This window comes from Festucalex cinctus, chromosome 17, assembly GCF_051991245.1.
Source record: "Festucalex cinctus isolate MCC-2025b chromosome 17, RoL_Fcin_1.0, whole genome shotgun sequence".
NCBI lineage: Eukaryota > Metazoa > Chordata > Actinopteri > Syngnathiformes > Syngnathidae > Festucalex > Festucalex cinctus.
In genome coordinates, this window is record NC_135427.1 from 19,931,350 (window position 1) to 20,034,610 (window position 103,261).

Consider the following 103,261-nt stretch of genomic DNA (forward strand, 5'->3'; position numbering starts at 1 on the left):
AGTAAAAAAAAAAAAAACTTACTATACATGGTCGTAAAAAAAAAAAAAAAATGCCTTACTATACATGGTCGTTTAAAAAAAATAAATAAATAACGTCTTACTATACGGTACATGGTCGTTAAAAAAAACCAAAAGAACAAATGCCTTACTATCCATGGTCGTTAAAAACAAAACAAAACAAAAAAACACCTTACTATTCATGGTCAAAAAAACAAAAACGTTTAAAAACAAAAAAACAAAACAGGCCTGACTATTCATGGTAAAAAAACAAAAAACGCCTTACTATACATGGTGGTTAAAAAAAAACAAAAAAAAAAACGCCTTACTATACATGGTAGTTTAAAAACAAACAAACGCCTTACATGATTGTTTTTAAAAAAAAAAAAAAACGCCTTACTATTCATGGTCAATAAAAAAACAAAACAAAAAACAAAAACGCCTTGATATACATGGTCGTTTAAAAAAAAAAAATGCCTTACTATACATTGTCGTTTTACAAAAAAAAAACGCCTTAGTTTTTTATATATATATATGTATATATATATATATATATATATATATATATATATATATATATATATATATATATATATATAAACAAACGCCTTACTATACAGTACATGGTCGTTTAAAAAAAACAAAAAAAAACATGGTCGTTAAAAACAAACAATCAAAAAAAAAAAAAAGGCTTACTATTCATGGTAAAAAAAAAAAAAACGCCTTACTATACAAGGTCGTTTAAAAAAAATTAAATAAAATAAAAAAAACGGGGCTGGGGCGGGGGTGTTCCGGGCGTCTGGGTCGGCTCGCCGACCGGTGTCCGCTCGGGTGGCTTGGGGGTGGCCTTGGTGCTGCCGCGGCCTGGGGATTCCGGGGGGGGGGGGGGGGGGGGGGGGGGCGGTGCTCGCTTTGCTGGACCGCGGTTGACGGCTTCTTTCTTTGGTGGTGGTCCTTATGCCAGATCCATCGCACCAGCATCTACTGAAACTCAAACAGAAGTTGCCTCTCCCTCCCACAGCCCCTTGAATCAGTGGGTGCTGGTGTCTGTGGATCTCACTTTGCTTTATCTATCCTTCCCTCCTTCCTCTCTTTAGTTTTTCCTCTGGTCACTTGAGATCTCAATTTATTGGAAGTTTGAGGTTTCTGGGGTTGGCATAAGACTCTGGTTTTGTAACCACGCAGGAGGGGTTTGGTTGGTGCTGGATTTCACTTTGATGGATTGGATGTACTGGCTTCTATGGATCTCACTCTGCCTCATCGACCCTTCCCTCCTTCCTCTCTTTAGTTTTTCCTCTGGTCTCTTGAGATCTCGCTAATTTGTTGAATTTAGAGGCTTCCGGGGTTGGCGTAAGACTTTGATTTTGTAACCATGGGGAAGGCAGGAAGTGTTTGGTCGGTGCTGGATTTCACTTTGATTTATCTTTCTTTTCTCTTTATTTTTTCTGACCTTTTCTCTGGTCTCCTGACCATTTGAACCTCACGACTCTGGCAAGATTCTGAAGTACCTGGTTAAGGCGAAGGGTAATGGGATATTTACAAGGTTTTAGGTGAATTAATGAGTATAAATGTATACGTATTTGCACGCACACGCACGCGCACGCACGCACGCAAACGCACACACGCAAACGCACACACGCACAAAAAAAAAAAAAAAAAAAAAAAAAAAAAAAGAGCAATGATGATAAGACGTTGAATCGGTATGACTACCGAATGAACAATTCTGAGCTCTTTTAAAAAAAAAAATTAAAAAAAATAAAAATAATAATAATTTTTTTTAAAAATAAATAAAAAAAAACGCCGAACTATACAGTACATGGTCGTTAAAAAAACAAACAAACAAAAAAAAACAGCCTAAACAGTTATTGGCTATAAAACAAAAAGATAAAAGGTGAGGATATTGATGGAAATGCAGTATTGTGGTAACGATGCAATGGCATATCCCCAAGAGACTTGATATGCATCCAATCAAATTGGTTTATGATGCCCAAAGGCATTTCCCTTGACCCCGCTGTCAGTTTTTTTTTTTTCTCTCTCTCTACCTTATAGGAAACCAAGATCACAATCTCAACCGCAGTTGACTTAGCCTCACTCTATTTACGGGACAGAGGTTGAAAAGAGGAGAAAATAGAACTCGGTTTTCCGACGTAGGGAGTAAAACACCTTCAGAAAAATAAACAAAATACTAAAATACAGATAGCAAAATCCACCTATTATTATCCATTTTTGGGGCATCTTTGTCTTTTGCTGTTGACTCGAAATATTACAGTGCCTATCTTTTGAAATGTCAACAAAAATAATCCCAACATATTATTTCAGCAAAACTATTTTGTAGCTTCTGAATTATCTAAAGGCTGATTTGGAGACAGTCACAAGAAGGAGTCATGCCACAGTGAAAATTAGAACTGGCCTCTCACAGGGCAGTTTTCAGAGTGGGTGTTCCAAATTTTAAACTCACATTCTATTGTCACATAGTAAACACATATATCCAATTGCAATAGACATGGAAATCAGTCAAAACATGGCTGACAAGCAGTTTCTGGCTTCCCCAAAATGATCAGAGCTGTTGATTTCAAACTATGTTGAACTTGCGGTGCATTCCCAAATGCTCCATGATGTTAAAAAAATAAAAAAATAAAAATCAAGTGAAATACTGTACGCTCTTTTAACTCATTTGCTCACAAAAACGTATAAATACGTTCTATTTTAAATATTACCAGTGTCCCAAAGACGTATTTAAGTTTTTGTTTTGTTTTTATTATTATTATTCTAGAGAATAAAGAAGGCTTTGATGCAGCCACTGAACTGAAGAGAATGGTTGAAGCAATGGTAGTTATTACAAAAACGGCCAGGAGGTGCCAGTAGAGTATACGAGATCAACCAGGGCCATGTTGCAACAAGCGATTTCCCCACAGTTTTAAACAGATTTGTGAATAATGTTGAAAATTAGCTATATTCTAATGCTAATTGCTGCAAAACGGAAACAGATAGAAATATACTTTTTTTTTTTTTGATGAAAGAAGAGACGCTAATCTTTTTGGTATGTTCCATTTATAGCAATAGAACACAATATTCTGTGGGCCTTGCAAAATCCAGGAAAACATCTGAGTTAAATAGCTTTCAACCACTTTAGTTGCAGTTAATTAACACAATTTAATTTGTGTTATTTGGATCTTGCAATCTAAGTCGAAACAAAACATGGCATTGATATGTTAACACGTTTTTATTTATGGACTTGTTTCTGTTCTTGCTCAGTTGCTTCGACTGATTCTTGATGAGCAGCGAAAATTATGACAAGTGAAGCAAGAACATGAGAAATCCCATTCTATCAAATTACAATGCATATTTGTTTCTTTCAATTCCTATCAATGGGAATTTTGTTGATTTGGGAGCTTGGTAACCAAATTCAACTTGCAAATGAAGGCACCAGGCATTGAATTGGATTCGGTGGCAATCCAGCATTTCACATGCATGTCCAGTTAATAAAGGTTTTCGCATGACAATTTGACCCTGGATCAGATTAAATCTGTTTCTCCCTATGGGGAATTGATCGTTCTCTCTCTCTTTCTGTCGCTTACCCTCTCCCTCCCTCTTTCTTTCTCTCGCTCCCTCTCTCGCAGTCGCAGTCTTGCGCGCACCCTGTCACCGTGACGCACTCGTCGCTTGGATCCTCCACCGACACCTTCCTCACTTAGGTTTACTTCGGCATAAATCGTCTGAGGGAGAAAAACATAGACGCCGGTAAAAAAAAAAAAAAAATGACTTGAGAGACAGCTCCGCACGGGCCGTGACGAGGGCGCATAAGTGGCTGCTGGAGCCGCGCGTAACAGAAGGAGCAGGTGGATTGACGGATGGAAGAATTGATGGACGCGCTCCGTAAAGACGCCTTGGCAGTTGGCACGATGGACTTGATACAAGGAGGACGTTTTCCATTTAAATGTAAGTTTTTTCGATGATGATGGAAAACGTCACAGATTTCCATGCCAAAGACAAAAACGCAACTGTTTGCGTAAAATTAATATACAAATTGAAAAGTATGTATTGCATTATCGATTTTGATAACCATCTATAGTGCACCACTGACTATAAGATGTATGGCAATCCCAATGAACACTGCTGTCATAGTAAATAAAGGTTCATGAGTGAAAATACATGCACAAACATTATGGATTGTGTGACTGCTAATTTAATTATGTAGATGGAGTTTCCCGTCTGAGCTCCCTGACAGCACAATATCAGTCCCTGTAGGGGCTGGCAAAGATTGCTTTGGAGGTAGAAAATATCAAAGCTCTCCAAGAATTTAGAATAAAAAAAAAATACAAATCATGCTTGCAAGGATAATTTGATTTCCCTGAAATGTTGCTATCTGAAAACATAAGAATGTCGTCTCAATCATAGAAATATCCTTCGAAATGCGTCTGAGATGAATCTTAATCATTTCATTACTTTGCATTTAGAAATCAAATTTGGCATTTTTTCTATTTAAACAAACAAAAGAGAAAAATAGGGAATTATTTCTGTATGGGGGATTTAAAAAACTAAAAAAAATAACGCCATGCAATGGCAATGCACATATGATGTAATAAATGTTTTTACCCCAGTGGTGTCCAAATTGTGGCCCGGGAGCCATTTTTGGCCCACCGTCGAATTTTTAGCGGCCCACAATGTTTATTTTCATAATGCGTTAAATTGCAGCATAATTAGTAAATCTAATTAACGCATTAATCTGACATCCCTAATTTTTGTTGTTGTTTTTATTTCCATTTATATATTTTTTTTATTTAATTCTTGAATTATATTTTTTATATCTGCTTTGAATTTTTTCATTTTTATTTATTTATTTTTTGTTTTGGCATTTTTGGTCTTCCATACACTGTCTGTTTTTTTTTTGTTTTGTTTTTTAATTGATTGTAATCCCTCCATACTATGTCGAGCAAAAAAAAATGCAATATGAATTCACATGTATTTACTTACGTATGGTGTTCCACAGGGTTCAATTATTCGGGCCTCTGCTGTTTTCATTGTATTTTCTGCCCTCGGGTTCCATCTTCCAAAAAAAAAAAAAAACAGCGGTGGTTGCTTTAAAGTGCTCCATAAATATCCAGCATAACAAATTATTTACCTTATCATCCTTAATAGAAAGATGTAGTGTTGTTTCTCAAAAATAATTTAATACATAATTGTTTGATGGATTCGTTTGAACGTATTTAATAAAGTCAAAGAATGTCATCATGGCCTTTGCATCCTTCAATATTTCTGTTTCTGGCCCTCGGAGGAAATAGTTTGGACACCCCCGGTTTCCCCGAAGGTGGTGTGCCTTTAATGCATGTGACTTTTCGCTCAACTCGAATGACAGATTCTCCCACAGTGTCAGAGCTGTTTGTCCCCAAGATCGATTGAATAAACATTTGTCTCCGGTTAGCAGCACGACGCCCTCGTTGTCCCCTCTCTCGAACCTGCCTTTTTACATGTATGCACACAACTACACATCTGCACGCACTTCAGCCCTTGACAGAGGTGATTCTGGGATCAGGGCTAGTGGAGATAGTGGACGCATCATAGCTTAAAAATAAAAACTTTTTTTTCAAAAATTTCTTTTGCACTATTCCAGTTACTTCACAAAGATTGGGGAATATCAAAATAAACATGATTGGACAATATTTTTTTTATTTTCTGGGTAGTCAGGAGGATATGGCAAAAGTAAGGAACACTAACTGGTGGGAGGGGTTGAGGTGGAACAAACCATTTTCAATCAAATGGGTGTATTTGTATTTTTATTACATATATATATATATATATATATATATATATATATATATATATATATATATATATATATATATATATATATATATATATATATATGTATATATATATATATTCTAAAATTTTGTTCACTTGGGGGACACCCCCAAAAATGGGCTAAATATGCATCTGGCCCTTGCCCTGGATGATTTGACTCCTGGTGGTGGATTTAAGGCAGGGGTGTCAAACATATGGCCCGCGGGCCGGATCAGGCCCACGGGCCAATAAAAGGGGTTTAATCTGGCCCGCGAGATGATTTTGTAAAGTAAAAAAACAAATAAAAAATTGTAATGTCGGACTATTTAATCAGCCGGCCACAATCAAAACATATACATTTGTAATTTCACAAGCAGTCCTCAGATGAGCAATTCAACTTGTACGGGGAATCGTCCTCGATGTCATTTCACACACAACTTAAATTTACATTTATTATTATTATTATTATTATTATTATTATTATTTAAATCATAGACCGACAAACGTATTAAATACAAAAAAAATCAATTACTAGTAAGGATTAGCATCCTTTTAACATCATTAACTGCGACACGCAATGCATTCTGGAAATAATATATATGCAAAACAGGCCGATTTAACACGTCCGGAACATATACCGGCAAAGTGTTGCCGCGTTCCATTTGCATTTGTGTTATTTTTTCGGAACAATATGATTACAGCTCCGTAATTTAGGTAGGGCTGGTCCATGAAAATCTGCGTATAAATGACGGCAACCGTTTTGAAATTACCGGTATATACCGTTATTTTTCCGATGCGGCCCACTTGGTAATATATTTTCCTCCATGCGGCCCCTGAGCTAACATGAGTTTGACACCCCTGGTTTAAGGTTTGGTTTGACAGCTGGAACAATAAATAATTTGGGATGTAAGTGGTTGGAAAATTGTCGCTTTCAGGGAGCCGAGTATACTGTACATGAACATGTGACATTCGACCTGACGGGAGTTATATTGGGTAACTGTTGTCATGGCTCTACTGTCACAAATAATACTCTTCTCTCACTTTGTCATCTCCTCCTAGTTGTATTTCTCTCGTCATCTGCGATGTGAACCGCGAGGCTCCTCGCACCCCTCGGCCGTATTTTAAACAACTTTGACTCCGCAATCATGGCGCTGGATCAGTGGTCCTTCCTCTCACCTCCACCGAACATGACTACCCCCGAGCCACTCCTGTACGACAGCTACCTCCAGGGGAACGAGTCCGACCTGGACCTGAACCTGACGGTCGAGACCAGGGAGCCCCACCAGGACAAGACCAGCTCGGTGGTCATCACCTTCATTTACTTCATGGTGTGCGCGGTGGGGCTGTGCGGCAACGCCCTGGTCATCTACGTCATCCTGCGCTACGCCAAAATGAAGACGGTGACCAACATATACATCCTCAACCTGGCCGTGGCCGACGTGCTGTGCATGATGAGCCTGCCGTTCATCGCCTTACAGCTGGCGTTGGTGCACTGGCCCTTTGGCAAGGCGCTGTGCAGGGTGATCATGACTGTGGGTAGGTGGGGAGACGGGCACGCTTCAGAGGGCGGCCGAACTTCGTTTGAGCAAATAGGCACTTTGCGGCTCGGCGAGAGGCAAACGCTTGAAAAACATGATAGGAAATTGTTAGCAGGGTTTTTGCTAGGGATGTAATGATAAGGAAAATATCGTGATATCATGATATTAAAACTGCCACAATATCGTCGTCGTCATGTTCACAATATTTAAAAGGACCACATTTGTTAAAAAAGTCAGGTTGATTTCCATTTCTAGCACCCCCTAGTGGCTAGTTTATTAGTGCAATTTAATTTTCATTAGGGATGTTTTGGCATTCTATGTTTCAAATCTATGCTAATTGTCAGATGAAGGGGAACCTAATTTGCTTGTGAAGCGATCAATGTGTGCTTGCATTAGCAAATAAGTGCCTCACTGTTGTTATTAGAGATTGTAGGTGGTTTATATGCATTCCCGTTATGTACAAAAACAATATTGTGCTTTTTTTTAGTCAGAGCTCTGTTTTTTTTTTTCAATATTGTGATCTTTTTTAAATATTGCAAACACCCCACAATATTGTGATAATTATTGTATCGTGACCTTCATATCGTGATAATATCGTATCGTGATGTTTGGATATCGTTACATCCCTAATTTTTGTAGGTATCATCAAATGTAATTTAATGTTTTTTTTAATGTTATGTGTAATATAACCTCAAAATAATTTAATGCCCACACCGTATTGCTTATATAGGCAAATATACCGCACATGCATACATATAGATATAAATAAAGTGTAAATTAACTTATTTGCTCCCAAAAACGTATAAACTCATTCAATTTTAAATGTTTGAAATATCCCAAAGCCGTATTTATTCGGGATGTAACGATATCCAAACGTCACGATACGATATTATCACAATATTATTGGGAGGTTGGCGATATTTATTGTCATTATTTTACACACAACTTAAAGTTATGGTTTGTTAAATTATTATCATTATTATTATTATTATTAGTATTTTTTTTTTAAATCATAGACCGACATAAATGTGTTAAATATGACAAGGATTAACGTCCTTATAACGTCATTAACTGCGACCCGCAATGCATTTGGGAACAATATATAGGCAAAGCAGGTTGATTTAACAAGTCCGGAACGTATACCGGCAAATTGTTGCCACGTTCCATTTGCATTTGTGTTATTTTTTCGGAACAATATGATGACAGTTCGTAATTTAGGGCTGATCCACGAAAATCTGCAGAAAATGACGGCAATTGTTTTTCCCGATGGGGCCCACTTGATAAAATATTTTCCTCTATACGGCCCCTGAGCTAACATGAGTTTGACAGCCCTGATCTAGAGAATGTCAGAATCGATATTGATCTAATAACATGACAAAATCATAAAAACAAGAGATGACAAGTATAAAATATATTGTGTGCGTGTATATCGCAACGTACCGTTACGTGTTTTGCCAATTGAAGTTGGCTGTCACAATTTTTGCTCTGACCACCCAATCAGAGGACAGAAAAATGCTGACAAAATCGAGGACTAACATGAAATAGTTGAAGTTTCATCAGCCGGCAACAACCGATTCCGAAGACTGAGCAAATGACATTTATATGGCGGCAGATTCTCAGATCCTTTCAAGCTAATTTGCAGGTAATTATCTGGTTTGATGAAAAGCATAAGTGATTCCTGCTTCTGCTTCTCCCCCAGACTCCCTCAATCAGTTCACCAGCATATTTTGCCTGATGGTGATGAGCATCGATCGATACCTGGCCGTGGTTCACCCAATTAGGTCGACAAAATGGCGGAAGCCCCGGGTAGCCAAGTTAATCAACCTGACAGTGTGGGGCGTGTCACTGTTGGTCATCCTACCGACTATGATCTTCAGCGGCCTGGACAAGGTACCGGTATGCGGTATCGTTTGGCCCGAGCCGCAGGAAGTCTATTACACCGCCTTCATATTTTACACCTTCTTCATTGGATTCTTCCTGCCACTGGCCGTCATATGTTTGTGTTACCTGCTCATTATCGTCAAGGTAAGAAATTGCTTACTCCGCCGGTACTCAAAATGAAGTTTTGCTTGTCAACGTAAGATTGTGTTGGGAATCGAAAATATTGAGTCGGCTGCTGTTCTCGGTCGTTGAACTCTGTTTGCGATTGAGTTGCCTCATTGAACATGTCTGCGGTAGAGAATCCGCATGACATCAGACTATGAGCTAAATTTAGAAGTTACGTCTCGAAGAATAAGCATCATCATAGCAGCAAGATGATGTGATTTTTATGGTTCATATTACTAGCTGTATGAATACTGTCAGAACGGTGCACGTGTTGTGTCTGTTTGCCTCACAGTTCAGTGGTTCCAATTATTTTATTTTATGCACGCTTGTGTATATTTTCTCCGGGTAGTCCGGCTTCCTCCCTCATTACAAAAAACATTAGGGCCCGATAGAGCTGGCAAAATTAATCAACAAGTAATCGATTATCAATTAATCGACAACTATTTTAATAATTGAATAATCGTTTGGAGCCATTTTTTTTTATTTAAAATGTTCCAAATTAGGGCTGGGAATCTTTGACTGTCTCATGATTCGATTCGATTACGATTTTTGGGTCTACGATTTGATTCAGAATTGATTTTTGATTCTCGATTCAAACGATTTTCGATTCAAAATTATTTGATTGACAAATGATTTCTGCTTCAATTTACAGATGTGCACAACATTGTCATGATCTACTCATGTCTGCTTTGCAAGACAAAATGACAAATAGAGAAATTAAAGTGTTGTTTTTTTTGTTTAAACATTTATTAATTTTGTTTTGTAAGTGCCTTTTTCCACAAAAACAGCATGTGGGCTACAACTGCCTTTTCCCCTTCTTCTTCTTCATTTCTAATTTAAATAAAATTGATTTTTGGATATTAATATCGATTCGATTAATAACTGAGAATCTTGATTCTTTTATGAATCGATTTTTTGGCACACCCCTAGTCCAAATCCTCTGATTTCAGCATATCAACAGTAATTGTTCACTGATTTCTGTAGTCGTTCATGAAAGACTGTGTTTCATCAAAAAGACATTTACTAACATCTGTTTTTATTTTGGAAAACAATGACCGAACCGGTATCATAGTACATCATCAATCACAATACGAATCCGAAATAAACACCAATCAATGGTTAATAAACAGTAATCAGGGGAAAAAAATGCTTTGTAATGCACTTTAATGCAAAATGAAAATGAATCAGATTAGTCAATTAATTGATTGAATCGAATAGATTAATCAATTCTAAATATATTCGAGAGTGACATCATTAGGGCCTGGCCGATATGGACCTTTTGCGGCTGTGCCGATTTTTGGCAGAAAAAAATACAGATTAGTGATTAACTGGTTGGTTACTTTAAAAATATATATACCATTATGTATATTGTATAAAATGCAAAAAAAAAAAAAAAAAAATCTAGTATTTCATTGGGCATCAATTATACAAGGAATTTCACTATTCCAGAGCAAGCTATTTCCTGATTGTAAATCGGCCACAAGAGGGTGGCCGATACTGGTCTCAGCCACCCTCACGAGTACTGGCTGCACCAATACAGATACCTGATATCGGTGTTCGTCCATCCCTATATTCAGTATTTAGGTATACAAGGTTATGGTATAGATCAGGGGTGTCAAACTCATGCTAGCTCATGGGCCGCATGGAGGAAAATATATTATCAAGTGGGCCGCATCGGGAAAATAACGGTATATAACTTAAAAACAATTGTCGTCATTTATACGCAGATTTTCACTATTTGTGTGCCAGCCCTAAATTACGGAGCTCAACTGTAATCATATTGTTTCGAAAAATAACACAAAGGCAAATGGCCGCGGCAACACTTTGCCGATATACATTCCAGACGTGTTAAAACCACCTGTTTTGCATATATATTGTTCCCAGAATGCATTGCATGGTGCAGTTAATGATGTTATAAAGACGTTAATCCTTGTCATATCCATTTGTGTTACCAGTAATTGAATTTGTGTCGTATTTAACACATTTATGTCGGTGTATGATTACATAAAAAGAATAATAATTAAACAAACCGTAGTTTAAGTTGCATGTAAAATGATGACATCCAGGACGATGATTCCCCGTACAAATTGCATTGCTCATCTGAGGATTGCTTGTGAAGTTTATTTATATGTTTTGATTGTGGCCGGCTGATTAATTAGTCCGACATTACAATTTTTGTTTTTTTTACTTTACAAAATCATCTCCCGGGCCGGATTAAACCCCTTTGTGGGCCTGATCCGGCCCGCGGGCCGTATGTTTGAAACCACTGGTATAGATTGAAATGTAATAAATAACGAGACAAGTGTCACCTGTGTACAACTGCTGAAAATGGTTAGAGTACATAAAGGTACAAATAATCGGTTATTTGCCCAATGCTTTTGGTCGATGTTCAAAGGGCTATAATCGGTCCTAAAAAACACACGTTAATCGAAAACTAGATTATCCATAGGTGTGAATGTGAAAGGGTTTTTGTCTATGCACTAGGGATATCACGATAAGGGCAATATTGTGATATTAAAACTGCCACAATATCGTCGTCGTCATGTTCACAATATTTAATTAAAAGGAACACATCTGTTAAAAAAATAAAATAAATCCTTTGTCCAGATCTAGCACCCTCTAGTGGCTATTTTACTAGTGCAATTTAATTTTCATTAGGGATGTTTTGGCCTTCTATGTTTAAAATCTATGCTAATTGTCAGATGAAGGGGAACGTAATTTGCTTGTGAAGCGATCAATGTGTGCTTGCATCAGCAACTAAGTGCCTCAATATTGTTATTAGAGATTGTAGGTGGTTTATATGCATTTCTATTATGGGCAAAAGCACAATATTGTGCTTTCTTTTAGTATGAGCTCTTTTATTTTTCAATATTGTGATCTTTTTTAAATATCGCCAATGTCCCCACAATATTGTGATAATTATCGTATCGTGACCTTCATATCGTGATAATATTGTATCGTGATCTTTGGATATTGTTACATCCCTACTATGCACTAGGGGTGTGAATTGCCTAGTACCTGACGATTCGATTTGTATCACCATTCATATGTCACGATTCGATTTGATAAGATTAATCCCGATACGAATTTATAAGTCGATTGTTGCGATTTATTTTTTTAACTCAAATTTAGAAAATACTAATAGGTAAACCTATACTACAAGATTTGTATGAAAATGTATTATTTATTTACCTGAAACTAAAGTCTGAGCCACTGTATTTAATCCATTTCAAGTTTGAACAGCATTGAAATAAAATATTAAGTCTTAATGTTCCATTTAATATAAAATTTTTCCATGATTAAGTTATGAACCCTTACCCTAAGTAAGATGTTTTGTTGAACATTTTTCCATTAAAAATATATGTTTAAAAATCGATTTGGCCGCCTATTGAATCGATTCGAGAATTGCGTGCTGTAATATTGCGATATATTGCCGAATCGATTTTTTTAACACCCCTAATAATGCCTAAAATAAAATAAAAAAATCTAGTATTTCATTGGGCATTAATTATACACGGAATTTCACTACTCAAGAGCAAACTAGTTCCTGATTGTAAACTGGCCACAAGAGGGCGGCCGATGGTGGTCTCAGCAACCCTCACAAGTACCAACACCTTAAAATAAGGCGAGTATCAGCACCAATACAGATATCTGATCAGTATTCATCCATCCCTATACAGTATTCAGTATTTAGGTATACAAGTTTATGGTATAGATTGAAGTGTGTACAACTGCTGAAAATGGTTAGAGTACATAGAGGTACAAATAATCGCTTATGTGGCCAATGATTTTGGCCGATGTTGGAAGGGCCATAATCGGTCCTAAAAAAGATACTTTTTTTTTTTTTAAGCGAGCTCTGTGATTGGCCCTACGATTGGCTGGCAACCAGTCCAGGGAGAACAACCAATCATCCAAAACCCAGATGAATGGACAGACGATTGGATGGACGAATGAAGATTTTGCGGCACTGACACTTTGCTCTTCCCCAGGTGAAATCGTCGAGCATGCGAGTCGGCTCGAGCAAGCGCAAGCGTTCCGAACGCAAGGTGACGCGGATGGTCTCCATCGTGGTGGCCGTGTTCGTACTCTGCTGGTTGCCCTTCTACATCTTCAACGTCACGTCCGTCACCAGCTCCATCAAGCCCACGTCTGCCGTTAAGAGCACCTTCGATTTCGTGGTGGTGCTGGGCTACGCCAACAGCTGCGCCAACCCCATTCTCTACGCCTTCCTGTCGGACAACTTCAAGAAGAGTTTCCAGAAGGTGCTCTGTCTGAAAAAGGTGACGGGCCTGGATGAGATGGATCGCAGTGACAGCAGGGCGGACCGGAGCAGGATGGTCAACAACGCGCTGATCATCAACGCCAATCTGGAGGCGCACAATGCGGCGTTGCTCAACGGAGAGCTGCAGACCAGCATTTGAGTATGAAGGCTCTGCTTATAAGATTGTTTACTACTCCGAGTACACAGAGGACTGATGTCATAGCCGAGCGTCCTATGGACTCTGACACATGAAGTGAAATCTAAACAATTTCACAACAGAGGCCAGAGAAGGTACATTGACCTGTTTGAGCAGATGAGGCAACCTGATCTCATTGACCCTGAACACGGCGAGCCTCTTGACGGACATCAAACGCAAGTTGGACGGTCTCTAACTTGGAAACGAATTGCCGAAAGAAGGGCTACTTTCCTGCTTAATGGCGTGCGAGGAAGAGACACCCTTTGGATGTTTGGAAATGTGATGTCATTAGACACGGTTTTCATGAAAGGGAAACAAACATGTTAGCGAAGACAGCCTAGCAACCCTGAAACGACACAACTCAAACCCTGAAAAATAAATAAGACGTAATGGTATCCGGTAATGATCTGTTACACCAGCCCGGTCTTCAGAAGATGTTCTGAGAAACACTTCACAACACCGCACTGTTTCCCAACGATGAAGGACGCTGGCAGCTTGCCGAGGAACGCCGCACCGATCCGTAAACTCGTCAACGGTGAAAGAAACTGGCAACCCTCTCTTCGTTTCAAAACAGCTTGTACTTGTAAATACCAACATGTTTTTTTGCCAGCCTGGCGCATGTGCAAACATGGGTGGGCCAGTCGGAAAGGTCAGTCAAATATTTTCCAGTTGTGGCATGTCCGTGGGAGTGTTCACCGTGTATTTGACATTTTGCCGAACCCGGCTTCTTACTGTCAGTGTGCACTTTTCACATTTTTCACGCAGCGCTCACTTTTGAAAGGTTGCCATGACAATGTAAAGGGTCCTCGATGTGCCGATGAGTATAACATGAGGTAGGTAGGTAACGATGGATGTTGTAATATTTGGATTGAACTGAAGAATGAGACCCTTGAGAACCCGTCTTTTATAGTTATTTGTGAAATTGTACAACATATATTGTAAACTGACCAGATTGTATCTGTTGATTTTCTAATTGCAGAAGCTTATAAACATCATACTAGATCAGTGGTGTCCAAACTACGTCCCGGGGGCCATTTGCGGCCCGCCGTCCATTTTTCAGTGGCCCGCGACATATGTTAAAAAATGGCATTTGACTCAGTTCAAATAAAATAAACAAAACAAAAATGTCTGGAGATGGTCAAAGTAAGACGGGAGGGTATCGAAAAACAGGTGCATGTCATTAAAGGTTAAAAAAAAACTGAAAAAATTAAATCTAAAATACAAAGAACAATATTGTGACCGAAATAAAAAAAACACGAAAATGCCTTTTAAAAAACGAAAACTAACTGAAACTACCTTTTATGTTTACAAAACTAACTAAAATGAACTATAATTATAACAAACATGTCCTTCGTTTTAGTCTTTGGTAATTAATTTAACGCATGAGCCTTTGGGGATGATTTTAAATGTGATTTTTAGTAGATTTATTTTGATATAAACCGGAATAATGACATTTGAAAGTATGTCGCACAGAAGTGACGTCATCTAGCCAATAGAAAAGCACCTACAGATGACGTTGCGGCCATGCTGTTTTTTAAATATTGCGCACAAGTAATACACATTTTTTTAAACTAATACTGGAACTAACAAACTAAACTAAAACTAAGCATTTTTTAAAGAACTCAACGAATAAAAACTAACAGAACCACCCTGAAAACTAATAAAAACGAACTAAAATGAAAAATTTCTAAACTATAATAACCCTACTGCCATATTACTAGTGTTGTTCCGATACCGATAAAGGTATCGGCAGAGGCACCGATACTGCATTAAAACAGTGGTATTGGTATCAGTGAGTACTCACAAGTAACATGCCGATACCATTAATTCCAACTCTAATATAGGATTTTGCAGCATCTTGTGTCTTGCTTGTGCACGGTATTCACTGATATGTGACATGTTCACTGCAAGCCGATCTAAGATATCCTATTGGCCCTTGAATGCTCTGAACCAATCGCAGGACAGCTTTTTCATGTTGAGGAAAATCGGTATCGGCCAATACTGCAAAGCTGCGTATCGGAATCGGTATCGGGGGCCAAAAAATGGTATCGGAACAACACTACATATTACAAATAAATGTGTTTATTATACTGTAGCATTTTTAGTATGCAAAAGCACAAATAAATTATTTGTACAATTTTTAGGACTAAACACAATTTCTCTTCATAACATTATGCGGCCCTTGCGTCCTTCTGATTTTCTGGATGTGGCCCTCAAATGAAAAAGTTTGGACACCCCTGTACTAAATCAACCATGAACAAATTGCATAAAATTTATCAGCGCTCTGGGCACCCTTCCGTCATTGTTAGTTATTTTTTCAAGCCAAATCAAATTGTACACTCTAAAAACTGTTGGGTCAAAAGTAATCCAATTATGGATCAAAAAATGGACCGGTCCATTTTACGGGTCAATTTGACCCAGCTTTCTGGGTTGTTTTAAACAAAATGACCCAATTTTTTGACCCAAGTATAGGATCTCTCCAGTATTTACAAATTGATTTACACATTTTCTTTTTTGCCAAAAAAAAAAATTAAAAAGTAGGGGATTTGACCATTTTTGACCCATAGTTTTTTTTTTTTTTTTTTTTTTTACCATTTTTCTTAGAGTGTAATTGTCACTCCATTTTATTTTAACTATAGCTGTCAAAATTAATCAATTAATCGACAAGTAATCAAATTCATCAATTATCAAATTAATCAACAACTATTTTAATAATCGAGTCATGGTTTGGAGCTGCTCCTTGATGAAAGAAGACTGATTATCGTCTGTGTTTAATCAAAATAAGACATTTGCTCATCTGTTTTTATAATACACATTAATGCAAAATTAAAATGAATCCGATTAGTCGATTAATCAATAGAATAATCGATAAATTAATCGATTCTACCCTTGCGAGGAATAAGCGGTCAAGAAAATAAATAGATGGATAAAAATATCCGATAGCATTCATTTTAACCGCGATTCCGTCGTCATTTTGTTACCACTTTTTTTAGAGTAACAAACAGAACAGTAGGGTTAATAATATCATATTTCTACCTGAGGTTCTATGGCTCAAATGACTGAAAACCTAAAAGTATACATTTCTGCTTCGATATCTCAGCTGATTTTGAAGACTCCTATAACTCTTTCTATTAGAAAAGCTAATATTTTCTTGATTACATTTGCCAATTTCTACAATAATTCATAAATCCTACTAAATTGCTCTCAATTAAATATTTATATGTCAAGTCATCTTTATTTATACAGCACTATGAACTGCAGTGCTTTATGGCAAAATAGAGTGTATTTATTGAAGAATGTTTAGAGTGTTTTGTTGCACTCGTGCATCATTACAGGGATTCCTACTTAATGTTCATATTGCAACAAAAATAGTTCAGTTTGAAGATAATACAACGGCCACTTTTCATGGGGTAAAGGCAGTGAGCCCTGCCACCAATTGCGAAAATTAACTTTCTCCCTCGGTGGGCGTTTTGTTTATTAGTGTAGTTTAACTCTTTTACTGCCATTCGTTATCAAAAATACAACCTCCCACAGTGCCAGACAATTTTAAGCATTTTAAGTCATTTTTCAAGACAAACAGAATATTGTGTGCTTTTACTACATGAAAGATTGGATTCCATTCTTTAATTAGAAAAAAAAGTATGTTTCTACCTTATTTCGTTCTTTAGTAATCACCATTTGAAAATAGGTCATTTGAGTGACATATGCGAAAATACAAAACAAGGAGAAAACAAGCATTTTGTGAAGATACATTTTCTCCACAACAGTGACTTTGAAACTAAGTGACGCTCTGTGAATTAGATTTAATGTGACAAAGGCTTCGATCATTCATGTCATCCTTGAAAACTTTCTATTTAATCAGATTCGTCATGTTTCATTGGAATTCCATACACCTTGAGCACATTGAAAAGAGATACAATGCTGCCATCTGCTGGCCATAGTTAGTGGCTGTGTTTGATTCCACAACCCATTGACCAGGCAACGCTGCAATTAGACATTGAACTTCTCATTGATTTAAAAAAAAAAAAAAAAAAACGTAGTTGATGTCATTTAACGTTTATACATCGGGATTTTTTCTTATCATTATTAACCGTTTTTGGCAGTCAAACAGTTAATTTTAATTAGGCATGTTTTGGCCACCTATGTTGAAGACCCACGCGAATTGCCAGATGAAGTGGAACCTAACATGTTTCAGTTCCTCCACAAATCGCCTCGATTCACAAAACCCCAAGTGAGTTTTACAGTACCACAGAAAATCTATCCAAGGGTATCGCCGTATGACCTTTTCAAAAATGTTCTTCTCATCGTCATCTTTCCTCAAGCACCACTATAAAGATATCCTTCGGGTGACATTTCTATACCTATAATATTTGAACACGAATTCAAAGCACTGTAGAATTTATTTTACACCGGTAAAACTATTTTGAGTCCTACAGCGAATGATGTGGAACCTTTGCCCAAATGATCATCGTGCATTTGAAGGAAAAAAAAAAGCCACTCGATGAAATACGATTGCTCTTTTAGCTATCTCGATCTGTGTGTACCGTGACCTCTTCTTTCATGTCAATGAGGATGTTTTCTGAGGCTGAAAAACGGGGTCATTCTGCCGTGTCGGGTTGACTTTGTCGCAGATTGCCGCTTCAGTCGATCGGTGAAAAAGACACGGGTGGACAAGCTCAATTTATTTGATACACTGATGATGACAAATGTGACAGATTATTGTGCCAGCCAGGTAATATTTCCAAGCTCCTCTCTGAAAAGTATTCTTTGTATGCGCGTTTTGGGGCTATTAATACAAGGAATCTGAATTATGAATGAGTTTGATAATGTGGGTATGTTTGGAAATCAGCACATTTTTCTGTTCTATTCAATCAGTTTGGTCTGAATAGTAAATGCTTTTACACAATGGACCACAGGCTTGCGTGTTTGCATAATCATGTCCACAGATGACGATGAAATGACCGGCTCCCATCAATGCATCACGCAGATGTAATCTCCCTGCACCCTTGTCCCCGTAGCATTCAACAAAATAAAAAAGGACCGGAGGGCATTTGTGTTGAAATGCTCCACGACATGATTTCAATTGGATGCGCATGAGTGAAAGCATTTTTTCCGTCGAATGCCTTTGTGAATATAAACGGAATTCTTTCATCATTCCCTGTCCGTCCAGGACATCATTTGCTTTGCATGCACATAATAACAATGTAAACTGCTAAACGTGTGAGTGAAACATACTGAAAAGAAAGATCAAGACTTTCCGTTCCGTTGGCTGTTGGGATCTCATGTACTAAACGGGCTGTTGTGATGCTTAATTCGCTTTGACAAGGCGGTTTGAACCAAAACTAATGTGAATGTAGCGCAATGATATGTTGCATGTCAACAAGCAGAGCTTTTTTTTGTGTGTGTAAAGAAGACGTAAATGTCACTGTTGCGCACTTCAACACCATATGTGGAAAGGGCGTCTGTCTAGATGTCTTGCTACCAATGTAGTGTAAACATGTGAGGAAGGCGCACCTTCTACTGCTTTTTTTTTTTTTTTTTTTATGAATAAAGCTTATTTGTGAAGGGCTACAATGTGCACAGAGGATGCACTGTTGAAAATTGTTTGTATTGTATTTGAGAAACAAACATGGCTTAATCTTGTATGGGAAGGGGTTGTACATCTCACCCTATGGCAGGGATGTCCAAACTACGGCCCGGGGCCATTTGCGGCCCGCCGTCCATTTTTTTAGTGGCCCGTGGCATATGCTAAAAATGGCATTTGACTCAGTTCAACTAAAATAAAAACAAAAATGTTTGGAGATGGTCAAAGTAAGAAGGGAGGGTGTCGAAACACACAGGTGCTATTAAAGGTTATTTTAGTTCACTAAAATTAATGAAAAAATTAAAACTAAGATTCAAATAACAATATTGTTACTGAAATAAACTAAAAATGAAAATGCTTTTTAAAAAAACGAAAACTAACTGAAATTACATTTTATGTTTACAAAATGAACTAAAACTATAATTATAACAAAAATGTCCTTCGTTTTAGTCTTTGGTGTGATTTTTAGTAGATTTTGATATCAACCGGAATAATGACGTTTGAAAGTATGTCACACAAAAGTGACGTCATCTAGCAACAGCCAATAGAAAAACACCTTCAGATGACGTCGCTCCCATGCTGTTTTTGAAATATTGCGCACAAGTAATACACATTTAAAAAAAAGAAAAACTACTAATGCTGAAACTAACTAAAACTAAAATAAAACTAAGCATTTATTAAATAACTAAAACTAATAAAAACAGAACCCCCCTGAAAACTAATAAAAACAAAAATAAAAAAATTCCAAAACTATTATAACACCCTACTGCCATATGACAAACAAAATGGTTTATATACTGTAGAATTTTTTCTAAATATGCAGAAGCACAAATAAATTATTTGTACAATTTTTAGGACTAAACACAATTTCTCTTCATAACATTATGTGGCCCTTGCGTCCTTCTGATTTTCTGTATGTGGCCCTCAAATAAATGAAAAAGTTTGGACACCCCTGCCCTATGAGCTCTATTTTCTAGGCTGCGTTGTGGCGCAAATGCTGGTGGATCCTGATTTTCGTATAAGAGCGAAGTTAGCAATTTGACAAAACGGTCTCCTTCAAGCTGGCGCAGAAGGCGTGTCTTCAATATTCTCCCAGAGGAGTGACAATTCGGTGGCAAAACCGAAACCTGACGCCTCCTCAGACCGCACCTTAAAGAGGTATATGCCACGGAAGAGGCGGGACTTCCGACTTCTGTGATTTTGCACTTGAGTTTGGTTCCGGTCCGGGTTGCGAACGCGCAACCGAGGGACGCAAAGTCGGAAGCAGATGTATTTTGACGCAGCCCACACGTCGCAAACCGGAACCAAACTGATGTGCAAAAACAGTCCCGTCTCTTCCGTGCCATACCGGTTCAGGGTAGAAAACGGTCTGTGTATTTTAGTCAGAGTCAAACCCTCTGACCTAGGGCTGTGCAATTAATCGAAATTCAATTACGATTTTGATTATTACCCTCAACGATTACCTAATAGGCAAAAAAACCCCGATTACTATAGGGCTGAAATAAGTTCTCGTCTTTTCTGCCTTGGATGGACCCGCTGAGATAGTCGTAGTCAAGCTAACAGCAGTATGTATGACAGTACACGGGGCTGTGAGAAATCCAATTCAAAATAAACTTTACCTTACCAAGTAATATATGTACATCAGTGCATTGTAGTGATTTTATTTTGAAGTAGTTTCCGGAAGCATGTCAACGTGCTCATCTGTTCAGAGTTTGTGAACAACGGCGATATAAATTAACTCGTATAAATGCCACACACTGTTGTGACAGACGTCAGTAACACATCTTCGTCCTGAAGTCACGTTCAAACTCCAAGACAAAGCGCTAAGACATAACTGTGCTAACGTTGTATTGTACGGTGCCTGATTCGAGCATTTAGCGGTGACTGCTAGCTAACAGAAAGCTGACAGCAACAAGCTAGCCGCACTAGCTCGCAACGGTAAAGTGCTCCAGCCGTCTCATTACTTTCAAAGGTGTAAATACTACAGCCCGTAGACAGCTGGGGTAGGCTCCAACGCGCTCGCGACCCTCGTGAGATTTAGCGGTTCAGAAAATGGATGGATGGACTGCGCACACTTTGATGCTGATAGCCTGACTAATTTGCTGTTTCTACTGATCACTTGTTAACAAAGTAGGCTTACTCAAATGTGCTATTTATTTAGCCGACAAAATCGCTATTGTGGGTCTGACGTTACTTTAGTTCCATTGACCAAAATCTATGGGGAGAGATTTGTCTACAGTCTCAGGAAAATAGTTTGCTGACATGTTTTGCTGACAATAGTTTAAGTAAATAAATAAAAGTTGATTATCTAAAAATGAAAAACAGTTGGTCGTTAATAGTGCTGTCAAAGTTAAAGCATTAACTAATTAATTAATCACAAAAAATTATCGCATTAATCATTGTATTACCACAGATTAATCACACTATTAATTTTGACCGCAGATGATCCTTTTTAGCTGACAGCGGATGGTTACATTAAAGGTAGCTGTTGGAGTTTGAGCAATAAACATAACTGCATGCATTAAAGTAAAGCATTTAATAAATGTTTACATATGCCGTAGGTAATTTATGCCCATTTTAAATTATGCAAATAATTAATTGATTAGAAAAAGCAGGATGAGCGTGTGCAGTGGATATACATTTTTGAAGATGTCCTTGTAACATTAAATGTAGAAAAAAATTAACACATAACAGGTGTGCTGCAAATTTTGTGGGCAAAATATGTTGGGAAAAAAAGCCTTTTTAAGTCAGTGATTAATCGTGATTAATCAAAATTCTAAGATGTGATTAATCTGATTAAAAAATTTAATCATTGACAGCTCTAGTTGTTAATTATAAAGTATATACTGTACAGGTATATTTTTATTTCTATCCAAACACCCGATTATTCGCTAGAATTTTCAGTAGGATATCCGAATACCAAAATTTTTTCACCAACCACCGCTGCCAAAACTAGCTTGCACCCCACAAGTCATACTGCACACGCTGCACCCCAACTTCAAATTTTTGCTAACATAAATAACATATATTATTATAATTAGTTTGATCCAAAATAACTTGCATAATTATAGTGTTTCAAATAATTTTATTTGTCTTAATATTTTCAAATATTTAAACATTTTCTTGTTTTGAACAACAACAAAAAATCGTTTTGAACAATCGTGGTTTCAATTATTATACCAAGATAATCGTGATTATTATTTTTTTCATAATCGAGCAGCCCTACTCATATGATATTTCTTCATATCACCCCACTGGGTGGTACAACTATGAAGTTGGGCACACAAACAATCAATTGGTGTCAGTGCCACCTCCACAGAAGTAGTGATGGGAAAATGAAGCATCATGAAGCTTCATAAGCACCTGCAATTTGTTTTCACTCCTCTAGATGGTGCTCTTGGTTTAAATATAGCAGCTAGTACAATGGCGATCAATTAAATTTCCACTCCATCTTTAAGCCAATAGTTTGTCCATAACTAGTTTCTGTCTCTCTATTTTTTTCAAATTTTCAAGTATTGTGACAATAAACCTGAATGGAAACGCTAGAATTTCGAACAAAAGGCGTAAAATTCTTAAGAATTTTTTTGCTACGGAAAACAGACTAGCATTTATGGGAAATGAAAGGACACCTTTTGATCGGCAGACCCGTCAGCTTGCACTAGACTGCCAAATTACCAACATCAGGTCTAACCCGCCTTCACACAGATATGTCACACGCGACACGTGATTGACACCGGTCCCGAAAATAGAGCCCTAAGTTTCACCAACACAAATTCTGGATGCCACATACACACCCCAACTATGTAGCTTGATGTCCATTTTCATCCTTCTCTATTCATGACTGTGGAATCTCCAAGGTTGAACGCAGCGTTCAACTACATCATTCAAAAATATAATGTTCAAACCACTATCTCAAGACTTGTTACTAACTTGTTGGTGATTCATTACAATCGTTATCAGTGAACAATGGAGCATCCTCAAAGGTCAAGTAGTTTTACTTTATTTCATTATTATTTAACAGTACAATTACTTCTTTTTTTAATGATTTTCTGTGGCAAACATTGTTTACAAATGATAAGTCAACCCGTGTCACAGAATGAATCAAGTTCAACTTTGAAGGTTCCGCTGTAATTTTCCATGCAGTAGATTGAACTCAATGTGCCTTTGTAACTTATCATGACGTATATCAGTGTACACAAAGCAACACCGTGTGAAACATCGCCGTACATGTCATTTTCCCCACATTAAATTGCTTATGTTTGTGATTTAATGTAAGAATTTGTGGCATAGACTATTACAAAAGTATTGATTGTACGTATAGACAATCTAATGTCCTTTTCTGCGATTAAAACAAAAGCCACTTGGCACTTGGTGTATTTTATTTACTTAAGGACTATTTGAACTGGATATAATATGAATGAGGCTGGCTAAAAATGTCTTGATTGTCTTTTGAACATGTTTTTTCATTGTGAAGATTCGTTTAAGTGCATTTTATCATCATTTATTCATGTCAGAAGCCATGAATAAATAAATAAATTACTCTTAAGGGGCAAACAAATGCTTACGATCCCCCTGAAGCAGACCTTAAATTTCTGCTTATCAGCAAAGAAGCAGCAACATTGCTATTAATTTTATGCACTTAACACACACCTGAAAATTTAACGACAGGTTTTCACAAAGTCTGAATAATGGAGTGTTTTATTTTTATATTTTTTACTTAAAATGACTACAAATCAGCATGTTCACTTACTTAAACATTTTAATGCTGTCTGACTGTATTTCACTGAACATATGCTATCATTAGGGGAAACGGAAAATAAATCAGTGCATACGGATGCAAAATACCAACTTTCATCAATTTTGCCCTCCACTTAAATGATCACAGTGCGCTTTCTGCAATTCGACTTGAAATGGCTGACAAGAAGGAATCTCTCTGTGGAACTCAAAACAGCCAGCATCGGCTTAGCGGAGGATTTCAAGTAAGTTAACAATAACCAAATGTGTTATGTTCTGGATTTGGATCCCTAAACGCAGACACAAATAAGAGTTTTAACACTTTATTTGCATAACATCAAAAGGCGTGGAACTAACTTGACTTGACCAGAAACAACGAGAAGCCATCAAGGAAGAGAGAAGGAGGTAGTGAGCTGGACAGAGGAATAATCCGTCAAAACACACACTTCCCAGTTAGGCTTATATAGACAGTGAATCGATCAGATTGGCTGTGGCTCGACATGTGGGGAACAGGACTGATATGGAATTATCTGATTGGCTGTTGACCAGATAAAGAGATTAAAAATTCTTGACATCACATAGCTCCTGACATCACATAGCTTAAGACCAGTTGAAACTAGATACCGGTTACATCAGTTCAAAACAGACACTTGACCTCACGGTCATCACTGACCCAAACATAACCCTTGCATGACCCAAACTTAACCCTGGCATGACCCAGTCATGACAGTACACCCCCCAAAGGACGCCTCCTGGCGGACCCCTAGGTTTAAACATAACCCTTACATGACCCTAGTCATGACAGTAAGCATGACCCTAGTCATGACAGTAAACAAAACATAACCCTAACATGATCCTAGTCATGACAGTAAGCATAACATAACCCTTACATGACCCTAGTCATGACAGTAAGCATAACCCATGCATGACCCTAGTCATGACAGTAAACATAACATAGCCCTTACATGACCCTAGTCATGACAGTAAACATAACACTTGCATGACCCAAACAACCCAGTCATGACAGAATAAAAGTTTTCTCACCATGTTTCATTGTCTCATTTGTGACTGCATGTAACAATGACTAAACAAACAAAACCTGTTCGCTCTAGCCCATATCTTACTGAGTGGCGAAGGCTTGCGAGCCTTTGCAAAGGGATTTACTGTTTTTTCCATCAGTGTTTGTTCAAGGTCGCAAACAGTCGCAAATATGCAAATTGTATTTCTTGTGGCAAGGAAATGTTTAATATGTTCAAAAACAAACATCTAAAAACACCTAATTATACTATATATTAGCACCATCAGATGATGTCAGGTACTTTCTCAAATTGTATGCTAATTCCTTAAATGGAGTAAATGTTGATACAGTATTCTCATTTCAGGCAGAAAAAAATTATGGCGCCACGTCACAAAAAGGCCATTACCATTACTTCTGAAATCAATTTTCTAAAATATTCTGACTATTTTGATGCACTTTTACAAAGTATAAACCATAAAACATTTTTTTTCATATAATATTATAATTGAAAGCATATTTGTTCAAATAAAGAAATGCCTGATGCCATTGGCCACTAGGAAAGTGAGATGAATGAAGCGACAATATCAAATATTTTGTATGACGCATCCATACTTAAAATATTCTCAGCCCTGCACATGAAGGTGAGCCAGTTTTACGCTTAACACGCACGAGTGAACCGCATTCCCTTTTTCGCTCGTGCTGAGTCGCCCCTACGGACACGACTCACAACTCTTCCAGCCGCCGGGAAAGCGAGCGAATGTTATGCGGTAATGAATTCCGTGCTCGTGGCTGTGCTGTTCCATTGTTGCAGGTGAGTGGTTGGAGATGAGATGACATGCTCAAAGATGAAAGTGAACTTCGCATATGTATGACCAAATAGGAAAAAGGAAAAACTTTTGTGTGTCAGTGTGAAATGATCACCATCACATCACACAAGCACACACACCGTGTATTATTGCAGGGAAGATATGAGATTATAAGTACGGTATAGTTGTTATTATGGACTGAATGTTGTGGACGTGATTTCCAATTTAGGTGCACCTGGTGGATAATGATCCTAAAATGATGGGAGATTGAACCCGCGTCACAAGAAGGCCTCTGCTCTGGGAGCACAGAGCTCTTCAAGGGAGCTAAAATTATAAACCACTCACACACCTCATGACATATATACGCAAAAAGTTGACCTACCTACTTCATAAAAAATAAATACAAATATATACAACAATAACAACATGCACACAAATTTATTAAAGAAAAAAGAAAAGAAAAAAATAAAGACACACGGACCGTATATAAAAAAGTGGACATGCCCAGGCAAAAGAAGACATTTGGTCACCCTACTTTAGCAGCATAAACACAAATGGTTTCAAGACCAGTCGTCCTTGAAATGAAGTATAGATCTAATTGGCTTTGTTTACATAGTTCATTACTGATTTTGCTTGCCTCAAAAACAATCAATGCCCTTCTCTTACCTGCCTTTTCCAGCTCTTGCACCTGCTGTGTCACACGTCTTTCTGCATATGCTCTTGCCCTCATTTGTACTTGTACGGTCTCCAAACAACTCCCCCTTTAAAATACATTCAAATGTTTTGTAAGGAAACCTTAATTAAAATACATAATGTAAAGCAAACAAGCCCAGTGGACCATTTTCGTATACAGGTACTGGCATGCTAACAGGCTAGCTACTGTAATGTTAACGCTAGTTTTTAGCTCATGGTGTTATAGCAATGAAAAGCTGCCACTGGGCAACAGTCCTATTAACTAATTTGCTCCCAGAAACGTATAAATGTTCTATTTTAAATGTTTTAATTGTCCCAAAGACGTATGTATAAGTTTTTATGGGCTTTTTTTTTTATGCTAGAGCATACAGAAGGCTTTGATGCAGCCTCAGAACTGCAGAGAAGGGTTGAAGCTAGGGGTGTTAAAAAAAATCGATTCGGCAATATATCGCGATACTACAGCACACAATTCTTGAATCGATCCAATAGGCAGCCGAATTGATTTTTTTATTTCCATTTTTGATGGAAAAATATTCAACAAAACGTCTAACTTTCACACCTTAAGCATGGAAGAATGTTGTATTAATAATGGAACATTAAGCCTTAATATTTTACTTCAATGCTGTTCTAACATGAAAAAGGTTACAACCTGTTTGTTAAATACAGTGGCTCACAGTTATAAAACTGGAGTTTCAGATCAATAAATAAATAAATTTTCATGGTATTTTCTAAATTTGAGTAAAAACAATCGCAACAATCGACTTTTAAATTCATATCGGGATTAACCGGTATCGAGTTGAATCGTGACCTATGAATCGTGATATGGATCGAATCGTCAGGTACTAGGCAATTCACACCCCTAGTTGAAGCAATTGTAGTTATTAGAAAAACGGCCAGCAGGTGGCATCACAGTATAAAAGATCAACCAGGGCCATGTTGCAAACAGGCTGATTTACCCACAGTTACAAACATATTTGTGATAATGATGAAAAGCTGTATTCAAATGCTAATTGCTGCGAAATGGAAACAGATAGAAATATACTTTTTTTCCTGAAAGAAGAGACTCTAATCTTTCTTTTGGCAGGTTCCATGTTTTTATAGCAATAGAAGAAAATATTCTGTGGGCCTTGCAAAATCAGTCGGAAGCAAAGGGGGTTGCTTCAGTCAAAATGGCTGCAAGTGAGTGAGTTAATAACATATGGTAGAGAAATCAAACAAAATTGTACATCCTAAATTCACATTGTTTTCACTTAGACTTAAATTCTTGAACATTTACAATGAAATCTAACATACATCCAGGCGTATCAGAGGAGTACAAAAAATGCTCCAAAGCTGCCCACCATCCACATTTCATCAAGCACTGGCAGAACTTGTGAAATGTGAGGCACCCCATCCTGAACGTGATTGACTGGGAGCCAACTACTGACATCAGTGGCAAACAGAAGTGAACCTTTGAGCTTTTGGGACTCAATAGCCCCTTCCCCTTCACAGCCAAACAGGGATACTGTGATAGAACATGAATAAGCGTAGCAAGCTCGAATGCCAAGGGCAAAATATTTGAAATGTGCTGCATATATTGTAAACGTTGCCTTGTTCTCACTCCACTTCAAGCTGTTTGTCACTCCTAGTTAGAGTTTACAGTTAAACAGAAACATAACGAGAACTAGAACATGCCATTTCTGGAGAAATGGCGTGTGAAGGCTGGAAAGCTGAATGAAAACCTGTGGAATAATTTGGAATAGCTCATGGCATAAATTACTTCACAAATAATCGGGTACGAAATCTGGAATTGTGGGTAACGCGGGAATTTTGAAACTGAAAAGCTGGAAGAGATCATGGCGTGAATTGGTGGAATATATTGAAGTTGGAAAGAAGTCAATCGGATGAATAATGTGGAAGTAAATGGAAAATGTAGAATGTGGGAAATAATCGGGTACGAAATTTGGAATTGTGGGTAACGCAGGAATTTTGAAACTGAAAAGCTGGATGAGATCATGGCGTGAATTGGTGGAATATATTGAATCTGGAATGAAGTGAATCGGATGAATAATGTGGAAGTAAATGGAAAATGTCACATATGGGGAAATAATCGGGTACGAAATTGGGAATTATGGGTAAGGTGTGAATTTTGGAACAGAAAAGCTGGAATACCGCATTGCATGAATTGCTGGAATATATTGAAGCTGAAATGATGTGAATTGGATGAAAAATGTGGAAGTAAATGTGAAATATCGAATCTCCCATTAAGAATAATGGGGAAAAATTGGGTACGAAATCGGGAATTGTGGGTAAGGCGTGAATCCTGGGAATAAGAAAAATGCAAGCGCGCGTCGCGTGAAATTTTGGAATAGTTTGTAATTGGAATGGAGTGAATCGGATGAAAAATATGGAAGGAGATGCGCGTCAAAAAAGTGGCCTCCAGCCTTCACACAATTAAATATTGCACAGTACATTGAAAATACAAAACTAAATCATTTCATTTTGTCAAAATGTTGCTAGCTTAATGCTAACAACTAATGATAAACGCCTTCTCTGCCTCTTCTTTGCTCTTAATTACGCTAAATTGCTTTGCTCAGCCAACAAAATTAATAATTCTCTGCCTGTCAGTACTTTTCATGTCGCCCACTCGATACTTAATACTTTTACTTGAAGCAAATGTCATCCTAGCTTTACATAAGTTGTACAACATTTGCCTTTGTGACTGCCTGTAATTCTCATCACGTAATATAAAAATAGAAACTGCACTGTTGCCCACATTGTCTCACTTCAGATGAGAAAAAAAAAAAAAAGAAAAAAAAAAGGTAGTTCTAGTTACATCCTGGTTGTCATGGACACACTCAAAGACTTAACATATTGCTTCATATCAGTGTCTCTGCTCACTAATGTAAATAAGATGAGGATTAACAAACAGATTGCGGCAAGCAGGATGAGAAGACCAAATAAACAAGTTCAACGTTTGCCTGCTTGCTGGAAAACAGAACCACAGCTGATTATTCCAAAGGCATTGTAGTGCTGTTGTCCAAATATGAGCCTGAGGGAGCACACAACAGTCTGTTTGATCCAGCAGATGCCCTTGTGGGGGGAAAAAAAAAAACGAAAAAAAGAAGGGGAAAAAAAGATGCCGTGTGATCAAGAGGAGATGCTCAGCGTGTGGTTTTGCGTGCTTTGATCTCGCATGCACATGCTTGATGCCAGGACTTCTGAGACAAGCTCTCACATCGGCAAACGCTCCATTTACAACCTACTTTGTGATGTCACCTGCCGTATACATATTCGGAGTGACACCGATGACATACTTGGCCATGCCGGTTGCATTTCATTGCGGTAGTTTAAACCACCAAAACATCATCATCTTCATCATCACCACTAAGGTGCTCCCTCGATGTCTTTATTCACATTGTGACAGGTAAACAAGCCCACTACCACAATGAGATTTATATTCATCATTGCTCAACTATTGAAACTAAACATATCAATGAGTTTTCAAACACTGCAAAATGTCTCCATCTGCTGGTAACAGTCATGTATTTGTGCATATTTATATAGTACCAGCATTTGCCAACATTAATTCCAGGTTTCAAAAGAAGCTAAAAATAAATAAATAAATTTTAAAAAAGGGCCTTTTGACTAACACTAATCCCTTTTTGTGAGTGTGTTTTGCTGCCATCTATGGAACAATTTATCCATTAACGGTGTTTGTCTAAAAACCAAAGCGCTATATCCATTCGAGAGGATGCATTCATATGTATTTATGAATTCACTAACAACACACAGCAGTTTCCAGTCAGCAGTTTGGTGTAAAAACCAAAACTAAACTTTGAGCAACTTATCACCGCACGCTTTTCCGGTCTGGTCTTCACAGCTGGGCTACAGTATGTGAAAATCTATCGATGCAGGAACCTCCTATTTGCACGTGTGCCTTATATTAGTCACAAATGTTAAGCTCATTTTGAATTCATTTCATTTTGTCATCCTGAGCGAGACATGCTGATTGTGCTGTGCTGTGTATTAGAAGCATTTTGATGACTAAAACAATGATGAGTCAGTTAAACTTGTCATCACCAGATACAGGAAGTGATTCCAAAATAACTGAGACTCATGCTCGGTGTCCTCTAAGCAGCAAAGAAACAAATTGTGGAATTTCTCCCAAAATTTGAACACAATTGTTATTATCAACACTTTAAATTCAGTGTTAGGGGTTAACTCAATTATAATGTTTAGGTTTTAATATTGTGAGAAAGTAAAATAACTTCCTGGGCTATATAGGCCAACAATTTTTACCTATTACCCAAAATCTCTTGCAAATCTCTCATGACACATGAGATCTAAAAATCTCTCGTACAAATACAATTTTCAGGTGCATGTACAAAACACTGTCACACACATGAACAACTGTCACAGGTAGCATAAACCTCTCATGCTCGCAAAAAAAAAAAAAAAACCAGCCACATAAAAAAAAAGTCACTCTAACACCCCAAAATCCATCACAATCATAAAAAAAACCTCTTATTTATACCAAAAATCCCTCCCACAAACCGCTAAAAAAAGAGAAAAACAAAAAAACAAAAAAACTCTCACACACTAAAACTCTCACATTAACCCAAAAAAACCCCCCCCAGAGTATGCCTATAAATTCTCATGCAAAAAAATCCCACTTAACTCATTTACTCCCAATAACGTATAAATACTTTTTTCCCTAAGTGTCCCAAAGACGTATTTATACGTTTTATTTTTATTTTTTATTTTTTTTTTTATGCTAGAGCATACAGAAGGCTTTGATGCAGCCTCTCAAGTGCAAAGAACGGTTGCAGAAATGGTAGTTATTACACAAACAGCCAGCAGGTGGCAGCAGAGCAAAGGAAATCAACCAGGGCCATCAAGAAAAAAAGCTCAATTACAATTTTAAATAGATTTGTGAAAACTGATTAAATTTAGCTCTCTTCTAATGCTAATTGCTGCAAAACGGAAACAGATAGAAACATACTTTTTTCTCCTGATGAAAGAAGAGACTTTAATCTTTCTTTTGATAGGTTCCATGCTTTTATAGCAATAGAACACAATATTCTGTGGGTCTTCAATCAGTCAAAATCCAGTAAAACAGCCGGGAGCGAACGGGACTGCTTCTGTGAAAATGGCTGGGAGTGAATGAGTTAAAAATGCACTCAAAATAAAAAAAATCACTCACACCAGAAAACCGCTCATAAAAAATAAAAAAATAAAAAATCCCACAATAAGCTCTCACTACATCACCCACATTACAAGGAGTATAAGAAGCTCACACTCTAAAAACTACACAGACACCTCACACCACATAAACTCTCACACATATCCCCCCCCAAAAAACACTGATCACATTCACCAAAATAAAAAAAAATTTAAATCCAATTTACCCCGCCGAAAATTTTTTGCTCGTCACAAAAAACTCTCACATACACAACAACAAAAAAATCTCTCTCTCACCAAAAACCTCTTATAAGACAGAAAAAAACTCTCGCACATATTCAAAAAGTTCCCTTATTCACCAAAAAATCTCTCTCACACTCAAGAAAATCTTTTTGTTCTGTATGTAACCTATTTTTGCTGTCAGTGATACTCTAATGCTGATTGGTGGCATTATGGTTCTGGCCCCCAGATTGACTTGACTCCAACAGTGAGGGTTTTTTTCCCCCCCTGCTGAACAGAAGAGTGAGTGCAAGAGTTCTTTCCTTTCTTTTTTTTATGTGAGTGAGTATGGGCATTTTGAGTAAATGTGAGAGAGGTAAATGTTATTTTTGGCCTACATGGCACCTCACATCCTGGCGTGAGCCTAAAATTAGAACTAGTCACAACAAAGTACATTACATTAAACAGAATGTGGTCTCTTTTGCTGCACAAATAGAACCCAACATTACGTGAAGCGAAAGGGTTACTTGAACAAGAATGATGGTAATATGCTACTGTACCATGGAGAGACTTCAGATGATCCATACTGCTTTTCCTCATTAGGTCATGTGTGAGCTTGAGTCTAACCCAGGTGACTTTGGGCAAATGGCACACAAATACCGTGGAAGTGTCACCTGTCAAAACAGGGTGCCATTACAGTCAGAGAGCCATTATGATCATTGGTGTCATTAAAATTAATGAATAATGGGCTGGGTATCAATTCAGAGTTCCAAAATGATTCGATTCAGAAAGGCCCGATTCGATTATTTCAAGGAAAAACGCTCCCGAAGTCGATGCTAACTTCCTGTTAGCATTTGCTAACTTCCTGTCTGCGCTAGGCTAGCCATGTTTTAAAAACAAACTGTATTTTGTATTTAAATATAGAGTGGATGTAATTCTTAACATTGTGAATTTAGTCTTAGAGTTAACTCCAAGTGCGGTGTCATTAAACAGCTTAAAGGATGCCTCGTGACAACAGAATAACATACGCTACACACATGCTAGTTGCTAATGCTACGCAAGCAAAATGGTGCATTCAGGGTACTTTCATAGTGTCGGAAACTTCGGCTTTCTTTGAAAACGTTTTAAGGGGAAAATAATCAGCCTCAATTGTCCGATAGTTTTGGCCGATGTTTGAAGGCCAATAATCGGCCGATTATAATCGGTGGCCTATTAATCGGTCGGGTTTTATCTGGCACATTAAATTACAGGGTAAAAAGAACTATTAAAAGTATCGATTCATGGTTTTCTGAATCGATATTGGGCTATGATAAGGAATATCGATTCGATATCGATATATCAATATTTTAGACCCAGCCCTAATGCTGAGTTGAAGCTGGATTCTTCCACATTCACATCTTTAACGTACCAAACCAACATGGATGTCTTTGGAGAAAAGCATGACGAGACTGCCAAAGATGGGATTCGAACCTGAAACCTCTGGCGACTGAATTCACACGTACTGTACAGAGGGGAAGTCCCAGCCTACACCGAGAGTCCATACCCAAATGAGCTTCCAGGGTAAGATACAGACTAGTCTCACCCACATTTGCGAGAAAAGATTTGCCAGCAAATTCATCTCTCCAGGTAAGACCAACATCATGTGATTGCTTAGCAACAATATTTCATATTATGCATGTCTGAACAGTACAACTAACATAATACAGCACATAACTGTTGATAACATACTTACTCACTTTGTAGTTGATGAGTCAATTCATTTAAACATCAGCACGACATCCAACTCTTTGGATTCATTCATTCATTCTTGTCAGATGCACAGTTTTGCCTGACCAATCAGGCTTTTGAATGACCATGGAAAACCAACATTGGCTGTTATTCAACATAGGGCTGTGCAATTAGTCGAAATTCAATTACAATTTCAATTATTACACTCCAGAATTATAAAATCAGCATAATCGTTAAAAAAAAAAAAGATTATTGATACCAATTTTTTGAGTAGTTTAAATTTATACATTTGCCCTTTTTTTTTTCTTTTTTTTTTTTTTTGGATTTTAAAATAACTAATTTAATAAAATGTGTTAAATCCAAATGGAACTTTTATAATTTAATGTTCCAAAGAATTTTATTTGTCTTAAATTAATATTATTTATTTATTTATTTATTTTTTACATTTAAACATTTTCTTGTTCTGTACAAAAATAAATAAATCAATGATCGCCCCAGTACTGCGACTGCACATGCTTGACTCCAACTTAAAGTTTGTGCCAACATAAATCAATAAATAGATATTATTATAAATATAGATATTATTAGAAATTCTATTTGGTCCAAAAGGAAATTACACAATTATAGTATTTCTATTTCTATTCTATAAATGTTTAAACATTCTCTTTTTTTATTTGTGGGGGAAATCAGTATTTAAAAAAAAAAGATTAATACAAATTTTTGAGTTGTTTAAATTCATGCATTTGCACTTTTTAAAAATTTTAAAATTATTAATTTAATCTTTTTTTTTTATCCAAGAGGAACTTGCATAATTTTTAAAAGAATTTTATTTGTCTTATTATTATTTTTTATTAGTTTTTTACGTTTAAACATTTTATTGTTTTGTACCAAAAATTAAATGATCGTCCTACTGTACAGTGCACATGCTGCACTCCAACTTCAGGTTTTTGCCAACATAAATAAATAAACAAACAAACAAACAAACAAACAAACAAATAACTAAATAAATAAATTGTTTGGTCCAACAGTAACTGAAATAAGTGTTTCTATTTTTTTTTTTATTGGTTTTAATGTTTTTAAATGCTTAAACATTTCCTTATTTTGCACCAAAAAGTAAATAATCATTTGAATAATCTCAATTTCAATTATTGCAAAAATAATCATGATTTTTATTTTTTACATAATTGAGCAGCCCTAATTCAACAGAATTTTACAAAATCAGTTGGGGTTTTTTTCTTTGCTCTCAGGTTGTGACTAATATGCACAAGCGAAAATCAGGCTTGAGTCGTTCACAGCTGGCTGACTGCTTACTAGAGCGAAGAGAACTGAGCTTGAGAACGTTATGACATATTTCTGACGGATATTCATTTTGAATGAAATCAAATAGCACTTTTTGGGGGGTGTCGACCGCTCACTAATTCTGCTTTTCTAATAAATAAATAATCAGTCAACCTGCTGTATGTTGTTTGTGTTTGTCACTATTAAGGAATCGGTACCGATGGATGCCAAGTGCTCAGTGGGTCAATACTGGGACAGTTTGATTAAAAAATGTCTGAATTGCAACGTGATGTGTCAACAACCACTGGTCGTCAGCAAGTGCGCCAAATTCTGTAGTAAGTAAATAACGTGCGCCGTAAAGGCCAGTAGGGAAAAATCACAGCAAGATCAAATCTCACACAGCAATAAAAGTGTCCTGGCTGGTCCAGTGACAAAGTAGAACACAGAAATTTACAAATATAACACACAACAAGATATTTCAATATCCAAATGACATATGGCATAAATTTATATATCACCTCAAATAAATCAATGAACTCCATTCTTATTTACTTTGTGCTTTGCTTCTGTGTTAGCGGATTGTAAAACACTGCCTGGCCACTACTATGATGGGCTTCTGAGGAAATGTGTGAAGTGTGCTGACATTTGTGGTAGACATCCAGCAGAGTGCTTCCAGCACTGCCACAGTGAGTACCAAGTCTTTTACTTCACAAAGAAAGTCATTTTGTGATCGCTACTTTAATGAGATTTGATTGGGAAAATGTATTTTACACACTACACAGTAACACGTTTTTCTTCTTAATAGCATTCCAACATTTTTGGAAATGCAAGCAAGATCACTATATTTAACTTTAGGGTAAACAAATCATTTTTTTAAAACTAACAAACTTAAACATCAGACAATATGCATCAATAATCATACCCAAAGAAAACCTTATAAAATGTAAAACTGTAATAAAATGCAGGATTAAAGAGAATGCGACGTTCAGCCACTGATCTGAACATATGACTTGCTAGCCGAGAGCCCATACACGCCTGTGCAAGCCGTTGAAGTCACAGGGCGGCCATCTTGCTCATCCCATGACGCAAGCAGACTACGGTATAAACTATACGGTATATGTACAGATGAGACATATACAGTAGGGCTGGGAATCTTTGACTGTCTCACGATTCGATTCAATTGCGATTTTTGGGTCTGCGATTCGAGTCAGAATCGATTTTCGATTCAAACGATTTTCGATTCAAAATTATTCAATTGACAAATGACTTCTGCTTCAATTTACAGATATGCACAACATTGTCATGATCTACTCCGGTCTGCTTTGCAAGACAAAATGACAAATAAAGACATTAAACTGTCTTTTTTTTTGTTTAAACATTTTTTAATTTTGTATTGTAAGTGCCTTTTTCCACAAAAAAAACAGCATGTGGGCTACCACTGCCTTTTCCCCTTCTTCTTCATTTCTAATTGAAATAAAATCGATTTTTGGATATTAAATATCGATTCGATTCGATTAATAAATGAGAATCTCGATTCTTTCATGAATCGATTTTTTTGGCACACCCCTAATATACAGCTCGTGCTGTTTCTAACTACGGTCTTAAATGTTCTCCAATTTCGATAATGTAACTCTTGGTCTATCGTCTATCCAGTCAATTCAGATCAGCACGTTCAGCAAAAACTTAGCTGATTTGCGAGTACTTCCTGTTTTCATTCTTCCTCTGTCGAATTTACAGCTTTTTAAACTAAAGTGTGCTGCCACTTAGTGGCCAACCGTAGAATCACATCTAAAATAAACACAAAGCAGCACAAAATTGAATTTTACGTAGTCCAAAAAAATAATAAAATAACATCAACTTTTAAGTTCTTACCTTCTTCTCTGTCAGCTCCAGTGACCACTAAAAAGCACCCTGTTCAAGTGACCTCACATCACCTACACGGCAGTGGGCTCTCTGTACAGACGGCCTTGGAAGACTCCACCATCTTCCTCTATGCCCTCCTGGCCTTGTGTATGCTTCTGGTGCTGTCTAGCCTGTTACTCGCTTTGGTTGTCTTCCTAAGGAGAAGAAGAGCCCAAATGAACCCCAATCTAGAGGCCGTCAGGCAGGGTCAGGGAAGTGCTCAGAGAGGTTCAAACTCTAAAGGTTAGTGTGGTGATGGTTCCAATGACATTCCTTTTGGGTGTATAATTTATCCATGGTCTCATATGGACAGATTTGATGGCACATGCAAGCGGTGCTACTGAGCCACCAGATGAGTCCAGCCCCACTGAGACCTGCGTGTGTGTCCACTGCTATCCTGATCCCACGTCGGTGGGCGGCAACAATAAGGCGCTTTCCAGAGCACCAGTGACGTACGACCAACAAGCCGTACTGCATCATGCCCTGATGCTAAATCAATGTCCCCTCTGGGCACAGAATGCGTCTCACACCTCCACATTGGAAGCGCATGACGAGTCAATGGTGGGATGAGCGAGACTTCTTGTAGTATGTAAGCTTGACTTCAAGAGTATTAGTACAGTTGGTTTACTTGCCACAAATAGAGGAGACTGTTAAGAAAGAAAAAAAACTGCAAGACAATTGGAGTAGCTATTTATCTGTCATTTTCATTAAAACATCTACAAATGATGCTACCTTGTCCTCAACATCCTCAAATGGTTAAAGCCAATGGAGAGAAATTACTTCAACAATCCTGCTTTTCATTCCATATTTTTGGTGTCCATCATTCATGGCCTCCAACTATGTACAGGCATAGTAATCAATTATGAATAATGAATTTTGTCGACTGCAAGAATCGATTTGTGATTAATTGTGTCTTGAAGTAATGGAGAGAATTGGAGTTCAGCAAAGACGATTAAAGGGATACTTTACTTATTTAGCCCATTATAACAATAAAAAAGTTTACATTTTGTCTACAATTAATTTGATACTTTCATTATTTTTCACATGGAATTAGTACATTTAAAAACACATTTTGCAACTTGCTGTCGACTGAATATGACATCACAAGGGGCGCAGTTAACCAATCACAGCTCACCTGTTTGCGAGGTTTGGTCATGTGACATTCACAAGCTGAGCTGTGATTGGTTACCTCAGCCCTTGTGATGTAATTTTCAGTCGACAGCAAGTTGCAAAATGTGTTTTTAAAGGTACCAGTTGTACATGAAAAATAATGAAAATATCAAATTTATTATAGGCAACATATTAAAGTTTGGCTGCCAAAAATGGCTAAATAAGTAAAGTATCCTTTTAAAGTGGAAGTCATCTTTGAACATTTCTTGACAATAATATGTTATATGTGACCTCACTAGTCTAAACATGACATTCTGATTAATATTACATTTTTGGAATATGAGTTATGGAGCAAAATCCAGCCATTTTGCTACTTGCTGTCGACTGTAGATGACATCAATGTTACTCAGGGCTTAGGCAACAAGCATGTAGAGCTCATCTGTTTTTTGAAGCTGCACTGTGATTGGTTGTTACCTGAAACCTGAGCAACGTTGATGTCATCTTCAGTCGACAGCGAGTGGCAAAATGTCCGCACCCTGAGATGGAGGAAAACGGCTGGATTTTGCTGCTTAACTCATATTCCACGAACGCAATATTAACCAGAATACCAAATTTAGACTAGTAGGGCTGCATAGAACATATTATTGTAAAAAAAAAAAAAAAAGGTGGGGTGTTGACTTCCCCTTTAATTCAGTCTTAACTAGCAGCATGAAGAATAAGGTGTGGTAAAAAGTTATGCTATTTAGTGCTCGAAATAAGAGGAGCAGTAAGAGATCCTCCAATGGTAGGGCTGCACGATATTGGAAAAACATGCGATAGGCGATATAGCGATATTATTGCAGTATTTTACATGTACCTAAAGAAATGAAATTTTTATTGGGCTAACGAAAGAATTACATTTGTTTCATGCAGCAAAATAATCAAACTCAATGTATTAATTGTAATTACCTATCGATAATGTTCAACTATTGGATGGAAGTGCACATTTTCGTTAAGTACACTGTGTTCCAATTATGTTTTGCATTTGCTTTATTAGGGTTGGGACACCCATGTAACTAGGGGCGTGGAAACCAAATAAAAAGAGAGGGTGAGGAGTCAGTTCCTCTCCTCTCTCCTCGCGACCTTTGAACTGAGTGCCTTCTCTCCTTTTTTTTTGGCAAGTTTAATAAATGTCAAACAGGTAAACCTGACAGTCTGACTGGTCAAATTCAGATAAAAGCATAAAATTCCATATCAAACTTATTGCATGTCTTAGTATATAAATATCGGGATATCAATATTTTTTCGACATATTGTGCAGCCCTATCCAATGGCATAAAAAACGTAAAAATAAAAAAAAACATCTCATCAATAAAGTATACAATATTGCATGTTTCGCTAACAGTGAATAGCAGCATGATGGACTAGCGGTTAGCATGTTTGCCTCACCTTGACTCTGGTCTCCCTATGCTTTTATGGATTTACTCTGGCTTTCCCTCCCACATTCCACAAACTTGCATGCACAGTCAATTGAACCCAATAAATATCCTGGTGTGAATGTTAGCAGTTGGCTAAATGTGACCTTTTACCCAAATCCAGCTAGCAGAGGCTCCTGCTAGCTCACTCACCATGACTCTCAGAAGGACGAGTGTGAAACAAAATGGATGGAAATAACTGCACTTGACATATATACAAAATGAATAAGACAAAAGTAAATTACAGATATATATTTTTTGTTCTTTATTTGAGTGTCTTGCCATCACTGTGTATCCAGTCTTTGCAGTCATTTTGTATTCAAGGAATGACTTCATAGGTCAAGACACCCTTTCGATTCCCGTGGCTGAATCCAGCGATTATAGAAGAACAAAAATCAAAGATGGAGGTTTCACCATTGTCTCTTACGTACAAACTGTACATATATATACTTTACATACATCTTCAATATGTGAAAAAAAAAAAAATATTCAGCTTGGGCGGCATGCTGAACTCAAGTACTGATTCAGTACACAAACACGCACAACATACGCACGCGCACCACACGTGCATACAAACCCTAACACACACATACGAGACCTTTTTTTTTTTTTTTTTGAACAACCAGTTATTTTCCCCACCCTGTCTTTTTTCTTGTGACAAACACACGCACACACACAAACATGCAGCCAACAATAATACACTGCAGAATCAGCTTGTGATCCTTTGCACATACTGTACTATTCTCAGGATACATCCCATATTGGTTCTTATTTTTCCATGTAACCACAAGCACATACCTTGAACATGAATATACAGTATGTTTCTAAACTGCCCGAGACTTATGTACTTAAAAATAAAACTTCACACAAAAAAAAAAAGACCAAAAATAAAAAGCTAATCTAACTAAACACTAAGCTGCCATAGCAGCATTTTCAGGTGGTGTCGTTAGCTCTTTTTGCGTATATAAAACAACACAGCACAATATAACACGGACGGACGACGTGTGAGTGAATGCAAAAAAAACTGTAAACGAATCCTTTTAGAATTACAGTATTTATAAAAATATAATATTTACTGAGTAACGTCCGTGCCTGCGACAGTTGGAAGCAGCAATAGGGGCGGAAACATCCGACGGCGCTCGGGGTCAGCGCGACCGAAGCTTCCCATGTCGTTTTCCGACAACAAACTCACAAGCGACATATAAATAAACAACTTAATAATGTTTATCATACAACTTGTCGGGAGATGTTTGCTTCTTGATTTTCTTCTTCTGCAGTGCAGTGAAAAATGCATAAAAAGACATACAATATTTGGTCATTTTGAGACTGTGTATGTGTATAGGCTACTATGTGACACATGATGTGCTTGTGATTTCAAATTAATTCTTTTGTAAAAAGAAAAAAAACAAAAAAAAACAAAGAGCCTTATCTTCAGATGGAAGCAGCTTGTAGCGGTTTTGACATTTACAAGTATTTAGCACTGGGGTGGGGACACTTTTTCAACTTTTAAAGTGGATATACTCATTCAAAACTGAATTGTACACAAAAAGTTGAGCCTCTGAAGTAGAGATAGACCGAGATGGTTTTATCAAGGCCGATACCGATATAGATTATTAGTTGTCAAGGAGGCCGATAACCGATATTTCATGCCGATATTCATTTGCAGTAAAATAGGGGGGGAAAAAAACAAAAAACACCCTTTTTTTAAAAACTATATTGACACATTTGTTTAAAAATATATAACAATTGCAGGGAGCTTCCAGGGTTATTAGCATGTGTTAGGCTAAATTAAAAAAGATTTCTACTATTTCTACTATTTAAAAAAAAATAAAATTTCAACATAATTTCTTGATTTATTTACTTTATTTATTTATTTATTTATTCATTTATTTATTCATTTATTTATTCATTTATTTATTTTTTAAATTAAAACGTGTAGGGAGATCTTATTTTGTTATAAAATGGAAATTTAAATAGATCCATAAATGAAAAGTTCCCTGCATCTCACTGAGTGACAAATGCATGTGAATGTAGCACATTTGGGGCTTTTACTCAGGTTCGTAAAACGTTTGAAAAGATCTTTGCAGTGAAAAATGGTCTGAATATGTTCCAAACGTGTTTACAACAAGTAAAAACTGTCTGTGAACGTCTTACAATACCTGATGAAAACTCCAAATTCGCTACGTTCGCAAGTATTCACTGCTTAGTGAGATACCAGCGTTATCGGCCTTCAAATTAAAAAACATGGCCGATGCCGATATTTGTCAAAATGCCAAATATCGGCACCGATAATCGGCCCAGGCGATCGGTCTATCCCTACTCTGGAGTGCCTGCCATCATAAGGGCAACATTACAGAACTAGCGCGGTAAAAAAAAATGTAATCCTTTGTGTATTCTGATATATTCTGAAATAACACATCCCTTTAAAGTCATTTGGGGCTATACCACAACACGTGTATATTTTGTTTGTTCCTTCGAGGTCTCATGACTTTTTACAATTGCATAGCAGCCCAGAGCCAACAGATAGATTCCCCACCCCTGCTTAAGAAGGACGTTGGTAAAGAACAGAATTCATGATCAAGTCAACAAAATAGTTTAAAAACAATACCTTCTTCGCTTTGCGTCTGTCTGAAAATAAGAAAGCCGGGGAGGAGTCTTAACGTTATGATGGTTACCAGTCAGTTCCGACCTCCACGTGCGGACTGGCTTAGCAGATTTAACACCAGCAGATTGTTGTTGTGTGCGTCCTGAATTCCAGTGGAAATGTTTGGCGAGTTGCAGTAGTGCGTCAGGGCTCATATGCGTTGTGATGAGGGAGGCGCTATTCGTACTCCAGGAACTGTTTATGGTAAAACAAAAGGTACCTTGAGAAAACAAAAACAAAAACAAAGCGTTAATGCCATGTATTCTAGTGACTCCCAACTCCCAAACCCTGAATTGTTTGCCAGCCAATCACAGGGCACGTTTTATTTTTACATATTTATTTTTACACATCCTGCAAAAAGAAAAAGAAAAATGTTGAGGGACATTCATTATATGTTTCCCATGATAAACGGGGAAAAGGGACACAAACGTGCAAACGTGAATCCGCGGTTGCAAAACTGCAAAGATGCAGGGGTTTGTGCTTACGCCAGTTCTTAGAATTACTGCAACAGGAGTAGTAATTTTTTGCGGCTTTGCCATGATCTACAGGACAAACAGTACTTTAGTAATATTAACTCTTTTACTGCCACACGTTATAAAAAAACAACAACTTTGATATGACAAAAAAAAAAAACTTTGATATGACAAAGGTTTTGATCATTCACGTCATCCTTGAAAACGTTCTATTTCATCAGATTCTGTCATGTTTCATTGTAATTTCGTATACCGGCAGCCCATTGAAAAGAGATAAAATTCTGCCATCTGCTGCCCATAGTTAGTGTTTTTGATTCCACAATCCATTGACCAGGCAGTTAAAAAAAAAAAAAAAAGTTGACGTCATGTACCGTTTATGGCGGCATACGTCATGCTTTTACTAATCGTTATTAAACCTTTTTGGTGGTCAAAGAGTTAACATTTTGAGTGAGTTGATTTTTGTGAGAGAAAAAAAAAGCACAGAATGAATTGTTGTATTGCTGTTCAGCAGTTTTGTGCCATCCTTGAATGGTAATGTTTATGCCAGAGAGCTCTTTGAACTGGGGGTAGAAAACAAAAAACAATGTGCGGTTATTTTGTTTAGTTCAACCTTTTTGTTTGGGTTAGGATATTTTATACACGCATTGGGAAATATATTATGAAAAACAAAATATACTAAGTACACACATTTTTGCAAATTTGCACATATTTTATCTATATATATAATATCACTTTTTTTTTAATAAATCGAGTTAGGATTAGGAAGTATGTATGTGAGTAGAATTGGAAAAAAAAACAAAAAAAACAAAAAAAACAAACAAACAAAAAACTCCCAGCATTTAAGGGCTGATTTGGATACAGTCACAAGAAGGAGTCATGCCATTTCACTTATTACAAAACTCATGAAAATTGGTGGTGGTCTCTCCCTCACCCTCTTTAGGTTTGTGCTGTCCCAAGTGTCAAATGCAACATTACAGACCTATCCTTAACTCTCTGACCGCCAAAAACGTTTAATAACGATTACTAAAATCACAATGTATGCCGCCATAAACGTTAAATGACGTCATCTACGTTTTTTTGTTTTTTTTAAATCAATGTGAAGTGCAACGTCTAAGTGCAGCGCTGCCTAGTCAATGGGGTGTGGAATCAAAAACACTAACTATGGCCAGCGGATGGCAGCATTGTGTCTCTTTTCAATGTGCTGCCGGTGTATGGAATTACAATGAAACATGACAGACTGATGAATGCTCGTAATCGACGAAATCGGCTGGCACTGTGGGGGTTGGGTTTTTTTTTTGATAATGTGTGGCAGTAAAAGAGTTACAGAGAAAATCTGCAACACAAACAACTTGTGAATTCCAAACCAGGGAAAAAAGCAAATAAAATGAGATAGAAGCATTGATGGAATGCTGCTAAATGATGCAGTGAATCGGTGATGGCTCACCCTTCACTATCCAGCACGGCCTCGATGCTGGCCTTGGTGATGATGGCGTCGTCACATTTGAACCACTGGTCCTTGTGCTGCCTGATGAAGGTGGTGTAGTGGCCGCTCTCTAGTGTTCCCTGGTGGTTAACCACCGCAAAAAGGCTGTATCTGATTGAGACAGGAAAGAGGGAGAATTGCCACATCAGCAGCTTGAAAATCTATACTTGACAAGCAACAGGGGGATCTGTGTCCAGAAAATTGCCAACAACACATTTTAGAAAGTGGAAAAATAAAATAAAATATTTATAGGTGACTGGAAGAGATTAATGGGATTTCAATTCATTTCAATGGGAAGATTGTGTTGCCATATTGATGCACTATGTCGAAGAATAAATGAAACTCATAAATCATGGTACCACTGCATTATTATCCCAACTGATTTTGGGTGAGTCAATGGCCGGGCACATACAGGACAGAAAAACAAGCGTTAGCATTCACATGATAAGGATTTAATGAGAGGGCCGGTCAATAAGAGTCGCAATCCGATTACCGACAGGCATGATCTTAATGAGCCGCGCCGTCGTGACAATAGATGTTAATGAAAGTGCTAAGATTTAGGACATTTGCAGACTGCCGCTAATGACCCACTGATGAGCCTACTTGTTGTCGTTGTTGAAGGGCTCCACGGTCTGCTGGTACTGGCCGTTCATCCTGCTCTCTTTACTGAAACGCACAACGGAACATTATTCAGCGTATTCTGAGCGAATCTGAATGCAGAAAGAAACGACAGTAATCTGGGAAGATGTTCACTTGGATGTTCATAACATGTCATTCTAAACTTTTCAAGTGAATCGCTATTGATCAGTTCTCACCTGGAGGCCATGAATGGAGTCATGTCCAGCTCCAAAGGGAAAGAGACGTACGTTGTGATCTTTCGTCGTAGTTTGGCAGAATGCTCAAATCGCTGCAAGCGCACGCAAAATGAATAGGATGCCGAGCAAGTTGAAGGCCATGTCGAAAAAAAAAGAAAAAAAAAAAGACAACTCCTACTTTGAGGTGAAAGCAGGCCACGATGGGCAACTTCTTCATGGTCAGCTGTTTGGTGGACTCCTGGTAACTATGGCAACCGCTGCACTTGATCTTTGCGCTGCTGCCGAGGTGCTCTGGCCTGGTGAACCTAAACGGAGGAAACGGTGAGATGGCAAAATCACTAGATGATGCTGCTACTCTATGGCTGCTCGATTATGAAGGAAATATTAATCATGATTAATTTGGTAATCATTGAAATCATTTGCTTTTTGGTACAAAACAAGATGTTTCAAAATATTAAGACAAATATATTTATTTGAAACACTTATAATCATGCAAGTTCCTTTCGGACCAAACTAAATTTATTAAATTAATCATTTTAAAATAAAGGGCGGCACGGTGAGATGAGTGGTTAGCACGTCCACCTCCAAGTTCTGAGTACTCCGGTTCGAGTCCAGGCTCCGGCCTTCCTGGGTGGAGTTTGCATGTTGTCCCCGTGCCTGCGTGGGTCTTCTCCGGGTACTCCGGTCTCCGCCCACATTCCAATGACATGCATGGCAGGTTGATTGGGTGCTCCTTATTGTCCCTAGGTGTGCTTGTGAGAGTGTGGATGGCTGTTTGACTCTGTGTGCCCTGCGATTGGCTGGCAACCAGTTCAGGGTGTCCCCCGCCTACTGCCCAAAGCCAGCTGAGATAGGCTCCAGCACCCCCCGCGACCCTTGTGAGGAATAAGTCGTCAAGAAAATGGATGGATGCATTTTAAAATAAAAAAGGTGTAAATATATAAATGTAAACAACTCTTAACAACAATACTTAATTAGTATTAATATTAATCTTTTAGTTTTATGATGATGCCAGTTTTGTAATTGTAATTGAATTTCTGCTCTCTGAAGAATGTGAATTAAAAAGTCCACTGACTGTTTTAACATATGATACGGCATTAATAAAAAGTATTATACAAAATGAGTAGTGCAACTTTTCACATATATTTGCAACTTGTACTTCAAATCCTTCAAAACTACTATTTTGCCCTCTAAAATGTTATTGCAATTTATAGAGAAGATAGAAAAATAGCATGTGCAGTTTAACAATGTAAAATGTAATCAGTCTGTACTTGGTCCTTTTTTTTTTTTTTTTTTTTTGCATTTGCCGATGACACAACTTTATATTGCTCTGGAGAAAATCCAACTTCTGACTACTGTGCATAAAGAGGGTTAAAGAAAAAAAAGGTTTGACACAAACAAATAAATTACTACACCATCAGAGAGAGCAAATGCAATAAAAGAAAAAAAAATAACCAAAACAAACGAAAGTTACAACTGTAACTACGGTTCTATGAGTCCCGGACGACCGCCAGGGCGGTGCTTTAAGCACTGAATGTTCCTTTCGCGCATGCGCAGTTCGAGTAATGCATACCAAATTAGTCACCTGTGACCCCTTGGTGACCCTAGAAGGGTATAAGTTCCGGTGTCACCCAAGGTTCGTTTCCTACGGAATCTTCTCGCGTGAACACGAGGATTCCGAGCGACAGGACGCCCTGGCGGTCGTCCGGGACTCATAGAACCGTAGTTACAGTTGTAACTTTCGTTCTATTTCGTCCCTCCCGACCGCCAGAAGGCGGTGCTTTAAGCACTGAATGACTAATACCGGCGTAGTCGCGAGGGATCTCAGACACAAACCTCACTGAGAAGCCCCAGCAGGACCCAAGATCACGCCAAGCGGATGGGGAGAGGCGACATCCACGCTATAAAACCTGGAGAAGGTGCAAGGCGTCGCCCATGAGGCAGCAGCACAGATATCCTCCAGGGAAACACCCCTCAGGGCGGCCCAAGACGTGGCAACGCTCCTGGTGGAGTGACAGCGCACCCCTGACGGCAGGGGGCGGCCAGACAGCAGGTAGGAATGGCGAATGGCATCCCCGACCCAGTGAGACAAGCGTTGCTTGGAGAGAGCGGAGCCCTTGGTAGGACCACCATAACAAACAAAAAGCTGGGCAGACGTACGAATGCCTGCCGTAGCGTCAATGTAACACTGCAAGGCTCTCACCGGACACAAGAGCTCCGGCCTGTCCCCGCCATCAGCAGGAGTGGGTACATAACGTTTAAGCCGTAGAGGCTGGCTAGAACGAGAGCCAGACAACACCTTGGGAATGAAGGCAGTGTTCGGCCACAGAGTGACGCCGGCGCCATCCGGGTGCCATCGCAGGCATTCAGGGCTAACCGATAAAGCGTGTAGGTCGCTGACGCGCTTGGCGGAGGCAACGGCGAGCAAGAGTGCAGTCTTGCGCGACACCCATAGAAGGTCCGCCCCCGCCAGGGGCTCGAAGGGAGGCCTGCACAGGCCGTCCAGCACCAACTGCAGATCCCACGCCGGAACCCGAGGAGCCGGGCGGGGACAAAGACGCAGAGCCCCTCTGAGGAACAAGGACACCAGCTCATGGCGCCCCACGGAGCCGCCATCAGCACCAACATGCCGGGCAGAAATAGCTGCCACATACACCTTCAGAGTCGACTGAGACCTGCCCTTATCCAGGAGGGACTGCAAGAAATCCAGGATGGTGGGGATGGAACACGAAACAGGGTCCACCCCGCGTTCTCCGCACCACGTCACAAACAATTTCCACCTGTTGGCATACTGTTGCCGAGTGGACGGTGCCCTCGCATTAAGAATGGTCCGCGTGACAGACTCTGTACAGCCGGTCAGCAGCGGTTGGGGCCCCTCAGTGGCCAAACACATACGCGAAGGCGCCGTGGGTCGGGATGCCAACCCCGACCTCCCTGTTGAGACAACAGGTCCTCCCTGTCGGGGAGACGCCACGGCTCGCCGGAGCACAGTTGACGGAGCAGGGGGAACCACGTCCGGGCCGGCCAGAAGGGGGCCATCAGCAACAGCGTGTGCCCCTCCTGAAGAACTCTCTGAAGCCTCAGCCATATCAGAGGGAGCGGCGGAAAGGCGTAGAGAAGGCACTCCGGCCACGGCTGCGCCAGAGCATCCAGACCCAGAGGGCTGGTGGCCTCGCTCAGGGAAAACCAAAGTGGGCAGTGGATTGAGTCCTCGGAGGCAAAGAGATCGACCTCCGCCGTGCCGAAGCTGCTCCAAATCATGCGCACCACCTCTGGGTGGAGGCGCCACTCTCCCGGAGGAGGACCCCGACGGGAGAGAGAGTCCGCGAGCTGGTTCCGAACCCCCGGCAGATAGGTGGCCCGTAGACTGGCCAGACGGGGAGCAGCCCACCTGAGAAGGAGCTGGGAGATCTCCAATAGACGGGCGGACCTGACGCCGCCCTGATGCTTTATGTGAAACACGGTCGTGGTGTTGTCCGACCGTATGAGAACATGCCGTCCGCTCAGGTATGGCAAGAAGTGTATGAGTGCCAAGTGCACCGCCCGAAGCTCCAGCACATTGATGTGATCGGCCCTGTCGCGCACAGACCAACTTCCCTGAGCCGTCCTGTGCTGCCAGACAGCACCCCAGCCCGTGAGGCTGGCATCCGTGGTGACTGTTTCGCGGCGGGCCGGGGCCACACCCAGCGGGACGCCGCTCAATAGAAGAGCCCTCTCCCTCCAAGGTGCCAGGGCAAGGAGGCACCGACGGGACACCCTGAGCCTCCGGTGGCGGTGCCACTTGGCGTCCAAGTGGAAGCCGTTCAGCCACCTCTGTAGTGGGCGCAGTGTCAGCAGGCCCAACGGGACCACAGCCGTCATGGACGTCAGCTTGCCCAAAAGCCGCAAGTAGGCGACGTAAGGCAACAGCCTGCCCCCTCGAAAGTGCGCGAGGAGGCGAAGAACATCGTCGACTCGGTGAGGAGACGGGTGGGCTCTCATAACCGTGGTGTCCAACGTCACACCAATGAAGTCCGTCCGCTGAGAGGGGACCAGCGAGGACTTGGGCAAGTTGACCCTGATACCCAACCGGGCCACATGAGACAGGAGATCGGAGGTGTCCCGGATCACCTGAGCCCGCGACGGCGCGCAGAGGAGCCAGTCGTCGAGGTACGGCAGCACCTTCATGCCCACAGACTGCAGGGGCGTCAGAGCAGCCCTCACAAACCGAGTGAAGACCCGCGGAGCGAGGGAGCACCGGTCTTCTTTGGGACAAGGAAGTATGTCGAGTAGAAGCCCCCGGGCTGCGCCAGGGGGTCCACGGCCTCGATCGCGTCCTTGGCCAGGAGGGCGGACAGCTCCTGGTCCAGAGCTGAGGCTTTTGCCGGGTCGGCGATGAGTCACCCTGACCCGACAGGAAGCAGTAGGCCGGCGTCGGAACTGCAGCTCGTACCCGTGGGTCAAGATGGAGACCACCCATGGGTCCGAGGCACGAGCAGGCCAGTAACTGAGCTGCTGGTGGGAAAAATGTCCGACGGCCGGCCCCAAGGCCACAGTCCCTGGCCCTCCGGCCCCTAGGGGCCCGAGAGGGACGGTGGGTGGGGCCTGCAGCCCGTGGTTGCCCTGAAGGCAAGCGGGCGGAGGAGCGAAAGTCCTCGGCGGGCCTCTGCGGGGGTCGCCGGGTGCCATAAGCCTCGGCAGGCCAGTGCTGAGGAAAGCGATGAAAACCAGAGCGTGCCCCAGGCCTACCCTGTTGGGGAGGCAGGGCCCTATTGAGGCTGGAAAGCTGCTTCCTGGTCTCATGAGCCTTAACCGTCCTTTCCAGTGCACCCACAGCGGCAGAACCAAAAAGCTCCCCCGGCTCCACAGGAACACCACGGAGGGCCCTCCTAGAGGCCTCCGACAAGGGGGACTGCGCTAGCCACACCTGGCGGCGCGCCTGCACTAGGAAGGACATGAGTCGGCCGTGTTCCCTAGTCATGAGGGCAAAAGCCTGGAGGGCTGCATCACTGAAGGACACAGCAGCCTCCACGCTGTCCGCTTGCAGAGATGTAGAGAGAGCAAGCATGAGGTGAGCCAAAGAGTTCCCAATGCGACCAGCACGTGCACCAGCTACATAGGCCCGTGTGAGAAGGTCGTCAGTCACACGACATTGGGGTCGAGGACATCGCACAGATGGCCGAAGGGTCCCCTCCGGGGACACAATGAGGGATGCGACAGCTGGCTCCACAGCAGGCATCCGGTCCAAGCCAACACTAGCAGCATCGTGCATCGATGCTAAATCACGGCCATCAGCCGAAGGGCGGGAGAGAGCCCCAGGATCCCTCCAGCAAACATGCAGTTCCCGCAGATAGTCCCCAGATGCGGGGACAGAAAAGGCCGAGGAAGGGCGCCTGCGCCGGAAGAAAGCGCTCTCAGACGCCGATTGAGCCTGTGGAGGCACCTCCAAATGCAGGAGGTCCAAGGCATTGCGCAGGACAGCCCGTATAGAACCATCCCCCGCCTCACTGGACGAACTCTGAGCGGACGCTGGAGAGTTTGGTCCCAAAACCACAGACCCCGGGTCACGGTCGTCGTCATGAAAAAAGGAAGCCGAAGCTGCCAAGGAAATGGCGTCCTCCTCAGGAGGAAGCACTGGCATGGGCGGGGTGGATGGTCGCGGCATGGGCAGGGCAGGTGGTCCCGGCCCCCCCGTAAGTGTGGGAGGGTGACGGTCCTGCAGAAGAGATCTCACCTCTGCCAGTTCAGCCTGAAGGTGCCCAACCTCCGAAGCGAGTCGTCGCTGCGCCACCCTTTTCCTGGGGGGGGCATGTACAGCAGAGGACACACCGAGACGTTTCCGGCGCCTTGGTTGGGAGGACGACAGATGACCCAGTGGACTGGGGTCACTGACACCAGGACTGCAGGCCCGGCCATCACCGGCACGGTCAGAAACAAGACACCTCGGGCAGCGATCGTCCAGGACATCGGAGGCCTCAAAGAGGATACCACAGTCCACGCAGCAACGGGAGTCCTCCATTGTGAACACAAAGAGGCCCAAACAGCGATGAGCGGGAAGCTGAGGGAAGGGGGCGCAAGCGCCACCTGCACAGCAGACCCACACCGAGCAGCCGACGCGTGGGTCGGGGCAAACAGTAAGCCGGTAAAGCAGCGATAAGCCGAGGGAAGGGGGCGCGAACGCCACCTGCACAGCAGACGCACACCGAGCAGCCGACGGAGGGCGGGGGCAGACAGCCAGTTGTCAATAGTAGCGATAAGCTGAGGGAAGGCGCGCGAACGCCACCTGCGCAGCAGACGTACACCGAGAAGCCGACGGAGGGCCGGGGAAGACAGTTAGTCGTTAACAGTAGCGATAAGCTGAGGGAAGGCGCGCGAACGCCACCTGCGCAGCAGACGCACACGGAGCGGCCGACGGGCGGGAGGGGCAGACAGCAGTCGCGAAAGCGGCGACAAGCTGAGAGAAGGGGCGCGAACGCCACCTGTACAGCTGAAGCCAGGTGCGCACCGCAGGCGGGGCACGCACAAAAGTAAGTAAGACAAACAACCGAGCGCGAAGCGCGACGCCGTAAGCTGGGAGCGGGGACGCTGACGCTGCCCTCACCAGCAAAGGCACAAAAAGAAAAGCAACAACCAAACGGCAACACCGTCGGAGAAAGCGGCGCTAATAAACCGAGAGAAGCGCTAACGCTGCCAAAGCCAGCGGAGGAAAATAGGGTAAACCACGAGCCGTGGTAGCCAGGGCGCTAACGCGAGGCTAGCCACACAAAAAAACTCAAAACACCGCAGTAGACGCGGAAATTAGACGGCAAAGTAGACAACAAGTAGTCAATAACCTTACCCCACGGGAGGTTAGAATACGCGACCACATCGGGTCACGAACGAAGGAAAGAAAAACACCGTCGCCGCAGCCTTTGGAGGGCGAACTACGCAGCTCCGACCGATCCGGTCACAAGGCTCCAAGCGGCGCGGTCAAGAGGATAAATACAAATCCCAATTCTTACACTCTTCGAAAATGTGTCGTATGCATACGCCACGCGAGAAGAAAAGAGGAAACGAACCTTGGGTGACACCGGAACTTATACCCTTCTAGGGTCACCAAGGGGTCACAGGTGACTAATTTGGTATGCATTACTCGAACTGCGCATGCGCGAAAGGAACATTCAGTGCTTAAAGCACCGCCCTGGCGGTCGGGAGGGACGAAATAGAACTCAGGCTACCTTCGCAGGCAGTCTGTCAGTGTAGTGGCTCCAGTGGCGTGACTCTCTCCGTTTAGCGTCGAGCCATCTCCGCCGGGACTTAGCGGCCAGAAGGGAGTAGAGGAGCCCGGCAGGTCCAAGCTGATGTCCCAGAACGGGTCGATGGTTGTTGAGACACCGCTGGAAGGACGAGGAAGACACATGATGGTCTTCGACAGTACATACACTCTTGAGCATTGTTGTTTTGTCTGAATGACACATAATTTTTCAATCTTTTGGAAGTAGTGTGGATGAGGTACACAGAGGTGATTGAAACAATACTTGTGTGGAAAGATATTCCACAATGCGGAAGGAAAACTAACTTTTACTTGCTTTCATTAAAAATTTTAAAACCATATGCCAACATTTTTTATTTGCAGATACAGACTGGCACTTTGCTAACATATAATTTCAAATGCACCGAAATGGCAAACCATACCATACAATAGTGATGGACAAATGAAGCTTCATAAAAGCTTCATGAAACACATGTGATATTTTTTTACTCCTCTAGATGGCATGGCACTATTGGTTAAGATGCAGTGGAAACATAATCACTTTCCATTCCACTATAGAGCACCCTCAAGAGGAGTACAAAAAAATATTGCAAGTGCTTCATGAAGCTTCATGAAGCTTTATTTTCCCATCACAACCATAGAACTGTACCTGTTATTGAAACTAAAATCAATTCAAAGAGTTCCTTCTGAAACCGAGTGACTACTTTTTGATAACATAAAAGAGAAAACAGTCTACTGAAAATGAAGCTTTTGTTCGTGGCTCAGCATAATAATAAATTATGACATAACCTGCTTTAAAAAAATCTTTTGATGAATTATTTAGTGTGTTTTTTTACCCCATGCATTTTAAAGACAATAAGCAAGTGATCACATTTGAAGCCCAAGTTTGCATATTTGATTTGATGTCCAATTCATGAAGATGATTGATGAAAACATTTTGGCAACATTGGGAATGACTTTCTCCAGTACGCTGATAAAACTAAATACTTCTGTCCAGATTTGTGAAGCTTAAAGGGAAACTTCAGTTATTTAACCAATTATAGCAATAAAAAGTTCATATTTTGTCTATAATTAATTTGATAATTTCATTACTTTTCATATACAAATAGTACCTTTGAAAAGACATTTTGCAACTTGCTGTCGACTGAAAATGACACCACAAGGGCTCAGGTAACCAATCACAGCTCAGCTGTTTTCTAGTTTTGGTCATCTGACATTCACAAGCTGAACTGTGATTGGTTACCTGAGCCCTTGTGATGTCATTTTCAGTCAACAGCACGTTGCAAAATGTGTTTTTAAAGGTACTAATTGTACATGAAAAATAATGAAAATATCACATTTATTATAGGCAAAATATTAATGTTTGACTGCCAAAAATGGCGAAATAAGTAAAGTATGCCTTTAAGTGTTGCAGTTTAACAGTAATTTTTAGTTGAGGTTATGCCGAACATATAATTGGATGATTTTTTTTTTTTTAATGTATGTATTTATTTATTTTTTACTTTTTTAACCAAGGTACCAAATGCTTGGTAAAAATGAAGAATACTGCAGTGCATATGTATAATGTGTTAATATGCATCTGAAAAAACACCTACACTATCTGCATGAAGAGCCTGTATCGTTTCTTACCACCAGGTGGTGCTACAGATCTATTTGACAGCGTTTCCTTTCCTGCCTCTAGCTTCTGCAGTGGATTGTGTATTGTGGTGATGTGCAACTGCACACTTACTGGCAGACTTGGCAGGTGACATCAGACTGCAGGCCCCCTGTGAAGATTTGGTCAATGATGCAGTTACAATGGTTTGGGTTGTTGGCTTTTTTCCCGTTGTCATCTGTATGAACACACACAAACACACAGCGACAGACGGCTTAGAAAGTGGACACACGCAAATGCACACAGCAAGGAATATGAGGCTTACGAACTGTCACACAGATTCTCCACCCAGCTCACATTCCCAGATTGTCCTCTATTTTCTCGCTCATGCCCCCCCCCCCCTTTTTTGCTTCTTTATAACAATTGTTATTGTGATTCCCCCCATCCCCCGGGTTTTATCATCCCTTTATGCTTATAGAAACATTTGATTTGATGTTAAGTGCTGCAGACAGCAGGAGCATAGTTTAAATGATTTCGCATTTTCTGCAGTATTATTTTATGATATTTTTACTGGAGTCTTCTCATGCTAATCTTACGGTTCTTCTCAAATAGGGGGCAGGCCCCCTGGGGGTGCAAGGTGCAATGACAGGGGGATAGCATTATTATTTATTGTTTTATTTATTTTGCCGTGCTGGGATAGTGTAATTGCACATCCACCACAGTAGGTGGCAGTGGTGCTCTCATTGACAGTGTGTAAAAGTGTATTAGCTAGTGCTGTGCAATTAATCAAAAATTAAAATTACAATTTCAATTATTACACACATTCCACAATTACAAAATCGGCATAACCATAAACAAAAATAAAAGATTATTAATACTAATTTTGTGTAGTTTATATTTATATATTTACACCTTTTTTTTTTCTTTTTTTTTTAAATTACTAATTTAACAAATCTTGTTTGGTCCAAAAGGAAATTGCATAGTTATAGTGTTTTAAATCATTTTATTTGTCTTAATATTTTTAAATGTTTAAACATTTTACTCTTTTGTATCAAAGAAAAAACAATAATTTGAATAATTGTGATTTCAATTATTGCCAAAATAATCGTGATTGATTATTATGTTGCCATTATTGAGCAGCCTTAGTATTATCTCTTTTGCAGACGCATATTTATAACAATTTCATAAACAAAGGTACTTATAGTTGCAACAGAGTTTCTTTGGTTACATTTTTTTGACGCGTGTGTGCAATAGACCTTACATAAAAGCTAAGTATCTTTATGTTTTCCATATAGTGACTTTAATTTACAGACGTGTTACATTTATGATTTTGTTGAAGCCGTGCTGTTGTACTATACTGGTGGTTGTTATTGGTTGCTATTAAAATGATGATTACTTTGGAATAGGGATGAGCCTTTGATGAAATTTCCTTGATATGTCTCTCTGTATGTTGCGCTGTTTCAACACCAAAAAATATTGTTGTCATAGTGTGACTGGCTAAACTCAACCTTCCATAGCTGACATTATATTCTTTTTTTTTTCTTTTTTTTTTAAGGCCGTCAACTAGTTGAGACTGACTCGACGGTGCCTTTAATGCACTAATGCACTTAATATATCCTCAGTCACTTTTGTTTTTGTAATTTTTTTTTTTTACTCTTGGGCGGCACAATTTGTATATGTCATGGCTAGTTTTTTTTGTTTTTTTTTTTTGTTTTTTTTAATCATATCTACAGATCTGAATCAGGCTTCCTTGAAATGTGGATCAAATTATATTTTATATATCCTATCTACATGAAACAGGATTTACAAAATCACTTTGCCTGACCTTTGCAGTGCCTGTGTAGGACGTCCAGTGCAGCGATGAGGAACTCGTGTGCGTCCTGCTGCTCGTAGCCAGCCAGGTGACGGGCGTGAGTCCACACCAGGTGGAGCAGACGAAACGGGATGTGCGGTGAACGATGGCCTGAGTAGAACTGGTGAGATGCCATGTACAGGATGAGGAACAGTGGCATGCTAATCTACGCACAACCAATTTCCAAACATACCTCTTGGAAGAGTTGCGACATCTCACACACTAAGCAGGAGTTGCTCTGCATTTCACATTTGTGTCGGTCGGACAGGAAGAAGTCCCGCAGCAGCGGTGTGTGGGTTAGCGCCTGGACGATGCAGTTCATAAAGCACGTGTTGCCGAGGTTGATCAGACCGCGTAGACCTGGAAATGGAGGGGGGGAACAGAATGAGAGATTGCCACAAACAGCTGCAGTGCTCTAAATGATTGACAGCACACAAAATGAGTCACTGTCATTTGCAATTATCATCGAGAGCAGGGGTGGCCAACCAGTGAGAGGCTTGTGAGCCACATCATACACATGCGGACACATAAACTAACTCCCTCACTCTTTTCGATATTTTGACAAACTCCCCTTCATTTGATGCCTTTTTAGCCTGTGAAAATGTTCCAAGCAAGTTCATACGAGTGCTTCATAAATTTTGTGAACAACTGTTTTTATTTTTCTGCCTGACCTTTCAAAGTGAACAGGCTGTACTTGCGAAGTTCAGTCGCCTTCTGAAATTCCTGGTTGATGTTTGCATGGAGTGAACTGAAGTTCTGCTGAAGATTTGAAGTCCTGAATTGCTCGAATGATGTGTTAACATACAAGGCAGAATGGGGTGCCATTTTTTTTTCTTTTTTAGAAAACAAAAAAAAAGGAAAAAAAAGAGAAAAAAAAAAAAAGAAGAAAAAAAAAAGAATGGGGTGCCATTACGTTCAACCAAAACTGTATTAAAGTGGAAGTCAGCCTTAAACATTTCTTGACAATAATATGTTATATGTGACCTTACTAGTCTAAACATGACTTTCTGATTAATATTACATTTGTGGAATAAGAGTTATGAAGCAAAATCCAACCATTTTGATCGATCTCAGGGGGCGGCCATTTTGCCACTTGCTGTCGACTGAAAATGACATCACAATTGCTCAGGGCACAGGCAACGACCAATCACAGCTCACCAGTTATCTGAAGCTGAGCTGTGATTGGTCGTTGCCTGAGACCTGAGCAACTGTGATGTCACCTTCACTTGACAGCAAGTGGCAAAACGGCCGCCCCCTGAGATGGATAAAAACGGCTGGATTTTGCTGCTTAACTCATATTCCACTGACGCAATATTAACCAGAATACCACACATGATGGTTTAAACAGTCATTATGTGTGTGGCGTTGGTCATCCTGAGTCCACAAAAGTGAGTTAAGATTAGCGGTGGGTACCTCACGATACGATACGTTATGCGATATGACGCTACTGTGATTATCAATATATTGGTAAGGAAACAAGTCCACAATAATAAGATAAAACTCAATGATGTTTTTTTCAATGAGAAAATAGTTTGTTTTTTTGTAGCATCACTGAAACACAATATTAAAACTGGTGTCTTCTTCACAGTGAGTACTTTTGTGTGTTTTTTTTTAAACAAATATAAATGTCTTTTTAAAACTATTGTCATGCACCCTGTCAGTCACTTACATATGGAAGCCCAAAAGTGTCAAAATTCAACAAATAAAAAGGTAATTTTTAAATAACTATCCTGTCGATAAATAACAGACAATTATTTAATATGGCCATTAAATTTTAGACTGAGGTGTTAGTATTACTATGAAAAGTGTTATACTAGTCTTTAATATGTAACATTTTATTTTGATTAAATATTTCATAATTATTATTTTAACGTCATACTTTTTAAAAAATAATGACATTTAATTTATTTTTCAAGGTTTTACAAGATAAGAAAACTTTTTTTTACAAAGTCAGATTTAATTTCATAATGTCCTTTTCCACAATGTTCTTCTTTTACATAATGGCGTTTTTCAGCCAAATGACTTGGTCTGTCAATCAAATGACATGAGGCAGAGCCAGTTACGTGATTGGCTGAGTCCCTTATATAGACATGAGCAGCAGCACTTGCAGTATCGATTTGATTCACGCGTGGAGAGTTTAGCGCCTGATGAGGAGCCACGGCGGTCACAGGCTTGCTAAAGCATGGATACGGGAGATAAGTCACTTTCAGAAGTACTCCAAGAATTAGCAAATCGTTTAGAATCGGATCATAACATAAAGGCCTTGTTAAACTTCTGCGTCAGGCTACGTTTTGGGCGTCACGGCGATCTAGGCTCGAACAGGTGGTCCCACCCACTGACTTTGATTGACAGACCAAGCCATTCGGCTGTAAAACGCCATTATGAAAAAGAAGACCATTGTGGAAAAGGACATTATGAAATAAAACCTGACTTTGTAAAACAAAGTTTTCTTATCTCATAAAACCTTGAAAAATAAATTAAATGTCTTTATTTTTAAAAAGTATGACGTTAAAATAATCATTATGAAATATTTAATAAAAATAAAAATATTTGTTACATATTAAAGAACAGTATGAACACTTTTCATAATGATACTAACGCCTCATTTTACAGTTTAATGGCCATATTACAATTATCTGTTATTTATCAAAAGGATAGTTATTTCGAAAAGGCCTTTTTATTTATTGAATTTTGACACTTTTGGGCTTCCATAGTTACATAGTCAATCGTTTCATTTTATAAACTGACACAATTTTTTTTTTTGTGTAACATCGCAAAAGTAAATAAATAAAATGACTTAAATATTAAATCCAATTCAATAAATATTCCTCAGAAATTGTGTGCTTCAAAAACTTGAAACATAAAATACGTTTTAAAATGTTAAAATTGAAGATATAATACACCTCAGTCAGTTGCTGGACAGATAAATGTCCTCCACAAGTAAAAGTAAGCTCATGAGTCTTCTTCGCCTTTTGACTTCCCCACATTTCCCCGCCACTCTTATGACGTGCTCCCCCTAGTGGCCTGCCAAGTAATTGTTCAATAAGTAATGAACAATGGAGCCGTTATAGTGACTGTATATTAATTACAAACATTGCGATACCTGCATAGGCGTATCGATAATCCATCGCGATAGCGATATATCGTTACTAGGGGTGTTAAAAAAAATCGATTCGGCGATATATCGCGATACTACATCGCGCGATTCTCGAATCGATTAAAAAAAAATCGATTTTTTATTTATTTATTTTTTATTTATTTTTTTAAGAGCTCAGAATTGTTCATTCGGTAGTCTTACCGATTCAACGTCTTATCATCATTGCCTTTTTTTTTTTTTTTTTTTTTTTTTGTGTGTGTGAATCGATTTTTAAACTTCCATTTTTAATGGAAAAATATTCAACAAAACGTCTGACTTCGGGTTAGGATTCACTCCTTGAGCATGGAAGAATGTTATATGAACGGAACATTAAGCCTTAATATTTTATTTTAATACTGTTCAAACATGAAACAGATTACAACCTCTATAAGACTGAAATTTCAGATAAATAAATAATACATTTTCATATAAATCTTACACTCTACAAGCTTACTGATAAGTATTTTCTAAATTTGAATGAAAAAAAATCGCAACAATCGACTTATAAATTCGTATCGGGATTAATCGGTATCGAATCGAATCGTGACCTGTGAATCGTGATACGAATCGAATCGTCAGGTACTAGGCAATTCACACCCCTAATCGTTACACTCCTGATTAAGATGTTAGTAATCAGTTTTCGTGTACGTGGCTTCGTGGCATTTTGGTTTGCAGTGGTTCATGCATGTACAGCGTTTTTGTCTTAAAAGAATCCATTTGGTTTGTATTGGCACAGTCGCAGCTGACTCACACGCACCTACTTTGAACGCCAAACTAAACAAGACTAGTATAACTGGAAAGCAGACTTAAACAACACTAGCTTGACAGAACTGTCTAACTGCATGGTACCTTACTTCTCAATTCTTGACTGAAGCTCTCGGGCACCAAAGACGTTGCTCGAGTGGGGGTTACAGGGCTTGTTGGATTTGCTAATTTGCCGGAGTCACAGTGGATTCGGCGCTTTTTAGCCTCAGGCTGCTATTTCTTTCTGCTGCCTCCTGTTTGATTCGGTCTTGTTTAAGACAAGAGGATTTCCTGTATTTATTTTCTACTGCTAGTAATTCAAAATTCATTCATTTAAAAAAAAACAGAACGTTGATAGCATTTATCCTTCTTGTAATGATGACCTTTTTTTTTTTTTGCTTGAATTATCCATCCATCCATCCATCTTCTTCCGCTTATCCGGGGTCGGGTCGCGGGGGCAGCAGCTTCAGGAGGGAAACCCAGACTTCCCTCTCCCCAGCCACTTCAACCAGCTCCTCCGGCGGGATCCCGAGACGTTCCCAGGCCAACCGAGAGACATAGTCTCTCCAGCGTGTCCTGGGTCGTCCCCGGGGCCTCCCGCCAGTGGGACATGCCCGGAACACCTCACCAGGGAGGCGTCCAGGAGGCATCCGAACCAGATGCCCGAGCCACCTCAGCTGGCTCCTCTCAACGCGGAGGAGCAGCGGCTCGACTCTGAGTCCCTCCCGGATGACCGAGCTTCTCACCCTATCTCTAAGGGAGAGCCCGGACACCCTGCGGAGGAAACTCATTTCGGCCGCTTGCTTGCGGCCGTGGTACCAGAGCCCAAGCCGTGTGTGGAGGCACACCAGCACACCAGCTCGGGCTCCTTCCCTGCCAGAGAGGTGACATTCCATGTCCCAAGAGCCAGCTTCTGTAGCCGGGGGTCGGTCCGCCAAGGTCTCCTCCCTTGGCCGCCACCCAACCCACACTGCACCCGACCCCTTTGGCCCCTCCCACCGGTGGTGAGCCCGTGGGAAGGGGGACCCACGTTGCCCCTTCGGGCTGTGCCCGGCCGAGCCCCATGGGTGCAGGCCCGGCCACCAGGCGCTCGCCAGCGAGCCCCGCCTCCAGGCCTGGCTCCAGAGGGGGGCCCCGGTGACCCGCGTCCGGGCGAGGGAAACGCGTCTCCAAAATTCTTCTTCATCATCAGGGTCTTCTGAGCCGTTCTTAGTCTGGCCCCTCACCTAGGACCTGTTTGCCATGGGTGACCCTCCAGGGGCATAAAGCCCCAGACAACATAGCTCCTAGGATCATTGGGACACGCAAACCCCTCCACCACGTTAAGGTGCCGGCTCACGGATTGCTTGAATTAGATATTCTAAATTTATAACCTAAATACTTGTGTAGATTATGCAGAATAATTTGAGTTATTTAAAATTCTGAATTTAAATCATATTACCGGTATTTGGGGCATCCCGCAGCAGGTACAGTACTGCTCTGGTACAGTACCATAAAATATGTTCATTCGTGACTGTGAGCAGTATGGAGGTAGCACAAGAATCTTATTGGAATGGATTAGCACATTCTGTGATTTTAAGATTATTCTGTCCACGGTCTTTATGAAAACATAAGGTCCAATTTTAATTGGGACATTAGTGCAAATGCTGATTTGCTGAATGCGGCATAATTAGCATTTCAACTGTGAGGTAAAAATAAAAACAAGTGAGAAAGTGGGTCACAGCGTACGCGCTTTTGTATGTACATTTTGAGAGGGTCGCTAACCAATAGTACAGTTGGAGGTGATTCTCCTCCTCTTGGGATTGTGGCGGAGAAGCTCCAGCTCCCTCTTGGTGGGCTCCCATGACAAGTACTTCTCACCTATGCCTGCAAAAACCACCACAGCGGCATACAAAGAGTCATTTCCAAGGTCATACATCAACATCAACCACACTGTGTCCCGCATTTTTAGGCATGTACTAGTTTTGTTTTTGTTTTTTTCAAGCAGCCAATGTGAAATACAGGGAATAACATTTATTTTAACAAAAATTTTTTTTTTTTAAATATCTGTCACGCCATGAGTTTTTCTCCCGTTAATAATCATAGCAGCTAAAGCTTCAATCGTATTTTAGGCAATTTTTTAGACTTACTTAACACATTCAAAGCCAAAAACGTATAAATACGTTCTTTAATACTTTGTCCTGCACTCCCAAAAAATGTATTTATACGTTCTTAATGGGGTTTTTTATGCAAGAGAGAATACAGAAGGCTTTGATGCAGCTTCTGACATGAAGAAGTCACTTAAAGCAACGGTAGTTATTACTAAAAAATGGCCATCAGGTGGCAGCAGAGTATAAGAGATCAGCCAGGGCCATGTTGTAACAACTGTCTATGCATGACAATTTGAAACTCAGTATAGAAGCTAATGAACTGTTGTGAGCAAAACGGGCGCATTTCCTGTGAGTGATCTTTTCACTCAGATCTGGGTTCAAATGGGAGTTAAAATGCTTTCAGACCTTGCATTTTCCAGGCTTTCCTTTGTTCCTCTTTGGCAATCTGTTCCATGTCTTTGTCGTAAATGTAGTCTTGGCACATGAAGCAGTAAATCCCCCCATAGAGCAAGTCAATAGCTGCAAAGTCAAGACAAGGAGAGGGTGAGAAAAAGAAGCCAAAAAACAGAATGCACAAGGGAGAGTTTTTTTTTTTTTTTTTTTGTTAAATGCAGGGTTGCTCTCACAGTTTATCTATTTTGTTTGTCAGAGGGTAATGGAGGGCTGTGAGTCAGTGCGAGCTGTTATGAGCTGCTAGATGATTCATCTCTTGTCTTTTCTTATTCAGGCAATGTTGCTATGGTGCCGCAATGCCAAGTACAATGGGCTTATCGGCTGACATATCTGCTATCTGTTAACACCATGCAGTCGTGGCGGAGGTGGCGAGAGCAAAGAGGAGTCAAAAGGTGAGAGTGCTAAAAGAGGAGGTGTCTTTTCTCCCTCTCTCAAATTGAACCTGTGCTTCCAATCATCGCCCTACAGCTACCTGTTTGCCGTCACCATGACAACCTGGCCTTCAGCTTCCTTTGCCTGATGTTGTAATTCTCTGCTAAATCATACTGAGAGTGTTTTTAATATTTTGTCCCTCTCAGACCTAAATATGGTACAGAAACAGCTCTCGGTATGATGCAGTGTCATTTTACACGACTGCAATCTGCAACCGCAGTAGTAGACATATTGTTGATGAATGAATACCACTTCAAGGAAGTGGAAAGTGATCATGACAATGCTGATGGTGCAAAATGTGAAGATATATGAAAGCCCTTTATGATTCGGAATATCAAAGCGATCTTTTAAGAAGTGTTTCCCACACTAGCGCAAAGTAGGACAGATTCCCCCAACCCCTACGCAGCCCCACCTCTCCAAAGTAGTCAGCTGATGTGAAACACTGCTCTGATGCATGGAGCTGAGGGAATAGGTGTTAGGCCTAATGTACAGATAATAACACTGTCAAAACGACCACTGTTCACCTAGACCTCCCAAAATAATAACCCTGTAGTATTATTAATATGAATTCATATGAATGAAAGAATTCTAAATTTGAAATCTAACTTCTTGAAATGGGCTGGCTACGGAGCCCCTCTGGTGTCAGGGTCTGATTTATTTTTTATTTTTGCTAATCTGTACCCACAGTTTAGTAAAGTGTACCCACAGTTTAACAATCTGTACCCAGAGTTTACTAAAGCGTACCCACAGTTTGGCGCTTCTGTGGCGTTATGTAACACGCATGCGCAACGTTCGAGTTGTTATATATATATATATATATATATATATATATATATATATATATATATATATATATATATATATATATAATGTTTTAAAATGTCTGAAGTCCTCTTGTTTATGTTGAACTAATTTAAAACATCATAAATCATGCTGTTTCTACTAAGTACTATCTCAAATGTTCTCCAATTTTTATAGGATCGTTTGCCGAGAAACATTTCTTGGGAGGAGCAACATGGCGGCCTCGCGGCTTCAACAGTCTTGGCCTATCGGCTCTCCTGTCAAATATAAAGATCAGTTTGTGTGACCAACCATCATCTGGCGTCCTAAATTGTAGCTAATAGTAAATAATAATAAAGAATAAACATTTTATGTTTTTATAATAAATTAACCATGCTGGCCATCAATGACCCATTTACACTTAGCAAGGGAACAGCGACACTATTATATTTGAAAATGTCCCTGAATAATGCCAATGAGGGGTGAACATCATTTCGCATCAAGGTTTGTTCAAAGTCACAACGTTCATTAAACATTTACCAGACATTCGCCAAACGGTTTTTCTTGCGATATGAAAAAACATTCAAACTGTTGGCAACATTTGGCGAATGTCTTGTGAATGATAAATCAACATTGCAATGCAAATGTTTATGCGAATATTTTAGAATGGATTCATCTATCAATTACTCAATCGATTAATCGCGTAATCAGATTCTTTTAATTTTGCATTAAAGTGTATATTACAAAAACTTTTATTTTTATTTGACAATTTGGTGTTTATTTCATACTTTGTAAAGTGGGATTGATGTACTACTATATTGCCGGTTTGGCCATTGTTTTCCAATGTAAAAACAGATGTTTGCAAAGGTCTTATTTTGATTAAACAAAGAAGATGATAATCTTCTTTAATGAAGGACTAAAGAAATCAGTGAACAATTAATGTTGATATGCTGAAATCAGAGGATTTCGAGAATTTTAAATAAAAAATAGCTCCAAACGAATACTCGATTATTACAATAGTTGTCAATTAATTTGATAATTGATAACTTGTCTATTAATCAATTAATTTTGATAGCACTAGATTAGGGTTGTGCAATAAATCAAATTAATTCGATTAATCATCATTTTGAAAATCTAATAGTTGAAAATTTGCTATATCGTAAAATCGAATTTTGTCTTCTGGATGATTAAAAGCTGTTGTTCTTCCGTTCTGTTCCATCCAGATGTTATTATTTGTGAATTTTAATTTTTCTAACTATGAATGTTAAGTTTATGTTAAAACATGCATTATTGTCGCCTGAACATTTTGCACAGAATTATTTTTGAATAAGTAACTCCTTTAAAAAGATGTTTGCTGGGTTTATTAGACTAAAATCGATTAAAATCGTAATCGTCCTGAATGACTTAAACAAAAAAAATAGATTTTTTTTTGGCCTTGCTCTAGACACGGGCTTAACTTATTCACTGCCAGACCAATAAATAAAATTCAAAAAATGGATCGACGTCTATAGCCGTCAATGGCAGTGAACAAGTCATAACATTACCTGTACAGTAAATCAAGATTTTATAATGGTGACAGATTATCCATCCATTTGTGTTACAATCATAGATGAGCTGAAGCCCATTTCCATGGACTCCAGGGTTCACCTCGGACTAATGTCAGCCAATCACAGGGCACAGAAAACATCTGCAGACTCGCATTCACAACTAAGCACAATTTAAAATCTTCACTTCACGTAACAATTCAAGTTTAATGCGTGGTTTTATTTTTTAAGTAAACTTTATCTCAATAGGAAAATGTTTTGAAAGACAATCAAAATGGTGGATACTGTCTTCATACGGTATATTAAAAGAGTCACATGAGCAACAAAAATAAATAAATAAATAAATTTAAAAAAAAAGAAAGAAAGCAAGCAGTAAGAAGGGGGAGGTGGAGGGGCTTTGCTAAATGGAGGCTAATTCCACAGGGTTTGTTAAAGACGACTTAATTACCTCCTCAACAGTCTACGGAGATCTGCCCTCCTCCCATTTTCGCTTCTCTGTTATACTTCCTTTTTTTTGCGGCAGCTAACCTAATTAGGCACACAATTACACCTCCCCAATTACACACGTGGGGAACACGCAAACACACCAGAAGGGGTGTTTTCCTGAGCCAAAAGGATAAAGGGAGCGAGGGAAAAAGAAGCTAGCTTCCAAACGATTGGGAACATCTGCCAAAGTGTGCTTTGTCATGCACACCCGAGGTGTCTCTGGTCTCTGCTGCGGCACCCGGACAACCACCACTCCCCACAACACTGCAGTATGATGTTCTTAACGTACAGCTGCAAAAGCCTCACTTCCATTACGTCGGGAGTAAAAAGAGCTGGGAATACAACATTCAGGCAAACAGGGTGACATTTTGGGTGTGATACTGCACATTTTTACAGCGTAAAAACGATGCCGTGAACGCCATTTGTCTCATCTCCTACATTTTTCGGCATGTTTCTCAACGGCAGTGACATATCTCACGCACAAAGGATTAAATTACATTCTGGAACAATTAAAAAGTGCAACAATAGCTTCATGTTATGACATAAGTGCAAGACCAGAATCTGAATCAGATTTATTGGTCTAGTATGTAAAACTTTTTTTTTTAAATAATTTATTTGCATGTAAAAAAAAAAGTGATTGTCTTCTGTTTTTCATTTTCTAATTAATAATTTATTTGATTATTTATTTGTGGTTATGTTAATGAAAAGATTTTCTATGCATTTTTAACTCATTTCAACCCAAAAACGTATAAATACGATAATTATCACGATATTGTGGGGGGTTAGCAATATTTTAAAAAGATCACAATATTGTAAAAAAAAGAACTCATACTAAAAAAAAAAGCACAATATTGTTCTTCTGTGCATAACAGCATTGCATATAAACCAAACCACCTACAATCTCTAATAACAACATTGAGGCACTTACTTGCTAATGCAAGCACACATTGATCGCTTCACAAGCAAATTAGATTCCCCTTCATCTGACAATTAGCATAGATTTTAAACATAGAAGGCCAAAACATCCCTAATGAAAATTAAATTGCACTAATAAAATAGCCACTAGAGGGTGCTAGAACTGCACAAGTGGAAATCAACCTGACTTTTTTAACAAATGTGTTCCTTTTAAATATTGTGAACATGACGACGACGATATCGTGGCAGTTTTAATATCACGATATCACAATATGCCCTTATTGTTACATCCCTAGTAAACACACACAAAAAATGTGTCTGAGAAACACGGAAATAACAATTACCAAAAGAGGGAGACAGAGCGGGCAGCCTGGTGGTTCGCTAATTAGCGCCCCGAGTTTCTTAGATGAAAAACAAGAAAACAGGAGGGTGGGAAGTAAATTTGAACTCGAATGACGAATGAAAAAGGCGTAATAAGACATATTTTCCTGTGACATGCTTTCATCAAAATACTACTAGGGTGATCGGATCTCATGCAAATTATTTAGGGCGTGGCTACTGCGTGTGAACTGCGCAGCACGCAGAAGCCCCCATATAACCTGCATTGGTAGCATTTTCGCTTGTAGAGGCCGCGGTTTATCACTGAGACGCGGGATTATACATCCTTTGATGAACTGAGCTCCTCTGATGTATCTTTGTAAGTCCAAATTGGCTTCAACCGCATGTCAAAGACAAAAAGCTACGCAGCGCTGTCGCGTTGGAAGCACTTATTCGCATCAGCTTACAGCATTATCAAGTGGTCGGTGAAAAAGCACATACGTGTTACATGAAATTGTCCACGTAGTCGTGGGCGGAGTTATCTCTTTGACGATTTGTTCGCTACATCCGTACATGTGCACTAAGTGACTAATTCCATGCTGAGATTCACGCACGCGTGTGTGCACCATACCTAGGTTATGTCGTTTGCTCTTGGCGTGCTCGTGGATGTGTTTTTTGGCAAAGCAGGCGAAGAAGACGCAGTAAAGGCAGGAGTGGAGTCTGCTGAGGTGAGCGCCACACATGTGGCAGATGCATGACTTGGCCTGAAAAGGGGGCGGAGTCAGGGGTAACAACAACAACAGATAGGCAGTTTGATTAGTTCAATGCTGTTAAAAAAAAAAAAAAACATGCTCTTGGAGAAGCAGCTTGATTAAAACTAATGCACTGGATTGTCTAGTTACTGTAATTATACAGGGAACACAAATTTGGACATGTTAAAGGGATACTTCACTTATGTAGCCCATTATAGCAGTAAAAAGTTAATTAGTTAGTTTTGTCTATAATTAATTTGATACTTTCATTATTTTTCATATACAATTAGTACCTTTAGAAAGACGTATTGCAACTTGCTGTCGACTGAAAATGACATCACCAGGGCTCAAGTAACCAATCACAGCTCACCTGCTTTCTAGGTTTGGTCATGTGACATTCACAAGCTGAGCTGTGATTAGTTACCTGAGCCCTTGTGATGTCATTTTCAGTCGACGGCGAGTTACAAAATGTGTTTTTAAAGGTACTAATTGTACATGAAAAATAATGAAAATATCAAATTTATTATAGGCAAAATATTAATGTTTGACTGCCAAAGTATCCCTTTAATGATTTGTTTTATTGACCACAAGACTACAATGCTTCCACTAAAAACTTTCACTGAGGGTTTTTTTAAATAAATATAAATGAAATATATATATATATATATATATATATATTTGAGATGTAAATTCATTGTTTAGAATGTTAATGCATTATACTGCTAATTAGCTAAAATGTGAAATATGACAAGAAATAATTGTATTCACCTGTATTATTGTATTGCTTTACTGTAATCAATTTCCAATGTAATAAATAAATGTTCATTAGGAAATGTAGTTTGTTTTTTTAGGTTGATGTCCAATTCCAATATTTGGCAGAATAAATATCTGATAACCAATTAATCGGATGATTAATAAAATATATATATATATATATATATATATATATATATATATATATATATATATATATATATATATATATATATATATATATATATATATATATAAATAATGAATGCAAGGGAGGGAAAGTCAGCTGAAATTTTTTTACATGATTTTTTTTTAGTGGTTTTAATGTCTTTGTTAATCTTTGTCTTGTAATGTGCTAATGTGTTAATAAAAAAATAAATAAATAAAAAAAAGCGCAGATTTTGCTGATTTTAAAAGAGCTAATATTGGTCGATTAATCAGTCCAGCCCTATAGCATTAATTTATCAAATTATTTATATATTTGTGTATCACTCCCACTGCACTGCATTTTTTTATCCTTAATAATCAATACCAACATATTTTGATTTTTTTCCATCATTATAACATCATTTTAATTTTAGATTTCATGATCTTTCTACTTTTGACTTATACAATTATTAAATATAGGTGATTCCGAGTTTGCTAGTCCAATGAACGTATTTGTAGCCCGTATGCCTTTGCTGAGACAAACACGGTCCACTTTTTATCTACGTGTCATTTCAACCGTAGTGACATAACTGGTGCATACGGGTACTGTTTCCCTTTCCTATCCATGTACTGAATATTAATTAGAAAATGAAGCACATATTTGGACAGTAACCTTGTTACTTTCAGTCAGAGACTGAAAGAACAGTATGGAAGAAAATTTGGCAGCTGCAGCCTTGTACGATACTTTTAATCATTGTCATTCAGGACTTTGCAATACTGTACTGCATGAAAAATTAATTATTGTGCTGACTGATGTAGTGCTGCAGGTGGGTTACAGACAACACGTGATGGGCATGCCAGTGGATGGAGAATGTTTGAAGCATGCAGATGAGACAGAAAGACAAGGGCGGGCAAAAAAAAAAAAGAACAGTGTGTTCATGTGTCAATGTTGAATTTAAGGTCAAATCAATTAGTCTTATTGTGACAAACTCACAATGAAGGATTCCATTTTGGACAAATAGGTGGTCAGCTACTGCGTGATGGAAGCTGAAATACAATATACAGCGCTTGTCCTCATCACAGTTCACATTGGTGGGTTTCAGTACTTCCAACAAGGTTAAGAATCACCGCATTAGTGCTTTTGTTTTTCACCAAATTATGTCTGTTGGCTCTCCTGTCTGCAAGAGACTCAAGCAACACTTGGAGCGCCAAGCTAGTCTGCTTCGTGGGTGGGGTGGCGGCACAAGTAAAGAAATTATGAGATGAGAGAGACCTTGAAAAATATTTACTCTGCTTATTTAGTATGCATGCCCGTTTCCTATTTTCCTTCTGATCTCAACCAGATAAGCAGCCGGGGATGCTGTTTTGCTCTCCAGCACCTTGGATGTGGGAAGCATGCAAACAGACACATGGATTGGATGCAAGAATTGAATGTGCACAAATCTACATGTGTGAGTCACGGACGCAAAAATGGGTCAACGAGAGGATGATTGATGACTGCAATCAGTAGATGTGGTCAAGATTTAGGTTGTAGGAGGTGGGTGATTCATTGTGGGTTATTTAAAACCTATAAATGGCCACACAAAAAAGCGAGGGAAGACCCATCTGTATGTGCTGGCTTGAAAACGCAGTGCTTCTTGATTGTAATGTTTTAGGGAGGTCCTGTTGATGTTCTGTCACTGGTGTCCCGAGCGTTTTTTTTTTTTTTGTTGTTTTTTTTGGAAGGGGTTACTGCCCACAGACGCACACGCGCGCGACCTTTCACATTCACTCACACATCTCTTCCGTTAGGTGAGCCCACTACGTTTCCCAGTCTCTTATTACCTTGCGTTTCCTGGTCTCGGCCGAACCGCTCCATACGAAACACTGATAAATAGCCCTCAGGTTCTGCTTCCAGTTGTCCACTTTGAAGCAGTTGACATGGGGGCAGCCCGCGGGACTCATGATAATCACAGCATCAGGCTCGGCTCTCCACTGGGCGAGGAAACCTGTTCAAACGCCTTAAGCCAGTCCAAAGCCCGGACCGACTGGCTAGCTTGCCAGGTTCGTTATCCGCCAATCGCCGCGTTATAGCTAACTGGACATGTTCTGGTTGTAGTTACGGCGACACGTACAGAACACCGCCGATTATTCCGGTGTTCCAGTTTCGGAACAAACATATTACCTGTCAATTCGAACCCATTGCGATGCCATGAATGCAGCTTAACCACATTCGTTTAATTACATGTTAGCAAGCTGGCTAAAGTTGGTTAGCGTAGGAATTTCCAACAGTAGCTTACACGGCGAGTGTGGACCTACCCCCTTCATAACGGCGGACCAATCAGGGGCGACTAATACTCAGGATTGGCGTATGCCAACTGTTCCAGCGGTTAAGTCCCGCCTCTTTGAAGCGGATACTGCGCCACGATTGGTCCAATTTTCCCAGAGGCGACATCCGCCTGTGTGAAGGAACTCATTGGTTTAGATCGTAAATCACCTACGTTGTATGGATAAACAATTTCCCACACGTCAAATTAAACATTCGTTTTACGGTACACATTTAACAGAAGCATAAACCAATTCTTGAACAATTTATTACAGATCCACAACTGCAACATGACGGTTTGGTTATATCCGTTGACTTGGCCTCTTGTCATAAACTGTCAAAAGCGATTTTCTGTACAGTGTTGTGGCGACCTCTAGTGGATCCAACCTATGAAAAAATAAGAACAAAAACAAAACAAAAACAGTGCGCCAAATTGGCACTCTGCCATATCTATGCTCTTTTTGCACCCTGTTTGGTCTGATTCTACATTACAAATGCAAGAGGGAAACCATCATTGCAGTCGTTACATATGCAGATTATAATCAGATTTATTCCTTGCCAGCCACAGTTATCATCATGCAGGAGAATGGTGAGATTATTCACAAATATGCTTGGAACAAATAAGCCCGTTTTTTTTATTATTGTGTGATAACATAGTGTCACTCCAACCTCAACATTGATAAATAAAACACTGGCAAAATCGTCAGATCGTTTTGCTATCCTTCAGAAACTGAAGAAACAAAAACCAAATTCACCACCATTCCACACGTTTACATTTTCTCAACCAATGTCCTTATGCAATAGAATATTTGTTTTTTCCTCTTTAGAAAACATCCAACGCATCCATGGAAGAATGTATTGGGGCTGCAGCATTTTCTGGCAGTCCGCGGGCCCTCAGGAGTAGCTTGACGTTTTGCTGCCAACATCATCCTCTTGCGTTCCCATACTCTAAAATGAAAATAAAAGTCACATGTCAGAAATGCGTGGTAAAGTTCATTTTTCAGAGACAAATTGTGTTGATTCTTCAAATGACATAACTGCTTCAAAGATGAACAGAACTGTTTGTTTTGAAAGGGTCAGTATTATGCAACTGGTGGATGGTATAGTACTCTTGCCCCATTTGGGCTAAATAAAAAAAAATAAAAAAAATAAAAATAGCAGATTAAACATGAATATAATCAAATAATTTTATTGCAGGCTAAATAATTTAGTCCTCGGTTTATGACAAAGTTCGTTCCTAGCAGTCTATTACTAATGCAAACACAGTAATACAAGGGGCGGACATTTTGCCATTTACTGTCGACTGAAAATACCATCACAGGTGCTCGCGGCTCAGGTAACGACCAATCATGGCGCAGCTTCAGAAAACAGGTGAGCCGTGATTGGTTGTTATCTGAGCCCTAAGACACTATGATGCCATTTTCAGTCAATAGCAAAATTGGTCGCTCCCTTAGATAGATAAAAATTTGAATTCTGCGGCTTATATTCCTCCACAAACGCAATATTAATCAAAATATCGTGTTTAGACTAATGGAGCCGCTTAGAATATATCATTGTAAAGAAAATGCTTTGGTTAACTTCCCTTTTTAAATGTTCCTTGGTCTACTATATTTTTTTTAGCATGTAAAAATGACTGATACACAATGCATAGTACTGTAATTGTATAAAGAAAACAACATCCTGAATTTGGTCTTACCTTCTGCACAAATTGTGGGTTTACTGTGATTTCTTGATCCATAGATTTTAGTTTCTCATCCAATTCTATACATTTCAACATCTGAAAGATAAAGCATAATGATGAGTTTTATGAGGGGCTGCAATTATCTTAGACTTAGACTTGACTTTATTGATCCCTTTGGGATGGCTCCCTCTGGGAAATGTACATGTCCAGCAGCAATGAGACCGGATAATAAAATAAAAAAAATAATTCAATCAATCAATAAGGTTATTACACCAGAGACTGAATTATTAATAATAACAATAATAATAACAATAACAATAATAATAATAATAAAATAAAAATTCAATCAATCAATAAATAAGGTTATTACACCGGAATTTGAATTAAATAAATTAAAGTACAATAAAGGTTTGAAGGTTACATTTTTCTCACCTCTTGGTCAATTTTGTGTAGCATTGCTGGATTATTGTATTTTTCTGGGTTGTCATGGAAGCACACCATGCCGTCCTTTTGGTTAATGCTAGCGTAGATCTCACCATCTTCAATCTGCTCAGAAACCCACAACGGTATTAAAACAGGGACCACATAATTGAAAGGTGAATGAAACTCAATATTTTTGCATATATTACTGTTGTCATTGTGGACCACCTCACCATGTGTAAAACGTATTTCTCCGCTTCCTGAGGCCCTGAAAGCTGCACCCGACTTGCCATGTCTTGTAAAGACAGTGTCAGGAAAGTCTGCAGTGAGATTTATATTTAAAAAAAAATAAAAAAAATAAAAAAATAAAAAAAAAACTGTCAGAAAAACACATCACAATTTTATATGAGTACAGCATACTGGGATGACTACTGCACAAAAAAAAAGCTCTTATCGCTCATGTCCAGTGAAGACACCCTTATTTATTTTGTCATTTTATCAGCATTACTCCTGCTATCATCGCATCACACTGACAGGTTTCAGACCTTCTGACAGTTAAATATGGATCTAGAGGTTGCTGCCTGAGCCATGTTGCTGAGAATATTGACGACCTCTAACAAGGTGGTTAAACATGGTGTCTGTCTGTGGCACCTTACAATGGTGACGTATGATACTGTAACGTGTCTGCTCACACACGTATTTTATTGTTCAAGCATAATTCACTATCAATATTATAATAAGCACATTGACATGTTTCAAAGTGCTAGAGCTGCGTTTTTATCAAGTGCCCACTTTAAGCATTTTGACCTTTTGCCACGTTTCAGGCTTCAAACAAACATAAATGTAAAATTAGATTTATTTTATTATTATTTTTGGGTGAAAAAAAATCAGCACCAAGTGGGACACAAATCTGAAGTGGAACAAAATTTATGATATTTGAAACACGTTTTGTTGTTTTAACACAAATTAACTGAAAAGTAAGGAATGTAAAATTGTTAAATCCCTTTTCGCTCAGTGCATCCAACTGGCTCCAGAGGTTCCCTGATGATTTCTGAATGATCTAAAGTGTACCTTTTATAAAACTGTTATTGTATGACCCAATTAATTGTGGGATAAAGGAAACAGAAGATAAACACAAAAAACAACAAAAAAAAAACACCTCATTCTTTTGTAAGAGAACCATTTGTAATCTCAGTATGTCCAAATAAAATAGTGTTCCCTCACTTTTTGCTTGTACCAAGCCCCCCCAAATAAGTGAATTCCCTGAAGTAGAAGTTGACTTGTTTTAATTTTTTTTTTTTAAATTAATTTACATCTCTGTTAAGCCATAGGAAACCCTTGTCACACTTAAGTTGGACATTTAACTTGCAAAATGTAGAATAAATTCCAAGATGTTGATGAAGTTTTTATTTTTAATCTTAAAATTACTTAGCTTAACCAGAACCAGGTACAAATATGCCACAAATTGGTCACAAATGAAAATGTGCGATACTGTGAATCTGCAATAACTGAACTGCGAAGTAGCGAGGCACAGTGTAGTGCACTTTCACAATCACGACATTCCAATGACTGGTGTCCTAAGTTCATGATAATCAACGTATATCCTTACTTAGACAATTTTACTAATTGAATCCAATACTATATATTGCCAATAACCACTTCAGAGCTGCCACACACACCTTTGTTAGCCTCTGGATGTTCTTTTTGTAGAGGGAGGAGAGACACTGGTTGACCAGGCCCGTGTTGTTGTCTCTCGTGAACGTCTCGCTGTGTTTGGTGACTATGCTGCGCAATTCAGTCGGGTTGTTGGTGGTGTACGCCTGCGCTAGCTCATGGTAGGCGTTGCTCAGGGGCTGAGGAAAAGCAACATGAAAAAAATGAACAACTAAAGTGAACGAGTTCCATGTGGATGCTCGCTTACTCCAAAGTGGAGATTTGAGTAAATCAACCTTTATAGGCCACTCTTACTTTGACAAACCGCCCTACAATTTGTGAAGTGTATTTGGGCAGTTGCTGCACTTTGCCGTGGAGAATGAGTGAGACCAGGATGTATTTCTTGTAGGCTTCCAAAATGATGTGGCTCACTGCCATGGCTGGAGTGGTTATTGCCTTGAAGGTGGAGGAGAGGGTACATATACACATACAATTGTACAATTAAAAGAAAATAAAAACATCTGTAACAGCGATTTGGATGAAATACAACAGAGTACGTACCTGTTCATAAAAATACAGTGCTCTATCGAAATTTTTCAGGCCCGTGTAGATCATGCCACCATAGTAGTAGTAACATAAAAAGTGCTTTGCGTCGTAAGCTCCGTTCTCCTTGCAGATGTCCATCATGTCATGCTCCAGGAAGGGCAGGGCTGGTTTGAAGCACTTTGCTAACAAGCACAACTAGAGAAGAAATTGAACAGGAAAAATTGAATTTGTTATTGAAAAGTTATAATATAACAATGAAATTACATCTATTACATAAAATCACACATCCTATTTGAAAAGTGTGATTTAAACCACACAATGTTATTGTGGATACTGTTCTGTGACAGATCCAGAAGGCCCAGTGACTCACCTGACACAGGTCTGCATGAACTGAGGTAAGTTGGTTTGTGTTCATCTGCATTTTGTCTATTGCCTGTTTGAGGATGACGACGCCCCTCAATGGCTGTCACAGAGGGAGAAGGAAAGAAATGCTACTTAAAAATTCAAACTCTGAGGAAATGAGGGCCACACTTTAAAATGTGTTAAAATATTTAGCAGGGGAGGGAAAAAAAAAAAAAGATGATTCTGCTTATGTAATGACTCAATGACAGAAACTAGAGCACCAGCAAATGGTATTATGAGAAGGGATAAATAAAATGTATATAAAACAAACACTACAGAGACATAATTGCTAAACCTATGCCAAAACATAATAATAGCCATGCTAAGACTCACACAGCATTTAACATCAACAGTGCTTGCACATTATGCAAGTAAGAAGTCCTTTATTATGAAACATTAGTGGTTTCAGTCCTTCATTTTTCAAACATTTGCTGAATTATTAAGGCCCCTAGGACATTTTTTATTGGTATCTCGGCAATGCATAATTATATTTACCATAATTTGATTAATTCAGCTATTAACCTGTGCTGTACATAAATGTAAATCAACAGAATTACCTGTTTCCGCTCTACAAGGGCATTTGTCAACTGGTGGCAGAGACCAGCAACTATGTGAGACAAAAGAAATGGTCATTAACATCATGATAATAGCAGAAAAACTTAGAAATTACAGAATGAGAAATATGTTTTTCTCAGGGACGATGCCGATACCAATTAGTAGTAGTCAAGGATGCCGATAACTGATATTTGGAGCCGATATTCGGTTGCAGTAAAAAGGAAAATTTCAATACAAATTCCCTTTACAATGTTTAGATGCCATTAAACATATTTTCAGATTTGCAGTATGTTATTTTTTTCTTTTTATTTTAGACAATAGACTTTGCCAAAAAAAAAAAAAAAATGGCCGATGCTAATACGTGCCAAAATGCTAAATTTCAGTGCCAGTAAGAGTCTATCCCTACTTTCTTAGTATAAATATACAAATACATACAAAATTGCTAAGATAATTACTGCCTAAATTGATGAGTGTAAAATGTTTGGTGGACAGAACTTACAAGTGTCTGTTGCATATCTAATGTGCTCGCCATTGCAAGTACTGATGAAGAGCTGGACTTGGGAAAAGAGTGTCTCAAAGTCAGGGATGTTTGGCATGGAGAACTTTACAAATCTGGAACACAGTCACAGTGACAGTAAGTAAAACAATAACATAAGTAGAACAAAAGGAGCTGTCATGATTATTAGGAGTTTGATTCTTCCAACAGTCACATTTTTGTCCCGTAATAAATCCTGCACCTAAAGAAAATATATAAAAATAAAACATATACAAACTTCACAATAAAGAAAACGAGCAAGGACAAAACGGAAAGTGGAGCATGACAGCAGCAGACCTCTCTGGGGAGTGTGAATGAGTCATGACTTGCACAGAGAGCACTTACAGCACAGCCAGCACACCGAGGGAGTGCTCCTGAATATCCAAGGCCCCCAGCACTGTGTCTAGGTGGGACAGGTTCTTAGCCAGCAGTTCCCCGCTCTTGTTGATCAACTCGCATAGCTGAGTCATCTGGCCTACAAAGGAAGAAATGATGGTGACGAAAAGTACAATAACAGAGAACATTCACTGGACATTTACACATAATATAATATATATAATATAATCAAATGTTGCTCAAAAATATTTTTTTTTCTTGAATATAACTTAAGGTTTAGGATAAAATACTGTAGCTCACCAGCGTGATTTGCTAATAAGATTTAAAACTGAACAATGTTAACATTTACTTATTATTTATTTAAACTTAACATGGTGCACGTTTCTTAATCTACCAAATGTTCTATAGTTTGCTTAAAAATAAAATAGTATGTTCAATAGAAAAAAAAATATGTTGTAATTTTAATACCGTGATACCGCAGTATTTTTTGCTAACTAATATCATACAGACAGAATCTAATATCGGGAATCTTTTGAGTTGAGATGAATGTATGAAACCTAGTGTAAATGCCATTGAATCCTCAACACCATTTAAGCTTTCGCCAAACAACAGACTAGGAGCTCATTTGTTTGAGATACAAAGCTTGAGTTGTGATTAACTGTAGATATAAATTGAAACCCGTCGGTTAATATTCCTGTCAAGGCCTTCGTAAAAGCCAAAAGATTGACAGGGCACCATAACCAGTCAAATATGTCGATTTCGTTGGTTAGCCAATCATGGGAGACTAGGGTGGGACTTCCGGTAGCCAGTGCCCAGAAAATATTTTCCAGATCAAAGCCAGAAAGTATCATTTTGAGATTTTGTTTGAATAGCTACCACATCCACACATATCCACTTTCATCATATGTACTAACACATACTGTGGTTACATTTCACATACGCTTACTGGCAGAGAAAGACTCTTTAGCAATGTGTTTACATGATGAGGCAAAAAGAAGTGGACTTGGCTATCGGCAAAGCATAGGGTAGCATATGCAGGCTAACTAGCTTCTATTTCCCATGCGAACGGGTTAAGCAAGCCTACCTTGAGCGGAAAGCTGCCGCACATTGTTCACAAACTGCTCCAAGGCTGAAGCCATTATATCACGGGTCCAATGTGGAAGTAATTTTCACGGGTTTTCATTCAAACGTCAGAAACAACACCGTCCGTACTGAGACAGGGGCCACACAGCCGCCACTGGGTATTCTCGCGATAATACCCTATGAAGTTAACGGACAGTAACGAGTTTTTGAAGTGAGGGATTTTTTTTTTAAAGGGCCCGACTCCAATATACGAGTCACGCGAAAAAAATTGTTGATGGAGCAGTGGCACCATCGTTTAATGCGTAAAATATTCGCTTACTTAATTGTACGTAGTGTCTAAGACTATTTCGGCTAAATTAATGTTGGCTAAGAAATAAGAAATACTGTACAAGAATTGACGTGACGTCACAGCTTCCGGGTTTGTACAAAGATCATATAAGAGAGTGAGAACGATATCGAATTTAAACTGCTTATTTATATATATATATGTTATTATTATTTTTTTTTTAAGAAAATACGTACATAAGTTACTTGATCCCGAGAAATGCAATGTTTTGAATCAGGCATTTTATAAATAGCAATGCACAATTGTGTTGACACAGTTACTGCATTTTAGATACTGTTAAACTTTTACTTCTGCTACTCCTGAAGCAACAACAACAACAATAAACAATAATAATAATAATAATAATAATAATAATAATAATAATAATAATAATAATAATAATAATGGGTGTGCCACTTAGTCACGCTTGCTGTTTGGAGAGAGCCAAGTCGACGCTGTATTATCTTGTTTCGACAGAATATCTTTGTTCCGGTTAGTACAGTTTGTTCCTAGTTCATCACAACCACAGTGTTATAGTATTCTACTGTGTTCCTTTCTTCGGGCAGCACAAAACATCTAATTTCTATCAGGCTGTCAACTTCATATGTTATGGGGAGCTGCGAGACATTTGACAACACGTTAACAAGCGATTCAATCAGAACCCAGCACAGGCCTGTCACGTTTGACCTGTCCGCCGCTGTGGATTTAGCTTCAAAGCTAACGTCAAGATAGCATCCGAGCTGTGCAGATAAAACGCAGAGACGTTTAATTAAACATTACACAAAACGTCAACAGTAGACGTATGCAATCCATGCAGCGTGCATGAAAAACTGTCTTTCCATGCGGACTTTCCCCCCGAGCTCATCTGCGAGAGTTAACTGGTGCCGCCCAAGTCCACTTCATGTTATTGTCGACTACAAGCCGTCTACTGGGAAGAGGGAAAGCGTTTCTCCTAAACCAATTTATGGGGATCTGCGTTAGCATGACGCATAACTCCGGTTCTTGTAAGAAACTGCGGGTGCTGGTTGACATGGACGGCGTCCTGGCCGACTTTGAAGGGGGATTCTTGAAGAAGTACCGGGACAGGTACCCTGACGAGCCCTACATCCCCCTGGAGGACAGGAGAGGCTTTTGGGTGTCCAAGCAGTACGGGAGACTTCGGAGTGATCTCTCTGTAAGTGAACACTTGTGATCCAAATGATGAAGAACATCCTCATCATCATCTGAAATGCCTTGCAAATTAAGTGTCATGTATTGAATATTTACGCTGGATTTGGATGCCAATCAGTCACCAAATTATGCTTATCAAGGCAATATATAGGGTATAGTATAATATAGCTATTGCATGATATGAAAAGATAGTCATATGTTTTGCAGTGTAACAATCACGTGGGCATAGGATCTTCTAAGTCATACTGTGTGTACAATTGTTATCTCCTCATAAACACCAAGCACGTGTTCCTTATCTCCAGGAGAAAGCCATTAGCATCTGGGAGTCCAAGGACTTTTTCAGAGATCTGGAGCCCCTTCCTGGTGGGGTCGAGGCAGTCAAGCAGATGAGCAAAATGGACAAGTAGGTTAACGACATCAAACTGTGAAGGGGCCTTATGACTTTCTATGCTTATCTGCTGCCATCTTGTGGTATTTCAAACTAAAAATAATGAAATGCATTCATAACTGAAAGTGAATCTGAATGGCCATTAAATTGTGATTTGCTTACTCTCAGCATTCCAAACAATTCCAAAGGGAATTTCAACCTCTGTTGCTCACATCTTTAGCAGAAGAACTGAATTATTATTATTAAAAAAAAGAAAAAGAAAAGAAAGATATCTTTGTTTCCTGCATGTCTTCAGAATTTTTGTGAACAGACCAGTCATTGAAGTTATGAAACTAAATTGATGATTGATTTAGGTGGGATGATTTTCTAAATGAGCCTTCTGTAGTTCTTAGCGTAACCGCAGCATTAACAATATTCTCTCCACTTGCGTCAGCAGTTTGAACTATTACCAAAACATTGGAAAAAAAAAAAATACTGTTATTTTGTGTACGTAATTTTTCCACCCTTCCCTTCCGCAGTACAGATGTCTTTATTTGTACCAGCCCCATCAAGCATTTCAAGCACTGCCCTTATGAAAAGGTACGCTCTCTTGCTCACCAATTTTTCCCTTGAGCAACTGTTACGGCATGGCATTTCCTCACTCGTGTGGGTGTGTTGTCTTCCAAGTATGCGTGGGTAGAAAAGCATCTGGGGCACGAGTTTCTGGAGCAGGTCATCCTGACCAGAGACAAGACGGTGGTCAGCGGAGACATCCTTATCGACGACAAGCCTGACATTTTAGGTACAACTTCTCATTTTATTGCAATCATGTAGAACCAAACAGGACCATGTTTATTATTATTATTATTATTATTATTATTATTATTATTATTATTATTATTATTATTATTATTATTATTATTATTATTATTATTATTTTTAAATCTGAGTTCCCCATATTCACAAGCACTTTGGCCTCATTTGAATGAATGAATCAGTTTTCCATGCATTGTATGTGCATTATTTAAAAACAAATAGGTTTCAGGCAAACTAAATTAAATAAGATTCATATTGAAAAATAAATATACTGGATAAGAAACAATATATACCGTATTTATTAAATGTCCAACAACATATTCAAACAAAAATTTGAATATTTGAATAGTTTTGCTCTGTTTTTCACCTGCAGTTACAGTCAGCTTCGCTATTCTTTTGCACATCTCATTAAAATATCTATACTCACTACTAGTAGAACTACACAATATGTAGTTGTAGTAGCTAAACATATCAGCATGGAAATCATTTGGATGGTACACTTGGTTTTTATTAATATTCCGTGATATAGAGTGACCTTAAATTTGCTACTTTAGCAAATGTACTAATTCTAGGACCAGCCAGATGGCCTTTTGTTGCTATTCGATTTTAGCTGTTTGACCGCCAAAAACGTTTATGGCATATGCTAAAATCCTAATGATTACCGCCATAAACGTTAATTGACGTTTACTACGTTTGTTTATTTATTTATTTATTTACTTTTTAAATTAACCGGCAGTGCAACATCTTGTGGAGCACTGCCTGGCCAATGCAGGTGTGAAATCAAAAACACCCACTAACTATTGCCAGCAGATGGCAGTATTGTTTCTCTTAACAATGAAACATAACAAACCTGATGAAATAGAATGTTTTCAAGGATGACGTGAGGACGTGGGGAGGAAAAAAAAAGAAAAAAAAGAACTCGTACTAAAAAAACACAATTGTGCTTATACAGCAATGAAAAAAAAATAAAAAAATAATAATATAATAATATATATATATATATATATATATATATATATATATATATATATATATATATATATACATACATAATAAAAATATATAAATTATGTATTGAGGCACTTGGTCCACATATTGACTCAGTTCACAAGCATGTTACTTTTCCCTTCATCTGACCATTAGCGTGAATTTTAAACGTATAAGGGCCAAAACAAGCCTTGTGAAAATTAAACTGCACTTAAAAAAAAAAAAAAAAAAAAAAAAAAAAAAAAAAAAAAAAACTAGCCACCAAAGGGTGCTAGAACTGTTCAAATGGAAATCAACCTGACTTTTTGAACCGACGTACTGCTTTTAATATCGTGACATGACGATATATTGTGGGAGATTTCATATATTGCTGGTATTGTTACATCTCTAGTAAACACATTACTACACAGCATGCACACTCAATGGACACTTCATTAGGTACCCTGTTTAAAAAGTCTGCAATCTTTTTTTAAAACCTAAATGTATTAAATTATTTTTAAATAAGTTTATTAAGTTTAGTTAATTGATAAAAACTGTAAAAGCCTACAAAATGTAACATGTCACAATATAATGTAATTAGAATATTTTATGCAAGTATGCTAGTTTAATGGCACACTTGTTTATTTTTTTTAATATGCAAAATAACATTTCTTTCATTGCCATATTGACCCAAACGTGTTTTGAGATATTTTGCTGTGGGCCAATGAAAACCCGATTCAACATTTTTGGCCTTACTTCCAAAAAGTATGCTTGGCTTAAACACAACACTGCAAGTCACCAAAAGAGCACAATGTAGCTGAGTGTGCAGTAGCGTCATATATTGTATTGTATTTTTTTATCCTTCAAATCTTAAAAAAAAAAAAAAAAAAAAAAAAAAATCATGATAACAATAATTTATTGATTTGTTCATGTTACAGGCCACTCAACTGGTTGCTTTATCTTGGTCTTATTTTTTTATAGCACAAAAAACTGACATTTGAGCAGGGGTGTGTACACTTTTTCTATCCACTGTAAGACATGTCAAACATGAAAGGAATTCCGGTGTGCGCTATAAGGGAATGCAAACCAAACAAAAGAATGATTTCGTAATGCTGCTTGTGTAATGCCATGTGGGTGTTTCAAGTGATTCACCAGTACCTTTTAAAGACAGCTGCTTCATCATCTCGGTGTCTTGTAAGGCAGCCAGTCTGTAGGCACCGCATCATAAAGAAATTCTTATGTCATTTAATAACTGACCACATCCCGTGTGCAGGCGTGGAGCCCAAACCCAGCTGGGAGCACGTTTTGTTCACCGCCTGCCACAACAAGCACCTTCCCGCCAGACCCTCGCAGAGACGCTTGCTGTCCTGGTCTGACGACTGGAGATCCATCCTGGACAGCAAAAGGCAGTGACGAGACGTTTCCATACAAGCTCAAAATCACCAGCAGTCTTGCCTTATATCTTGGGTGCCAAGGCCCACTGAGGCAAGTGGTCACTGAGCTGGCTCACCTTAGTTGACCACAAGTGGGCGCTCTAAGACTGAAGCATGTTTTAATCCTGTCAAACATACTGTACTGTGAGAGATAACAGGTGGGTGCAAACAAATGTGAATATTGAGTAAAGTCTATTTATTTCAATCAGTCATTAAATATTTCACTTGTGTGGTGAAGTAATATAACATAAAAAATTCCAATTCTTAAAATAAATAGACTACTCAATATTTGAATTTTTTTGGCACACGCCTTGTGGACCAGACTGAACTTAGTTTTAGCAGCTAAATGTTCAAATGTATGTGCTTGTGTAAGGAAAGTCCTTTCAAAGTAGAGGTGCATGAAGGAACCACTGGATAGGCAACAAACACTCACCACTAGTCAGCCTACCAGTAAGTGCGTGCAATACACAAACATAAGAAAAACACATGCCTGTTTTTCTCTTGTTTTCTGTCTAAATCCAAGTGTAAGATTATTTTCTCTCTTTTTGGTGCTTCTTTGCTTTTATGTTAAACATCTATGCATTTAATTAGCAAGTTTGAATTTTCTTTATTGGTTTGCCTCAGTCGAGAAACAGCTGAACAGGAAAGGAGGTGTAATTTATGAGAGTTGCATACAGTAATGCATGCGTTACTGTTAGTTTAGAATACAAGAAAGTAAAATAGGACTGATTAGTTTTAAAAGTTTGATGATTGAATATTAAGAGGTGATTTGTTGTTTTTAGAAATGAATATGTTTTGCTATTCCATGCTTTACATTTGCAGTACATTCTGGAATGTTCTGTTATTGAAAAAAAAATCAAAGTACTGTACACGACATCATTTACAAGGGCCAAATTAGGTTCTGTTAAAAACGATTTACCATTGACTGGTAAAATACCTCCACTAACATAGTTGTTTTTGTGTTTATAACTATGTTCTTTGAGTGTCAAAAAAAATCTATTTACTGAAAAGATTGTCTACAATAAATCCACATTTTAAGTCTGTGTTGCAGTTTTCTAACTGTGAGTTTAGCTTGTTTGAACAACTGATTATAAATGCAGTGCATATATATATATATATATATATATAGCCACAAAGATTATTTTTGTCTCTAAGAAAAGATTTAAAGTGCATAATATGCCTGAAATTAAAAATAAATGAGAGCACCACTGCCATCTACTGTAGTGGATGTGCAATTAACATTTTTTCTGGTAATGTGAGGGGGGGAAACAAACAAACAAAAAACATTCCCCTGAATAGGATTTTAGGATGCAGCAAAATGCGGGTGCAAATAATAATAAATAATAATATTGCAAATAATATGCAATTAAACGTGCTATCAGCAAAAGTATTATTTTGAGGGTGTGCATATTTACGCAATAAATGATTTAATTGGTTTTAATTGACCAGGTGACATTAATGTTGGAAAAAAATATCCATCCATCCATCCATTTTCTTGACCGCTTATTCCTCACAAGGGTCGCGGGGGCTGCTGGCGCCTATCTCAGCTGGCTCTGGACAGTAGGCGGGGGACACCCTGGACTGGTTGCCAATCAATCGCAGGGCACACAGAGACGAACAACCATCCACACTCACGCACACCTAGGGACAATTCGGAGCGCCCAATTAACCTGCCATGCATGTCTTTGGAATGTGGGAGGAGACCGGAGTACCCGGAGAAGACCCACGCGGGCACGGGGAGAACATGCAAACTCCACCCAGGAAGGTCCGAGTGGAAAAAAAATAGATATTACTTAATTTTAGTCTCATTCTCAAAACCTGTTTAACTCATTCACTCACATCCATTTTACTGGATTTTGCAAGTGCCACAGAATATTGTGTTCCATTGCTATAAAAACATAAAAATAAAGATTAGAGTCTATTCGTTCATCAAGAAAAATAGTACATTTCTATCGATTTCTATTTGGCATTAGAATATAGCTAAGTTTCATCATTATTCACAAATCTGTTTAAAGCTGGAAGAAACAGTTTGTTGCAACATGGCCCTGATTGATCTCATACTCTGCTGCCACCTGCTGGCCATTTTTGTAATAACTATCATTGCTTCAACCGTTCTCTTCAGTTCAGAGGCTGCATCAAAGCCTTCTGTTGCTCTAGTATTAAAAAAACAAAAAACCGTATAAATACGACGGGACACTATTAGTATTTAAAATAGAACGTATTTATACGTTTTGGGGAGCAAATGAGTTAAGAAGGGGTGTGTAGACTTTTTAAAGCCACCGTATAAAACTTTTTTACAAAAAGGAAATTAAAAAAAAATAATAAAAAAAATAGCTACTGTGACCCATGGGAGGCTTGCTCATGTTCTGCTGCTGCATTAATACGTAAGAATCAGGTACAGGGTGTCTTCGATCCGTGCAGCACACAATGAAATCTCAAGACTATCAAGGCATTCTAGAGCAAAATGTGCTCTGCAGTGTGAGAGCACTTGACCTCACCTGGAGGTCATGTGTCCGCCAACAGCGTTTACGTAAATGTTTGATTGCGGCGATTTTCTCAGAAAGATTGCACTACAAAATATTAAGTTAAGGGGAGCATCATGTTTGTTGAGGCCAGTTACATCGCTTTACTTTGTATTCCCATGGGTTGGTTTCTTTTCAACACTTTCCACAATATGTCACTGACATTATTTCAGTTTAGCTTATTTTATTGATTGATTTTCACATATATTTCGATATGACAAGAATATGGCTTACCACAGATGTTCATAGAAAGTTGCACTCTTTGGATTTGGACATCGAGTCTTATATATTAATGTATTTCAGACACATTTCTCAGAACTGGATTGGCCTTAATCATAACTTTGATTCGTGGTAACAAACTTTCATAAAAAGGCTACTCTGAAGCCCTGTACTAAGCATTTCTCACTTAAGTAGTAGCAAATATTCTCTTCATTATGCTTTGATATTCATTCCTTGAATGTCCATTCAGTCATTTTCTGGAGTACTTGCCTTCATAGGGTCAAAGGTGAGCTAGAGCCAATCCCAGATGATCTTTAAAGGAGAACCTAAGATGCTGGAGAGCATGCAAACTACGCAGCACAGCTCTTGACCTTTTTTTTTTCTTTTAAATTATTTGTAAGTGTTTTTACAACATTAAGTATTTCTCATCTACAGAACAAATAATAATGGAGGAGGAGTATTTTTTTTATTTTATTTTTTAATGTATGTATTTTATTGCTAGTTCTTGGATTAGGAACATAAACACGGACCAAAAAACCCCAAAACAGATTAATTAGCTATGTCTTTAATTGTATCAAAAATCATGTCCATATTTTTTTCAGAATTTTTATGGATAGTCTATTTTTCAAACCTTTTTTTAGAAAATTATGCAGTACTTATTTAATACTCCCTTTTTGTGTGTTCCTTTTCTTCTTCTTTTTTTATTTTTATAAAACCTTATATAGAATATGTTTTTATATCTAATACATGCCTTATTTAAACGCTGATGTCATTATTGTGCAATGCTTCTTAGAGTGAGATTACAGTTGATAAAAATGAGCAAAAATCATTATTTGGCCTTTCATTGACCTAAACCTCTTTCCTGTTTTTTGTTCTCTTTGGTCTTTTATTGGAACAAATGGCCCCTTGAGTCCAAGGTCTTAAAATATGTTTTTTTTTATTTTGAAGATGAACATCACCTACAAATGTGAATAGGTACAACATTACATTAGAAGTGTAGTTGTCTGAACTGTTTTCATGTTGTTTTGGGTATAATAAATCGATATTAATGTCACCACAAATTATTGATTGTTCTAAGATTAAAGTATACTGCTTGCATATTTTTTTAAGCTCGTTGTTTAAGGCAACTAGGTCCGTTCTGGAAGCAAGATGTCGGAAGCGCATCGTTCCAACTGAGCGCCTTCCCGATAGCCGTTTTGTTGACACAAGGGAGCCGAGCGCCCCACGCGTGTCACATTTTTCTCCTGTCTCCTGTGAGGTCCTGAATAGTAACTATAGTGTTAGCTAAATGTCCATCCATTTTCTTCACCGCTTATTCCTCACAAGGGTCACGGGGGCTGCTGGTGCCTATCTCAGCTGGCTCTGGGCAGTAGGCGGGGGACACCCTGGACTGGTTGCCAACCAATCACAGGGCACACAGAGACGAACAACCATCCACACTCACACGCACACCTAGGGACAATTCGGAGCGCCCAATTAACCTGCCATGCATGTCTTTGGAATGTGGGAGGAGACCGGAGTACCCGGAGAAGACCCACGCGGGCACGGGGAGAACATGCAAACTCCACCCAGGAAGATCCGAGCCTGGACTCGAACCGGAGACCTCAGAACTGGGAAGCGGACGTGCTAACCACTCGACTACCGTGCCGCCCGTTAGCTAAATGTGTTTATCAAAAAATAAAATAAATCTAAAATAAAATAAAAACTACATTTAATATTATTGTAAGCCATTGTAACATTATAAACAGTTTGTATTTAAATGATTCAATTAAAACGTAAATGTACCTAAATAAATGTACATAAACGTTAATAAATACAACAGTACTAAACTCATGTAGTCTTTCTTTTGCATACCACTAGAGGGAACCCATGTACCAGGAGTGCTATGCATACCACACTTATTAGAGAATCACTGCATTAGAGCGCGGTACCATCTTTGCTGTTACCTACTTAAAGACAACCAGCAGACTGAATATTGTCCTTAAGTAAACCACCACATACAATGGCTGATGTTTCAATCAGCCTGATATTCTGCGGACTTTCGAGGACACGAGTACGTTGTAATTAAAGCAACAGGCCGTGTATATACATAAGACCTTGTGTGCCCCTCCATTTGAGGATCTTAAGTGTAATTTTAGAAGTCTGCTAATGAATGGATCCAGCCTGTGTGCATTCGCAGTATGTCTGAGGGCTAGTGGAAAACAGAAGTACTGAAAAGTTTAGTCATGACTATAATGGTTTTAAATTTAAGGGAACATTGACCCCAAAATATTCTTTACAATAATACTGTATATTCTAAGCAGATTCATAAATCTAAACACAACATTTCGAGTACTATTGCATTTGTGGAATACAAATTAAGCAGCAAAATCCCCTTTTTTTCCATCTCAGGAGGTGACCATTTATTTATTTATTTATTTTATACCCACTCACACACGTGGCCTACTTTTTGTAGGCCACATACATGGGCCTCACCCAGTCAGAGGATCGAACCCACGCCAACCGGCACCAAAGGCAAGTGACGGTTCCACTCCTCCACCTGGAGCCCGGAGGTGACCATTTTGGCACTTGCTGCCAACTGAAAATGACATCACAGTTGTGACGGCTCACCTAATGACCAATCACAGTGCAACCTATCATGTGGCGTTTGTAATCTGAGAATGTCGACCAATCATGGCGCACCTGTTTTCTATGTTTGGTCATGTGACGTTCGCAAGCTGAGCTGTGATTGGTTGTTACCTGAGCCCTGAGCAACTCTGTTGTCATTTTCAGTTGTCAGCAACTGTCAAAATGGCCGCTCCCTGAGAAGGATAAAAACAGGTGGTTTTTGCTGCTTTAAACGCAATAGTAATCAGAATTGTTTTTAGACTAGTGGGGCGCATGCAACATATTGTAGAGCATTTAAAATAATAATAATAATAATATATACATATATATATATATATATATATATATATATATATATATATATATATATATATATATATATATATATATATATATATATAATAGTAATTAACAAGCATTTTTTTAAAGTTCTGCAAATAAATGCTCTGAATGTTTTTTGTTTTGTTTAGTTATAATTTGTTTTGTCAGTTGTCTACAGAATTAAATAAATGAGTTCATTTTACTCTAAACGGATATACATAATTTACATGTTAAGATAGCGGGCTTTCATGGTGAGAGGTAAACAAGGAAGTGTAGGGGTCTCAAATATTTAATCACGTAAAAAAAAATACACAAAAAACAAAAAGTCAAATAAAGCACTGGAGGAAGCCAAAACTAATCAAGAACTTATGACAAAACTGAAATCAGGGACCTAAATACAAGATAACTGACGAGACAACGAGGCACACCTAGAAGGGAGCTGATTGGTACACACAAGGGACCGGGTAAGAAAAACAAAGACATGAAAAAAGGGACGCAGGAAAAACGTGAAACAACTAAATGTAATCAAAACAAACCACTGACCAAGATTTTAAACAATATTTGTTACGATTACAGGGGTGTCAAACTCTATTTTATTATATTTGAGAGCTACAATATCAGTTACGTCAATTGAGTTACATGAGAAAGTGATGAATCACAACATTTGTGCAATCCTTCAACAAAACGTGGTTGTATAAGATTATTGAAACCGTCTCGCCAATTGGCTCTTTAGTAACTTCGAATTAAAAATAGATGTATCCACACTGAACTGTTTCACATAACATGACTTCCCTTCAGGTCGACTATTGATAATTACATCACTTTCAAGTGTGCTTCCCATAGTACTTGCCTAAATAAAAGCAAATGATACATAATCAATGAGTAAAAGTGTTCTTAACAACCTCACTTGCTTTTAGCCTAGTATACAACAATAACAACAAATTGTCGACCTTGTTTGTGTACAGTATGCAGCATATACACATTTTATTCTTTAGCCTACTTTTTATATCACAAAGATATCATGAGTCATGACTCGCACGGTTCATCAGTTTGACCTTGTAGCGGGTTTCATCATTATATCAGCAATCGTTTCTGAAGGACAAGAGTATTCTACCACTGTTTACAATTCTCTCATACGTAGGGCTGCTTGCTATCAATATGTGTACATCAGCAAGTGCTACAGTACCGTGATTGTCTTTGTACACTTGACTTTGTGCACACAGGTACTTGTCCATCTCATTCAGTAGCTCTTCAAAATACATACAGACCATTCCTGCCTAGTTGATATTAAGGCAATGTATTCAACTTCACAAGAAGAGGGTGTAGCTCTTGCCTTCTAAGTGATAAGAATACGACACAAAATCACGACATACTTTGCCTGTTCTTTTTCTAAGTAGGCTATGTCAGGTTGTATTTATATAGTATCTTCTTTTAAGGCTTCACAAACAAAATGTGTCGGAAAAAAAATGGCTATGTTTAGTCCATCACTCATTCTTTCACTATCTCTTAAAGCTGTGATAAGATTCTCTACTCTTATTACAAAGTCTGTAACAGCATGTCAATGATGTAAACAGAATTAATAGTCTTGGCTGGCTTTCCACTGAATATCTTCAATATCTTTCAGGCTTTCCTTCTATTGTCATGCCTAATAATTAAGCAATAGGCTATTAGCATCAATCAGTCTTATCAGCTTGGCATAAAAAAAAGTCAACATTTTTCTTTCTATCTACAGCTATGCTCTTTACTAGCATCAGTAGGTTCATGAAGGATGGTCTCTTTCATATTTAAAAAAGTGAAAATGACACTTTTCTTGCCTTCCATCAAACACAAGTTGTGGTGATATTGCGTAAAAGTGTGCGACAATGACTCATGTTAGCTCATGTCCTTTGTTAGCCATTGTCGCACACTTTTAGTCATCTAGTTAGCTCTGTTGTTTGCGTTATACTTTGCTAACTCTTCCTAGCTAACCAATTTTATTTAATTAACTCAGTTGGCTCCTATCCTCTGTAGAATCTCTATGTAAAGACAGAAAGCTGAGTTGTAGTTAATCAAATACTTTACATAGGCCTACAACATAATACGCTAATTTCTGTAAGTTGTTAGCCGTTAGCATAGTGTCAAGCTCCTCTTGTTTTTTAGCTGTCATATGATTCCTCCAGAGCCCAAAACCTGTCAATCAGCAGTGTTTGACTCTGTCTTGTATTTGAGAGTAAGAAGATGTTGAACATATCTCAAAATAAATGAACATTCCTGAAAAAATAATTTTCCAAATTACTCTCGTGGTAACATGGCACAAGCAAGTTAGCTACTGAACCAACAAAACACTGATAGTCAAGACTCTTAAGAGCAGTTGAACATCATTTATGGGTTGAAACAACTTTGGACAACCTGGGACATTGTGAAGATGGTCGTAAATTTAATTTCATTTGAAATTAGTCTTTTGAAAAAATCTTGAATTTCTTTTGGAGCCCAGTCGTAAATGCCTGGTAAAACTAAAGATGCATTTGTTTGGACAACTATTATGATTGATGAAGGCAAAATAAATAGCTCATGAGCTCATATGAGTTTAATTTAAGTTTCTGACTTGTTTACAAACGTACGCTGCGCTGTGCAGCATTTCTGGACATGTTGTGCTGTCTTGTCCTTCTTCAAACACATCTTTGAGAACTGAATAAGAACAGACAGAGCTCAAATGTATCCCCAGTGCTTGACAACGTTCGTTCCAAAAGTAATAATAATGATTCATTCATCATCTAACTTATTCTGGTTGATGTTCGGGCCTGACTGATAAATCGGCCAGCTGTTTCAATCCACCGATATCTAATCAGCTGATTTTTCAAAGACAATAAAACTAAAAAAAAAAAAAAAGACAAAATAGCGACATTCAAACATTACCCCTGAAATCGTGGCAGCTTCAGTTAATCGTTACATAACCGTTTTAAATATACTCCCCTTGCCACTGTCTAGTGAATAATATTTATCACCAAAGATTTTGACTATTAATGTCCATAATCAAATGAAAACTGTGAATTTGATTAATTTCTTCATTTCCTGGGTTAGATAAAGTCATTAAAATCCTTCTGGGGAATTGTTATCGAACAAATGAATCATCCCCAATGCTGTAATTGATAAGAATTTCAATCAACATTTAATATAATTTACCATTTCGACCACTTCAATACTCACGTCTGTAATGAAAAGCGTCACTCGTGTCATTCTCTGCTGTATTCTTACCGGTTTCTATTGCGTCACCGTCGGGCCAACACTTCCTATGCCCAAATTTGATTTCAGTTTCTCTTATGTTGTTTTACAAAGTGATGAAAATGCCTTGCTCTCTTCAATGATGCAATGAAAAAGGTTCAAATCTTTTGTTTTGAGAAAAATTGTATCTTTCCTTTGTTTTCGCCTCTTTTACACTCCAATCAGAAAAAGCCGACTGAAACTACAGTAATTAAAAGCTAGCGAGAGGAGTCTGAATATGTCTGTATTCTTTCTTAATAGAATCCCTAAGGATGAATATGATGATGTGAGGGAAACAGGAGGCCTCTAAAAAGCACCCCGAGATTTTAATTATGTCGTAAGGATGGTAAAACGGACACTCAAATGCCAAGATTGTTTGCAGGTGCTCACACAGAATGATCAAATCAATTTACCTCCTGTCAAGTTGATTGCTGCAAGGGGTGGTCTTACTGTTCCAATCATGTTTTTTTTTCATAAGAATAATTGGTCATCACCAAGCACAGTTTTCATCTTCAAAAAGGAATTTTAAGACATAATACAGTAATATAGTCAGCGTAAATCACGCATTAAAGGTCCCCTCATATGAAATGGTCACTTTTGGGGGGGCGGGGATGACACAAGTATGCCTTACCATAGCCTGACTAAGTCCCCAAAGTTGTGAAATAAACGACCCATGTTTCCCTTTCCTATGGGCGTTTGTATCACATTAGCTCAAACAGCACTCTCAAATGGGCTTTTTCAGCAGGTCGGTTTTACACGTCACTAACCCCACCTTTTTCGGTTTTACACGTCACGAGCTCAGCGCGAACTCCACCCTCACAATTTTCAACCCCTCCCCCCCGCCGGAGCAAACAAACAGCAGCAGCAGCAGGAGGATAGCATGGTCCACGATTTCGCGGCCCTGTATCTCCGGCCCGGAGGGTCGTGGAGGGCCGGCACCAACGCCGTTGGAAAGCCGAGGTTGACCTGGTTCCGGGGATGTGTTCATTTTCCCCGTAGGACTTATGTTTTGACCGGTATGGGGGTGTCAATCCCAGTAGCTGCACCCGGAAAATGCATCGTGAGGAGGGTTAGCAGCCCTGACAGTTTGTGGCAAACTGACGACTGCTTCAGGAATTTGGGACAATACAAACGTGCATTAGCAGAACATCTTTCACTTATCCCGGGATCGGTACCAACTATTGAAGCTAATGAGCCAATATTACTTCAGGTGCAGACGTGAAGACTGTTTGTAAACAGGAGCACACGAAAAAGATGAGACTTGGCCACGCCCAACTCATTTTGTAGTCAAAAACACACGGAAGTCTGCCGAGCCTTGGCCACGCCCACCAAAATCCGCTTGTTTGATGCTAGGCTAACAGTAGACCTTCCTCGTGGAGACTGCAACTCTACAACAAGGTTCAATTTCGTGAACATTTCTTTTGATACAGTATTAGGGCATACAGTGGATGGTTGGTGTCATTGCTGCAAAGCTCATAACGGGATCTTTAATGATAAAAGTGTTTTCAATGAAAACTGCATTCAAGTAAGAGTGGCAACGTAAGATGGCTGCTCTCTGGCGTCACCCATGAAGGTCCATTGACAGTCCATTCATATTTAAGTACATGGCCGGTCGCCAAGTTGACATAGCGGCCATATTGGATATCACGTTCCGCTTGCCACCTGGGGCCGAATCGGAAAATTATGTCAGCTTGAACGGTAACTGAGGCCATGAGCTGCGTGAAAAGGCAACTCAACTGACAGTGTGAATAAATAACGTGGTTGGTTATGTTGCTCTGCTTTTAACAAATTAAACTCATAGATGTTCTGCCTTCTGGAAGTAAATGCTGTAAAAAAAAAAAAATACCATCACCATATTTCTTGGTGTGTTTGATTTTTGATAGCATTTATAGTCATGAATCACATGATTCATGACTTGGCCCACTTCAGAATAAACATCATGTAATCAACCTTTCCATCACATAAGGAGAAACCTGAGGAGATTGGAAAACTGCACACAGCCAATCTTGTTGTTGACTGATTGTGATTACACACTGATTGGATTCATTTATGTCAACGTTTGGCAATAATCGCAAAGAAATCATGCCCCACTTGCTTTAAATGAGATTCATCTTAAATGCTTATCTTCACATCGGGAACATTTTAAACGGCTCTGTGCACTTTCAACTACTGACTAGGCCAGCATTATGAAGACAGATTGAAATTAAAAAAACAAAAAAAACAACAAGTGACAACACCAAAGACACAGTTCTTGGTATGCTGCGGTCCATTTCTTCACCACTGTAAATTACAACCTCATAAACATAATTATAAAACATCACTGGACATTTTTTTTAATTAAATATTGCATTCATATTCTTTTATCCACACAGAAAAAAATGACCTTCAATCATATTATAGTTTAATATTTCTATTATTAGGGTAGCATTAGTTGAGTGTATGCTTAGCACATGCGCCTTACAGTAAGGGTCAAAGATACTAGTTAGCAGGATAAAAAATATAAAATAAAATAAAATAAAATTTAGTTTAAGGGGAAGTCAACCTCCATTTTTTTTTTTTTTGACAATAATGTTCTATGCAGCCCCACTAGTCTAAATATGGTATTCTGGTTAATGTTGTGTTTGTGGAATTTGAGTTAAGCAGCAAAATCCTGTCATTTTATTCCATCTCAGGGGGCGGCCATTTTGCCACTTGCTGTCGAGTGAAAATGACATCAGAGTTGCTCAGGTCTCAGGTAACAACCAATCACAGCACAGCTTCAGAAAACAGGTGAGCTCTAATTGGTTGTTGCCTAATCCCTGAGTAAAACTGATGTCATCTTCAGTTGACAGCAATTGGCAAAATGGCCGCCACTGAGATGGATAAAAACAGCTGAATTTTGCTTCATGACTCATATTCCACAAATGAATGTCATGTTTAGACTTGTGGGGTCACTTATAATCTATGAATATCAAGAAATATTTAAGGTTGACATCTACTTTAAAGTTGCTACTAAAAGTAACATGCTAGCATTTTAGCATTAAGCTGGCAGACAGCGTTTCTCTTTTGTTTTAAGTACTGGTGACAGTCTCACTGTCACAGACAACAAATGACAATGATAGAAACAAACAGAACGGACAAGTCACAAGGGGATGGAGACACAAAGACATGATGAGCAGACAGCCAGACAGGTGATAAAGGAACACAAAACAATACCTAGATCAAAACACAATGCGCCGCCGAAGCATGGTCAGATGGCGGCTGCTGGATGTATTCCACCCTAGCAGGTGACTGGCGCGGCGGCATGTGGACATGTGACTGGTGCAGTTTTACCCACTCCCTACTCTCGAGGTGGCACGGCAACCAAAAAAACAAAAACAAAACAAAAAACCCACCACAGACGTTAGCTGATATGACGTGAAAACAATGACCACAAAGACAAGTCACGAGGGGACATAGAAAGCTGATTGGCTGACAGACAAGGAGCTGAATTGCGAAGACCAGGTGGAGACAAAGACATGACAGAAAAAAACAGAAAATCCAGGAAAACAAAACAAAACTACATGCAAATGTCAGCAATGGTGGTTAGACTCAGCATATAATAGAAGACCAAACATGATGGTTAACCACATGCTACTGATACTCTTTCCTATTTACATTAGTTGTGTTCCTTTCCTTCGCCCGCACTCCCCCTCGTCTCTCACACCCAGTCTGTTTATAGACTTCTCTGTCTAATTGCTTTATGGCAGCAATGGAAACAAACACACACAGAGCATGTTGTAATATCATTTTCACACATGGTCATCATAACAGAGATGATATTTTTGTGTTTTTGCAGCTTTCCAGGAAGTCCTGTTATTGGTATTATGTGTTTGATTAAGTAGCGGGACTAACAAGAACAATGGTGGCGAGCTGCTATATATTTAAAGATAATAAATCTTTTCAAATGAAAATAAAATAGAATACCATATTGCAGTGGTGTCCAAATTACGGCCCGGGGGCCATTTGTGGCTGTCCATTTTTCAGTGGCCCGCAACATATGCTTAAAAATGGCATTTGACTCAGTTGAAATAAAATAAACAAAACAAAAATGTTTGGAGATGGTCAAAGTAAGAAGGGAGGGTATTGAAAAACAGGTGCAAATAAAGGAAACTAAAACTAAAATTCAAAAAACAATATTGTTACCGAATTGAATTAAAATTGAATTAAAATAAAAACAAAAATGCTCTTTAAAAAACGAAAACTAAAATTAAACTACATTTTATGTTTACAAAAGTAACTAAAACTAACTATAATTAGAGCAAAGATGTCCTTCGTTTTAGTCTTTGGTAATTAATTTAATGCCTGAACCTTTGGGGATGATTTTAAATGTGATTTTTAGTAGATTTATTTTGATATCAACCCGAATAATGACGTTTGAAGTATGTCACACAGAAGTGACGTCATCTAGCAGCAGCCAATAGAACAGCACCTTCAGAAGACATTGCGGCCATGGTGTTTTTTAAATATTGCGCACAAGTAATACACATAAAAAAACTAATACTAATACTGAAATTAACAAACTAAACTAAAACTAACCATTTTAAAGTAAACTAATAAAAACTAACAAAACCACCCTGAAAACTAACTAAAATGAAAAATTCCAAAACTATAATAAAATCTACATTAATTGTCAGATAATGGGGAACGTAATATGCCCTTGAAGCAAGGTGGAGGAACTCAATGTGTGCGTGCACTAACAACATCACATAATAATAAAAGCATAATAATAATAAAACATAATAATAATAACATAACATTGATGTAATGTACAAAAGCACAATATTGTTTTTTTTTTTTTTTTAGTATGAGCTCATTCTTTTTACAATATTGTGACCTTTTTTAAATATCGCCGACCTCCCCACAATATTGTGATAATTATCATATCATGAGCTTCATGTCGTGATATCGTAACGTGACGTTTGGATATCGTTACATCCCTAAAAAAATATATATATATATATATATATATATATATATATATATATATATAAGGTTAATTGGGCGCTCCGAATTGTCCCTAGGTGTGCGTGTGAGTGTGGATGGTTGTTCGTCTCTGTGTGCCCTGCGATTGGTTGGCAACCAGTCCAGGGTGTCCCCCCCCTACTGCCCAGAGCCAGCTGAGATAGGCGCCAGCAGCCCCCGCGACCCTTGTGAGGAATAAGTGGTCAAGAAAATGGATGGATGGATATATATATATATATTTTATTATTACTTTATTGTAATTTTAAATTTCTTAACAGAAATGAATGCATTTTGTGTTTCATCAAATGAATACCAGCCAAATTTCAAATTATTATTAAAGTGGTCGTCAGTATGCCCTCCAGTGGAGATAATTAGCAACAATCGTTAATTTTAGTGAAAACTCCAGCTTGTGTTTTGGCTTCATGGCCCAGATTGGCCCCCCTGACAGGCCATTTCTGGCCCACGGGCCGTACTTTTAACAATACTGCTAATGAGCCTGATTTGTGATTAAGGCCTATTTAATCAAACTGGGCTTGAATATGCAGTTGTGTAGTAAAAGGATGTATTTATTTGTGCTTTCTTTGTCTGCCGTTTTGTTACTTTCTTACTTTTTCCCTTTTTAACTTTCAACCTTTATTTATTTAAGGAGGGCCAGTTGAGAGGAAGCGCTTTTAATAAGCTTGGTGGCTTTCAGGGCACTCAAGGGCAGTATGCAGACATAGTAAGAGAAAAATAAGCAGTTAAAATAACAGAGCATGAAACATCAATTAAAATAACAAATGATATGGACAACACCAAGCGAAGCTAAATGACTCATGTCAGAGAAAATCTGGCTTTGAAGAGGAAGAGAAGATGAGTCCCATAAACTCGTATTTGAATCAACAGACTTTTTTCATGTGAAGGTCATATACTGTATTTGACTTGCTTGGATTTAAGAGCAATTTAAGTTTCGCAAGAGTGGTTTTGATGACACAGAAATATGACTGTATGCTTTGCAGCACTGGATCAGCTGAGAGGACAATTCGGCAGATGACTGACTGATAATATCGACTGTTTTTGATACCAGCACTGAAATCATAAAAAGGTGGTCCTAAAATAGACTCTTGTGCTACTTTTATTTATGTGCGCCTTCATATGCATGAGAAAATCCAGAATCTACCAGAATACATTACGGCAGGGGTGTCCAAACTTTTTCGTTTGAGGGTCACATACAGAAAATCAGAAGGACGCAAGGGCCACATAATGTTATGAAGAGAAATTGTGTTTAGTCCTAAAAATTGTACAAATAATTTATTTGTGCTTTTGCATATTTGCTACAGAAAAATGCTCCAGTATATTAACCAATTTATTTGTAATATGGCAGCAGGGATAAAAACTGTTCTTCCAATTGTTTGTTTTGGCTTTGATGATCATCTTTTCAGCATTTTTTTTCACCCAGAATTGTTCATTAGGCTCTTTTATGCATTTGTGATTATTCGTTGGTAGTCTTCTTGTCTGCCTCAGTGCAGCTAGCATACCACCGTTGGATGACTTACAGGTAATTGTCTTCTGCAGTCATTTGGAGCTTATCAATGTATTACACTGTCAGCGAGCGTCGGTGTGTTTGTTCAGTAATTACTTACTGTGTTTGACATACACCCACGATGCCAGAGCGCAGCTGAAACACCGTGTCCTGTTCCTGCATGCGCACACATACAGGGAGAGAGATGAGAGATGCGCAGGCAAATATCATACAGTAGAGATGGCATCGAGCCAGGCCAACAGGCTGACCGAAATGTGCCAATGCATGACTCATCTGCTGCAACAATGGAACACAAACACTCCGCAAACCTCTGACTCAGATCGAGCAAGTCAGCGTGCACGTGCACTTGTAATAGAAGCCAAGATATTTCCACTCTGCAGTAAACTACGTCCACAAATGTGAAAAGGACTCGGGGGAGAAAAAAATAAGTAATTGAATAATTCATTCATTTCACTTGAGGCAAGGCAAGGCAATCTTATTTGTATAGCACGAGTAATACAAAGGAAAATCAATAGTGCTTCACAGGGGTAAACATATGATATATATATATATATATATATATATATATATATTAGGGATGTAACAATAAGCGCAATATCATGATATTAAAACTGCCACAATATCGTCGTCGATATTTAAAAGCATCCATCCATCCATTTTCTTCTTTTCGCTTATTCCTCACAAGGGTCGCGGGGGGTTATTTAAAAGCAACACAGTCAGGTTCATTTCCATTCATGCAGTTCTAGAACCCTCTGGTGGCTAGTTTTTTAGTGCAATTTAATTTTCATTAGGGATGTTGTGGCCCTTGGGCAGTATCTTATTTTGAAATGACTTAGTCAGAACCATCAAAAAGCCGAAAACCGGTCACAATAATGCCTAAGGGATTATCCCTTATAACATGTACTGGGGGAATTCCAGTTGTAACGCAGTTCATGTCAAAATTTAGCAGTAGTAAATGTAATAATAATGCATATATTTGTGGGGACTGTGTTGAAGTTGTATTTTACAATTTTAAAAATGTGCAGAATTTCATAATTCACGTTAAAGATTAAAGCTCTTAATATGGAAAGAAAAATGCGCTGAGCTGTCACCAACGTCTTACAAATGCAATTATGCCATCTAGTGGCAGAAAAATGATGTAAAGACATTCATTCATTTTTTACAGTACAGTACATCCTTTTAATTTTAACTCCATTTTATGAATCATTATGAATTTACTGTTCTAACGACTAGGGATGTAACGATATCCAAACATCACGATATGATATTATCACGATATGAAGGTCACAATACGATAATTATCACGATATTGTTAGGGCGTTGGCGATTTTTAAAAAAGATCACAATATTGTAAAAAAAAAAAGAGCTCATACTAAAAAAAAAGCACAATAATGTACTTTTGTACATAACAGCAATGCATATAAACCACCTACAATCTATAATAACAATATTGAGGCACTTACTTGCTAATGCAAGCACATATTGATCGCTTCACAAGCAAATTATGGTCTCCTTCATCTGACAATTAGCATAGATTTTAAACATAGAAGGCCAAAACATCCCTAATAAAAATTAAATTCCACTAATAAACTAGCCACGAGAGGTTGCTAGAACGGCACAAATGGAGGTCAACCTGACTTTTTTAACAAATGTTCCTTCTAAATATTGTGAACATGACGACGACGATATTGTGGCAGTTTTAATATCATGATATCACGATATTGCCCTTATCGTGACATCCCTAGTAACAATATCCAAACATCATGATACGATATTATCACGATGTAAAGGTCACAATTAAAATCACGATATCGAGATATTGCCCTTATTGTGACATCCCTACTAACGACTAAACGATGCAGACATATTTCTAGTAGTTTATCATTTTTCCACATTTATGTTAACAAGAATATGAAAACATGTTATTGTACATTTAGAACAGATATAAAATTTGTGATTAATCGTGAGTTAACTATTGAAGTCATGCGATTAATTGCGATTAAACATTTGAATCGCCTGACACCCCTAATTTCAACAAATTACACAATGATTCAATGTAATAACTACAACTTGCAAATTAAGAGCGCTTAATTTCCAACACTCAATTGATGATCAGCAAGGGCTCCGCTGAGGATCCCTGGAAACGTCATCCACTTCCTGGCACAGCTTGATCTTTTCTGCAGGAAAGGCAGATGAGGGATGTGAGGGAGAACTTGAGACGATGATTTAATAGTTATTGGACGTTTGTATTTTTACATGCAATGGAAAAGGAACAAAGAGGGAACACGGTGCAAAGTGTTTGTATTGCTTATTCATGATTCATTTACAATCGATTCAGGAAAAAGGAAAGAGGAGCACACGCTGTTTGTTTGTCTGCACCTCATTCACCTACTTGGTGTGTGCGTTTGTGTGTTTGCGGGAAGACCAAGACCAAGACCACCCCATCTTTCTGCCATCTATCTTAAACGAAAGTGCTGTCGATGTGTGCGGTGAAACTAATCAGGAACATTTTCACATTACGCTCGCTGACGTCTTGCTCACGTACGCGCAAATATGCGTTAACAGATCATTTATGAGACAAATACACAAATTGTATTTGACACATGACCACAAAGATGAGCCTCAATTAAACTGTAGGAATGTTCTGACTGGTGTTCTTATATTAATGGATGTTTTGAACGTTGATCACGTAAACTGCACACCATTGTCCATAAAAGGAGCTGACGGCCTGTGTCCACATAGAAGCCATACTGGCAATGAAAAAGGAAATGAAGAATCAAGACAACTTAAATAGTGTACACATGGCCTTCATAAGTCAATATTCCATGTATATGTGCTCTCTGTATACACCAAAGAAACAAACAATGGATGAAATGCTTTAAGTGGCTCAAAGAGAGAATGCTAACGAGCTTATGAGGATTGTGACCCTTTTTGCTATACAGGTATATCATTTCAGCTATTATAAAATCCTCAAAAGGTTAAATAAAGTAAATAAAAATAACCTTGATGTTTATTATTATGATAAGCATTATGTTTTGCGGATTATAGCACCCTATAATGTTTTACTATTTATTCACATCGAGAGGTGTAGAACAAATTTGACTAGACGAGAAACAAAGACAGTTGCACACAGGACAGTGGTAACAAAAGTAATAATCCGACACACGCTTCTCAGGAGGCTTATATAGACAAGGAATCGATCTGATTGGTTGTGGCTAGACATGTGGGTAATAGGACTGGCATGGAATTATCTGATTGGCTGTTGACCAGGTAAAGGGATTAAAGATTCCGGACATCACATAGCCTAAAACCAGTTGAAACTAGATGCTAGTTACAATAGTACAAATCAGACACTTGTTAAATCAGTACATAACAGACACTTGACCTCACGGTCATGAACCCAACTTAACAGGTCATGAACTCAAACTTAATCCTGGCGTGACCCCAGACATGACCATTTTTTAAAATTATTATAATTATTATTTTGTAAATTATTTTTATTAATTTATTTATTTTACGTTCAGGGGATTTATTATTTATTCAGGTGGGTCTTTTTTCCCCTCAAAACTAATAATGTAAAACTTGACATATATGTCCAGTTTTAGTACAAAATTCTACATTTTGTATTTTGAGAATCTAAGACAGTTATATACATTCACAGCAAAAATTGCAGCGTTAAAATTTTGGTGTTTTGGTGTTAGACCTGATTTCAACCCCCAAAGTTTTTTTTTTTTTTAACACTGTATGATTTTAATGGCGGTCAGTGACAGAGTTGATTAATTTCATCGTTTTAACTTTTATTTCCTTTCACTTTTATTTTGTATTTTTCATTGCATTTTTATGTTCAATAAACCAAACCAAACCAATTCAATGTTAAATTAACTTTGCAGAAAGTTAACCAAAATAAGCTCCGCCCATGAATTAGAACTGCTTTGTGGCAAAACATATGGGCCATAATTTATATAATATAATAATGTGATAAGGTACATTATTGATAAAAAATAAATAAAATATCAGATTTTTTTTTAATCACATTAGTGTGTTGGTGAAATTATTGGGGTTTATTACATTTTTGATCCAGTTAAGTGCAAATTTTAGTCCATTTTCAGGCATTTTTATATTTTCTGGAAATTATTACTTTATAGGGTGCGACAGGGATTCCATTAGTTTGTCAATAGAATTGTTTACGTTTTTTGTTCAAATTAAAAGGGAAAAATTCCTTTGAAGTTTATTTGTTTTTAGAATTGCATGGCAGGTTGAATCAAACGTTGCAGGTTGTTTCGGGCCATATACATGTGGACAATGGCAGTAAAGAGTATAAGGCTGAAACAAAGCTATGCATCAAAACTATAATCAATCATTTAAAAAAAAATGCGGGCGGGTGGAGAGCTTCATTCCCTGAGTAATCAATGGAATAATGGATAATATAATAGATTACAAAAATTGGTTTATGACAGCTCAAAAACAGTACAATACTAATTACTTTAATTTGATCTAATAATTATAGTAATTAAATTAATCTTAAGTCTAATTTATTGCACACCACAAAAAATATACATATCGGTTTGATTCATGTGATGCCAAGTAGTATAAAAGTGTATGACCAATGTAAAAAAATAAAAATAAAAAAGTTCAATGTGAAATACACAGTAATCAAATGAATTCAATCAAATTTAATTAGATTCAATTCTATTTACAGAAGACACAAACAAAAGTTTACACAAAAAGGAAAAAGAAAAGCATCTAAGTTGGGTCGCTTGTTTTCATCTAATCGGCATTTCCACCCTGCATGAGATGTGCTACATAATGTACGAAGTAGAGGTGGCAAAACAGAGGTGACATACATCAGCACAATGGGAATAGCACTTTGACGTAAACGTGTCATCACGGGATAGCGCCACGCTTGACTCACTTGAAAGTGACGAAGCCCCTTCACGTTTGAAATATGGATCCATATTTTTATCTCTAATCTTTGAATAAATCTTCATCATCGGTGGTGTGGAACTGTAAAGGCTTCTAGGATTTTCTGAGTGGGCGGCATTTTCACAAGGATATCCACAGGGAGTTCCAAGAATCGTGAAACGACGACAGAGTGCATATAAAA

The 103,261-nt window shown here is 38.7% G+C and overlaps 5 protein-coding genes across 6 annotated transcripts; 3 read left to right on the forward strand and 2 right to left on the reverse strand.

Moving 5' to 3' along the window:
• The first annotated feature begins 3,632 nt into the window (after positions 1-3,632).
• Positions 3,633-16,374, forward strand: LOC144005082 (somatostatin receptor type 2-like). Of its 2 annotated transcripts, none has more exons than XM_077502990.1 (4): positions 3,633-3,936; positions 6,838-7,314; positions 9,016-9,341; positions 13,352-16,374. In XM_077502990.1, the coding sequence occupies exons 2-4, from the start codon at positions 6,924-6,926 to the stop codon at positions 13,781-13,783; spliced, it is 1,149 nt and encodes a 382-aa protein (XP_077359116.1). In that variant the 5' UTR covers positions 3,633-3,936; positions 6,838-6,923; the 3' UTR covers positions 13,784-16,374. The 2 variants fall into 2 exon arrangements, with proteins under 2 accessions (XP_077359116.1, XP_077359117.1); XM_077502991.1 differs by having other exon boundaries at positions 9,016-9,206.
• A 17,268-nt stretch (positions 16,375-33,642) lies between these two features.
• On the forward strand, positions 33,643-37,514 carry tnfrsf13b (TNF receptor superfamily member 13B). The gene is made up of 5 exons (XM_077503933.1): positions 33,643-33,662; positions 35,251-35,375; positions 35,610-35,728; positions 36,930-37,187; positions 37,258-37,514. Exons 2-5 carry the CDS (start codon positions 35,263-35,265, stop codon positions 37,512-37,514), a joined length of 747 nt encoding a protein of 248 aa, XP_077360059.1. The 5' UTR covers positions 33,643-33,662; positions 35,251-35,262.
• A 2,235-nt stretch (positions 37,515-39,749) lies between these two features.
• On the reverse strand, positions 39,750-70,436 carry usp22 (ubiquitin specific peptidase 22). The gene is made up of 13 exons (XM_077502029.1): positions 69,975-70,436; positions 67,130-67,262; positions 61,976-62,089; positions 61,245-61,346; positions 55,794-55,960; positions 55,574-55,721; positions 53,884-53,986; positions 52,120-52,278; positions 45,102-45,228; positions 44,924-45,015; positions 44,712-44,774; positions 44,070-44,219; positions 39,750-42,372 (listed from the first exon to the last, which is right to left on the reverse strand). The coding sequence occupies exons 1-13, from the start codon at positions 70,092-70,094 to the stop codon at positions 42,330-42,332; spliced, it is 1,521 nt and encodes a 506-aa protein (XP_077358155.1). The 5' UTR covers positions 70,095-70,436; the 3' UTR covers positions 39,750-42,329.
• A 268-nt stretch (positions 70,437-70,704) lies between these two features.
• cops3 (COP9 signalosome subunit 3) lies at positions 70,705-77,864 on the reverse strand. Its single transcript, XM_077502030.1, has 12 exons — positions 77,668-77,864; positions 76,593-76,722; positions 76,212-76,324; positions 75,715-75,764; positions 75,126-75,218; positions 74,771-74,950; positions 74,525-74,665; positions 74,236-74,409; positions 72,790-72,876; positions 72,569-72,682; positions 72,152-72,232; positions 70,705-71,403 (listed from the first exon to the last, which is right to left on the reverse strand). Exons 1-12 carry the CDS (start codon positions 77,720-77,722, stop codon positions 71,350-71,352), a joined length of 1,272 nt encoding a protein of 423 aa, XP_077358156.1. The 5' UTR covers positions 77,723-77,864; the 3' UTR covers positions 70,705-71,349.
• A 553-nt stretch (positions 77,865-78,417) lies between these two features.
• nt5m (5',3'-nucleotidase, mitochondrial) lies at positions 78,418-83,786 on the forward strand. Its single transcript, XM_077502031.1, has 5 exons — positions 78,418-79,165; positions 79,464-79,564; positions 80,068-80,128; positions 80,216-80,330; positions 82,584-83,786. The coding sequence occupies exons 1-5, from the start codon at positions 78,893-78,895 to the stop codon at positions 82,721-82,723; spliced, it is 690 nt and encodes a 229-aa protein (XP_077358157.1). The 5' UTR covers positions 78,418-78,892; the 3' UTR covers positions 82,724-83,786.
• Positions 83,787-103,261: the final 19,475 nt, after the last annotated feature.

What these genes read in the sequence shown, in the direction of transcription:
- tnfrsf13b (XM_077503933.1), top strand. Translation starts at nt 35,263, where the DNA reads ATGGATGCCAAGTGCTCAGTGGGTCAATACTGGGACAGTTTGATTAAA. An exon ending in GTGCTTCCAGCACTGCCACA is followed by an intron (nt 35,729 to 36,929) that starts GTGAGTACCAAG and finishes CTTCTCTGTCAG; the next exon opens with CTCCAGTGACCACTAAAAAG. An exon ending in GAGAGGTTCAAACTCTAAAG is followed by an intron (nt 37,188 to 37,257) that starts GTTAGTGTGGTG and finishes TCATATGGACAG; the next exon opens with ATTTGATGGCACATGCAAGC.
- nt5m (XM_077502031.1), top strand. Translation starts at nt 78,893, where the DNA reads ATGTTATTGTCGACTACAAGCCGTCTACTGGGAAGAGGGAAAGCGTTT. An exon ending in GACTTCGGAGTGATCTCTCT is followed by an intron (nt 79,166 to 79,463) that starts GTAAGTGAACAC and finishes CCTTATCTCCAG; the next exon opens with GAGAAAGCCATTAGCATCTG. An exon ending in CAGATGAGCAAAATGGACAA is followed by an intron (nt 79,565 to 80,067) that starts GTAGGTTAACGA and finishes TCCCTTCCGCAG; the next exon opens with TACAGATGTCTTTATTTGTA.
- LOC144005082 (XM_077502990.1), top strand. Translation starts at nt 6,924, where the DNA reads ATGGCGCTGGATCAGTGGTCCTTCCTCTCACCTCCACCGAACATGACT. An exon ending in CAGGGTGATCATGACTGTGG is followed by an intron (nt 7,315 to 9,015) that starts GTAGGTGGGGAG and finishes CTTCTCCCCCAG; the next exon opens with ACTCCCTCAATCAGTTCACC. An exon ending in ACCTGCTCATTATCGTCAAG is followed by an intron (nt 9,342 to 13,351) that starts GTAAGAAATTGC and finishes GCTCTTCCCCAG; the next exon opens with GTGAAATCGTCGAGCATGCG.
- usp22 (XM_077502029.1), bottom strand. Translation starts at nt 70,094, where the DNA reads ATGAGTCCCGCGGGCTGCCCCCATGTCAACTGCTTCAAAGTGGACAAC. An exon ending in GAAAGCCTGGAAAATGCAAG is followed by an intron (nt 61,347 to 61,975) that starts GTCTGAAAGCAT and finishes TGGTTTTTGCAG; the next exon opens with GCATAGGTGAGAAGTACTTG. An exon ending in CACCTCCAACTGTACTATTG is followed by an intron (nt 55,961 to 61,244) that starts GTTAGCGACCCT and finishes CTCCATTTCCAG; the next exon opens with GTCTACGCGGTCTGATCAAC.
- cops3 (XM_077502030.1), bottom strand. Translation starts at nt 77,722, where the DNA reads ATGGCTTCAGCCTTGGAGCAGTTTGTGAACAATGTGCGGCAGCTTTCC. An exon ending in CTCGGTGTGCTGGCTGTGCT is followed by an intron (nt 76,325 to 76,592) that starts GTAAGTGCTCTC and finishes ACTGTGTTCCAG; the next exon opens with ATTTGTAAAGTTCTCCATGC. An exon ending in TAGATATGCAACAGACACTT is followed by an intron (nt 75,765 to 76,211) that starts GTAAGTTCTGTC and finishes TGTCTCACATAG; the next exon opens with TTGCTGGTCTCTGCCACCAG.